At 63.6% G+C, this 132,513-nt stretch overlaps 6 protein-coding genes across 29 annotated transcripts; 4 read left to right on the top strand and 2 right to left on the bottom strand.

Moving 5' to 3' along the window:
• Window positions 1–11,264: 11,264 nt before the first annotated feature.
• On the top strand, window positions 11,265–32,357 carry IL2RB (interleukin 2 receptor subunit beta). 4 transcript variants are annotated; one of them, XM_070051493.1, is made up of 11 exons: window positions 11,265–11,282; window positions 11,395–11,459; window positions 21,238–21,355; window positions 21,691–21,805; window positions 22,831–22,909; window positions 24,304–24,409; window positions 25,273–25,421; window positions 26,043–26,208; window positions 26,808–26,934; window positions 28,143–28,227; window positions 30,095–32,357. In XM_070051493.1, exons 3-11 carry the CDS (start codon window positions 21,262–21,264, stop codon window positions 30,833–30,835), a joined length of 1,662 nt encoding a protein of 553 aa, XP_069907594.1. In that variant the 5' UTR covers window positions 11,265–11,282; window positions 11,395–11,459; window positions 21,238–21,261; the 3' UTR covers window positions 30,836–32,357. The 4 variants fall into 4 exon arrangements, with proteins under 4 accessions (XP_069907594.1, XP_051698324.1, XP_069907595.1 ...); XM_051842364.2 differs by lacking the exon at window positions 11,265–11,282 and having other exon boundaries at window positions 11,309–11,459; XM_070051494.1 differs by lacking the exons at window positions 11,265–11,282; window positions 11,395–11,459 and adding an exon at window positions 11,659–11,848.
• Window positions 32,358–41,902: 9,545 nt separating this feature from the next.
• TMPRSS6 (transmembrane serine protease 6) lies at window positions 41,903–71,561 on the top strand. Of its 2 annotated transcripts, XM_051842358.2 has the most exons (18): window positions 41,903–42,125; window positions 45,663–45,865; window positions 49,314–49,447; window positions 50,147–50,214; window positions 50,621–50,805; window positions 50,984–51,025; window positions 54,101–54,305; window positions 56,179–56,315; window positions 57,577–57,689; window positions 57,970–58,079; window positions 65,321–65,466; window positions 65,857–65,955; window positions 66,565–66,678; window positions 67,807–67,923; window positions 68,060–68,228; window positions 69,053–69,324; window positions 70,362–70,498; window positions 70,912–71,561. In XM_051842358.2, exons 2-18 carry the CDS (start codon window positions 45,664–45,666, stop codon window positions 71,068–71,070), a joined length of 2,409 nt encoding a protein of 802 aa, XP_051698318.1. In that variant the 5' UTR covers window positions 41,903–42,125; window position 45,663; the 3' UTR covers window positions 71,071–71,561. The 2 variants fall into 2 exon arrangements, with proteins under 2 accessions (XP_051698318.1, XP_051698319.1); XM_051842359.2 differs by lacking the exon at window positions 50,984–51,025.
• Window positions 71,562–72,867: 1,306 nt separating this feature from the next.
• On the bottom strand, window positions 72,868–81,589 carry KCTD17 (potassium channel tetramerization domain containing 17). 16 transcript variants are annotated; one of them, XM_070052889.1, is made up of 9 exons: window positions 81,179–81,577; window positions 80,236–80,344; window positions 78,126–78,217; window positions 77,308–77,403; window positions 75,986–76,111; window positions 75,033–75,129; window positions 74,852–74,920; window positions 74,406–74,493; window positions 72,868–73,533 (listed from the first exon to the last, which is right to left on the bottom strand). In XM_070052889.1, exons 1-9 carry the CDS (start codon window positions 81,350–81,352, stop codon window positions 73,194–73,196), a joined length of 1,191 nt encoding a protein of 396 aa, XP_069908990.1. In that variant the 5' UTR covers window positions 81,353–81,577; the 3' UTR covers window positions 72,868–73,193. The 16 variants fall into 16 exon arrangements, with proteins under 16 accessions (XP_069908990.1, XP_051698329.1, XP_069908991.1 ...); XM_051842369.2 differs by having other exon boundaries at window positions 72,868–73,543; window positions 81,179–81,574; XM_070052890.1 differs by lacking the exon at window positions 74,852–74,920 and having other exon boundaries at window positions 81,179–81,573.
• Window positions 81,590–94,922: 13,333 nt separating this feature from the next.
• On the bottom strand, window positions 94,923–101,662 carry MPST (mercaptopyruvate sulfurtransferase). Of its 3 annotated transcripts, XM_070052887.1 has the most exons (4): window positions 101,427–101,493; window positions 100,270–100,330; window positions 98,150–98,765; window positions 94,923–95,508 (listed from the first exon to the last, which is right to left on the bottom strand). In XM_070052887.1, exons 3-4 carry the CDS (start codon window positions 98,742–98,744, stop codon window positions 95,210–95,212), a joined length of 894 nt encoding a protein of 297 aa, XP_069908988.1. In that variant the 5' UTR covers window positions 98,745–98,765; window positions 100,270–100,330; window positions 101,427–101,493; the 3' UTR covers window positions 94,923–95,209. The 3 variants fall into 3 exon arrangements, with proteins under 3 accessions (XP_069908988.1, XP_008255291.3, XP_002711453.3); XM_008257069.4 differs by lacking the exons at window positions 100,270–100,330; window positions 101,427–101,493 and adding an exon at window positions 101,512–101,662; XM_002711407.4 differs by lacking the exon at window positions 100,270–100,330 and having other exon boundaries at window positions 101,427–101,590.
• Window positions 101,663–101,756: 94 nt separating this feature from the next.
• TST (thiosulfate sulfurtransferase) lies at window positions 101,757–107,305 on the top strand. The gene is made up of 3 exons (XM_002711408.5): window positions 101,757–101,890; window positions 102,518–103,133; window positions 106,835–107,305. Exons 2-3 carry the CDS (start codon window positions 102,539–102,541, stop codon window positions 107,131–107,133), a joined length of 894 nt encoding a protein of 297 aa, XP_002711454.2. The 5' UTR covers window positions 101,757–101,890; window positions 102,518–102,538; the 3' UTR covers window positions 107,134–107,305.
• Window positions 107,306–111,263: 3,958 nt separating this feature from the next.
• Window positions 111,264–122,864, top strand: CIMIP4 (ciliary microtubule inner protein 4). Of its 3 annotated transcripts, XM_008257071.4 has the most exons (7): window positions 111,264–111,414; window positions 111,495–111,579; window positions 115,156–115,213; window positions 115,782–116,164; window positions 117,031–117,175; window positions 122,435–122,545; window positions 122,700–122,864. In XM_008257071.4, exons 3-7 carry the CDS (start codon window positions 115,192–115,194, stop codon window positions 122,795–122,797), a joined length of 759 nt encoding a protein of 252 aa, XP_008255293.3. In that variant the 5' UTR covers window positions 111,264–111,414; window positions 111,495–111,579; window positions 115,156–115,191; the 3' UTR covers window positions 122,798–122,864. The 3 variants fall into 3 exon arrangements, with proteins under 3 accessions (XP_008255293.3, XP_002711477.3, XP_069908987.1); XM_002711431.5 differs by lacking the exon at window positions 111,495–111,579 and having other exon boundaries at window positions 111,277–111,414; XM_070052886.1 differs by having other exon boundaries at window positions 111,312–111,579.
• Window positions 122,865–132,513: the final 9,649 nt, after the last annotated feature.

The raw sequence follows: 132,513 nt of genomic DNA, 5'->3' as shown, positions 1-132,513 counted from the left end.
CATGGGCCTGGGGAACCTGTCGGATGTCCTCAGCCCACCTCGCAGAAGGTCAGCACGGGCTTGGCGGTCACGTGGGTGTGCGGGGAAGGGAGCGGAGACTTGTGGCGGGGCGGGCGGTGCGGGAAGGCCGTGGAGAGAGCAGAATCGTACAGTCGTGTTTGGAAAGCAGTGAGGGAGGCGGAGCAGGCTGACTGCTCTCCTCAGAGCCGGGGCGTCTTCAGGAGCAGATCCATCACCTTGGCGAGGACGCGGACACGAGTGGGCGAGGCTGGAGGCAGGGGACAGCCGGGCTCTGGTCCCAGGAGTCCGGACACCCCAGGGTGCACCCAGCACCAGGGGCATTGTGGGTGTCGTTTTGGGGGTGGCGGCCGGGTGTCCCCCAGGACCACGAAGGAGGTAAGAGCGTTAGTGGCAGTGGATCTATAGGTGCTGGTCTCCCATGGAGTCTCCCTGCCAGCAGGAAGTGGGCAGGCCTGGGGGCCAGGGTGGTCTTGCAGCCCAGTTCTGCCGGGGTGGGGGAGACGTACCCGTTTGCGCTCCTTACCTGTGACATCGGCTTCCGATGCAAGGCTATACGGGGTAACTGTTTTCAGGACACCAGTGAGACCCAGTGGAGGAGGGGCAGTGGGAAGAAAGCCTGAGGTTCGAGCCAGCTGTCCCCCCAGATCCAGGGACACCTCGGGGGTGGGGTAAGCTTCAGAGAACCCACGGGTGCTCAGATGCCAGAATGGCGGGCCCTGGAGCCGGCTGGGGCACTTCCTGGCACAGCTCCCGGCTCCGAGCACAGAGCCGCACTGTCCCTACAGGGCGACCTGGGCCTGTCACTTCCTCTCTGTGAGTCTTGGTTTTGTTCCAACGAAGGTGTGACCATGATGGGGTCTCTGGGCGTTAGCAGTGTAAACAGTGGTGCTCAAAGTGTGACTTTTGTGAGCACTGGGGCTGCAGAGCTGCGGGTGGGAAGCTAGGGGCAGAAGACCTCGGGCTGGGGGGGAGGTGGCTCCCCCTCCCCTCCCCCCTCCTGCACTGTCACGGTAGCCACAGGCTGCCACATGTGTCTGCAGAAAAGGAGCGCGTGGGCAGAAACCCAGCACGACCAGAAACAGCTGTGAGGGACATGGGGCGGCGGGGCGGCGGGGCGGCGGGGTGCGGAGTGGGGCCAGCAGGCAGCCGCGGCAGCCAGAGAGGAAGCAGGGATTTCCAGGACACGAGTTAGGAGTGCGCTGGCTAAGCCGGCGTGGCTTTGGAGCAGCTGGCCTGCGAGCCGGGGAAGCCGGGAGGCTGGGGTGCCCGGGCCCCAGGCCAGGGCTACGGTGCGGGCGGGGTCAGGACGGGCAGTGAAGTCGCAGCAGTGGGAGCAGGGCCAGCCGTGGGGGAGGAGGTGGTGGCCATCAGAGGGGCCGGTGCGTGGAGGAAGCAGTGCAGGGCCAAGCAGCTGGGGCAGGGGAGGCAGATGCACACCCCAAGCTCCCGCCCGGGGCTGGCCTCTGTCCCACTGACCACGCATTGCCACTGGGAGCAAAGAATCGACGCCCCCAACACGGACGTGCATGGAGCAGAACTCGCTTCTCTGTGCAGACGTCACTGGCAGGGACATGTCCAGAGCTGAAGTCAGGAATGTGCTTCTGGCCAGCAGGGCTTCCCGTCCCCATGCTTCCCTGAGGCCCGGGAGCGGCCACGTGGCCACGTGTCATCTGCGCTGTTTGCCCATGGCCAGTCCGGGTTCCAGGCTTGCTCAGTCCTGCTCACCCGTCCTGGGACGCGTGTGCTCTCGGCCCGCCAAGTCCGGCCCCCCCCGGATACACCACGCGGCCACCTCTTCCCTGGGGTCCCAGCCACCTCCTTGGGGTCCGCCCAGTGAGAGGGGAGTGGCCGTGTGAATCCCAGACGCCCAAGCCTGCGGGAGGTCTTCCTGTGTCCCCTCACCCACCTCAGCCTGGGGAGGAGGGGACAGGACCCCAATGCCGACACATTCCTTGTCTCCGCGCGGCTGCCCCGGGGCGGGGGGCATCGGAAGAGTGTGGGGAGGGGCCGGGTGGGGGCTGCTCGGTGCACCTGCTCCCAGAGCTCTGGGCTGGGCACTCGGGCTGCGCGTTGTCTTGTCCTATATTTCCGCTGTGCACACTGAACACAATGCTTTGCTCTCAGGCCAGCTCGCCTTGGGGCCACAGAGTGCGGGTCTGGGTCTGGGCATCCCATCCGGGCATTTGCAGGGCCAGTCAAGGATCAGGGATTCTTTGGTCCAGCAGTCCTTCCTCACTTCTCATTGGCCAGAATAGGTCACATGACCCGCCTGTACCCAACCTCTGGGAAGAATAGGATTATGGGACGTAAGTTTTGCCCCCAAGCCTCAAGTGAAATTAGAGTCCCCCGGAGAGGTGGGTGGCCAGTGAGGAGCTGGGGGTGGGCACTGAGCCCGGTGACGGAGGCCCCTGTGTCCCACGTTAGAGGGCCTGGGTTCTGTTCCCGGCTCCGGCTCCTGGCTCCAGCTTCCTGCTACCGCAGACCCTGGAGGAGGCGGAGGGGGCTGGAGTGATTGAGTTCCCACAACAGTGAGCGGGACTGGGGCTCTGGCCTGGGATTACTCTAGCCAGTGCAGACACCTGGAGAATGAGGGCACTGGCTCTCACTGGTGCGCTCTCTCTCTCTCAAATAAAATCAAGAGTCCATCTGGTTCGCATGTCCTGGAAACCCTCTGGCCACACTGTCACCTGTGGGTGTCTGACTCACCCGGGCGCCCTGGTTCTAAGAAGCCTTCCCAGATTGGAGTGTCCCCCCGTGTCAGCACTTATCAGCCATCAGCTCTGCACAGCTGCAGGAAGCTCATGGGCACGGGGACTGTGGTGGCACCAATGTCACCCCCTAATGCACCCCACCCCCACTCTCTCGAGCAGCAGAGCTGGAGGTGCGTGGTTACGGGGGAGGCCCCGGCTCAGCTGGCACTGAGGAGATGGGAGTGGGCCCCCTAACTGCTCCATGCCTTGGTCTCCCCACCTGTAAAATGGGTGTAAGCACGGATTCCACGGGACATGGCAAGGATTAAAGGGGTGAGACCTGGACAATCCTGGCACACGGCAGGCTCAGGGCTGGGACATTCACGATGCAGACCAAGGGGTACCGGGAGGCGTGATCATCGCCTTCACGCACGAGCCACCTGTCCACTGCCAGTCCTGGTGGTGGGTACCTTGCACGGGCTGAGCACTGTGCTAGGGCCGGGGCAAAGGGTGAGCGAAGCCCCACACGTGGCTGCAGCTGGGGGGAGGTGGGCTTCGTACAGAAACTCCCAGCAGCGTCACAGGCCTGGGGTGCGGGCCGCGCAGGGCCAGCGGGAGGAGAGGCTGAGACCTGAAGCCAAGTCTTAGCAGAGGCACAGGTGCAGGGGTCTGCGCGGGTCAAGGCCACAGGACGCTGCCCAGCACTGGGAAGGAGGAAGTGATAGGAGGACCCGGAGCAGACGCGGGCTTGGGCATCCTACCTAGCGGGCGCCCTGCGGGGTTCCAGGCCACCGGAAACACGCGCCGAGTCAGTGTTTGTCAGGATGGCTGGGGGTGCGACCCAGGCTCAAGGTCTGTGGGCGGGGCCTGGCCCGGGAAAGGCCTCCCCATTGGGGTCTACGTGGAGGCTGCGGCTTGCGCAGCTCCTGAGCCCGTCTGTTGGTCCGTCTGTTCGTCCGTGCCCAGCTTCGGCTTCAGAGACGTCACCACGTCAGCGTGAAATTGGCCATGGTGTCGGTGTTCACAGCGTCTTAATGGGCAGGCCACACAGTCTGCCGATCTCTGGTTAAAATGGCTCTTGTTAGGTTCTTGCCAGTCAAGGCCGTCATTCGCAAAGCAGCCCCAGAGTGGCCAAAGGTGGCCCCCGTGCTGTGGGCTTGTCTCTGTCGCGCTTCCTCTCTTTGGGGACCTGCAGGGAAGTCCTCGGGTGCAGGAACCTGCGTTTGTGTCTGGGGTGGTAGCAGGGCAGGGGTCTGGGGGCAGCGGGGTCTCGTCCACAGCCAGGCTGTGGGGATGAGACCGTGCGTCCCATCAAGCGATGACGGCTGGGAGAAGGCGACGATGGCGGTCAGTTGTGGCCCTCTTGGGCCTGAGCAGTGGCCAGCAGGCACCTCTGCAGAGGACAGAGGCCTGGGCGCCGGACCGTCCACCCCGTAAAAGCCACACCTCATTTTCAGACGCCGACGTCACCTGCTTCAGGCACCCATCCCTCTGCCCCCGGCAGCCCTGCTCACGGGGGGCGTGGCTCCCCTTGGCCACACCCTTGTCAGGCCCAGGGGCCTTATCTGAGAGACGTGGCCGCCACAGGGTGCATCTCCGAGTTTGCACCAAAATAAGCTCATTTTTAAATTCTGTTTCTCTGTGAACTTTTCGAAGGACCCTAAGATAGGCTGAAAATGTTTGTGCATCGTGTTAACTTATTCAGCGAAAGTCTTAAAAGATTCAGACTCAAATCACTTGCTCTTACTGCTTGCTCTCAGAATTGTCCGGAAAATTCAAGCGGTCATGCTGCGACTGAGCGTCCTAGTTCCCGATTCTCCATGTCCTCAGCCTCCGGTTCGGCAGACCTCAAACCCACGTGTTTGCCGGACACCATCATTCTTTTCCTTTCTATTTTTCCTTCTCTCCCTCCCGTCCAGCCCACCGCCCGTCTACCCGCCCATTCGTTCAACAAACACAGCTTTCACACCTACCCTGAGGCACATCTGGCTTGTAGGTGCCATGAACTTCACCCATGACCTTCAGATGCCACCGCCCGGCCAGGCAGACAGACCCTGGGCGAATCCTCCCACCAACGCCCAGCCAATCGGACGCGGGAGCAGGTGCTCTGGGCTAAAGGGCAGTGCTGGGACACAGCAGGCCGGCAGCGACAGGTGGTGGGGGTGTGGCGGGGCCACACTCTCCTGAGAGGGTGATCCCCGGGGTGGGGCCAGCATGGGTGAGAAGGGGAGAGCTGGGAGCCCTCCAGGAACCGGCGGGCAGCCCAGGAAGCCGCGGTGAGGAGCAGGGCTGGGCCTTTCGTGGTTGCAGTGTAGGAGCAGTGGGAAGCAGGCTCGGGCACGATCTGAGGACAGTGGCTGGGACCAAGGGCATGGCCAAGGTCCTTGGGAGGCAGCGGGACGGAGGCTGCTGGTCAGAGGCTTCGAGTGTTGGCGCCCGGGCAGGTTATGGCTGGGGGTGGCGGCAGGCATGGGTGCCATCACCCAGGGCCACGGAGAGGGGCAGGTGTAGCTGAGGGTGGGGCTGTCTCAGGGACCCTGGAAGTCAGGCCCAGGAGAGGGAGGTGAGCTTGTCTCTGATTTGTGCCAGCTATGGGGAAGTCGAGGAAACACCTGGGTTGGCACCAGAGAGGCAGCGGATGCAGGCCCTGCAGCGGGCCCTGGCCTCACCCCTCCTGGCTCCTGCAGAACAGGCTCCGGGCGGAGCACACATTGCCCTCTGGTGGCAACTTCTGGGCCTCGACTCAATTACTCTACAGCAAGGAGGCAGCACCCTGCGTGTGCAAGGTCCCGGGAAGGCAGGCAACCCGCACACGGTGCTCAGAGCTGGGTCCTCGCCTCCGCGGCGGGAACACGGACAGCGCAGCTCTGGCTGCAAGGAGGTCAAGGGCAGGACGCTTGGGGCACGCATGAGCCTCACGCCTGACCCAGGAAGTGCAGGGCCGAGCCCAGGTGCCGGGGCGGTCCCTTTCCATGGTGGTCCCCATGGTGTGGGGTGGGGGTGACATTCGCAAGGAGCCAGGCCATCACGGGACTTGGGCTTGTGGGTCAGCCTCACCCCCCAGCTCGCAGCGGAGCGCACCTGCACACAGGTGTGCTGGAAAGAACACACCTGGGTGCACAGCCTCACATTCGCTCCCCTGGCTGGTGGGGTGGGGCGTGATTTCCTCATTGAGGGGTCGGAGGGATCCGCGGGAATCTGCTCCCCTCACCCCGGGATAAGAGGGGAGTCGTGCATTGGACTCAGGGTCCTGCAGATGGCGGGGGATGGGGGGTTTACCCTCTACAGCAGGGAAAGGCGTGATGGACTCTCCCTGGAGAAGTTGGGGTCAGGCAGTGCTGGGAAGAGCGGGGTCACTTCTGGGAGGCCAGAGCTGCACAACCAGGACGGACAGAGACATGGCAAGTGGAACCCGGGGCTCCCGCAGGCTCTCTCAGGCCAGGAGGGTCAGCGCTGGAGCCCGGGGGCCCCGGCTCAAGTCCCAGCCCTGACACATCCCACACGTGCCTCCACCCTCACCTGCAAAAGAGCATTAAAATCCCAACCCGAAAGGGTTGTAGTCGGGAGGGCAGGAGTCAAGGCCAGGCTCCCAGACGTCTGTGCGCACGTGGCCCACAGTGGCTCAGCTTCTGGTGCAGGTTCCGACCCTGCAGGGCCAGAGGAGCCCGCGTGGCTGTGAATGTGACACGCTCCCGGCAGAGCCCCACGCCCGTCAGACCTCAACCCACCTTGGCGCTGACATGAAAGCGCTCAGAACAGAGCCCGGCGCCCAGGAAGAGCTGGGGAAGCGTGAGCTGCGGGCGCCTCCCCAGGGGAGACCATCGTGGCTTCTAGAACATTCTGTCCTGGAAGCATTCTGCCCTCTGAGCCCTGCCCAGCTTCTCGATGCTGTCACAGCTAACAGCTGCTCCAGGCTTCCTCTGGAGTCGGCTGTCTGGGCCCCGGGGAGGGACAGGTGCTGGGGACAGGCAGGAGGCCATTTCAGGAACCAGCTGAGACACAGGAAGAGGGCCGGGCGGGAAGAGGCGCTCCGGCCAGTCCCCCTGCTGCAGTGTCCACACTCACGCCTCTGCACAGCCCAAACCGCACACCTCGCAGGAAAGGCACGGGTGACTTCAGCCGGGCGCCCACAGCACCCGGGACGGACCCACGGGTCTAAGCCGCTGGCCACATCCTCCCGATCAAAGTGCCTCACGGCCCCTTCCTCACCCTGCACCCCCGCCTCCCCCGGCCCTCAGTGCGCTGTGCTGGCCGCACCCGACTTGGGTCCAGGCCCTGGCTGGGGGAGGGGGAGGTGGTGGGCAGGTGGGTGGGTGGAGTGGAAGTGCCGAGGCGCGGGGGTGTGGAGGAGAAGCTGGAGCTAAGGGGGCTGAGTTGCTGAGGGTCCGTTTCAGCTCCATCCTCGCACCTTTCTCTGTGACACAGGTGACAGGCCAGCCTCCACGGGGCCCACGTGGTGCCCACGAGAGTCCTGAGAGCAGCAGGGCCCCCTCTGCGTGTCAGGGCACAGGTGCAGCCCCAGGAGGAGGCTGGTCGCAGGGCTCCCGCAGGAGGGTGACAAGGCCTGGGGCACTTGCCTTCTGTTGCTTTCAGGTTAGCTCATGCGTTCCGGGAGGCCCCGGGAGATCAAGGTCATGAGTTCAAGCCCCAAGTGTGGGGTGGGGAAGAGCTTCCCGCCTTCCCGCTCAGACGGCATCCTCACGCCAGCAGCCACAGCCCAGGGCTGAGACAGCCTTCTGCCCTCGGAGGATTCGTGTGACCAGAGGCCTTCCTGGAACAGCCTCGGGACCAGGGCGGTGCACGCCTGTAGGGGCCCCTCCGCCCTTGCTTCTTTCTTTCTTTCTTTCTTTCTTTCTTTCTTTCTTTCTTTCTTTTTTTTTTTTGACAGGCAGAGTGGACAGTGAGAGAGACAGAGAGAAAGGTCTTCCTTTGCCGTTGGTTCACCCTCCAATGGCCGCCACGGCCGGCGCGCTGCGGCCTGCACACCGTGCTGATCCGATGGCAGGAGCCAGGTGCTTCTCCTGGTCTCCCATGGGGTACAGGGCCCAAGCACTTGGGCCATCCTCCACTGCACTCCCTGGCCACAGCAGAGGGCTGGCCTGGAAGAGGGGCAACCGGGACAGAATCCGGCACCCCGACCAGGACTAGAACCCGGTGTGCCGGCGCCTCAAGGCGGAGGATTAGCCTAGTGAGCCGCGGCGCCGGCCCCCACCCTTGCTTCTGGACGCGATCTCGGGTGCTGAGCAGCTGGCCCGGAGGTCCCCTTCCTGAGGCTGGCTCGCCAGCACCCTCCAGGGCCTGGGGACCCCCTCCCTGCCCCCACCCAGGTCCTTCCAGCTGGCTGCGTGAGGCTCCAGTTAGCCACAGCCTGTTCCTGTGGTCTGGGGCCCCAGAACAGCTATGGCCGCAGGCAGGCAGGCAGGCACGTGGGCCCGCCCAGGGCGGGAGTCGCACGGCTGGGACCGCAATCCCGGCCCCACAGCCTCCCAGTTGGGGGCTTAGGACCCTTGGGAGGTGTTTCCGGTATGAGGACAGCCCTGGGACTGAAAGGAGGTGCAGCGGAAGAGAAGAAATGAGTGTTAGCGTCCTGGGCCTGGTGTTGGGGTGGGGTGTTCGCGGTTTGCCTGCTGGGCAGAGCGTGGGGAGGTGCCTAGAAGCTGGGCCGGCGGGGGCGCGCGGGGGCCGCCCGCCAGGCTGCCCTCGGCCCCCTGCCTGGGGGCGGTAGGTGGTGGGGTGCCGTGAGGGGTGCTCCCCCCCCCCAGCACACACCCCGGGAAGGAGGCTCTGGCAAAACAGCCCATGGCCAAGCTGCCTCAGCCGGGCCGGGGGAGCCTGTGAGTCGGGAGGTGGAGGGTTCACAATCGGGCGTCTCCAAGTCACTGTGAAAGCGAAACCAGCCACCCACCAAACACGGGGCCCCGCTCGCCGCCTGTCTCCTTATGAACCAGCTGCCCGAAGTGGGACGCAGCCCGCAAGGCGCTCAGGGGCCTCGGGCCGCGGGCCTGCCCGGAAGGCTCGGGCCCCCGCGGGCTGGCACACCTGGCAGCCGGGTGCCTGCAGTGTGGCCCGGTGGCCCCGCCGCTCTGCGCCTGCGGGGCTCCCACGGGGCCCGGGGCACCCCCGCGGGCCTCCCACCTCGGCGGCCCCCACACACCGTAAACCCTGAGCCTGGCCCTGTCAGCCGGGAATTTCTGTTGCCAAACTGCAGAACCCGCCCTGGCTAGCCGCATTCGAAAAGCAACGGGCACTGCGGGTACTGGGACGCCTGGCGGTCTCTGTAGCGACCCCGCGGAGTTAGGCTCGGAGCCGCTGGACTGGCGGAGCCCGGCCATGTGCGCACCCTCCCGGGAGGCTCCGCGATTGGGCAGCCCGGTCACGTGCATGTCCTCCTGGCGGGCTCCGGATTGGGGGAGCCCGGTCACATGTGCACCCTTCCCGGCAGGCTCCCGATTGGGAGAGCCATGTGCCCATTCTCCTGGCCGCAAGGGACGCTGGGAAAGTATCCTTTGCGCCTGTTGACGGGGGCACACGATGCACGAAGACGGGCTCCCCTCCGACTCCGGACCTCCGCCCATGGAGGCGGATCCACAACCCTTTTTGACAGATGCGCAGATGTGCAGGGTGGCACCCAGGGGTGGCCTGCCGTGCCCCTGCGTGCCGTGGGCCCCTGCCTGCTCCCGGGAGTCGAGGGCCCCCTGTTCTCTGCGCGTCCGGGTTGCTGGCTCCCGTGCCCCGCAGACGAGGGGGGCATCCCTGACCCCATTATCTGCCTTCTCCTAAGCAAGCAGACGCTGTCGGCGGCGGTGGCAGCCAGGCTCGACTTCTTAGAGGGACATTTTAATTTGTTTCCGACTCCTTTAATAAAAACACTAAGAAAACAGGGCCAGCGGGCGTGAATTCTGGAGAGGAACTGCTCACTGCTCGGTGTCACCTTGCAAACGCCACACGCCCTCTTCCCTCGAGGCAACACCTAGGGCGTCTTCTGAGAAAGAGCACCCGTCTCGGTGGGAAGTACGTGAGAAAAAGACAGAGGCGGACAGGATCTTATCGCGCTGTTTCCCACGGGAGAGGAAGGCCGCGGCGGGCGCTGTCCAGCGGTCTCTGGTGCATCCCCTGACTGCGCCCCCCCCCCACCATGGGCCCCTGCCCGGCAGGGAGGAGACCCGCAGCAGCGGCCGGCCAGGCTGCTGACCAGGGTTGAGACTGTGGACGAGGGCCGGCACCTCGGCTCACTAGGCTAATCCTCCGCCTTGAGGCGCCGGCACACCGGGTTCTAGTCCTGGTTGGGGCGCCGGATTCTGTCCCGGTTGCCCCTCTTCCAGGCCAGCTCTCTGCTGTGGCCCGGGAGTGCAGTGGAGGATGGCCAAGTGCTTGGGCCCTGCACCCCATGGGAGACCAGGAGAAGCACCTGGCTCCTGGCTCCTGCCATCAGATCAGCGCGGTGCGCCGGCCGCATCGTGCTGGCCGCGGCAGCCATTGGAGGGTGAACCAACGGCAAAGGAAGACCTTTCTCTCTGTCTCTCTCTCTCACTGTCCACTCTGCCTGTCAAAAAAAAAAAAAAAAAAAAAAAAAAGAGACTGTGGAGAAAATGTGTCCCTCCCTGGGCTCCGTCATCGCGGTGAGGAGGGTGGCCGGGAGTCTTGCAGACCTGACACCTTGGGAACTGGGCATGCTCCTTGGGAGAGAGGCGAGACTGGAGGGGGCGGGGAGAGGCAGGGCCAGTACTTGGCATTGGCAGGTTAAGCCTCCACCTGCAGCAAGGGCATCCTGTATGAGCGCCGGTTGGTGTCCTGGCCGCTCCACTTCTGATCCAGCTCCCGGCTGATGCGCCCAAGTGCTTGGGTCCCTGCACCCACGTGCGAGACCTGCAGGAAGCTCCTGGCTTCAGCCTGGCCCAGCGCAGGTGGTTGTGGCCGTCTGGGGAGTGAACCAGCAGATGGAAGACCTCACTCTCTCTGCCTCTCCCTCTCTGTGTCTGTAACTCTTTCAAAAATAAATCTTTTAAAAAAGAAAGTGATGGGGCGGCAGGAGGGCTGAGGTTCGGGAACTGTGGAGGGGAGCCCCGTTCCTTGCAAAAGCGCCGCATTTTTTATTTCAGCTTCAGTTCTAATTGCATTTCCTTTCCCGAGTAGGATTACGTTCCCAGGAAGCACTGTTCAGACGACAGGAAAGATCATGCCTGCCGCTGCCGCCTGGGTCTCCCAGCTCCTCTCCCTGGAGGCCTGGGCCATGTGCTGTGTCTCGTGGCTCCTGCCCCATGTGCCCAGTGCACGCTCACACCTCCCGCTACCACACAGGAGGGGACACACGCCTTGCGCGGAGCTGTGCTTCCGTCACCGCACTCACACATCCTGGGACTTGGCTCGGGTCAGGACACGGCTTCCCGAGTCGCTTTGGACACACAGCCCCTATGTGGCTCTCCCTATCGGATGTGCTTTAAGCGTGGCTGCACCTGCCCCCGGGGCCGGAGACTTGGTGGTGTCATCAGGTGGCCTTGCGGAGGGCAGGTTCCGGTTTAAGCCGCTCCGGCAAGGTGACTCACCCTCTGCAAACTGCCTTGGAAGGTGCCGGTGAGCTGCGCCCAGGGCGGTTGGTTGGTTGCACTATCGGGAATTGCTGGGGCGTTAGACATTCGGAAGCTTTGGCTCTTCCTCTTTCTCCTTCCACTTCCTTCTCTGCCAGGTTAAATTTCTGGAACCGTGTCGGGGAACTGCTCAAGGAACCTTTGCTGCAGACCCAGGAGCAAGGTGAGCACGCGAGATGCAGGTGCCAGTGTGTGTCTGGACTCTGCCTTGGCTTTAGTGAGCAATCGGGGGGAGGGGGGCTGAGTTCGTCTGGGGACGAGCGGGTAGGGAGCAGGTGACCCGCTTTGTCCTGGTCCTAGCCCTGATGATCCCATGTCCCGGGAACCCACTGGGTCCCGGGCAGAGTGGCACAGCTGGTGACCCTGGAGTGGTCCTGACGAGGAAGCAGGACAGGGAATGACTGCGTCGAGCAGCGTGGTCTGCACGAACGGGAAGTGCCCGGGTGCTTGCTGTGGCCGAAGATGCAGGCGGCTCGCAGAGGCTCACGGGAGAGCATGGGAGGATTCAGGTGTGGGCGGTTGGCGAGGAGGTGACTGACCTACAAAGCAGAGGTGAGAATGAGGAGGGCGCCAAGGTGAGGAGTGAGGGACAGGAAGGGGCCTCTGGCTGGGGGACGGGCGGGGGCCCCCAAGGAAGGGCGGAGAGGCGCCGGGGGTGAGAGGGGGCGAGGGAGTCCTGCAGGGCCGCAGGTGCCAGGCCTCGTTCTCCCTCTGGTCGGGCTCTGCTCCCTCCACTGTGCCTGTCCCTTGTGTCTCCGTTCCTTGTGAAGTGGGCACCGGCAGGGAGTCAGACATCTGGCACTGCCCTCGTGGCCGGGGCCCAGGACTCGCCTCAGGGTGACAACGAGGTCCACGCGTGGGCCGAGCGTGGGCACAGGTGCAGGGGGGACAGAGGCTCGCTGTGGAGGAGACAGCACAGGAATCTACAGGCTGCGTGTGGCTCGGGGCATCTCCCAGGAGCGGAGAGGGGATTGTGAAACAACATGGGGAAAAGTGGCCGGGCAGGGGCCAGGCAGGTGGAGTCTGGGACTCCCAGGGCTGAGCCTGGCTCGGCCTCCTAAGAGGCAGCCGTGGGATGGACAGGTCACAGCCGGGAAGGGCCATCAGGGTCAGGGGACTTCATGGTGCACTCGTCCCTTGGCCACTGTGGAAGGCGGGTGGTTGGGTAGGGGCCAGGGTCAGTGGCCGCTGAGCTGGGGGACCATGTCTGTGATCTCCAGAGGTGCAGGCCTGGCTGGTTCCCCGCAGGGTTGCGTGGGGACGCAGTGGGAGGGCAGGCTACGGTGTGAAGGGCGCAGGGGCTCAGGCTTGGGCTCTGGGAGGGGAGGGGCCGGCTGGAGCAGCTCGTCTGGCCCCTGGCACTCCTGAGATGCGGGGCTGGGCAGGTCTGCATGGCCCTGTCAGCCTCCTGGCCTCGGGTTTCCTGTGGGTCAGACCCAGACTCCAAGGCTGGCTCTGCCACAGCCTGGCAGGGTGACCTGGAGCCTCGGTTTCCTTGCCTGTGAAATGGGAGGGCAGGAACAGGCCCCGCCTGGGCAGGGCAGTCTGACCAAGTGCAGGGAGGCCGAGCTGGAGGGAGCTGCTCCATTGCCTCCACCCCAGCCCTCGCGCCAGGCTTCAAAGTCCTGTTCTGGATTCTTGCAGGGGAGTGGGGAGGGGAGTGGAAAGAAAGAGATGCAGCCAAAGAAGGGGCAGACGGGGGCTCAGGGGGGCAGGGTAGGGGGAGGAGAGACAGAGGAGGGTCAAAGATGGTGCTTTTACTTTGAGAGACAGAGAGAGGTCTTCCATCCACCGGCTCACTCCCCAAATGGCCACAACAGCTGGGGCTGGGCCAGGAGCCCGGATCTCGATCCAGGTCTCCCCTGTGGGTGGCAGGGACCCGACCACTGGGGCCGTCGCCTGCTGCCTCCCAGGGTGTGCAGTAGCAGGCAGCTGGACTCAGGAACGGAGTCAGCACTCAAACCCAGGCGCTCTAATGGGTGGAGGTGTCCCAGCCGGCCGCTTAACCGGTAGGCCAGATACCTGCCCCAATCTTGGGATTTGTAGTCCGAGAGAGAGAGCGTCACGTCCTCCCACGTCCACTGGCCTCACTCAGGGCTGTGTGTGTGTGGATGTGCCCCTCCAGGGGGAGGTTTCTTGCAGAGGGAGCAGAGACCGTGCACAGGTTTACCCCCCACCCCGGGTTAGCATGCGCCCGCGTGGACCCTTGGCCATAACCTCTCTCCCCCACCCCCGCACCCCGCTGCCCCACCCTGGTTCCAGCAGCCTCTACAGGCTGCAGGGGAGAGGCCTCTCCCTCCCCGGTGCCAGGCGGCAGGCCTGTGAGAGGGCAAGCAGGATGGAGGAGCAGGGGTCCTGGGCAGCACTATGGGGCCGGCACACGGCAGCCACTTGCTGCTGGCCAGGCCCCTGCCTTCTGTCTATGCCTGGGCGTGCGCTCTTTCCTCCTATGATTTTAAGAGTTTAAATTGAACTCATTTGTTTGGGAGAAGGAAATAGATTCTGACACAGCCTTCCCACTCTCTCCCCCCTGCCCCGCCCTGCCCATGGCCCTGGAGGCAGCATTCTTGGTTTCATAAGACTTCCAGGAATATTCAAGCTGCATGAATCTTGGCTGTTGTCATCGCCACTGTCACAGCCGTGCTCGGCACCCCCTCGTTCCTGGAGCAGGGGCGTGGGCTGAGGCGGGGGCTCGGGCCCTGCGCTGCGGCTGCGCCGGGCCCACAGGCAGGCCCACTGAGCGACATCAGAGGCTCTGTGGCTGGGAATTCCACGACACGGCACCGGCCTTGGGGAGGCCTCTCGCTACGTCGTCACCTGGCGGAGGGCGTCACGTGGACGGCCAGAGCAGGTGCACCGGCTCCAGTCTCCCCTGCTCTTCTCACGAAGCCACTAGCGCCGTGCGGGCGCCCCATGCCACACCTCATCTGATCCGAACCTCCGAATACCGTGTGTGTGTGGTTTCCGACACAGGAGCTTGTCCAGAGGAACCGTCCTGTGTTGCGAGCCTACTGTGTGTGGCCACACTGGGTGCTGTACACACACCTCCGGACGTATCAAAGCAGCTGCTGCTGTCCCCTTGCTTGACAGGTCTGGAAGTTAAAGCATAGGGTGGCCAAGGTCACCCAAGGTCACCCAGCTGCTGAGCGGCCACGATGCCCCCTGCTTCTTCCCCCGTGCTGGCCTCCTGGGTTTGCACAAGGCAGTTGAGAATTCCCTGGGGCCTAATCCTGCGTCCTCACATCCCTGTGCCCTTCCGGCTCCTGCCTGCCCTTCCTCCTCGCCCTCTGGGAGGAGGCAGAGCTGTCGAGGCGGGGAGAGGGGACCAGCACTGCTGCCCTCCTGGCCCTGGGTTGGACGCGCCCAGCGTCCCTGGACCTGTGACACCGCTCCTAAATAGATGTGCATTTTTCTAAAGAGAGGTCCTTCTAAGTCCCTAATGAAAGAGAGAGAAGCCCTGAGTTATCCCCCACGACCCCAAACAAAGCGGGTTGGGGCAGACTAGGAACCACGGCTGGGGAGAAAGCGGGAGCCTCTAGAATGTTCTGTGAGTGGCCATCGGATTGCTCCCAAAGCCCCCATCACTAGTCGCCTCTGAATGTTAAACTAAGGAGCTTCCCTGAAGGCTGGGTGAAAAGGGGTCTCAGAGATGGGGGTGCCGCAGGCTGGCATGAGGCTGAGGGGGACGTGTGTGCGGGCCTGGGTGTCGGCGGGGGCTGACCGGATGAGGGGGGCCTGTGTGAGATGGGGGTGGCGGTAGGGGAGGCTGCGGCCCCTGCTCCTGTGCGTAGGCCCCCACCTGTGAGTGGCTGGGCTGTGCCGCCACTACGCCCACAGCAGCCGCCCCCAGCATGGGAGGCAGATCTTTATCACCCATAGGTGCTTCAGGAGTTTCAGACTTGCTCACCCGCCCGGTCTCCCCGCCTCCCCAGCCAGGCCTGGCCCCTCCAGCCTCTGCACAGGAAGTGGGCTGGCCCCAGGGTTTCAGTCTGCGCTGGCCCAGCCATCGTCAGCTACCTGGGCCGGAGCCGGAGATGGCGCCAGCCCCCACTGCCGAGAGCACTGGAGGGAGCGTGCCGCAGCCCCATGTCTCAGCCAGGTGATGCCCCCTCCTGCCCCCTCCTGGCCCCTGCCCACCTGTCAAGGGGCTCGGGATGGGGGAGGTCTTGGGGAGGATGCTGGGCTCTGACCCCACGGGGCTCGGGGTGGGGGGGTCTTGGGGAGGATGCTGGGCTCTGACCCCACGGGGCTCGGGGTGGGGGGGTCTTGGGGAGGATGCTGGGCTCTGGCCCCGCTCTCCCAGCAGTTTCTGCTTGGCCCTGGATCACCCCCCCTCAGCCTTGTCTGAAACTCCCCTGAAGGTGGGGCAGCCCTGTGCAGGAGCTCCTGGTTGGAGAACAAGCTGGCCCCAGGGCCAGGCACCCTCTTCCCAGCCTCCCCGTCCCACTCTGGGGTGAAGGCTTCCCTGGGCCCTGTGTGCTGGGCCTGGAGGGGTGGAGGAGGTGGGAGGCCCGGTGTGGAGCCACCTGGAGCTGCCCGCTGAGCGCTGGGGGCTGGGGCCTGGGAGGCACCCTGGGCACAGTGCTCTGGAGGCGGCGTGCGGGCTGTGGGGGGAGCGGGGCTGCCTGGCCGCCCTGGGATGGAGGTCAGAGCCTCGGCTTCCAGCCCCGGTTTGTCTCTTGGCTGAGGGACTGGACGGGTCAGTGGCATCCCCCGGTGCTGGGGACAGGCCTCCACCTCTGAGGCTCTCCCTGCTCGCACACTCCCCTGCACGGGAGCACCTGGCAGGGGGGGAGGGTGCCGAGGGGCAGAGCCGTCCTCAAGGGTCGTCTTCCTTCCCCACGACCGCACACGCAGCGGGAGGCGCCCCGAGGGGAGCTGTGGGGGGGGGGTGAGGGGTGAGGGGAGCCGGGCCAGTCTGGGTCAGAGGCTGGGGGGACACACTGGGCTCCTGCTTGGCAGTCCCGCCCCAGCTCCCCCTGCGCGCCGCCAAGCAGCGGAGCCGCAGATGGCTCCAAACTGGGCTCAGAGCCCAGCTCTGTCCCCTCGCTAACCTGGGCACGAAGCTGACCTGTGCCTCAGGTCACCAGCTGAGAAAGGGGAAGCCAGTAGTACCTGGGCTGCGGCTGCTGCTGCTGCTGCTCCTCCTCCTCCTCCTCCTCTTCCCTCCTCCTCTATCCTCCTCCCTCCTCCTCCCCCTTCAAATCAGACAGCCGGCGCTTGAGCCGCCCTGAGCTCCGTGGGTAACTGATTTGGGTAACTCGGCAGGGCTGTGTAATGAGGTGTGGCCTCTGGGTCTTCGGCTGTGAATGGTGTGGCTGTCTGGTGTGTGTGTGGGGGGGGGGCAGGGACCACACCCAGGAGTGCACGTGAGTGCCCGTGGGGACAGAGTTTGGCTCTACCTATCCTTGTCTGAGGCGGGCTCTCGCCCGGGCTGCGCGACTATGACCGTGACCTGAGCAGCTTCCCCAACCTCCCAGAGCCTTGGCTTCCTTCCCGTGGAAGGAGGCGGCTCGGAGCGCTCCCTCTGCAGCCTCCCTCTGCAGCCTCGCCCTGACAAGCTCTGCACCCCTGCCCGGGAGGGGAGCCCACTCCAGGGGCTGTTCTCTCCCTGTCGAGCTTGGCCTGTGGCCTGGTCTTGACCTTCCTGCGATCTTGCACCCACTCTCCTCTGGGGCTCTGCCAGAAGCGGGGTCGCCCTGTCACCCAGGGTCCCCAGGGCAGGGCTGTGGGAGCGTGGGAGGGGCAGTGGGAGCTGTAGGGTCCCAGCTGCACGGCCTGCGTCACTGATGGACCCACAGTAAGGGCTCAGCCTGCCGTGGGGACAGTGGGTAGCAAGGGCGAGCCCATAGGTACCTCCCGGCTTCCTGCCCGCCCCTGGGGCAGCACCTGGACACGGCGACTGCCCAGAGTGGGGGCTGTCGGCCCTGGTTCTGGGACCGGCGCCTGGGAGAGGAGGGTCTGTGTAGCGGGTGACAATGGCAGGGAGCAGCTCTGCCCCTAACTGGATGTGACCTGGGCCAGCTCATGGCCTGGAGCCTCGGTCTCCCCCTCTGTGAAATGGGGGCAGGTGAAGCGTTCGCCCCGCACTGCCGGTGCACCCGGCCCAGGGCCAGCGCTTGTGGGTGTGGCGGGTGTTGTTATTGTCACCTGAGCACGCTCACCGCGCGTGGCTGTCACAGCAGGAGGGTGTGTCCGAGGGCTCACAGGGCCTGGGTGCTGGGCTCTGCCTCACCGGCCGGTTCCCAACAGGGTGTTTGCCTTAGTCTCCTCTGAATGTGGGGATACTTAGAGCACTTTGCCGTGTGTCAAGAGCCTACTGTGGAGCCCGGCCCGTGTAATGCCTACGTGCGTGGTTTGGAGGTGGTTGGGGGCAGCAGACTAGAGAGGGGGTGGGTCCTGCCCCTGGGTCTGTGCTGAGCTCCCATGTGATCCGGAACAAGTCTCCCCACTCTGGGCCTCAGTGTCCCCAGGTGTAACCAAGGGTGGTCCTCCCAGCCCTAACAATGCGCGGGGCCCCGAGTCTCTGCCCTGGGAGATGGAGCCGAGAGCCATCTGGGCTGGGCGCTGGGTCTGCTCCCTGCCCGCTCTGATGGCAGCGCCGAGATGGCCCAGAACCACCCGGACAGCCCTGTGAGTTTTGCAGTCCTGGACGACTCTGGCCACGGCCACTCGGCAGCGTTTATTGGGCGCCTGCGCTGGGTCAGGTCCTGTGTTCAGCGTCTGTGTAGCAGGCACGGTGCTAGCCAGCCCTGCTGCCGCCACGCCAGAGCAGGGAGCGAGGGCTCAGAGCCGAGAGCCTTGGCCTCCACCGGGAAACCAGGGAGGGCTTCATGGAGGAAGGAAAGAGAGGTGTTTGGAACAGGATCTCTGGGAGCGATAGGGGAGACCTGGGAAGGACCTTGGCTGCAGGAGCTACTGGTTCACGTAGGCGGGTGTGTGTGGTGGGTGTGTGAGTGCACGCACGCACCTGTGTGTGCAAGTGTGACTGTATGTGTTCATGCCTGTGCCGTGTGTTGGTGTGTGCACACCCATGTCTTCATGTGGGTGCATGTGTGTGCCTGCGGTCTTGTGCGCACCTGTGTGTGCAAGTGTGCCTGTATGTGTTCACGCCTGTGTCATGTGTTGGTGTGTGCACACCCATGTGTTCTTGTGGGTGCCTGTGGTCATGCATGCACACGTGTGTGCGTGCACGTGCACACGTGAGCTCTAGCAGGTGTACTTGCTGCTGGCTGGGCAAAGGCCGCAGGGCCGCCGGGCGTGGTCCTGTTCCCGGTCCCCAAGAAGCCCCGAGAGTGAGCAGATGGGCCACCAGAGGTGGCTCTGGAAACAGGCTGTGGGCCTCAAGCTGTGGCTTTTCAGGGGCTCAGGGTGTTGTCCAGGCTGGGAGGACCCTGGGCTGGCCTGGGAGTGGGGAGAGGGAGAGACGGCCAGTGGTTCCTGGGCTGTCCCTCGGCCATCCTGTCTGTGGGGCCTCCTGGCTGGCTGGATGTGGGGCTCAGGGGCTGGAGGCGCGATCACCCCGCAATGGAAGTTGGCCCGGAGAGAATCTAGGGGAGCTGAACCTTCGCTGGCGCTGTGGGGGAGGAGCTGAAGGTGGGAGCCAGAGAGACCCCCAGAGTGGGAAAGGCGCTGGGGGGAAGGAAAGCCACAAAGCCTGGGGGACCTCCAAGGGTCTTGGGCTCGGACGGCAGAGGGTGAGGGGTCCGCAGCCTCCTCGGCCCCTCTCAGCCACCTGCTCCGCCCTGTGCCCCCACCACTCTGCCTTGAGCCGCAGTCACCTCCCCTGGATGCCCCGCTGGCCCCCAGTTCATCTCCCTCCCCCACCCCGGCTGCAACCCGCCCTCCTCACTGCAGGCCGAGCTGGGATCTTCCTGAACGAACGGACCATCTGCTCACTTCTCACCTCCTGCACCCACCCAGCCCCTGCAGAGGGTGGGCAGCAGCCACATTTGCCTGCCCAAAGCTCCTGCCGTGACAGGTCCCTGCCGGCCGGTGGCGCCTCACCTCTGTGCTGGGTGGGGTTTCCATGGTGGAGGCCACTGGGCCTCTCCTGCGGGAGCCCCGGCATGACCTCGCTCGCAGGACACTTGGCAGGGGAGCAGTGTGGCTGTCATGGGGGGCAGGGCACCAGGGGCTTTGGCAGAGACGCCCCAGGGGTGCATGTCTTGGAAGGTGTTAGCCTCTGTAAGCGTCAGGGCTTGGGGCCCTGGGCCGGGGAACCTGACAGGGCAGGTTGGGGGGAAGAGAGATCAAGGCCCTCGGTGCCTTGGTTTGCTCATCTGCTAAGTGGGACCACTGAAAGAACTTGTTCATGAGGACCCGGCGAATGAGCACCCGGGCGCACAGTCCTTGACGATGAACACTGCCAGGGGCGGGGCCGAGTGACCAGGGCTTCCCTCCCCGGGGCTCAGCGCCCTGTGGCTTTGCTGGTCTGATCCCTGTCTCTCCCCACCACAAGGGCGTGCCCCACGTTCCGCTGGGGTCCTCCAGCCTCCCTGAGGGAGGGGGCGCATCCTCCTACCTGACTCCCCCGCCCCGCCTGTGCGGGATCTGTCCTGGAGACGCGGGGGTGGCCCAGGGGCACAGGGCTCCCTTCCCTCCCAGGCAGTGGGGGTTTGGCACAAGCTCGCCTTCCAGGTGGGCCCTCGGCTGCTCTCAGAGCCGCAGAGCAGCGGGCACCCCCGTTGTCCAGGGCGCTTGGGGCTGCTGGGCAGCCCCCACTTCTGAGCGCGGGTCTCGTTGGACCTCCCGCAGGTGGGAGAAGCCCCCAGCCCCTGGCGTCAGCTCTGGCCGGCTGTTCATTCAGTGATTCGTGGGTTTGTGCCTGATGCCCGCCGTGGGCCAAATGAGTAAGGCAAGACTGCCTGCCCTGCCCAAGCTCAGCCGGCCCTGCACGCGCGTGCGCGCGAGCGTGTGCATGTGAAGACAGAATGGGTAGGCAGAGGCAACGTCCCCCCCTTATATGTGGCCTCAATTTCCAAGGTGTTGCCACCTGTCATTAACTGTGGTTGGGAAATATTAACTGGAAGAGAGCAGAATAAACAGTTTCTAAGTTTTAAATGATGCGCTGACCCCGGCAGCATGGTGGAGCCCTCTGCATCCTGCTCCGTCCCGACTGGGATGTCCACCACCCCTCACGCAGCCTGTCCACGCTGCGTCCACTCGGCAGCCGTGCCTGAAGCTAAGTCCCACGCCTGTGTCCTGCAGCTGGCATCACCCCCTAGGGGAGGCGTCGCATCATCTCTCCCCAATTGTCCGCAATGGCCAGAGTTGCGTCCATCTGAAGCCAAAAGCCAGGAGCCCCTCTCATGTATCACACACGGGTGCAGGGGCCCAGGGACTTGGGCCATCTTCCACTGCTTTCCCAGGCTACAGTAGAGAGCTGGATGGGAAGTGGAGCAGCCGGGACTCAAACCGGCGCCCATATGGGATACCGGCACTGCAGGCAGCAGCTTTACCCACTACACCACAGCGCCGGCCCCAAGTATATGATCCTTCTACTTCATTATTTGTTATTTCTGCTTGTCTTTCACTGGGCCTCACTTAGGGATTAAACTTTATCGCAGACATGTGTGTACGGGAAACAGCACGGTCTGCACAGGGCAGGGCGCAAGTCTCAGTGGCAGGCTCCCTCTGGGGGTCTTGGGATGATCCCCTACACAGAAGGGGTTACTGTAAACAAACAAACAAAGCATGCTGTGATGCATGGTTTGGGGATGGGGAGCCAGGGGTGCTTTGTACATGATCTGGCCAGCGGAAGTGGCGCTGGAGCAGAGCCTTGAAGGAGGGCAGTGAACAGGACTAGCAGGTGCAAAGGCCCAGAGGCTGGGCTGTGTTGGCATGGTGGGGAGCAGAGGGGCGGGCCCAGACTGCCGGTGCAGCAGGCAGGGCCTGGGTGGGTGTCTCCGTGAGCAGTCTCCTCCTCTTCCTCCCTCCAGGGCTCCTGTCCCCAGCTCTATCCCATGGAAGTGATGGCGGCCCCTGCCCTGCCCTGGTGCCTGCCCCTCATGTTCCTCCTGCTGCTGGCAACCCCCCCTGTATCTACGGCAGAGAGAGGTGAGGACCCCAGCGTCTGGACAGTGACGCTTTCCCCGTTTCCTTGCAGGGGTGGGGGACGAGGGATCAGACCCGCACTTGCTCTGCCCCCACTGCACATGCGGGTCTCTCCACGCCACAGGAGAACCCTGTTTCCTGTTTTCCCTGCCCTGCCGTGGCCTGCTTGGACCTTACAGGCTCTGAGACTCAGTTTCCCCCTCTTTGAAATGGGTCCACCAATCCCTGCCTTGCATGTCAGAGTGGCCTGCCTCCTTCCTCCCCTGGAGCAGGGCTGGTGGGCGCTGGCCCCCTGCAGCCGGCCCCTCACACCTCTCCTCGCCTTGCCTCGCCCGCAGACCCTGGCCAGCTCACCTGCTTCTACAACTCCAAAGCCAACATCTCCTGTGAGTGGACCCAGGAGGGCAGCTTGCCCGGCACATCCTGCCACATCCATGCCCGGCCTTACCTGCGGTGAGTGTGGCCCGCACAGCCCCGCCCGCTCTGAGGCTCCTGGACCCTAAATATGAGACCCTGGGGTCCGTCCTTATGGAAGCTGGCACTCAGCACCCCGCGTGCTGGTCCGAGGGCAGTGGAGGACACTGCCTGGGGACACTGGGCATGAGCCTGTTGTGGCAGGGCAGGGCTCCGCCTTGGGGACCAGGGGGCCGAAAGGGGGCTCTCCAGGCTTTGTGAGTGATCTGGGATTTGGGGAGGCCCCTGGGGCAGCTGTGGGGACAGGGGACAGACATCCAGGTGGGCCCGGCTCTGAGCCGGCTGGGGCAGTGGGGAGGAGGGGGCTGAGGTGGCTTGGGGCTGTGGCTCTTGGGGGAGGAGCTCCTCCAGGGCTCAGTTGAGGAGGGGCTTCAGCCTAAGCCCTGGGGGGCTTTGGCAGGGTTTTAGGGCGAGGGGAACCCCCATCTTGACCTTGTCATGTTTCTAGTGTCACCCTGGCTGCCCCCAGGGCTGGCCAGGATGGGGAGGGCAGCAAGGGTGCTCCTTAGGGAGGAATGTGGGGGGTGGCGGGGGCCCTCAGGGAGTGGGGCCCCTGGGCTCTTGCTGGGGTGGGGGTCTCTCCTGGTCTTTTTTTTTTTTTAAAGATGTATTTATTTATTTATTATTTGAAAGGCAGAGTTACAGAGAGGCAGAGGCAGAGGCAGAGACACACACACACACAGAGAGAGAGAGAGAGAGAGAGAGAGAGAGGTCTTCCAACCACTGGTTCACTCCCCAGATGGCCGCAATGGCCAGAGCTGCGCTGATCTGAAGCCAGGAGCCAGGAGCTTCTTCCGGGTCTCCCACATGGGTGCAGGGGCCCAAGGCCTTGGGCTATCTTCTGTTTTCCCAGGCCACGTAGAGAGCTGGATCAGAAGTGGAGCAGCCGGGACTTGAACCGGTGCCCATATGGGATGCCAGCACTGCAGGCGGCGGCTTTACCCGCTACGCCATAGCACCAGCCCCTCTTCTTGTCTTCTAAGGGAGTTCTTTTACCTTGAAAGGTCCTGGACTAAAACCTGCGAGCTGATCCAGGTGAGGCAGGCGGCCTGGGTCTGTGACCTTGTCCTTGGAGCCCCAAAGGTAGGCAACCCATGGGGCAGCAGAGGGCGGTGGAGGCTGAGCCTTGGGCAGCGCCCAGCCAGCCCCGAGCAGGCTGCCCGGGCTGGGGAGGAGGTGGAGGGAAGGAAGGCAGCACCCGAAGCCGAGGACGCTGGCCTGACCCGGGGACGGGGGCTCCCCGCGTGCACGGCCCCTGCTCCAGCTGACGGCCCCTGCTCCGTGGGTCCTTATCGGGGGTGAGGGCATCCTCAGAACGCCCTGTCTGGCCTGTCTGAGGTCTCGGCGGTGCCGGGCCATGCAGGCTCTGGAGCTTGGTTTTCCAGGCCTGGCTCCACCTGCCGGGAGACCCTGGGCCCCACTTTGCCCTTCTGTGAAATGGGGATAACAATGGCCCCTAGGCTGGAGGGCTATCCTGAGGCCGAAGGACTTGGACCGGCACCTGCCCCTGACTCTGCTGTCAGCGGGGGCCCCAGCCCTGTCCCCTCCCTGACCCATAGGAAGCAGGTTCAGAGGGGCGTGGGCCCTGCCGAAGCCTGCACAGCCGAGGGGCTGCCGAGCTGGGACTGACGCCGGCCCTTCCCTCTTCCCCTAGGCTGTCTGTGCAGGCCGCACGGGTGTGTGCACCCAGTCAGTGCCCCCAAAGCTCTGCCCGGCCATCGCCAGGTCACGCACAGCCAGGGGGCGGGGGACAAGCAGGCGGCCTGGCTCCCCCTCCTGGCTCCGCTGTGTGGCTTCAGGCAAGGCCTGTGACGGAGCTGCCTCCCGCAGGGCTGCGGCCGGCACAGGATGAGACCCGGTCACCTGTCCCGGTCCCAGGCACGGTGGGCAGGCTGCAGAGCTGCGCTCCCTCCGCAGAGCTGCCCTGCGGTCACCCAGCGGGTGACCTCGGGCTTCTCCCCTGCGGCGTGGGAACCGGGTCTCAGGCACCAGCGTGGCTGCCCGGGGGACGCTCACCTCCCGGCCATTACTTCCAGAAAGCTCGGGGTGCAGGGGAGAGGACAGGGGAGTGCTTCGCACTGGAGGCCACTGAGCACCTCGTGTGGGCTCGTCAGGACCTGCACCTTGTCCTTGTCGGGGAGCTTGCTTACCTCTCGTGGCGGGGAGCTCCCTCCCTTCCCACGCGGCCCACTTCTCTTCAGACCGGGGGTTGGTGAAGGGCCAAAGGCAAGCTGCTGCCTGTGTTTGTAAATAAAGCTTTATTGAAACCTGGCCCTGCTGTTGGGCGTGTCTCTGGCTGCTTCGCGCAGCCACGGCAGACTTGAGGGGTTGTGGCAGAGACCACGTGGCTTGCAAAGCCGGAAATAGTTCCTCCCTGGCCCCGGGCAGCAAATGCCGCCCCTGCCTTGGATGGAGGGGAGCCCGAGGGGCGCTGGTGAGGCCGCCCCGCCCCAGCGCCTGCCCGCCTTGCCTCGCAGTCGCAGAGCCTGACCTCAGCCGACACTGTGAATATGAGCGTGCTGTGCGGGGCCGGGGAGCCCAGGCGGGTGGTGAAGACTCAGGACTTCAAGCCCTTCAGCAACCGTGAGTGGCCCACGGTGGCGGGGAGGCGGGGCCTGGAGGCGGGGCCAGGTGACAGGGAGGCGGGGCCGTGGCGGCAGGGAGGCGGGGCTGGGTGGCAGGGAGGCAGGGCCGGTCGGCGGGGAGGCGGGGTCAGGCAGTGGGGAGGCGGGGCCGGGTGCCTTTGCCGCCCATGTCTCCTTCCAGTGCTGATCTGGATAACACTCTGGGAGTTTGTTGAATGACTGAGTGCCTGGCTCCGCCTTTCCCTCCCTCCCCCTTGGGGGCCAAGAGGTGGGGTGGAGGGGAGACCCAGGCAGGGCTCAGAGCATAGCCGTACCTTACCTGGACGTCCTGACTGGCAGGCCCTTGCAACACACCAGAGCCTCGGTTTGCTCATCTGGGAAGTGGGGATGCAGGGCTGCCGCTGGCACAGGGCTATTGGGAGGTGCCACGAGCCAAGGCACCGAAGTCACGGAGGATGTGGCCGCAGCCCCACACGCACCAGCTGTCTGTGGGGCTGCATCGACTCGCAGGGTCCTAGAAACTGGGACTGATTGAAGTTCAGAGCCAGAAGCCGTTCTGCTCCTCACACTTAGAATCAGTGAGGTGATCCAGGTAAAGCCCACGGTCAAGTCCAAGTGCCGAGAAGGCCACCCCGCCCCTCTGGTCAGTAGTTGTTGGTTCAAGTTCAAGATGGCAGTCTGCTCTCAGCGAGCTCACAGCCGGGCCAGGGAGACAGCAAATGAGTAAAGACCCCAAAACGGAGGCTCCTAGTCAGGGAAGGCTTCCTGGAGGAGGTGATGTTTGCATAGACCTGGAGGACGGACGGGGTGGGCATGGCTATCTCGCGCCTGCTGGCTCTCACCTTCTCTCTCTGGCTCCAGTCCGCCTGGTGGCCCCCAGCTCCCTCCAGGTCACCCACGTGGACTCCCGGCGCTGCAACATCAGCTGGGAGGTGTTCCCGGTCTCCCACTACATCGAGCGCGACTTGGAGTTCGTGGTCCGGACGCGGCCAGCAGGCGACCGCTGGGAGGTGAGTGCCTAGCTTCTTCCCTCCCTGTCCTCCGTAAAGTCACACCTGCCCAAGCACAGGGGGACGCTGGGCCGCCTGGCGCTGCCTCCCCTCCCCAGACTCAGCTGCGGCGGATCCCGGGGAAAGATCCCCATGGCCCCGGAACCTCCTAGAGGCCTGGGAAGCCGCCTTCCCGTGACCCCAGGGGGCTGTCGCCTCTTCACTCACTTCCTCATTCCCGCCAGTCAGTCGGTCACCTAGAGCGCCTACCAGGTGCCGCTGGGGAGACAGCGTGGGGTGAGCCAGCAGGGGTCCTGCGCTCAGCAAACTCACCCGGCCAGACGCCGCCTCCTGAGCCTGCAACGCGGCCAGGGTTTTCCACACACAGAGCCAGCCCGGGCCCGCAGGACGTGGCTGTGTGCTGGGGTTGGGAGGGAGCCCACGCGAAAGCAGGTGCCCGGGGAGGCTGGGTGACCGGCCCCCGGCGTGCACGGTGGCCGCCGCTGAGACCCCAGGGGATGGGTCTGCAGGCAGTCAGGGGGCCTTTGGGTAGCAGGGGAGGGCGGAGAGCGTGGCCGGGGAGGCGGGGTGGAGACGGCTCACGCTGACCGCCCCCCCCCCCCCCCCCCGTCTTGGTCCCAGGACGTTCCCCTGCTGAGCATCAAGCAGAGGCAGCAGTGGGTTTGCCTGGAGACCCTCCGCCCCGACACCCAGTACGAGCTGCAGGTGCGGGTCAGGGCCCAGCGCGACAACAGCAAGGCGTGGAGCCCCTGGAGCGCGACCCTCGCTTTCAGGACAAAGCCCGAAGGTACTGGCGGGCAGCAGGGGCGGGGCGGGGCGTGGTTCTGGGAACAGTGAGCGGGGTGGAGGCGTGGCTCTGTGTGGTGGGCGGGGCGGGGGTTGGTGGCCCCGGCGGCCAGCTCCGCCCTCTCCATGCACCACCCTTGGCTCACTTGTGCGACCCTCTGGGCAGACCCACTTTGCAGATGGGATCAGTGAGGGGAAGGATTTGCTCTTGGCCCTGGAGTTAGTGGGAGCGGGGAGGAAAGGGTCTTTTCACTTCGTCCACCCGGAGCCCCAAATCCCTGCTTCCTGCGGGGGACCGGGCGCCTGCACTGAGGCCGGCGCCGGCTGAGCGGGCTCTGGTGAGGCCGCCTCGCCTGTCTTCACACAGCCGCTTCCTGCTCAGGGGAGATGGGGCGGGGTCTCTGGGAGGAACTCAGAGGCAGTGGAGGGCGGCAGGCAGGCGGCTGGGCGGCCTGGCCCGGCTGCTGACGCCGCCGCTCCTCTCTTTCCAGCCTTGTGGGTGGCTTCCCAGAGAGGGTGGGCGTGGGCAGACGGCACACCCCTAGGCCCAGGGCGTGGCAGGGGGGGTCCCTCTAACCCCCACCCTGCTTCTCCTCCCAGCCGGCAGTACCCGGCAGGAGGCCCCGCCCCTGTCTTGGTTGGTCCACGCCATCCTGGGCGTCTGTGGCGCCTTGGGTTTATTCTTCATAGTCTACTCGCTGGTCCACTACCGCACCATCATGCTATGGTAAGAAGGGAGGGGTGTGTGCAAAGGCCCTGGGCAGGAAGGAGCAGGGCGTTCTGGGAAGAGGAAGCAGAGAGGCTGGGAGGGGGGGCGGGGAGACGGCCAGTGGGGCAGCCGGCCGCCTGCTGGCCGTGGCCGTGGTGGTCTCCACAGGCGTAGGGCGTTTTACCCTGCGAGTGAGGCCAGGTGGGCCTGAGCAGTTGGCCCACCTGCCCACGCCGCACAGCCCGGGAGCAGCAAGGCTCGGGCGGAGGCTCCTCCCCACGCACCGCCCCCTCCCTCCCTGCGGGGTGCTCCCGAGGGCTGCAGAGCCTCAAGCCGCTCCGGCTGGCTGCCCTGGCTCCCACGCGGGGGGCCCCTCACCTGCCCGCCCTCCTTGGTGTCAATCTTGCAGCTGCTCCCTCCTGCCGGCACTCTTCCCATGATGCCCTCAGCACCGGGCGTGAACTCCTGGTCCTGTGGGGCTTCCTCCTTGGAGCAAATCAGAAAGTGATGCCCCTCTGTCCAGGCTCTCAGCTTGACTGGGGTTCAGCCCCCACTCACTGTTCCCCCAAGGCCAGATGCCCTTGAGCAGTGCACATCCTGAACCACCATCCGTGGCAGCCCTAGGAGGCCTCTCTGCTACCTCCTTGCTTCTGGTTCACTCTTCTCCAGCCACGTCCACCCCAGACCACATCCTCCTCTCCCCCATCTCCTTTCCTGTTACCCCTGCCTCGCTCTCTTAGCCCTCTGCTTTTTGTCTCCAAGGAAGGGATGGTAATATTGCACACTGTGTGTGTCTGTCTCCCCCGTCACATGTGAGCGCCCCGAGCGGTGGGTGTGTGGCGCAGTGGTTAAGACGCTGGTGGGGACACCTGCGTCCCCCCCCCCCCCCGGAGGGCCCGGCTTCAAGCCCTGGCTCCACTCTCGATCCCAGCTTCCTGTTGCTGTGCGCCCTGGGAGGACCCGACCGGATCCCTGCCCACACCTGCGAGGCCTGGGTGGCGTCCCCAGCTTCCGGCTTTGGCTCTGACCGAGGCCCGGCTTCTGGGGAGGAAGATGGAAGAGTCTCTCTCTGTCTCACAAATAAAATCTTAAAAGCTAACGCCTGCTCCCCGAGAGCCAGGGCATCTCCCTGGCCACGCCGTGTGCCCGTGGCCCGCAGAGCTGTGGGCTGAGCCTAGCACAGAGGCCGCTTCGGGTTCTCACGCCTTCCCCGCTCCTCCACCCAGGCTCAAGAAGGCGCTTAAGTACCACATCCCGGACCCCTCGCAGTTCTTCCCCCAGCTGAGCTCCGAGCACGGAGGCGACTTCCAGGTGGGCGCCAGGAGGGGGCAGCTGGCGGGGCGGGGGGGCGGCACCGAGGCCATGCGGGAGCAGCGTCTGGGCTGGGCTCGGGCCCGGCACTGCCCTCGAAGCCAGCGGAGGGACCGAGCAGGACACGCTGCTGCAGGACGGGTTCTCCCCACCCACTGCCTGCGCACCTGCTGGGGAGGGGGCGGGCAGTGCTGCCCTGCCCCTGCACCCCTTCCCCGGGCGGCCCCATGGCTTAGCACAGCACAGACGGCGGCCAGTCATCCAGGCGAGCTGAGGCCCCGCCCACAGAGGGGCTCTGAGGGTAGTGGTGCTGCGAGCCCACCTTGGGCCCAGCCGTGTCCCCGCCCCCAGCTCATGCCCACTTCTGGAAGGAAGCGTCCAGTGGGAAGAGGGCTGTGGGGGCTGCTTCCCCCTGCCTTCCCCGACTGCGTGGGCTCATGGCTGCTGGGGCCCTGTCCGCAATTCTTCGGGGACTCCCGAGGCTGGGGCTGCCCTCCCTATACTCCTGGTGTGGGGAATGTGTCTCCTCCCTCAGCTTGGGAGGTAGTGAGATCCCCATCAGCAGAGGCATCCAAGCAAACCGTGAGACCTTCCAGCCTACATTCCTGCCCTGGGCCTAGTGTGTGTGTCGGGGGCTCTGGAGGGGCCCCTGGGGAGGCACCATGTGACTGGAGTCTGGAACCCCCCACTGCGTACATGGGCAAGGGGCCTGCTCGTACCCCTCCACCCCTGTGCCCCGGGGCATCTGGGAGTGACCGGGTAGTGTGCGTGCAGCATGTGCGTGCACTGTGCCTGCGTGCAGGGGACAGCTTGCCCTGGACCCTGCTTCAGGGCCTTGTGGGCAGAGGCTGCGGCCCAGGAAGTGGCTGACCACACCCTGCCCGGGGCCCGGTGCACACCAGCGCCAGCCACAGCCTGGCCGCTTCCCTCCTGGTGGCTGCTCGGGGCTGCCGGGCCCTGCCCTCTGCCGCTGTTTCTGCTGTCACCGACTTCGGGGCCCTGCACCTGCTCTGCCCCCGCCCCCAGCTCAGTGCCCCCCTCTTCCATCCTCACTTTGCCCTCTTGATCGGGCCCTCAGCCTTTCTCCGGCCTGAGTAGGGGGCGGGCTCCACCGAGTGGGGTGCGTGTGTACGTGTGCGTGTGTGATGGCCGGCTCCGTCTCACGGACTCAAACCCTCAAACCCGGTGTTTCTCCGCTTGTTCCTGAGCTCACGTGCGACCTGCAGCGTGGGCCCTGGGGGTGGGGGCCGCGGGCCACCTGCTGAGGGCTCCCGGGACAGGGCTGGTGGGCTCCTGCCCCACCCAAGGTCCCTGCCAGGAAGTCAGAGAGCTCCAGCCCCTGGGCTGCCCGGGTCACACTGCCGCTGGGTGCCAAGGTCCCAGGGAAGGCACCTGCGCCCCGCGCCCCTCCTCGCCAGGCTCCCGAGCAACTGTGGGCGTGCTCTTCTCTCGGCTGAGGGCAGCGCGGGAGGCAGGGGTGGGGGCTGCGAGGCATGCCCCGCCGGAGATGTCTACGTCCCAGCTCTGTGACCCGGCCCTGGCCGTGACCCCTCAGCGCAGCGGGGAAGTGGGCGAGCTGTGCCGCTGAGGACGGCTCTGCTTTGGCCTTGACTGGCGCTGGCGCACGCTGGGACACTCTTGTCCTTTGCTGTGTCCCCACACCTGGGACAGCGCCAGGCCCTCAGCAGGTGCCTGGGGAACAGCGAGCTTGAGCCAGCCAGCACCTCCTGGGGCTGTGAGTCAGGCTCACTCCCAGAGAGTCCCTTAGCCAGGGGCGCACACAGTCAGGGCGGGCTTCCCGGAGAGGGCAGCCCTGGGCGGGCTTCCCAGGGTCGGCACTCACCCCGCTCTGGCCTTTGTCCCGCAGAAATGGCTCTCGTCGCCCTTCCCCTCCTCCGCCTTCAGCCCCGGGGGTCCGGTGCCTGAGATCTCCCCCCTGGAAGTGCTGGACAGGGACGCCAAGGCCGCCCCGCTGCTCCTGCAGCACAAGGGCGCCCCGCCCCCACCGCCCACAGCCAGCTGCTTCACCAACCAGGGCTACTTCTTCCTCCACCTCCTGGACGCCCTGGAGATCGAGGCCTGCCAGGTGTACTTCACCTACGACCCCTGCGAGCAGGAGCCCGAGGCGGCGGCACCCGGCGCCCCTGCACCCGCGGGCGCTCCCCTTCCGCTGCTGTGCCCTGTTTCCGGGGACGACGACGCCTACTGCACCCTGCCCCCGGGGGACGAGCTGCTGCCCTTCTGCCCCGCTCTGCCGGGTGGCCCAAGCCCCCCACACCCTGCCCTTGGGGGCAGCAGGGCCTGGGAAGAGAAGCGGCCACCCTCCCTGCGGGAGGGGCTCCTTGAAGACTGGGCTCCCCCCACCGTGGGTCCCCCCGGCCCCGGTGTCCCCCCGCCAGTGAGTGTCCAGCCACCCCTGGAGCTGGCGCAGGGAGAGGCTGGGGAGGGAGTCCCTGCCCCCAGCCCTGAGCAGGGGGCCGCGTCCTCCTGGGTGAGCCCTCCCGGGCAGGACCAGACCAGGGCTCTCACCTCATGTCCGGCCTTGAACACCGACGTCTACCTGACCCTCCAAGATCTCCCGGATCAGGACCCAGCTCACGTAGTGTAGACCGGGCTGCCGAGGACACACGCGTCCCTGTAGGCGGCCCCACCCAGTGCCGCCTGCTCGGCCTGCCCCTCCCTGGCCTCATGCTGCTGCCCGGCCCTGCCTACCCCAAGCCAGGCGCTCCGGAGCCCCTCCCTGCTCCATCATGGGGTCCCACAACTTCTGTCTCCTCCGCAGCCCCCCAGCTGCGTGCCAGCCTCAGTCCTGGGTCGCCCAGGGGGCTTCCTGCCCCACGCTGACACCACGGGGCAGCCGGAGCGTGCTTTCCAAAGCAGACACGGCCACGCTCCTGCCCCCATCCGAAGCCTGCCGTGGCTCCCCATGGCCCTCCGCGGCACGTCCTGGCCCAGCCACACCACTTGGAGCTCCCTCACGCCACACACCTTGGCACCTGCCACCCTGCCGCGTCCAGGCGACACATCCCTCAGCCTTTGGGGCCTGTGCTGCTGTCCCTCGGGGACCCTCTCCCTCCAGTGCACCAAGGCTTCCAGGCTGGGTGCCGGCAGGAGGAGCTCCTGGGGCCATGGGGTGGTTGCAGGAAGAGGCCCCGCCCCGTCTCCCTTGGGCTTTCTCTGCAGCCTTCATAGGGGGCCCAAGCCTGGACAACACCCCACAAAGCAGATGCCCGCGGGGTCTTTCCACGGCGGCTTCGCGGACTCACAGCGAGGCCACTGGAGAGCGAACCCCAGGGTCCGAGCAGCCCAGGCAGCAGCGTCCCCCTAGGAGCAGGCCCAGATGCTGCGGCCAAGGGGCCCCCCAGGCGGGTCCCTCCCCCAGCATCCTCCAGGGCAGGAAGCATCCAGAAAGGAAGTATGGGGGGCAGGGCCTTCGCTGTCTTCTCACTGCCCTGGCAGTGCCCAGCGCCCCCTCGGATCCTTGGATGAAATAACGGACTCTCCGGCCCCACCTCGCCTGGGCTCCCGGCCGGGGCTTCCTTCCCTGGGCGGCCCCTCTTGCGGGGGCGGAGGACACGCCCACTAGTTCCAGCACCCCTGCACCTGCAGTCTCCCCCTCCCACACAGCTGGCCCCCTCCTTCTCAGGGCTCGCAGTAGCCGTCCGACTTCTCTCGGCCCGGCCTAGACACGCACGGTCACACCATGGCGGCTGTCACAGCCTTCCGCCCCAGCAGGAGAGCGACCCAATCCCACCTAACTGAGCGGCCGCCGCTCACCCTGCACTTACAGGCCCTGCTCACAGCTGATTGGACCCCTGGCCACGAGCCCTCTTATAGGTTCTTCCACAGCCAATGAGGTGGCTTGGAGCAGTAGCTCTGTCCAATCAGGGAGGCTGGCCTGATCTAGCCAATCAGATTCTTCCTCAGTCTTGCGTGTTGGGCCGCAGGGAGCCGGGCCCTGGAGCAGGTGCTTGGGACTGGGGCCCCGAGAGGGTAGGCGGGCGATGAGCCTGGGGAGCCGGGGGCTTCGGGCTCCTGATCCAGAAACTGCTACTTAGCCGAGGACGGTTACGGCGCTTCGGGTGAGGGCCCTGCTGCCTGTCCGTCCGGAAAAAACGCTGCTTTCTTGAGGTTGCCCGGGTCTCGCGTCCTTACCCAGGAAAGAGCTCACTCACCGGGCTGTCCCGCCGGCGTCCTCCCAACACCTGCCCTGCAAGCCCCAGCCTGCGGTCAGCCCCGAGCCCTGCTCACACCCTTGCTGTGTGTCCGGAGGCAAACTTCTCAGCAAGTCTTTTCCATGTCCCAGTGAAGAAGTAGCGTTGGCTTTTTCCACTCTGAAGAGTTCCGGGGCGGGGGGGGGGGGGGGGGGTTTGGGTTTCCCCAGGCTCGGCCATTGTATTATGTACGGCTTTTAATGGTCCGTGTGTCTCATCTTTATTATTTTCTGAATACCGATGCACTGTTTTGTCTAAATAAATTTATTTAAAAGGAAATCTTTGTATTGCTTCTGTAAATGGAAAACCGATTTTCCCTATAAATACAAAATGACTGTAAAAAGCGAGTACAATAAAACAAAAATGATGTTTAAATGCTTTGCCTACTGGAAATCTGTTACCTCTGGGAGGGGGGATTGACAGGTGTTGGGAAGTCCGGAAACCTCCACCTTGGGAGTTCACGAGCGGGAGCCGAGTTTCCTGTATTATGTGTGCAGGGGCCGCCCGACACCATTCCACGTCTGCACCTCCCGAATCCACGTGGGGAAATACTGCACTTGATGTGGGATATTTTCTGCTGTGTCCTTGGTGGGAAGAAAAAAAAATGTTGGACTAGATCATGAGCGGCAACATCCAGCCATTATAAAGCTGCACTCATGGCAGACATTGCTAATTGATTGCAACCCTGCATGGCAGACATCGCTAATCAATCACAGCCCTCCTTCTGGCCAAGCTTGTGTGCAGCTTTAGCTTCTGCAATGCTGTGCTCCATAGGCAGCCCCCAGTCTGCCTGGGCGGCATCACCTACTCTTCCCGGCCCTGAATTTCCAGGCTGGGAGGCGGAGAGGGGCTCTGAGCAGGTGAGCCCACAGAGCCCAGCTGTCCCCCTCCTCGTCTGGCAGGAGAGCTGAGCTGGAAGGAGCCAGGGGAGAGGGGACAGGGAGGGAGCAGCTGGCAGGGGTGAGGGGTGAAGGAGGCACCGGCTCGCCCGGGTCGGGTTGCAGGAGGGAGAAGGGTGCCAGCTGGGGGCCAGGTGCAGCCCGGGGCCCCCGGGAGCCATGGGCAGAGCAGGCAGCAGGAGGCAGCCGGGCAGAGCTGCAGGATAGGAGGGAGGGGAGGAGAGCTGGGGGCCCGCCTGCCGCTCATGTTTCCTTTGTTGAACTGGATCGCGTCCCTGACCCTCCCCGTCCCCTGGGTTTCTGCTGTCCCCACCTCTCAGCTTCTGCTCTGAGCGACTTCGGGTGCCCACGTGTGCCAGGCAAACGGTGGTAGCCGTAGGTCCAAGCCTTTGATGGGTAACCCAGCGCCGTGCTTCCCCTTAGGACAGGAGAAAAGACCCAGAAGCACGTGACAAGTGTGCCATCCCCGAGCCTCCCAAACCTCATCTCTTGCCACCTGCCAATGACCCGCACGGCACACGTTTGCTGGTTAGGAAACCGAGGGCAGGACATGCCCTGATGCTTCAGCGGACCCAGGATCCGAACTCAGGTCCCTTGGGCTCCAGAGCTCTGGGGGCTTTGCGTAGAACAGGCCGTGTGGGGAGTGGGCATTGGGTGCAGAAAGTAGGAGCCTGCTTGGGAGCCGTTGGCAGCGTGCGGCACAGGGGAAGCCACAGCGGGTGCCGCTGGCATCTGTACGGTGGCGCAGGCTCCAGTCCTGACGGCTCGGGTTAATGCAGCACAGGAGGAAGCAGAAGTGGCCCAAGGGCCTGGGCTCCCCCGCTGCCAGGCACGTGGGAGACTGCAGCCTGGCCCAGCCAGGCATCCGGGGAATGAACCGGTGGATGGGAGGTACTCTGTCTCTCCCTCTCTCTCTCACTCCACCTCCCTCCCTGCTTCCTTCCTCCTTCCTTCCTTCCTTCCTTCCTTTTTTTTTTTTATTTATTTATTTGACAGAGTTACACAGTGAGAGAGAGAGACAGAGAGAAAGGTCTTCCTTCCATTGATTCACCCCCCAAATGGCCGCTACGGCCGGCGCTGTGCCGATCCAAAGCCAGGAGCCGGGTGCTTCTCCTAGTCTCCCATGCAGGTACAGGGCCCAAGCACTTGGGCCATCCTCCACTGCCCTCCCGGGCCACAGCAGAGAGCTGGACTGGAAGAGGAGCAACCAGGACTAGAACCTGGCGCCCATATGGGATGCCGGCGCCACAGGCAGAGGATTAACCAAGTGAGCCATGGCGCCGGCCCCACTCCATCTTTCAAATTAATAAAGACACCAGGGGGGACACCTATGCCACCCATTGGGGGGCCTGGTTTCAAGTCCCAGCAGCTCTCCTCCTGCTGCCCGCTCCCTGCTAATGGGCGCCCCGGGAGGCAGCAGTGATGCCCCCAGTAGTTGGGTGCCCGCCACCCACGGGGGAGGCCCAGATGGAGTTCCTGGCTCCTGGTTTCAGCCTGGTCCAACTGTGGCTGGTGTGGGTGTTTGGGGGGTTAGCCAGCAGATAGGAAACCCCTCTCTTGTTTTCTGCCAGGTAAATAAATAAATAAGAAAAAGCTGCATAGAAGACGTTTACACTAATGCAAAAAAATGAAAATAAAAATAAAAAACCTAGCAAAATTCTACTCCAGATTTCCTGTCAGCCAATTAAGAAAGAGGAAAAGGGCCAGCGCCGTGGCTCACTTGGTTAATCCTCCGCCTGCGGCTCCGGCATCCCATATGGGTGCCAGGTTCTAGTCCCGGTTGCCCCTCTTCCAGTCCAGCTCTCTGCTGTGGCCCGGGAGGGCAGTGGAGGATGGCCCAAGTGCTTGGGCCCTGCACCCGCATGGGAGACCAGGAGGAAGCACCTGGCTCCTGGCTTCGGATCAGCGCAGGCGCCGGCTGTAGCGGCCACTTTGGGGGTGAACCTCCTGTGGGATGCCGGCATCGGCGGGGGGAGCAGTTCATCCCACTGCACCACAGTGCCGGCCCCCAGAGGCTCCCCTAGCTCTGGTCGTCCATGGCTCTAGGTGCCCGTGGCACGTGGCTGAGCAGGGACTCTGTGTGTTTCACTCCGGAGGCTGGGGGTGGGGGTGGCTCTGAGAGCAGGAGCCACACCTGCCTCATTTGCTGTGTACCTGCCCACACTCCCAGACTCCTTTAGGACCCTACCTGGGCACCCCGCTCCTGGGAGGCCCCCAGTGTGCCCCGAGTTGGGCTGGGTTCTTCCTCCTGCTGTTCCCCTCCGAGCCACCTCGGTTGGAAGCATCCCTCGTGCCAGGGGCTGCGACCTGGCCTAGCAGGTTCTGGGAACGGTCGGTGGAGGCTCGGCCTTGGAAGGGAGAGGAATTGGTCTGGCAGGTTAGCAGCCACTGTTCAGCATTGGCGTAGCAACAGCTGGGTACGGCAGGGCCCTTCCAGAGCCAGGCTGGCTGAGCACAGAGACGCATGAGGTGAGGCCAAGGCTCAGAGTGGTTGAGCGACTAGCCCAAGGTCACACAGCGGAGCTAGGATTTGCACCCAGGCAATGCGTAGCACTGAACGTGTGCTCAGCTCTAGTGTCACCTCACAGCCACCTAGGGAGAGGAATGGCAGAGGGAAGGAGGCCCCCGGGGGATGGTGCTGTGTCTGGGCCATCCGTGAGTTTAGAGGCGGTGGTGGTGGGGGAAGGGATGTTGATTAAACTTGAGCTCACCGCCCAGCACCAGCTGGGCTCCTGCGAGAGCCCCGGGACATCCCCTCGGCTGTGGCATTTTCCACTCCTAGGGGCTGACGCACACAGTGCTCCCAGCCCCACAGAGCCCCGGGGGAGGGGACCGTGCGAAAGCCGCGCAGGAAGCTCTGAGCGGGGGAGGGCCCAGGCTGGGTTCCGGGAAGCCAGGACACGGACGGGAGGGAGGAGTCGGTGGGAGACCCATCGTCTTGCATCGGTCTCGGTCTGTGCACCTGCTGTCTGTCACGCTGGCCCCGGCCGGGAAGCTGCCCAGTCTCCCTGCCTCCCCAGTCTTGCCGGGAGGAAGCGGCTGTGGAGGGCGCCAGCGCTGCCCCCTGTAGGAAGCCCCGTCCCCCTTTGCTAGGGCTCTGTTGAGAAACGCGGGGCGGGGCTCTCAAGGCGACCGCTGCGCCAGACCTCAGCCAGAGGACTCGGCCGCTGGCCGGCTCGGTTGGGAAGCAGCTGGTTCTCGATGGTTCTTGCATTGCTCGTACATTTGTTCCCGCCGCAGCGCGCGGGGGGGGGGGGGGGGGGGGCTGTGGTATGCGAGGCGCAGTGCTTGGCGCTGGGGATCCAGCAGTGAGCAAACCCGCTGCCTCCGGCCCTGGTGGCCCTCGGGGCCTCCCTGGGACGGGGCAGAGCTGTGGTTACTCTGCAGCCAGGAGGCCTGGGGTAGGCTCTGGCTCAGCTGTGACCTTGGACAAGTGCCTGAGCATCTCTGTGCCTCTGCAAAGGAAGAGAACAGCAGGATGGCTGTGAGGATGAACGGAGTGTGTGCCTGCGGGCTGGCGCCTGCGGTGCCGGCATCCTGTGTGGGCGCCGGTTCTAGTCCCGGCTGCTCCACTTCCCATCCAGCTCTCTGCTGTGGCCTGGGAAAGCAGTGGAGGATGGCCCAAGTGCTTGGGCCCCTGCACCCCCATGGGGGACCCGGAAGAAGCTCCTGGCTCCTGGCTTTGGATTGGTGCAGCTCCGGCCGTTGCAGACATCTGGGGAGTGAACCTGCAGATGGAAGACCTCTCTCTCTCTCTCTCTCTCTCTCTCTCTCTCTCTCTTTCTCTCTCTGTAACTTTGCCCTTCAAATAAATAAATATTTCTTAAGAAAAAAAAAAAAAGCATGTGCGTGTCAGTAACCGAGAAGACACGCCTGCAGCAAGAAGCAGGCGGGGACAGAGCCTCTGGACACCCTTGCCGTCCTGGCGGCTGCTTAGCGCGGGGCTGACCTGCACTCCGTGGTGGGCTGTGCCTCTATCGCCCCCCACCTGCCCGCTTGCTCCCTCTGGGGCATAACGGTTTGAGGCGTGGCTCAAGTCTCTGAAGACAGCCTTGTAGAAGGTGCCACACACGCCACCTGCAAGCCCCCGGGTCCTTGTCCCACCTCTCACACTCAGCCTCGGGAGCAGCCACCAGCCTAACATGGAGCCCAGGATACGTGTCCCCCCCACATCCATCCCACTGGGCCCCTCCGAGCCTCAGTTTCCTGGTCTGTAAAATGGAACGAGGAGCACAAGGAAGGCGACTCTGCCCCACTTCTAAGCTGTCTCTCAGCGGGGGGGCAGTCCGCGCTGCAGCCCCGGGGAGGTGGGGAAGCCTTGCTCGCTTGATTAAAAAGACCCCGCAAGCTTGCCATTGGCCCACGGGAGTCGTGCCCCCACGCCCAGCTCTGATTTAATGCCTCAGGAAGGTCACTGACGGAGAAACCCATCCCAGCGCTGGCCACGTAGGGCTCTGCATTGTGACACATTTACTGCGCCACCACGACGGGCACTGGACAGTCAGCCTTGAAGGAGCCGGGCTGGCTTCCAGCGGGCTTGGCGTGGGTCAGCCCCTGTGGCTGGGTGGGCGGCCCTGGCCGGTGGTCCAGGCAGTGCCGGGGCGGTCCTGCCCCGCGTTGCTCGGAGCCAGCTCTGACCTCTGCAGGTATGAAAGTCACAGCTAATCAGAGCCTTGGTGGCCGGCGGGGCGGGGCGGGGTGACAGCACCAGTGAGGAAGACTCAGGCACTGGGTGGGGGGGCGTCCCCAGTCCCTCACGTAGGTTCTCTGTTCACGTTTCCATGAGAACACTTGGGGTTATTGTTGAGGTCAAGTAACGTGAAGCTCGAGGTCAGTTTCTAAGATTTATTTTTATTAATTTGAAAGGCAGTTACGGGGTGGGGGCAGCTGCCACTGCTCCTTCACTCCCCAAATGGCCACAACCACTGGAGCTGGGCCAGTCTGAAGCCAGGAGCCAGGAGCTCCATCCGGGTCTCCTGCGTGGAGATCCAGCCTGCCCCGCAGGGTACAACAGCCAGCGGCGTGGACACAGACCCCACCATTCCCCAGCGTGGCAGGGGCTGAACTTGCTATATCCCTGACTGTAGACGTTTGAGACCAAAAAATACAAAATTAAAAACTGGGGGCTGGTGCTGCTGGGCCATGAGTTAAGCTGCAGCTTGCAAGGCCAGCACCCCCACATGGGCGACGGCTCCAGTCCTGGCTGCTCCACTTCCAGTTTGGCTCCCTGCTAAGGAGCCTGGGAAAGCAGCAAAGGAAAAGCCCAAGTGCTTGGGCCCCTGCCACCCACGTGGAAGAGCAGATGAAGCTCCTGGCTCCTGGCTTCAGCTTGGTCCAGTTCCAGCAGCTGGGACCATTTGGGGAGTGAACCAATGAGTGGACGAGCTCTCTCTCTCCTTCAAATGAATAATATAAAAAAGATGAGTCAGGCCCTGATCCAGGTTCCGGCTGTCCTCACGAGAAGAGGAGGGGGGACACAGACACTCACGTGGCCCCGTGGACAGAGGCCAAGTTACACTGCCTCAACCCCACGAACACCAGGGGTCGTCGGCCACCACGCAGGGCGCACACGGGCCTGCCGGCACTGACTCTGGACTGGCAGCCCCCAGCCCTTGCTCGAAGTCCCCGGTGCAGATTCCCCAGGGAGCTCCTGCCAGCCTCTGGGCCCAGAGGAGCCCCACGCCCACACCTGTCTAGACAGCGTCTGGCAGGGCTGGGAACCTGCCCCGCCCCCCACCCCGCAGCCCTGGGCCTCCACAGCAGGTTTCAGAGAGAGGCTCCAAGCAGCAGAGAGCAGCCTTCAAGCTGGGCGGCTCCTTCCACCACCGGGGGCTGGGATGGCGGCCCCTGGCGGCCTCCCTGAGGTGCAGGACAGGCTGGAGGAGGGAGCGTCTCTGCTACCCCCTCAGGCCAACCCAAACCCTCCCCAGGCTGGTGCCCTCGGTCCCAGCACCCACCTGGAACCTGGGGCTGTGACCTTCTTTAGAAACAGGGTCTTTGTAGAGGTAAGGAGTAAAAATGAGGGGCCGGCCTGGAGGTGTAGCCGGTAAAGCCACCACCTGTGGTGCCGGCATCCTGTATGGGCGCTGGTTCGAGCCCCGGCTGCTCCACTTCCAATCCAGCTCCCTGCTAATGCACCTGGGAAAGCAGCAGAGGATGACCCGAGTGCTTGGACCCCTGCACCCACATGGGAGGCCTGGATGGAGTTCCAGTCTCCTGGCCATTTGGGGAGTGAACCAGTGGATGGAAGACCCCTCTCCCTCTCTCTCCCTCTTCCCCTCTTCCCTAGAACTCTGCCTTTCAAGTAAATAAATCAGTTAAAAAAATAAAGAGGAAGAGTGAAACCAGAGTGAAAGTGGACACAGAGACACAGGGCAGAGGGAAGGGGGCCCCGGGGTGCTGAGGGGAGATGGGTTGAGGTCTCTCCAAGGTGGGGACTGCCCAGGTTACTGGGGTGGCCAGAGGCTCAGGGCGCTCCCGGAGGGCCCTTGGCAAGAGCACGAGCCTGGGTTCCTGCTCCACCTGCCCTGGGCTGGAGGATCGGGATGGGGCCAGCCTCTCCTGCCTGGCTTCAGCCTCTTCGCACGTCCACGCCTGGCCTCCAGGGGTCGCTGTGATGAGCAGTGCTGGAGAAGGAAAGTCCCCTTGTGATCCCAGGGGCGGTTGAGTGTAACTGTGTGTTCGGTGCCAGGCACCCTCCAGGCTGCGGTGCACCTGCGGCCAGGGCGGATGAGGCCTCTGTTTCCCGCGGCTCATGGTGCAGGGGGATTTTATATGACGCAGCCGTCCTGGCTCCAAATAGCCAGGCACCAGCCAGGGCTTTGTCACCTGAGGGCGGTGAGCGCCCTGAGCAAGGCCAGCCTCTTCCCTGTCCCACCGGGTCAGCCTGGCCTGCGAGCCCGGGCCAGGCCTCTGGGTGGTGTCTCTGTCCCTGAACACCCCAGGGGCCAGCATTTGTGTGGCGGGCAGGTTCCCAGGGAGCAGCGAGCCGCCTTCCGCTGTGGCTGAGTGGTCCCTGTGTGGGAACAGGAGGGTCCAGGCCACTCACTCCCCCTTGTTACTAGGGGCAAACTTGCCCATGTCTGGAGCTCTCAGGGCTCTGGGGGGGTTGGACCCCAGCCTGTGCCTTCAGAGGCCCCCCCAACCATGCTGGCTGTACCCTCCTCAGTGGCTGCCCTGCCCCGGGCCATGGCAGATCGATGGCTGGGCGCCGCCAGGCACAGTGGACGGTGATTGTGTAAGATCCGCCGGCTGGACTGTCCGGCTGCCTGCCCGCTGGGCGGGCTGGGGCCCTGCGGCCTGCCCTGGGCTGAGCTAGGGTGCTTTGGCCCCGCCCCTGCACACTGCCCCTGCTCCCTGCCTAAACCCCCTTTCCTGGGAAGTTTGCAAGGTGGGGGCTGGGGCAAGGCTGTGGACCCCACGGTCAGGGTCAAGGTCAAATCCACGGACAGAGGTCAGGGCTGAGGACTGGGAGAAAGTGTTCCCCGCTTCCCAGGACCAGCTGGGCCTCCACACACACCTTCTCCGGCTGCCGGGGAGGGGCTCCGGTCTGCGTTAACCAAGGGGGAAGCATAGCTTGGAAGATTCAGAGAAATCACAACTTCCTGCAGCTAACACAGGGTCAGCCTGCACCCCTCGATGCTCCTGACACCCCACACCCCGCACTGCACACACACGCATCTGACACACATGCAACCCACACGCATGCGCCCCGGGACGCCCATGCCCCCAGCACACGGGGTCTTGGGCGTGCACACCACATTCTGGCCTCAGGATTCACGCTGACCCAGTCAACCCTGCCCACACCCAGAGCCCAGCCGTGCATCATGGATGAGGGCATTAGTGCCCAGCTCAGACCCAGGGCCTCTACAGTGGTGCTGTCTAGAGGACTCAGTGAGCCCCGCGTGGCAACCACGGTCGCAGAGGCGAAAGGAGGGAGGGCACTGGACATTAGCAATGACCCAAGCAAGGCGGCCGGCGTGCGGCGGCTTCAGTAGCAGTCGGCGTCTGAAGGCTGGTGGACACAGTTTTCAACCTTGGGCTGCGGAACCTGGGTGAGCACGTCTCACATGAGGCTGGCCACAGCCTGGGATCTCACAGCCTCAGGGGAGGCCGGCACGCCGGGCCGGTGCAGCGGCTTAAGCCACCACTTGCAATACCAGCATCTCAACTTGAGTCCTGGCTGCTCCGTTTCCCGTCCAGCTCCCTGCATCAAACCCATCCCCCACTGCACCCTGTCTCCTCTCCCGTCCACAGAGCGCCTGGGTCCAGTCTCTCTGTTTCTTGGGCCAGCATCTCCTCCGCTCTTAGCTGTGCACCAGGCAGACCTGTGCAAGCCCTTGTCCTTACCTGCAGGGCCTCTGACCATCACCCCCCCCGCCCCCGCCTCACGCTCCTGGGGACCAGGGGCTGTCACCAGGCAGGAGCGTCACCAGGCAACGGCCCCCAGGGAGAGTTCAGATCTCCTGCACCTGCCTGCAACCGGTCTCGGGGGTGCCCGCGGGGCGGGACGGGGCGGGACGGGGGGGGGCGGGCACTGCCTGCCCCCTGCCTCCTGCCTGTTTACCTGCGCCGCAGTCACTGTGCCGTCCTGGACCCAGCAGGAGGCCTGTGGCGCCTGGGGCCACAGACCACAGGGGACAAGGGCCAAACGCGGCCTCAGCCATGGCTCTGGGCCATTGATCCAGCTCTGGCCGGCCGGTGGGGGCGGGGAGACCTTGGCCTGGACAAGCAGAGGCTCCTGTGGCCTGCGAGCAGGCCGGGCACCCACCTGCCACACCCGAAGGTAAGTGGGGGCTTCCAGGACCAGTGTCTAGGAGCGAGCCCGGGACAGGGTGCTCTTGGGGCACTGAGCCTGCTTCCCTGCGGCTGGAGCTGTCGTCCTGCTCTGTAGCCAGGCCTGCAAGGCCTGAGAGACCACAGCACAACCGGGGAGCAGGAGACAGGGGTGCACAGAGCTGGCGTTGCTGGACACGGGGGCGGAGTGAGGTCAGATGTGTGGACACCTCGAGGGGCAGGGGCAGGGGAGCGGTCAGGGACTCCAGCGGCGGGGCGGCCTGGGATTCGGGGGGGGGCAGGGATGAGGGAGGCCGTGCAGGACCGGAGGCACCCCGCCCGGCTCTCCGGCCGTGGGAGACAGGCCCAGAGCCCGCCTCACACCCGAAGGAGAACCCCAATGCGGGACCCTGGGCTCGCAGGCTCAGAGTGGGGCCCACGCGCGCGCGTGTGTGTGTGTGTGTGTGTGTCCCAGCATGCCTGTGCACGGAGGAGTCTGCCGTCACAGACAGGGCTGTGGAGTATCTGCGTGCGAGTTGTGAGTGTGTTTGCACAGCCAGCCTGGGAGCTCACAGCCGCAGGAGCGCCCCGCAGGTGCCTCCCACACTCCCAGGTCGGGACCCCCACCCTGCCCTGGCGGGGTGACCCCATACTATGGGTCTCGTTGCTCTGCGCCTCAGTTTCCCCCGCTACTGAACAGAGACGCTGGAGCGAGCACGCCAGGCTGCAGGTGGCTGAGGCGCCGGGCAGTTTGCAGAGTCGCCCAGCACAGTAGGACATTGCACGCAGCGGCCAAACCCAACTGTGTGGCCAGCGCCCAGGCCGCTGCTGCCCCACACCTGCCCTCTGTGGCAAGAGCCCGGTCCTTCCCTCCAAGGGCTCAGCATCCGGGGGACCGACACCATGCTCATTCGGGGAACTGGGCATTGAAGGGGGCGGGGATCAATAGGCGGTTTGAAGCTTTTATTGCTAGATTCACAGCCCAATTTTTTTATATATATATTTATGGCAGCCCAGGATCCTTCACAGGGCAGTGGCTCCTCCTGGGACAGTCTAGGGCTGCTAGGAGGAGTGAGGTCTCCACTCCCTGTGACAAGGGGCATGGACGAGCCAGCCAGGTCTGGAGGTGGAAGCCCAGGCAGAGGGTGGGAAAGCTCAGTGGTGAGTGAGAACTTTTAGGGCTCAAGACCCGGGGTGGGGGTCGTCCTTGTCCAGGGCTGGCGCTGGGCCCCGTTTGCTGCCAGCCTCCCTGTTAATATGCACAGCACAAGTCCAGAGAGGAAGGAGGTTAAGGAAGGCATTTCGGAGGAGGCGGCATCTGAGCCAGGACTTGGAGGGAGGCAACCTGAAAGAGCTTTACAGTGGGCGGGAATGGCAGGTGCAAAGGCCCTGAGGCAGATATGCTACAGGTCCAACGAGGTGCTGGGGCAGAGCAGAGGGACGGAGAGACACGGACTGGGGGGCTGGACCCTGGGGACACCAGGGGGAGCCCGAGGACAGGAAGGGGGTCTCTTCCATGCACCCCCATGCCCAGCGCTGAGCCTGGCTCCTAGCAGGTGCTCCACAAGAGTCGGGTGGCCGTCGCGGCTCCAGGACTCCGCAGGTCCAGTTTCCAGAGAGCGTCACCTCCAGGGGCCTACAGACCAAGTCACATCATTCATTCTTTCATTGATCGTTCATTCCTGGGGACTGGCCCCAGGCTGGGGTTCCACGGACACCAGGGGAGAACGGGGACATAGGCACTGCTTTTCTTGAGTGGCAGAGACGAGGCCGGAAGCCGGCACGTTTTGATCTGGGAGGGGTTGTCCAGGGCGGGAAGCATCCTGAGAGGCCTGCAGGCCGGGGGCGCGGCCGGCGCGGAGGTGCCTGCAGGGTGATGCGAGCTGGCGGGCAGCAGCCTGGCCACAGCGGGGCTTTGATGCCACGGCCGGGGGTCTGGGCGGCAGGAAAGGGGCCTGAGTGAGTGGCTGGCATTGGCGGGGGACGGGGGAGATGTCCCAGTGACAACACGCAGGACGCGCCCGAGGAGGGGCTGGGAGGCGGGCGCGTTCCCTGCTCCTGGGGTTTTGCACCAGGGGCTGCTCCGTGAACTCAGGGACCTCCCACAGGGCTTCAGGGAGCACTGCCTAGGGACACAGAGTCCACAGAGGCAGGGGGAGGGGTACCACCGAGCAGCCTCCCCCAGGGGACCCCGATGTGCAGCCCCTACCCCCGAGCCTCAGCTCCCCGCCTGCACACTGACGGCTGTGGTCAGGGCGGGACTCTGAAGACAAACTCACCAGCTGGGTGACCTGGGCCAAGCTGCGCAACCTCGCTGTGCCTCAACTTCCTTATCTGTAAGATGGAAATCCCGAGACCCCCCCCCCGACACACATGCACACACACACACACGCACGCACACGCACACCCGGGGCTGTGGAACGCTTTCACGAGAGTGCACGTAAAGCCCTGGAAATGGGCAAATTAAGGGTCCCCGTGTGGCCACCGTGGCTCCGTGACTCCTCCAGAAATAGCTCCTTGGTGACTTGGACTCAAGAGTGAAACGGGTGGAGGGAGGGGACCTGGGGCGGAGAAGGGGCCAGGAGCCAGCGCGTCCCCTGGGCTCTCTCCAGGCAGCGTCCCACCCCCAGGCCGCAGGAGACAACCCCAGGTGGCCAGCCCAGGACAAGGCGGCTCTGCGCTGGCGCCTCGGGCCACTTGTTGCTCCTGTCTCTCGTGTGTTCCTCGCGGGGATGCTGCAGGTGTCTTGGGCAGCAGGTGGGCACTTCACGGCATTTGCCATCCCTGGCCCCGGCCCCAGAGTGGCCAGCAGGGGCCGCCCCGCATGCGCAGATGTCCCCTTAATTAAGGGGCACAGGGTAGCTCACCCAGGTGAGAGCCTCCCCGGTGTCGCCACTCCTTGCATATGATAGGAGCCTCCGGAGAGTGAGCGCGTCACTGGCTGATGCCAGACCTGGGTTCCCAAGGAGCTGTGGGGGTGCAGGGCGGGGGTGAGAGAAGTGGGCCGGGGCCCCTCGCCCCATCCGGAAGGGCCGTGTATCTCACTGGGAGGCCCCGGACACCCACTCTGTGAAAACCGAGCCACGGCCCAGAGGAAGCCCCATCCCAGTCTTCTAGGGATGCCTTCAAAGAGGGTGGGGTGGCGGGGTGGGGGGTGATTCCGGAAGGAGAGTGGATGCTGGCCCCCGACCCAGCTCAGAGCTGGCTCAGGCAGCCTGGGGCAGGACCGTGTGGCCTGCACAGCACGGTGGGGGTGGAATGGGGAGCTCTGGGAAGCAGGACCAGGAGGAAGGAGAGCATCCCGCAGTGGGAGAGAAGCCAAGGGCAAGGGGAGCGGGCGTGCAGGGGCTGTGCTCAGTGCCGTCTCGGGACGGGGGTGCAGGCCCTGGAACTCTGCCCCAGGGAGGCGGGAGGATGCAAAGAAGCGGGTGAGCCAAGCGCAGCCCTGCCGCCCGCCCGCCTTGCTCCCGCCCACCCTCAGTCCCGGCTCCCAGGCTGCCGGCACCGGCTCTGGGCTCTTTCCAACTCTGGTCTGTTTCCCTGCCAGGATGCCTGCGTCCGAGGCCCCCCAGGCGGCCAGCGGGCAGGGTGACGGAGGCGATGGCGAGGAGGCAGAGCCGGAGCCGGAGGGGATGTTCAGGACCCCTGTGGAGGCCAAGAGAAAAGCCCGGGACCACCTCCGCCTGGCGCCCCTGTGGCTCGCCCTGGTGGCGCTGGCCGCAGCCGGAGTGATGCTCTGGTACTTCCTAGGTAATGACAGGCCCCACCTGGGGAGGGCTGGGGGGCGTGGGGACCCTGCAGGGTGGACTCGGCTTCCCGGCTCAGCCACGTCCAGGCCCGGGCCGTGGGGCCTCGAAGGCCTCTCGTCGCTCTGGCCGCCTGCCCTGTCCTGTGTCGGGGCACACATGCACTGTGTGCCGAGCCAGGTCCCGTGCTCAGTCTCTTCCCGCTGGGCATGCGCCCCGGGTCCCTGCTGGCTCTCCCAGCGCACGGTGCTCGCCACCCTGTGAGCCCGAGGGCTTAACCTGGCCTTCCCAAGCTTACAGCCCCCCTGGGGCACCCCTGGCTGGGAGCCAGCGCTACCGGAGGAGGCCCCGGGGGCACGGGTGTGCCTGGTGCCGGGTGGGGCTTCTGCTCACTGGAGGCCATCCTAGTGCACTCTCGGGTGGGGACCGCAGCTCCAACGGCTCTGACTCTCCGGGGCCCAGCATGAATGGGGGGAGGAGCTGGGGAGCAGCTGGGCTTCAGGGCGCCTCCTGTGTCCCCAGTCTTTTTTTTAAGATTTATTTATTTATTTGAAAGTCAGAGTTACACACAGAGAGGGAGAGGGAGAGGGAGAGGGAGAGGGAGAGGGAGAGGGAGAGGGAGAGGGAGAGGGAAGAGGGAGAGGGAAGAGGGAGAGGGAGAAGGAAGAGGGAGAGGGAGGTCTTTCATCCGATGGTTCACTTCCCAATTGGCTGCAATGGCTGGAGCTGCGCCGACCCAAAGCCAGGAGCCAGGAACTTCTTCCGGGTCTCCCATGTGGGTGCAGGGGCCCAAGGACTTGGGCCATCCTCCACTGCTTTCCCAGGCCACAGCAGAGAGCTGGATTGGAAGTGGAGCAGCCAGGACTCAAACCGGCGCCCATGTGGGATACTGGCACTTCAGGACAGGGTGTTAACCCACTACACCACAGCACTGGCCCCGCTATGTCCCCAGTCTTGGCCCTTCCCACCTGTCTGACCTCACAGTCCCCCATCTGTCCCCTGCAGCCCCAGGAGCAGCTGGTGCCTGTTCTGGGCCCGCCCACCCTTCCTTCTTTCCTTCCTTCCTTCCTTCCTTCCTTCCTTCCTTCCTTCCTTCCTTCCTTCCTTCCTTCCTTCCTTCCTTCCATCCCATCCACCCACCCATCCACCCACCCACCCATCCATCCATTCACCCTTCCACCCACCCACCCATCCACCCACCCACCCATCCATCCATTCACCCTTCCACCCACCCACCCATCCACCCACCCACCCATCCATCCACTCACCCTTCCACCCACCCACCCATCCACCCACCCACCCATCCATCCATCCACCCACCCACCCATCTGTCCATCCAGTGAATAAACACTCAGGAGCATTCGCTAACCCTAATTAGCTTGTGCCCTAGAAAGGCTCCCCGTCCACGAGGGAGGGCTCATTTGCTCATTCATTCACCCCCCACCCGCTTGGCGCTGGGCACTTCCCGCGCGCCAGGTTGTCAGGTTTCGGGTGGAGCCCAGCCCTCGTGGTTTAGCCGCCGAATCAGCCCTGCCAACCTGTGCTCGGACAGAGGCGGTCCCGAGGCCAGGAGCCACGGCAGGCACCGCCCAGCTTGCCTGAGGGACTGGAGCCTTCCCATCGGACAGTGGGCAGTCAGGGGGCATCTCACTGGCTCAACGTCAGGGTGCCATCTCAGGTCCATCGACAGGAACTGGGGGACCCGGCTGGGAGCCGTGGAGGCGGATCGGGTGGGCTGGTGTGGAACCGCCCTGGGGGCGAGGCTGCCGGGCGCCCCGGGCCTTCCAGGGCTCGTGGATGTGACTGCACGTGGACTGAGCAGCGTGGCAGGGAGCAGACAGGGTGTGACGTCACCAGCCGCAGGGAGCCAGCACCCCGAATAGCACAGGCCCCCAAGACGTCCTTGGGTAGCATAACGAGTCTTTGGGGCAAACCGCTGAGCACTAAGCCGAGAGCCCGGAACTCACCGGCCCGTTGTCTGACCCCTCCAGCCAGGACCTCTTGGGTTCCTCCCGCCACCTCCCCCCCACCCCCGTCTCTCGCTCCCTTCACAGCAAAGTCCTGGTGGCAGCTGGCCGGGATGGCTGCAGCCTCCAACCGGCAGCCCAGCCTCTTTGGTGCCCTTTGCAGTCTGGCTCCGCTCCCACTCCAGCCGCCAATCCCCTGTCCAGGCCTTGACCCAGGGAGGAGAAACCCTGGGTGCCCTTGGCTTGGGGACCGCCATGTGTCTCGCCCCTCCGATGGCCCTGGCTTTTTCTCCTCCCTCCGACCCCCACCCGCTGTCCTGCCCTTGCTGCCGCTGACTCCCACCAGGGCCTCCGAGAGCTCAGAACGCTGTGCGCCCTCTTCCCCAGCCTGCACCGCGCGCCCGACTCCTCTGGCTCTTCTCCCAGGCCTCTCTCTGCCCCACCCGGGCTGGGCCGCCTCCGACTCCCCAGCGTGCCCTAATGCATCGATTCTCGCCCTCCCCGCGGCTCCACGCCCTCGCCTGGAGGGCTCCCTTTCTCGACACGAGAGTCACGGGCCATTTTATAAAGCAAATCGGTTCTCTGATTTCTCAACTCTCCCACAGCTCCTTTCTTACTCAAAGTCAAACCCAAGTCCTCTCAGAGCTCGAAAGCCCTGCATGGCCTCCGCCTTCCCCACGCCTCCTCTCCTCCTGTTCTCCCTTTTGCTCACAAACTCACCAGGCAAACTCCTGCCCCAGGGCCTTTGCACTTGCCACTCCCTCGGTCTGGCCCTCCCACAGGCACACCTCCCGACAGCGTCATCTTCACTCCAGGCCTCTGCCGTGCTACCCTCCCCTCCACAGCACGCGCCTTGTAGCTGGGAGAGGCAGTGGTTCCTGCCTGTTAGACTACAAACTTGTTCACCGCTCTAGTGATGTATTCCCAAGTGCTTGACGTCAGTCCCCACACTCCCAGGCTCTCACACCTTCGCAGTCCTCACATCTCAGCGGGAGGGGCACTGTGGGGTCAGCCTGTTCCGGTGCCATGGCCCCTGCGCTGCTCCTCGGGGGGCAGCCGTCCCAGACGCAGCCCACGTGCTGTGGGGCTGCTGGCGCGACACCTGCTTACCCAGCACTCTCGGCTCCACCAGGGGAGGCGTGGCTGTCATAGCTGACCAGGGTGGCCTGCGTAGCAGGTGGGTTAGCGCCCGCTTGTGGAAGGAGGGAGGGAGGTCGGAGAGAGGGGCTGAATGGGGCCTGGGCCTCCTGGATGCCTGAGGCTTCCTGGCCTTGACGTCCTCCGTGGCCTTGGTGCCAGTCTGGATGATGACGGTGATGACGACAGGGGTGAGGAGGAGGAGGGCGCTCATGGGGATGGCGATGGTGTCTGGGCGGCAGGCTGGGCGGCAGGCTGGGTGGCAGCAGACGGCGTGGGAGTCCAGGAGCCTTGCCCACTGAGCCCCGCCCACTGAGCCCGCACTCAACCCGGTGGCCCCTCCTCCAGGGTACAGGGCGGAGGTGACCGTCAGCCAGGTGTACGTGGGCAGCCTGCGGGTGCTCAACCGCCACTTCTCCCAGGACCTCGCCCGCAGGGAGTCCAGCGCCTTCCGCAGCGAAACCACCAAGGCCCAGAACATGGTAGGGAAGGGGCGCGCGCAGGGCTGGGCGTGGTCAGTGGGGCCCCCTGGGGGAGGCGGGGCACTCACTGGGGCCACATGGCACAGGGACGGGAAAGCGAGTGGACCTGCGTCCAAGGCACTTGCATTAGACTCTGCCGGTGTCACTCCCGAGGGCGGAGCTTGGCTCTGCTGGGGGCCCCGCGTGCCTCGTGACACAGCCACCGCCTGTGCCAGGGCCCCGTCCAGCAAGGCGGCCTGGAGAGCTGCGCAGGGTGGGTCAGTACCCCGCTCTGAGGGTGCTGTGCACCGTGTCCTGGCTGCAGGCTTGGAAGCAGACACGGTGGCCAGGGTTTCCAGGCAGTTCCAGGAGGCTCCCGGATGTGCCGCCTCGTAGCTGTACAGGGGCAAAGCCTCCCCCGAGCCGGGCTCCCTATCACCGTGGCCCGGCCGTGCCTGGGGCGGTCAGGGGTGGGTGCAGGGGGGCCCTGTGGCCCGGGGGGCTGCTCAGAGTGGAAGAAGGGCTTCTGATAGGGGGAGAGAGGCCGTCGGCCTTCGGGGGTGAGGATGGAGGTGGGGGAGGGGAAGGTGCCCCTGGTTCGGGCTCTGACCACTGGTGACCTGGCTGGCCTTTCCCCTGGGGCTCCCCAGGGTGCACCCCAAGGTGGGGGGGGCTGGTGCCGCCACAGAGGGTCACGGGGCTCTGGTCTTCCTCTGGCAGCTCAAGGCACTCATCACCAGCACGCGGCTGGGCGCCTACTACAACTCCAGCTCTGTCTACTCCTTTGGGTACGTTGTCCCCAGGCAACAGCTGGCCCCTGCCAGGACCTCAGATCAGCCCTGGGAGGGGACCTGTCTCATTTTCCAAGGGCGCGGGCAAGAGACCTGGCTGCAGCCGGTGACCTCCCTCCATCGGGCTTGGTCTTCTCATCTGTGTAATGGGCACAGCACTGTGGCAGGGTTTACCCTGGGTGACGACCACAGCGGGCTGGTTAGGGGCCCGGCATGCACTGGGAGGGGGGCATTGAGAGCATGGGGCCCAGCGTTTTGCCGCCTAGGTTAGCCTCACAGCCGTGCCTCAACTTCCCCCTGTAAAATGGGGGTGGCGAGAGCAGCTCCCGCGGAGGCTGCTGGGGGGAGGCTTTCCCGCGAGGGAGATCAGCGCCCGCGGGCCCCTCACTGCCGCCTGCCTTAGGGAGGGACCCCTCACCTGCTTCTTCTGGTTCATTCTGCAAATCCCGGAGCGCCGCCGGCCCACGCTGAGCCCCGAGGTGGTGCGGGCGCTGCTGGTGGAGGAGCTGCTGTCGGCGGCCAATGACTCGGCGCCCGCTCCCTACAGGGCGGAGTACGAGGTGGACCCCGAGGGGCTGGTGATCCTGGGTCAGTACCGGGGCAGGGGCCCGCTCCCCGCGGGGGCGGGAGGGAGGGGTGGGGCGCGGGGCGCGTGCCCAGGCCCGGCAGCTCTGGCGGTCTCCTCCGTTTTCGTTCGTGTGTGTGGCCTGTTCTTTGTGCATTTATTTTGCCCTTGTTGATTTCTTTGTCCGTTTCCTTTTGACAGAGGCCAGTGTGAAAGACGTAGTAGCGCTGAATTCCACGCTGGGTACGCGCCTCGGCTTCCCGCCCGCTTGCCTTTGGCTTTGGCGTCTTTCCTGGCTTGGTTGAGGGTTGGGAGGCCAGGGGGCTCCCTGAGCTGGGGCAGGAGCCCGGCCTGGGGTCACCCAGGGGAGGAAGCAGGGGCTGAGCGAGCGGAGGGGGTGTGGCGCCCGTGTGTGGATGCGCATGTGTGTTCATGTGCTCTCGTGTGGACACATGTGTGCACATGTGTGTGTGTGAGTCTTGCCTGTGTGAGCGCAGGTAGCAGGTTCCATCACAGGTGAACCTAAATCTGCTTTTCCACCGTCGAATCCAACTTGCCTGCAGGCCACCGATAGTCTCCCCAACGGGCAGCCCGTCAGCCACTCTGGGTTTCAGACTTGGTCTTTCAGAGGTGCACTTGGGTCACCTGCAAGGTTGCTCACTTCCCGCCCAATGCCGTGTTGCTATGGTCACTTTGCTCTCGTCCGAGAGACCTCAGTGTCTTCCTGCGAAACACCGGCAGGGCCACCCTGCTGTCCACGTCGCAGTCCATGCGGCCCGAGGAGTTGTGCAGTGCACCACCTGGGCTGCTGTACCTGACAGCCCTAAGCACAAGCCCCCAAACCCTCAGATTCCTCCCCGCGCTTGGGAGTTCTGTGGGGGGCTGTGGCACAGGTGAGCACCTCCAGCCCATCCCAGGGGGGCGCCTGCACCCTGCTTCTGCCTTCTCTGACCTCCCTCTTCCTGGCGCTGCTGTCGCATGCTTGCTTCCTGGGGGAGTGCAGGCAGTGAGGTCAGAGTACAACGAACAAGAAGTCAAATCGTGACTCAGACAGGGACAGTGAGTAGGATTAACTCACTAATGAGGGGACCGGGGGGAACGATAAAGAAACAAGAAATTCTTCTGTCTGTGTGCCTATCTGTCTATCCATCTACCCATCCATCCACCCTCCATCTGCCCATCCATCCACGCGGGCATCCCCTGTCCATCTCCCTACCCACTGATCACGTCCATCTGACTTCCTAGTGTCGGGGGAGAGAAGAATGCTGGGGAGAGGCTGCCTACAAAGCTGGTGGACGCCCCACCCCGCCCTGCGGGGAATGAAGCCACAACCTTCGCGGTGGCCTTTTCTAGTGAGCCGGGCTGTTCGCGGCTTCGCGGTCTTCCAAAGTTAACACCCCGCTCTGCAGAGCTCGGGTTTGCTCAGCACAGCCGACCGTGGGGCAGGGCTGTCGCTTCTGGGAGCCTTAAGGGGACTCCGCGGCCAGTGCTCAGGAGCGGGGGTGGGCACGCGACAGCCTGCCTGGCCAGTGTGACCCACGCAGCCCGATTTCTTACGGCGCCTGAGCTGAGAGTGACTTGTGGGAAGTGGGTCTCTCGTCCAGGAGCACCTCTATAATGGCGCTATTTAGACCTCCCCTAAAATGTGTACTCACTGGCCCGTCCCTAAAAAGTCGTCTGGCCTCGGATCTGGGGAGCTGTTTCCCAAGGGTTTAGGTCTCAGGACTCCTGGCCACTCCTAGAAATTGTTGGGGGAACCCCACATAGCTTTTGCTCCTGTAGATTGTGGGTGCCCGTACCGTATTTACTGTAGAAGTGAAAACTGAGCCATTAAATACCGTCCATCCATTCATTCATCCTTATTTATATAGAAAACAATAATAAACTCATTAACCTTAAGGCAATATTTTTATTCAAAAAAATAGCCATTTTCCAAAATTCTCACATCAAGTGTCCATGCTAGAAAGAGAGCCCAAGGCCGTGGAGCGAGGGACTGGGTCTGTCCAGGCATGGAGGGAATGAGGCGCCTCCCGGGCAGGTGCTGGAGCCCAGGGGGCCAGGGGCTGCTCCTGCCCACCGGGGGCCCAGAAGGCTTCTTGGCAGGGCACCCACCTCCCTGCCTCGCAGCCCTGTGAGGCGGCTTGCGTGAGATGCTGGCTGCTGCTTCTGTCATCCACTGCCGGTCCCTGGGGCCCATATCAAACACACAGTAGGTGCTCGGTCACGGTCATGGGTGGACGCAGGCTGTAGATGCTCTGCCTGCCCGGGCTGGCGCTGAGTCGGTGCTGGGGTGGGGTTGGGGGGCGAGGGCTTCCCTCCAGCCCCGCCTTCTCCTCTGCCCCCCCACCCGCCACCCTCACTGAGCACCTACTGTGTACCAGACACTCCCCTGCGCTCTCGCCCACACATCATTCCCAGGCCGGGAGTGTGTGTTCTCACCCACTCCACTCTACAGGTGGGAAAAGCGAGGCCCGTGAAAGATCACGCGCCCACAAGCCAGCCCAGGTCTGTCTGGCCAGGGCTGTGGAATGAGCGCAGTAACGGCAAGCAGCTCCCGGAGCTGCCGCGAGCACGCGTGGGACAGCGCGGGTCCAACGCTGGCCAGCGCGGCTGCTCCGCCTTTCTTGTCTGGTTATCGACATCACAGTCCATTTCCCCCAGTCAAGGCCGCCTCCCACACCCCTCCCCAGTCTGCGCCCCTCTCTGACTGCAGAGAAAGCCCCGTGGCTTCTCCGCTACTGCACGGCCACCCCACCGCCTCGCCGTGGCTCCCAGCAGCACAGAGTCTGGGATCTGAGCCACACCACGTCCGGGCCCTGCCTGACCCGCCATGGCTCCCCATGGCCGCAGGACCAGGCAGTGCCCCGTAGGGTGCGGCGGGCCTGGCTCCCGCCTCTGGCTAACGCTCCTGCTGTCCGCGCTCTGGGTTCAGGTTTCCTTGTCCACGTGGCCTCTCTGCTCAAGCTGCGACCCCCGCAACCCCCACCTAGGGCAACCTTGACCCACAGGCCAAGGTCGGAGCCCTCCTGTGCCTCTTGGAGGCCCAAGCGCTGACTGGACCCTGCTCTGGGAGCTCCCCTGGCCAGGAGAGCTCAGTGCATGTTTGGGGAATGAATGACGGATCCGTGAGAGAGCATGCCTGAGGGTACCAGAAAGGGGAGAGGCGGAGACACTGAGAGGCGGGACCTAGCACACCTGGCCCCGCCCATCCCGCCCCTACCTGAGGGCGGGGCAACTCTTGCAGGGCCCCGCCCCTCGCCCCTGGGGGGCTGTCCTGCAGGCTAACAGCGGTCAGGGGGTCTCCCTCTCGCCCTCCAGGCTGTTACCGCTACAGCTACGTGGGCCGGGGCCAGGCCCTGCGGCTGAAGGGGCCCGACCAGCTGGCCTCCAGCTGCCTGTGGCACCTGCAGGGCCCCGAGGATCTCATGCTCAAACTCCGGCTCGAGTGGACGCGGGCCGACTGCCGGGACCGGCTGGCCATGTACGACGCGCCTGGGCCCCTGGAGAGGAGGCTCATCACCTCGTGAGTCCCCGGGGCGGTGGGCGACGTGAGGTCAAAGGTCACCTCAGAATCTGGGGAATAGCAAGGCCAGCCTAGAGGGGTGGGGGGAGGAGCTGGGCATGGCCTGAGCCTTCGTTCGTTCGTCCATCTGCAAGGTGGCCCCGAGGGGGAGCTCTGGGAGGCCACGTGGCTCGCGAATGCCTCCGAGTTTGACGGCAGCCTAGACTGCCGACCCCTGCTCCGCAGCTGCCTGGCTCTGGGCCACTTGGAGCCTCAGTTTTCCCACCTATAAAATGGCTGGGTGACTCGTGCTTGCCTTGCAGGGTCGTGGTGAGGATTTAAGTAAGATGATGTGGCCGCGGTCCTCACACCTCGTGGGCACTCAGGAGCTGCGAGCCCCGGCTGCTGTCACTGCAGAGGGCTAGTCCGGGCCAGGCCACAAAGCGCATGGGGTGTCGGGAGTGTTAGCATTGGCTAAGTGGGGGGCGATGGAAGGTTCTTGAGGAGAGGAAGCGCTTCAGGACAGGAGCACTGGGCGGGAGATGGACGTGACCAGGGCCAGGAAGGAGGGCCAGGGCGGGGCCTTGGGCTCCGGCGGGGGGGTGGGGGGTGGGGGAGGGGTTGAGCCTACTGCTTTCCGGAGTGACTTTGCTCTTGGGCACCCTTGCTTGGCAAAGCAGGCTTCCAGATGCGGGGGGCGGGGGGGACCCAGGGCCCTGCCCAGGCCTCTGACTCTCCAGCTGGGAGGCTGCTCACTCATTCTCAGCCTGCCCCGCCCTGCCGTGCGGTGACCTCAATCTGGGGGCGCGTGGGCTGGGTTCCTAGAGTGCCCCGGGAAGCTCCGAGAAGCCGCGCGCTGTCCAATTTCCAGCTCCCGGGACGTGGGTGGGTGGGTGGGGGAGGGGCTTCTCCCCGGGGACCCCCTCCAGCCTGCACGCGAGAGCCGCTGGGGAGCGGGGCTGAGGGGACGTGGGTGCTGCCGCTGGGCCCCTCACCCAGCATTAACCGTAGGTTGTTGCCATGGGTTCCATACTGGCTTCACCCCACGGGCCCTGCTGCTAAGGGAAGAAAATACCCCCAGCCCTCTGGGGACCCGCACCCGGACACCAGGGCGGGAAGCCGGGGCGGGGGTGCCCTGCCCCAGGGCTCTTGCAAAGACCTTTCTGGACAGGCTCTGGGGTTACTCTTCCCCAGGCTGCGGGCAGCAGGGCAGGGCCTGGCCGTGGTGGGCTGGAGGCTGAAGGAGCTCAGGCACACACCCCCACCCCACCCCCACCGCGGCCAGGCCCAGCGTGGAGCAGGTGCGTGGCCACCTGCCGCCCAGCCTGTGCTGGATGGGGGGGGCGGGGGTCCGCTGAGGACTGCTCGATAGGCTTTGCAAGGCCTCCGGGGAGGCAGCGGGCACCCCTCGCTCCCGGTCTGGGCAGGGCAGGGGGCACCGGTGGCTGCACAGTGGTGCCCGCCGTCTCAGGCAGCACCACGCACAAGCCTGCCTCTGCCACGGACTCAGTTTCCCCACCTGGACGCGAAGCAGTTGACCCTGACAGCCTGGGAGGAAGCTTTTCTAGAAAAGTCTAGAATCCTGCTCCACGCCTCCCAGGCGAGCTTGGCCACGCACACCCCTGCTTCCTTCCTGTCCCAGCCCAGGCCCAGGTCTGGCATCTGGCGGTCGCTGCAGGTGCCGTCTGGGGCTCCTGCCGGGAGTGCTCGGTGTCACAGGTGGTTCTGAGGGCCGGCGAGGGGGCGTGGTGGGGCGGGAATTGTAAGCTCCAAGGCCAGGTCCATCCCACCTGTCTCGCCTGAGGAGCTGGCCCAACCCTGAGACGGCCTCCCCAGAGCCCACACGGGCAGCCCCCGCCCTCCCTGCTGCCCTCCCGGCTCTGTGTGCCGCCAGGGTCTACGGCTGCAGCCGCCAGGAGCCCGTGGTGGAGGTGCTGGCCTCGGGCGCCGTCATGAGCGTGGTCTGGAAGAAGGGGCTGCACAGCTACTACGACCCCTTCGTGCTCTCCGTGCAGCCCGTGGCATTCCAGGGTGAGGCGGGGGTGGGGCAAAGCATGGGGGGGAGGGAAGGTTCTGGAAGCCCCTTAGCTCTGCACACCTCCTCCCCTACGCTCTTGCCGTCTTCCCCGCTGTCTCGGTTCCGGGTTTCTTGTCTGTCCTCCCTCCCCTCTCCTTCTCCCCCCCATCCTGGCCTGGCCCTCCTCTCCCCCAGCCCCCACTACCTGCTTCTCTGTGCACCTGCCGTGGCTCAGCCTCCCGGGTGGATCTGCAGATGCAGCCCTGATGGGGCTCAGGGCAAAGGTGCGATCCCTGCAGGAGGGGGGTAACTTTGCAGAAAGGGAAGGCCCCCCCACCCTTCCCCAGCCCCCCGCTCTCCTCTCGCTCCTGGAACCCCCGTGCCCACCCCTCTCCTGGGGGCGCACGCCTCACCCTGCCCTCCGTGGCCGTGCCTCTGCGTGGACAAAGCAGACGTTGAGGCTTCCAGAGCTGTGGATGGGAAGGGAAGATGTGCCTGGTTGGGGAGGGGGGCCGTCCTCACCACTGCTCCCTTCCCTGCCTCCCCCACTGCCCATCCCCACCCCTCGTGGCCAAGCTCTGGGGTCTGCAGCAGTGACTCAGGTCCCGCCTGGCCCTGCTGGGGTGCCCAGGGGCTGCCCAGGTCCCCTCTGTTCCCTTGGGAGGCTCTCGCCGGGGCTGCGGGAGGGGTGGGGAGGGCCACGAGGTGGGCTGGGGGGACCTTGGCTGCACAGAGACGCAGCCAGGGTGGCTCCTGGCCCTGCGACCCCTGGCCCGCCACCGTGTGACCGCAGCCAAGCCGCTCCTCTCCGGCCTCATCCTTGAAAAGCGGAGCGATGCTGCCTCCCCCAGGCCCCGTAGCTGGGAGGCGCCCGGGCTGCAGGTGCCGCCGGCCGCGGACACAGCCCCTAGCTGTGTTGAGCACTCTGGGCGCATCATGCCCCTTTCGTGGGCTCAGCTGCCCTGTGAGGGGTGTACTGTTGCTATGGAGACCCCATGCCGGCTCTCACCTCAGAGTCCCGCAGGGCTGGCCTGACCCTCGTCCTGCTCCCCTGACCTAGTAGAGGGCATTGGCTTGTGGTTATCACGGCCAAGATGGAGGCCCTGAAGCGAAGGGAGCGAGCCCCTGCCCCCATTTCACAGATGAGGAAACTGAGGCCCAGGCTCACACCGTTTCCTTCAGCCACTGGGCGGGGCTGTCAGTGGTGGGGGGCAGGTGGCAGGTGAGGTGAGCAGTGCCAAGGACTGTGCGTAACGACGTGTTCTCCGGGCCCAGACTGCCAGCTCAACCTGACCCTCGAGGGCCGGCTGGACCTGCAGGGCGTCCTGAGCACCCCGTACTTCCCCAGCTACTACTCCCCCAGCACCCACTGCTCCTGGCACTTCACGGTGAGCTGCCCCCCACCTGCCCTCTGCCCAGGGGCCGGCCCCAGCCCTGGGCACAAACCCTGCTGGGCGGACGCAGCTGTGCCGAGGTCTGCCCTCTGTTGGCTGCGGTGGTGCCTGTTTGTTGAGCGACTGACAGATGTTCGTGCTGGTTGCCATTGTGTGTGTGCATGCGTGCGTGTGCGTTGGGAGGAGGGGAGTCCTTGTTGCCCAGGGAGGCGGGTCCATGAGTCTGGCCACGCCCACATGTCACCTGATCCGTGGTCGGCTCCTCCCACCCCAGGTGCCCTCTCTGGACTATGGCTTAGCTCTCTGGTTCGATGCCTACGCCCTGCGGAGGAAGAAATACGACCTGCCGTGCAGCCAGGGCCAGTGGACGATCCAGAACAGGAGGTGACGCCCGAGCCCTTTCCCCCAGGTTCTGGGCCTCACGGGAAGCCTGGGGGTGCCAGCCCCTCTCTTGCACACACCCAGTTTGTACCCAGACCCTGTGGCCGTCGGTCCTACTCACATCTCTGTGAGTGCCGGGAGCCCACGGGTGGCTCCTTGAATCCTTAAACAAGAAGACGCGGGGACCCAAGGGCTCCGGAGCACCCGTGGGCCTTTGCCTGGACTTCCCCCCACGTCTGGTCCCTGTCCCGCTCCCTGCCACACACTCAGAGGCCACTCTCGCTACCCGGGTGCTCCCGTGTCTGCCCCCCCCAGGCCCCCACTCTGATCCCTGCTCCTGCCCGTGGCCTCTGTGGGGAGGAAGATTCCCACTGGGAAGGGAGGTGGCGGGACGCAGCTGCGGTCCTCAGCCGGGGGCGGGGGCGGGGGCAGCAGAGCCGTCGCGATGCGAGTCAGGCCCGAGCGTCGGGGCACAGAGTGCCGTTCCTCGGCCGTGGGGCGCACGTGTGGCTGTGGGTGGGGCTCGCCCCTCTGCGTCAGGAGCCCACAGATGACCTTGGGGCTCACTCATGATTCACAGTTCTGAGAAGGCTGACGCAGGGCCTTCCTGCCCTCCCGGGTACAGAATCTGATATCTTGGCGGGGGGCGGGGAGAAGAGCTGGCAGCTTGGGGGCTGGCACCCCCATTCCCCGCCTTGGCCCCAGTGCCAGGGGCTGGCCGTGCAGCACTTGGGCCATGGGGCAGTAGTTCATCCGCCTCCACGGCCCGCCCATTTTCCAGACAGGGGAATCGAGGCTCAGCGGGAGCGGGTGGTACTCTAGTGAGCCCACGGTCAGGGCCTCTCCCATGCTCATACCCCGCCAGGAAGAGTGGGGTACAGGGCCAGGTACCCCCTGCTCCCCAGTGCAGCTGGAGTGGCCAGGCAGGGGTCTGGGAGCTGGGGTGTGCGAGACGCCGCTGAGCCACCGTGGGTAGCGACTGGGGTGTTTCGATCAGGGAGCGTGGAGTGGGGGTCTCCTCGCTGCAGTGACGCCTCGGCGGTGGACGTGTAGGCCCCGTGACGGCGTCCGGCAGGCTTGGAGGGGAGCCCCCTCCTGTGCCCCTGGGCACTGTTGAATTAGGGTGGGGGCCGCCCTGGCCGTTGAGCCCAGCTCACACCCACTCTACAGGTGTGGAGACTGAGGCCCAGGGAGAGCCAAGCACTTGGCTTTGGTTTTGTTTTGTTGTTGTTGAATATTTATCTGAAAGGGAGAGAGAGAGAGAGAGAGAGAGAGAGAATGAATCTTCCATCTGCTGGTTCACTTCCCAGGTGGGCACAGTGGCCTGGGCAGCATTAGGCTGAAGCCAGGAGCCAGGAGCTCCATCCAGGTCTCCCACGTGGGTGCAGAGGCCCAAGCACTCGGACTGTCTTCCGCTGCTTTCCCAGGCACATTAGTAGGGGGCTGGATCGGAAATGGAGCAGCCGGGACTTGAACCAGTGCTCGTGTGGGATGGCGGCGTCACAGGCAGGGCACCGGCATCGCTGCTCACTTGGCCACTTGTCATTGTCGTTTCAGTGTTGAGGTGGTGGACAGGTGGGCAGGGCGGGCCTCAGGGGCCTGGCGTCCCTGCCCCCTCTGCAATCTCCCAGGCGTCCCCGCTCAGAGGCGTGTGCCCGTCCGGCTTGTGCCCGGGCTCCGCTGCACCTGCTCGCTCCCCTGTGAAGCCAGGGCTCCGGCCGCTGCAGGGCCCCAACCTCTCACCGTGCACCTGGCAGTAAGATGCTCCCAGTGGGCTGTCCTCTCCAAGCAGGCCGATGAGGCGGAGACAGCTGAAGTTTGGGAGCCAGACAGACCAGAGTTCAAGACCTGGCTCCTTTCTGGAATGCCTGTGTGGGCAAGGGCTTAGCTCTCCCAGCCTTAGAGAACTCACCAGAAAAGGGGCCGAGAGGCAGCCGCCGCTCCCTGCAGACTAACGGAGATGGTGAGTGGAGAGCACCGGCCCACGCCAGCCTGCGCATTACCGAGCTCCGTGTGGCCCCAGCCCCACGTTGACCAGCAGTTCAGGGCAGGCTCGGGACTGGGAGGGGGTCTACACTGCCAGCCTCAGCAACGCAGCGAGGAAGCAGGGCCTCACGTGGCCTCCGTAGCCCAGGGAGTAGTGACTTGCACAGTCACCCTGGCCAGCAAGTAGTGTGCAGGGAGAGCCGGAGTACACGCAGTAGCACGCACTTGTGTGCACACTCGTCTTGTGCTGGCTGTTCCCCTGGATCCCCGAGCCGGCCCTGCCGATGGTTAGCTCGGCGCCGCCCTTCCCAAAACCCATCGGTCGGCATCCTCGGTGGAGCTGCGGCGGGGCGGCTTCCACAGTCCTGGAGCCGCCTGAGAAGTCCCAGCCCCAGTTTCTCAGAGCTGCTCTGGGGTCCAGGGTTCCGAGGCGGAGAGGAAGGGAAGGCGGCGGCACCTGCCTGGGTCAGCCATTTCCTCCGCTCATCACCGCTTTTGATAAGCATCGTCCTGTGTAGATGGGGGGAATTTGATGAGGCTTTGCTGGAAAATCTGTTTGCGTGGGAGGCACAGACATGTGAGGTCCGCGAAGGGGAGATTTGCAGGCTCAGGGCTTGTGGGAAGGGGAGGCGCAGTCCTGTGGCCCTGAGTGGCTGCGCTGGGGAGGAGGACGCGTGGTCAGAGGGGAGCCCCCTCTGGCCGCAGCACGCACTGGGGACAGGCTCGTTCTCCTTGCCTGAGTCCTCGGAACCCTCATGCCCACGAGTGCCCAGGCAGCGGAAGGGGAGCCTTGGCCTTGTGAGACCCAGACCCTGGCTGCCGGGTTTCTCAGAAGCCGCTCTCGCGGGCTGCCCCCACCGCACAGGCCTCCCCCCCTTCCGGGAACCTGCCTCCCGCCAGCTTCCTGTGACGTCACTTGTCATCTGCCAACTCTTTCCGACTGCTCCAGGCTGGCAGGCAGAACGCGGCTCCCAAGGCCCTCTGGCCTCGCCTGGCTGGGGGTCTGCTGGCCCCCGAGCCCCTGGACAGCCAGCACTTTCTGCAGCTCCCCACTCCCCGACACTCCTGGGCACGGGGGTTGGGGGTGGCCGTGCAGGAGGTGACAGCCCCCAGCAGCCTCCAAAGAAATCATTGTCTCAGGCATTCCTTAGGACATCCTGCAGTGGGGATCAAATCGCTCCCGGGCCACACAGTTCCTGGGGCACAAGGTGGCACCTGTGGGGAGGGCACGGCTCTGCCCTGCTGACAGGTGCTGCTACTTCACAGGGCGAGGACACGGTTCCTCCCAGGTGGAAATGCGTTAGGAATGACAACTGGCGGCGGCAGGGGGTGGGGTGGGGGCAGTGCTGAGGCTGTGGTACAGCGGGTAAAACCGCTGCCTGCAGTGCGGCATCCCGTATGAGCGCCGGTTGGAGTCCTGGCCGCCCCACTTCCGACCCAGCTCCCTGCTAATGCACCTGGGAAAGCAGCAGAGGATGGCCCAAGTCTTTGGGGCCCTTTGGGGAGACTGGGAGTAAGCTGCTGGCTTCAGATGGGCCAGCTCCAGCCATTGTGGTCATCTGGGGAGTGAACCAGCAGATGGAAGACCTCTCTCTCTCTCTCTCTCTCTGCCTCTCTATAACTCTGCCTTTCAAATAAATAAGTCTTAAAAAAGATATGACAGCTGGGGAAACTTTAAGATGTCTATGACAGTAACCCTGTCCTCCACTTCCCACAGTTCCCCCCAGCCCCGAGGGTGCGGAGCAAGGCCCCCAAGCCCTCGTCTCCTGCTCCCCTGTCACTGATCCAGGGCCACTCCCTGGGGGACTAATCTGGATAACATCTGCTTTTCCACCTTGAAACCGAACAAAACCAAGTTTCCCCCAGTTTGAAAGAGGTCAGAAGGGTCAGGCCAGCACGGGGGCGCCCCCTGCTGGCGGCTCCTGCTCGGAGGCTGCGGGGGCTGTGGGACGCCCTGCTGGGCAGGGGCTCCCTGAGGACCTCTTTACTCCGTTTAAAATCACTGAGCCGCCATAGAGATTGTTTTTAAAGATTCTGTTTACACAAGTTATTTTTACCTCCTGATAGTATTAAGAATTAATCCTGGGAAAAATTTTAAATATATATTACCACTGCCTCCCCAACCTGGTAACCTGCATTTCACTTTCTGTGTTTCCGGTTAGTTGGAAAGTCCCAGAACTAAATAATAATTCACTTTATTTTTTAAAAAATATTTATTTATTTGAAAGGTAGAGTTACAAAGAGGCAGAGGCAGGGCAGAGAGAAAGAAAGAGAGAGAGAGAGAGAGAGAGAGAGGTCTTCCATCCGCTGGCTCACTACCCAATTGGCCGCAATGGCTATGGCTGGGCTGATCCGAAACCAGGAGCCAGGAGCTACTTCCAGGTCTCCCACGTGGGTGCAGGGGCCCAAGGACCTGGGCCATCTTCTACCGCTTTCCCAGGCCATAGCAGAGAGCTGGATCAGAAGTGGAGCAGCTGGGACTTGAACTTGTGCCCATTTGGGATACCAGTGCTGCAAACTGGGGCGTTAACCTGCTGTGCCACAGCGCTGGCCCCTTATTTTTATTTTAAAAAAGATTTGTTTATTTATTTGAAAGGCAGAGGGACAGAGAGAGAAGGAGACAGAGAAGTCTCCTGTCTGCTGGTTCACTCCCCAAATGACCTCAGTGGCCTAGACTGGGCTGAGTCTCTCACACAGGTGCAGGGGCTCAAGCACTCGGGCCATCTTCCACTGCTTTCCCAGGCGCATTAGCAGGGAGCTGGGTCGGAAGCGGAGCAGCCGAGACTTGAACTGGCGCCAGTATGGGATGCCGGCATGCAGGCAGCGGCTTTGCCCTCTGTGCCACAGCGCCGGCTGCAACTCACGAGTCTGAAGCCACCTCCCTTGCAGTGTATTGTTGTGTTTATCCCCTTTAGTGTTGGTTATTGCTGCTAGGAGATGTGGCACTGCGCTCATCTCTCAGCGCCTAGCTCACACGTCGGGGAGGGGAGCACACAGGACTCGGCGCACCCGTGGTCCCCGGTGCATCCTAGCCCCTCTGGGTGAGGCGGCGACTCCTTGCGTCCTTTAATTCATAACACACCATTGTAGGTCGGCGATAAAATAAGCAGCTTTCCGGCCAGTTAGTTCTATTTCTCTAGACAACTTGCTGGCAAGAGGGTTGTCGTTTTAGATGATTGTCAGGTTCTTTATGAGGTGGCTTAGGAGACCGTGCGTGAGCGCCACCTCTGCGTCCAGTTGGCAACTGCAGCTCACACCACAGCACACACCACATCACACCTCCTCACACCTCCTCACATTACAGCTCACACCACCTCACACCTCCTCACACCTCCTCACACCTCATCACACCTCACACCACCTCACACCTCATCACACCTCACACCACAGCTCACACCACCTCACACCTCATCACACCTCATCACACTACAGCTCACACCACATCACACCTCATCACACCACCTCACACCTCATCACACCACAGTTCACACCACCTCACACCTCATCACACCACAGCTCACACCACCTCACACCTCATCACACCACCTCACACCACAGCCCACACCACATCACACCACAGCCCACACCACATCACACATCACACCACCTCATACCTCATCACACCACAGCCCACACCACATCCCACACCACATCCCACCACCTCACACCACATCACACCACAGCTCACACCACATCACTCCACAGCCCACACCACATCACACATCACACCACCTCACACCACCTCACACCTCATCACACCACAGCTCACACCACCTCACACCTCATCACACCACATCCCACATCACACCACCTCACACCACATCACACCACCTCACACCACATCACACCACAGCTCACACCACATCACACCTCATCACACCACATCACATCACCTCACACCTCATCACACCTCTTCACACCTCATCACACCACCTCACACATCATCACACCACTCATACCACCTCATCACACCACAGCCCACACCACCTCATGTGTCATCACACCACATCACACCTCATCACACCACCTCACACCACCTCACACCTCATCACAACACAGCTCACACCCCAGCTCACCACAGCTCACCACAGATCACACCACAACCAGTAACCCTATCAGGAAGCTGCAGGGTAGGCCAGGTCCCCAGAGGGTGCTGGATCCTTGGTCCATGCTGCAGTGGGTAGCGGGATGCCCCCCACAGGCTGGGTGAGTTCTCTGGGGTCCTGAGAAGGCTGGATTCTGGCTTGGCTTGGCCTTGCCCCTGGGGGACAGCGACTCCTCCCTCACTGGTGGGGTTCCCACAAGAGGCAGGTGCCGCCCTCACAGCCTAGGGCCCATCCTGTGTCCTCCCTTGATGAATGAATGAATGAATGAAGGTCCAGTCCCATCCTAGAGCAGCTGCTGTCTTGTCAGCTGTAGGCTGTTCCCACCATGCACCTGCTCTCTGGACCCATCTGCCTATTATGGGGCTGGCCCCCTGAGTAGGTGCTGCCTCCCTGTGGGGGAGGGGCACCCCATGCACCAATGGGGCCGCACCTGTCTGTGCTGTGAGGGTGCCCCACCTGGGGTGGACGGGAGCCCCCAGCTGCTTCGGGGGCTGGGAGGGTCCCACTGCTCTGGGGTGGTTGCAGGTGCTCCCGGAAGGCCCGCCCACTTGCCCCATGAGGCGAGCTGCACCCAGAATCCCTGAGCCAGGAGCCCCCTGCCTCCCATCTGGAGCTGGGAGGGCTCTTCCCTGCTCTGGGGGGGGGGCGCCTGCTTCTCTGTGGGGTTCTCCCGCCTGCTCGGTTTGGACAGGAGCATCTTGTTGGGGGGTGTCCAGTAGGGATGTGAGGTGCTCCCTCTGCTGGGGTCCCGGCGGCGGGGAGGGGGGGCATGCACAGAGCAGGGCCAGAGACAAGAGCCAGTCTTCCCTGCGAGTCCAGAGGCCCCTGTCGTGAGGAAGGACAGGGACTTCAGAGAAGTGCTGGGACCCGTGAGACCCCCACGGCCCCTAGGTGCTGGGGGTGGAGGGCAGACTTCGGAATCCATCCCGCAGACAAGGGGAGCCATGGAAGGCTTCCAGGCTGGGGCGTGACTTAGCCGGGCTACTTTCTAGGCGAGCAGTGCCCCACAGGAGAAATCAAGGCAGAGGAGGTGTGGCAGGAGGTGCAGCACCCCACCCCCGGCTGCCCTGTCTGTGCCCAGGACCCAGGCTCTGCTTTCCTGTGGGCTGGGAGGCAGCCTGTGTGACCTGTGCCATCCCCGGCCCCTCCCAGGCTGTGTGGCCTGCGCACCCTGCAGCCCTACGCGGAGAGGATCCCCGTGGTGGCCTCGGCCGGTGTCACCATCAACTTCACCTCCCAGATCTCCCTCACGGGGCCCGGCGTGCAGGTGCACTACAGCTTGTACAACCAGTCGGACCGTGAGTATGGGTAGGCCGGAGCACGATGGCACGCCAGCCCTCTGCCGTGTCTCCCCGCCTCTCTGCCATCCCTGGGGTGCAGGCAGCTGCCTAGGAGCCTGGGCGAACGGGGCGCCCGTGCGTGTGTGTGCATGTTGTGTGACTGCGCCCACGTATGCAGCTTTGTGACTGTGTGTGCAAGGCGGCCACACGCACCTGGAGGCATCGACCCTCAGGCATAGCCACGTGGGTGTGGCGTGCCTGTCTGGATAGGTCTGTGTACCCAGGTGTCCGCGGGTTCCTGTGTGCGTGCATGTGGGCACACAGGTGCACGTTTTTGTGTGTGTTTGCATGACCACACACGGCCTCATGGCGCCCTCCCTGCCCCTCCCACCTCCTGTGCGTCCCCAGCCTGCCCGGGAGAGTTCCTCTGCTCTGTGAATGGGCTCTGTGTCCCCGCCTGTGACGGCATCAAGGACTGTCCCAATGGCCTGGATGAGAGGAACTGTGGTGAGCAGCGCCCCGCCCTCATCCTGTCCCATCTGCCCTGGGCTGAGCTGAGTGGAGACAGCTCCCCCTGCCGGCCACACGCATGAAGTTCCTGCTGTCAGCTGCTGGAAGTGGGGTTCCCTTGCCACGCCGAGGACGGGTCACCCCCTGGGCGGTGGCAGGGCTGCTGAGCTGGGACCAGCGTCTCCTGACGGAGCTCAGGGCTTCTGCCCACTGGGCTATCACCCGCAGCCTCCCGAGGAGACCGAGAGCGGGAGAGGGGAGGTCTGGGCGCGAGGAGGGACCCCCGCTCCCTCCGACAGCTCAGACTGGGAGCTGCCCACTCTCGCTGGCTGCATCCTCGCTCAGAACAAAGCCTCTCCCCTACATCCGGGCGCCACCTGCCCCGGTCATCGGGGGGAGAGGAGCATGGGCGGGGGGTGCCCCTCTGGGATGACCCCGCTGGAGTGCTGGGGAAGCTGCCCCCGGCTTCGGCGCGGTCCTGGACAGGTCCTTTCAGCAGCACTTCCCCAGGGGAGGGGTGGCTCCCAGCAGCCCGGAGGGGCCCTGAGGCCGAGGCAGCTGAGAAGGCGCTCAGCGGCTCCCTCCACGCCCGCTCTGTGCCCGCAGTTTGCCGAGCCACGTTCCAGTGTCGGGAGGACAGCACCTGCATCTCCCTGTCCCGGGTCTGTGACCGGCAGCCCGACTGTCTCAACGGCAGTGACGAAGAGGGGTGCCAGGAAGGTGGGGCAGGGGGGCGCGGGAGGGGGGCGCGGGAGGGGAAGTTACCTGTGGGCACCTGTGGCTGAGGCCTCTGCCCTCTTGTCCAGGCACCCACCAACCCCTCGGCTCCCAAGCCTGCGTCTGTCCATCTGTCAGTCCATCCACCCCTCCCCCACTCCCCCTTCCATCCATCCACCCCTCCCTCCCTCCCTCCCTCCCCCACTCTAATCATCCACCGACCCACCCACCCCTCCCTCCCCCATCCATCCATCCCCTACTCCAATCATCCACCTGCCTACATGCCCCTCCCTCCCTGCCCCCCCATCCATCCATCCATCCACCCACTGGCCTGTCCAACCATCTCTCTCCCTATCCACAGAATCATCAATCTAGCCATTTCCTGGTTTGTCCACCATTCCATCTGCCCACCTGTCCACTGCTCTCCCTGGTCACCCGCTTGTCCACCGGTCCTCACATTCAACCCACTCATTTGTTAGTCAGCCCATTGTGTTATCCATCCGTCTGTCCATCCATCCGTCTGTCCATCCAGCTGACCCACACAAGCCACCCCGTGGTAGACCAGGTGGGGTGAGGCAATGGGAACAAGGCCCCAGGGAGAGGCCCCTGCACTCCAGGGCTGCGCTGCCTGCAGGAACACACAACAGTGACTCTCTGAGCCCAAGCCTTCTGGACACCACGTCTGGGCAGTCCAGTGGGGAGACCGTGGGGGTGGGAGGAGTTCAAGCCCGGAAAGCTTCCTGGAGGAGGCAAGCTGGGCACTGGGCTTTGATGAGAGCTGGAATGTAAAGAGCTAGGGGAGCCGAGACAAAGCAGGTGGCAGAGCGGAACGCTCGCCACAGTTGCAAGCAGTGAGGAGCAGCGAGCAGCCGGCAGGGCGGGCCCCGGGCGCCAGCTTGCTGGGGAAGCAGAGGCCTACCCGTGGGACCCAGCGTGACGGTGGAGGCGCACTTTTCCGGGGAAGGCAGGGCCCTGTAGTCAGGAGCTCCAGTCCGAGAGGGGAGGCACAGCCTTGGTCCCAACAGACTGCGTGTGCGTGGGGACGCTCAGTGTGGTCGGGAGACCCCGCCCCCAGCCCCTCCCGGGGCTTCCCGCACCCATTCCTGTGCCTGCCCCCCACCGCCCACCCAGGGGTGCCCTGTGGGACGTTCACCTTCCAGTGTGAGGACCGCAGCTGCGTGAAGAGGCCCAACCCGCAGTGTGACGGGCGGCCGGACTGCAGGGACGGCTCGGACGAGCGGCACTGCGGTGAGCCCGCCCACGGGGGCCCGGAGGGAAGCCCCCTCCCCGTCGCCGTCCCCGTGCCCCTGCTGCCCGCCTCTCTCCCCGTCTCCCCATCGCCCTCCTCTCTTTCTCACCGGCTGCCCCACCTCCACGCCCGCAGACTGTGGCCTCCAGGGCCCCTCGAGCCGCATCGTGGGTGGAGCCGTGTCCTCCGAGGGGGAGTGGCCGTGGCAGGCCAGCCTCCAGGTTCGGGGGCGCCACATCTGCGGGGGCGCCCTCATCGCCGACCGCTGGGTGATCACCGCCGCCCACTGCTTCCAGGAGGAGAGGTGAGGGGCGGAGCCACGGGAGGGGGGCCGTGTGCCGGACGGAAGTGCCTCCCCCTGCCCCCGCCAGGCCTCGTGACAGCGAGCACACGGTGTCCGGCCTCTGTGCTCTGCTTTCCCTGACTGGCTTTAGGTCAGGTCAGTGAGTCAGTCATTCACTGCTTCAGTCATTCACTACTTCATCTACCCGCCAGGGGCTAGGTGCTGGGGACGCTGTCGGATCTGGTCATAAGCCATGACACTCCCCACGCCGTGCCTGGCGTTGTGATGGGGGTGACGACACCGCCACCGTCCCTCCTGCCTGCCACCCCCGTCAGCCAGGCTCTGCAGAGCCAGAGGCCCGCCGGCTTTGTGCCTCTGCTGGGCATGTTCTCACCACCTGGTCCCCTCTGCGCTCAGCCTGCGGACCTGGCTTCCTGGGGCCTGCACTGCCCAGGCCCTGCTGGCTCCTCCCCACGAGGAGTCACCATCTCAGGGTGGTCAGAGAATGTAGAGTGTGCAGGAAAAACCAGAAAGAAACTTTTTCCAGGCACCTGGCCCTGTGCTGGGTCATTTACATGCACCGTCTTAATAGATTTGCATACGAGTAGGCAACCCTCTTCCCACTTCACAGGTAGGGAGACTGAGGCCTAGGGGATGCCACACACCTATCGAGTGGGGTAGGAAGCTGGTGTTTGAGCCCAGGCAGGCACCTCCAGGGTGGATGCTCCTAACACTGGAACAGGAGGAAGAGTCGGGGTAGGGGTGGGGTGGGAGACAGGGCCCAAGGGGGGAAGTGGCTGTCCTCAGGGTCCCTGCGCGAGGACACCTTCCCCGCCTGCCCCCAGCATGGCCTCCCCTGCTCTGTGGACCGTGTTCCTGGGCAAGGTGTGGCAGAACTCGCGCTGGCCGGGCGAGGTCTCCTTCAAGGTGAGCCGTCTGCTGCTGCACCCGTACCACGAGGAGGACAGCCACGACTACGACGTGGCCCTGCTGCAGCTCGACCACCCGGTGGTGCGCTCGGCCGCCGTGCGCCCCGTCTGCCTGCCCGCGCGCTCCCACGTCTTCCAGCCGGGCCTGCACTGCTGGATCACGGGCTGGGGCGCTCTGCACGAGGGCGGTGAGCAGCCCCCGGCTGGGGCGGGGCGGGGCCAGGAGGAGGGCAGGGCAGGGCCACAGGGCGCCACCAGGGCATGGGGTTCCCTGGGCTGGATTTTAGGGAAGAAACTGAAGTTCCAGTCATTGAGCGCTTGTGCCAACTCTGCTGGAGCCGAGCAGGGCCCGGGCTGCCGACGCCAGAGCCCGGTTCCTGCTGCTGCTACCCTCACCACTCATGCTGGTGGAGCCTGTGCACATGGGCCCCGCCCTGCAGCCTTCCTGCTATTACTAATATTATTACTATTATTATTATTTGAAAGGCAGAGAGACGCCTCCCATCTGTTGGTTCGCTCCCCAGATGTCGGCAATGGACTGTGTGGGCTGAGGCTGGAGCTGGGAGCCGGCAACTCAGTCCAGGAACCCAAGCCCCTGAGCCACCACGGCCGCCTCCCAGGGTCCCCAGGGGCTGGAGGCCGGCACTGAACCCAGGCTGGGCGGGGCACCCAGAACGGGGTGGGCGTGGGGCTTTAGAACCGTGTGCAATGATCTGTGGTTTGGAGGCAGAGACCTTTTAAAGATGGAGAAACTGAGGCACAGATGGACAAGCAGCTTGCCCAAGATGACGGAGAATCGTGGCAAAGCAAGGAGTGTTTCACTCTCATTCATTCATTCAACACACTTACAAGCACCTGCTGGACGCCAGGCACGGGGTCAGGCCGAGAGGACATTCTGGGGGTGATGAGAGAGGATAGGGACAGGGAGCTGCAGGGGGCAGTGCTGGCAGGGGCGGCTCCTCCCTGGGTGAGCCAGGGCAGGTGCCCAGAGGCTGAGCCTCAAGGACAGGGGGAGGCGTTCACAGAGAAGGCACAGGTGTGGAACAGGAAGCCCTGAGTATGGCCGCAGGGGAGCCTGGGGGCTTTCAGTGGGGGCTCTGTCACCACCAACCATGCAGAGGAGGGGCCAGCGCAGTGAGGAGCAGGTGTGGCCCCCAAGAGGACAGAACGGCAGGAGGACCCGGGCACCTTGCACCCTCTCACCTCTGCCCTCTGCCCGCGGCAGGCCCCACCAGCAACGCCCTGCAGAAGGTGGACGTGCAGCTGGTCGCGCAGGACCTGTGCAGCGAGGCCTATCGCTACCAGGTGACCCCGCGCATGCTGTGTGCCGGCTACCCCAAGGGCAAGAAGGACGCCTGCCAGGTGACCCCTGCGGGGCGCAGGCGCCGGGGGAGCCGGGGGTCACACTCACATGGGCTTCCCAGCAGGGCGTCCAGCCCCACTGGGTGGCCAACGCTGGGGCACCTGCCCGATGCTGTAGGGGTGCAGGCCAGAGGAGGCCTGGGGTAGGCGGGTCTTCAGCTCAACCCCAGCCCTGCTCCTTGGCCTCCAGGAGGCACCCGGGTCGCACATCAGGACCGGAAGGGAGGCAGAGGCTGGCGGGGATGTGCAGGAACCCAGCCATGGTTCTGCCAGAGCTGGGATCCACGCCATGCAGGGCTGGTGGGGGTGGGGGGCTCTGGGTGCAGCACAGCTTCAGAAGGGGGTTTGACTCTGCTGCTACCACGCAGCAGTTTCCCAGGAGCCGGGCCTTGACCCTCGCCTCTCTCCCTCAGGGGGACTCCGGGGGCCCGCTGGTGTGCAAGGAGCCCAGTGGCCGCTGGTTCCTGGCGGGACTGGTCAGCTGGGGCCTGGGCTGCGGCCGGCCCAATTATTTCGGCGTCTACACTCGCATCACAGGTGTGATTGGTTGGATCCAGCAGGTGCTGACCTGAGGTGCTGTCCCCTGCAGATCTGGGGCCAATCTCCGGGACTGGGAGCGCCCAGGGCACCACCAGGCAGGGGGACAAGCGGCCCTCGGAGGCAGGAGGTGGCACCCCATCCTCCACCCTGCTCCAGGAGGGCCATCGGCTGGTGGTCAAGACGTCCCCTGAAGTGGGCGGGGGGCTCACATTCAGCCCCTCTGCTTCCCTCCATGTGCCCGCTGCGGGGAGGAGCGTTGTAGCCAGCAGGGGCGTCTAAGGTCTCCCCTCCGGGGCAGGGGCTGCGCGGGCAGCACGGCCTCCCCAAGGGAAGACACCTCCCCCGCCTGGGGAGCCCCCAGTCGCACCGGAGGCCTGGGAGGGTCTCGTAAGGCCGCCTTCAGCCCTGGGGCCCGCCGAGCCGCCCAGCTGCCTCTGTAAGCCAAAGGGTGGGAAGCCCCGCCCACGCCTGCGCCCCCTGGCGGCCGGCCCAGCTGCTGTGGAATAAAGAATCTGACATCTGACCCAAAGCCCGCTGATGGTTGCTGAATGGGGGGGGGGGGGGGGCTCTCGGAAGCAGAGCGGGCATCCTGCTCAGCCCCTTCGCGTGTCCGGAAGGCCAAGGTGGGGGCGGGGCAGACGGGGTGGCCCTAACTCCAGAGGGCAATAGCTTGGGGCTCCTCAGGTGGGAGTGAGTTGGGATGTGACAGGTGCCTCTGGAAAGGGGGGGGGACACTGAGGCTCAGAGGTGGGCAAGGATGTCCCGTGAGGGCACTGGACGCTGGGCGCAAAGCCTGGACCTGAACCTTGGGCTCCCGGCCACCTGCCGCCTGCCGCCCCGCCAGCACTCGCCCCTCTGCATTCCTGGTCATTTATGGAGAAATGTCACGCAGGCCAAGGCCAGCTGGGGCTGCAGGGGGCAGTGGAGAAGACAGACTTGCCACCCTGCGCCCAGCGTGGGGAAGGGCGTTCCGGGGGCGGGGGACACGTGTGGGGAGGCCTGGTTTGCAAAGATGACACACTGAACAGCCAGCTGTGTGTCAGCCGGAACAGAGGGAGGAGGAGAAAGCTTGGGGAGCTACCGAAGCTCCGCAACAGGGGAGCGGCACACGCCAAGCGACATTCTACTGCACCCCTGCACAGGGAGTGGGAGGGAGGAGAGGGCACTGGAAGGGGCTGGGTCCCGGGCGCCCCTCGGGGCAGGGGCGGTGGCGCCAGGCCTGGCTGGTGTGGGTGGGGCCGAGCCTGGGGGGCTCTTCCTTGAAGAGGAAGGAGGGAGCCCCAGCGAGCACCCAGAACATGGGGGGGTCCCCAAGACGGGCCGTCCAAGCAGGGCCTGGAGAGGCGCTGGCTGGGCCCTGCGGGTGATGGCGCGGCTGAGTGCGCAGGGGTGGGTGGGAGGGAAGGCACCCGGCCCTGGGGCAGGCGGAAGTCGGGCTGGAATGGACCGGGCCTGGCCTCCCCCCACCAGCGTCGCTCTGCTGCTCACAGCCTGCGGTGGACTCCAAGCCAAGCTGGACCCCACGGCGAGGGCCGCGCTGCTGGGGGCGAGTCCTCGGGGCAACGGCAGAGCCAGGCAGGAGGCTGAGGGAGGCGAAGGCACCAGCCAGGCGGCGGCCCGGCACTCACAGGCCCGGCAGGAGGCCCGGGCATCTGCATTTCCCGGGACTTGAGCGGCGTAGGGCGGGTGGCAGCACTGGGGGGGGCACCCTCGGCTCTGCCGGGAGCTGCAGGAAAAGCCCCTCTCCTTGGGGTCTGTCGACCCTGCCTTGACTTTAATGAACTCTGCCCCAAAAGTGAGCCCGAGAAGAGGGAGTGGCCAGGCCGGGCTGTTTCTTCGGGCTTTATTACATGGTGGGTGGACACAGCCGAGGAGCGAGGCCCACCCTGGGGAGTCACGTGCAGGGGCCCTGTGCGTGGCCCCGCCTTGCCCAGACCCTCCCTGTCACAGCTCCCGAGCATCGTCCTGTGGAGCCCAGGCCAGGGCGCCCTGTGGGCGGTGCAGACGGGTGGGAGTGGGCAGCCAAGGTGGAGGCCAAGTCACGCCCCGACTCCCCAGTACCTGACTCCACGCTCCCTCCCAGGGCAGGTGCCAGTAGGGCGCCTCCTGCACCGGCCAGCGTGGGGGGCGGGGGGGGGCAGCAGGAGATGGAGGCTCAAGGAGCTGACGTGACTGGGCCTGGAGGGGCCACGTCCACCATGCAGCAGGGGGCGGGGACGAAGGGGCCTGGAGGCCGCCGCTGCACAGCGCCACACTTCGGCCATGGGCAGGCAGCTCTGCCCAGGAGTCCCTGGGAGGTCCCCGGGGGTCCCCAGCCCATCCCCGGAGGCACGGGCAAGTCCCAGCCGCGCAGGCGCAGACAGAGGCAGCGGCGGGGAGAGCGCTTCTTCGGTCTCGGGCCGGAGGCCCAGCCCGCGATACAAAAATAAAGGATTTCAGATCGGAACCCCAAGTCCCTGCAGGTGATCTGGGACCTCACATCCGCGTGCCTCTGGCTGGTAACAGCTACAAAATAAGAGGGGGCGGGGCAGGAGGAGGGGAGGTGGGGCCAGAAGACCAGGAGGGGCGATGGGGGGGGCAGTGCGGAGGGGGTGATGGGAGGACCAGAGGGCAGAGATTGAAATGGAGGGAGGCAGGGTGGAGGAGGAGAGAGAGAGGCAGAGGCAGGGTGGAGGGGGAGAGGGAGAGGGAGAGGGAGAGAGAGAGAGGCAAGTGAGTCACAGGCTCCCTTCCGGAGGGGTGGGGCTGAGGCCCAGAGAGGCGGAGTCAGAACTGAAGAGGGAAGCGGGGAGGACACCCCAGCTGCGCCGTCTGGGGGCCCCGTGCCCCACCCTGGGCTGAGACTCGGCCACGGCTCGGAGCGGGGGTCAGCGCCAGGAGGGGCAGGTCACCGTGGCCCCCGGCACAATGAGTAACAGGGAGCCGCTGTCTGTGCACAGTTTACAATTGACTGCAGCCCAGAGAGGGGCATGGACTTCCCGAAGGTCACACAGCAGGTAGACATGCCGGAGGAGGGGGCAGGCAGGCACCCGGCCAGGGCTTTCCTGCCACGCCCCCCGTCCTTAGCCAAGGGTCCCCACCACCTGGACAAAAACGGGGGACCCGGGGTGCTCCTGGGTGTGCAGGGAGGAGACCGAGGCGTCTGGCTTCAGTCTCCTGCCCTCCCCCCCAGGCCAGCTCCGGGCAGGTGGGAAAGAGCTCCCACCCCCCCACCTCTCTCCTCCTGGGGCCTCACCCCCACGGCCAAGCCAGCCTGAGGACCTTCTGGAGGGAGCAGAAACGGGCTGCGAGCCCAGCTCGGCTCCAGGGAGCAAGGGATGAGCACCCTCCTCGCGTCCCCCTCCCTCCAGGCCGCCAAGCTACAAACCGGGGTCGGCAGCTCGGGGGGCGGGCGAGGGGCCGAGCAGCCCTCACTGCCGGCTCAGCCTCAGGTCTGGGAGGGCGCAGACGGGAACCTGCAAGGAGGAAACGTGAGGCGGCGGCCAGGAGCCGGGGGTGAGGACCCGGGGGCGGGGGGAGGCCAGCCTCACGGGTGCCCGGCGGCGGCAGTGGCAGGCTTGGCAGCCCCGGGGGAGGTGCAGCCGTGCCCCTTGTCCCCAGCCCGGGAGGCAGGAGGTGCCAGGAGGGGCGCGGGCGGCGGCAGGCAGGACGCTGTGGGAGGCGGGGCCGGGGCGTGGGAGGCTGGGAGCAGGGCGGGCCTGGGATGGAGGTGCGAGCAGGCGGAGAGAAGCCCCGGGCAGGGGCAGACAGGGAAGAGGCAGGGTGCAGATGAGATCCAAGAGGAGGAGGAGGTGGATGGAGATGAGGCAGCACCTCCAGCGGGGAGCGGAGGAGGCGGCGGTGGGGGGGAGGGAAGGTTAGCGGGGTCCCGAGAGGCCTGGGCTGCGGAGAGAAAGTGAGAGAAGGGTGGTTATGCGGGAGGGGGGCGCGGCCCCTGCGCTGACCCTGCTGGGCCCGCCCACCCCCGGCGGGGCAGGGAGCGGGCGGGAGGCACCTTTCTCCTGCGCATCTGCCTCCACCTGCACCCGCGCCACCTCCACCTCCACCTCCTCCTCCTCCTGCTGCTGCTCCTCCGGCGGCTCCTCCGCGCTCTGTGAACCAGCGGCGGCCCCAGGGAAGAAAGAGTGGAGACGCTAACGAGGGGGCCCCGACCTCGGGGCGGGCTGGGGCGGGCTGGGGGGGGGGCTGCAGCCAAGAGCTGAGGCATCTTCTCTGGTCCCCTGAGAGGCGTGGGGGGGCCCGGAGGTGACGGTCTGGTCGTGGGGGCCAAGAGGAGCGGGGTGGGTGAGTGCGTGGCAAGGGGCACCTGGGAAAGCCCTGCTCTGCGTGGTGGCGGTGGGGGGGCAAATCCAGAGCGGAAATGAGGCAGGGACACCCTCGGGCAGACACCTGCCGCACCTAGAGTGCCGGCTGGCACCACGCGGGACAGTAGCCATGGCCGTGGCTGGACAGGGAGACAGGAAGCCACAGTCCCAGTGGCCACTGCGCGGGGATTGCCCCCGGCGGGCTGCTCTCCCCGTGACCTGGGTTGATGCTGATGGGCGTGCCAGGGCGGGAACCCAGGGCTGGACCCCGCAGTGCGGTGCACGCCCTCCTGCACACGGCCGGGCTCTCTGGGGTCCCGCCAGCTCTGAGCCTGAAGACCCTGCACAGAGGGTACACGCTACCCTCTCACTACACAGGGACCAGCAGGGATGCGACTCGTCCAAGGTCAGAGACAGCGTCCCACGGCCCTGGCCCTAGCTTCCTGCATTTGCCTCGTGTGCCTGCACCCTGGGATGGCCCCGTGCCACCGCCTGGGCAGATGGGACGGTGATGGCATGGGATGGATGGCGTTGGCTGTGACCATGAGGTTCTGCGTGGGCAGAGGGAGGGAGGGAGGGAGGGAGGAGAAGCGGGGTGGGGTGGGGAGGGTGGGGCGGGTGGGGCGGGGCGGGCGGGGCTCACCGTGGTTTTGCGGCTGGACTCAGAGCTGAGCCCGTGTGGGGAGCTGTGCAGCTCCTTGGACACCACGCACAGGAACTCGGCCTGGTCCTCGCTGCCGTAGTTGTAGGAGGAGCCAATGTTCACCAGCTGGGGGCGGAGCGTGGGGAGGAAAAGGAGGGTGGGGGGCAGGGCAAGGCAGATGTGGGCTCTGTCAACCGCCCCTGGGCTTGCAGAGTCTCCACCCCTTGCCACCTGCACCTCTGGGCTCACAGTAGCGCTGTCCCCAGGCCCAGGCATGGGTGGGGCTGGCATGGCGGAGCGGGGAGAGGGCGCCCCTCGCTGGGAGCAGCAGAGGACACGCAGGCTGCCCGTCCAGTGCCGTGGGCCGCGGCCAAACCCCCCAGCGGCTCTTGGCGTGGCCGTCTCCGCGGGTGTCCCTAGTAACCACCCTCACACGTCCTTGTGCCGGCAAAGTCCACAGGGACCCGCACTCAGCAAAATGGGGCCGGCCAGGGATCCCACAGCTGGGAGGGGTGGGCCGGGGCTGGATCCAGGATCCGGGGCCGGCGCCGTGTGCAGCGGGTTAAGCTGCTGCCTGTGGCACCAGCATCCCGCGTGAGCGCCGGGTCAAGCACCTGCTGTCCTGCTGCCGCTCCCTGCTGATGTGCCTGGGGAGGCAGCGGATGGCCCACGTGCTTGGCTCCCTGCCACCCCTGTGGGAGACCCGGATGGGGAGCGAGGCTCCTGGCTTGCGCCTGGCCCAGGCCCGGCCCCAGCTACTGAGGCCATGTGGGGAGTGAACTCTAGGATCCCGTGCCCTCTGTGGGGCCCTAGCAAACCCAGAGGTTCCACTCTTTGCACCGTGCCTGTAGCTGGTCCTTCCACACTGCAGCCACCGTGTGGTGCCCTGGCCGCCCCGTCCCACAGCGTCCACGCGCCAGGGGAACGTGTGTGCGGCGGGGGGCAAGGGGCACCCGAGCCCTCCTGCCCACATGCTAAATCTGACCTTGGCTTTCCCCTGCTCTGGAAGCGGAGCGAGGCGAGCCGCCAGCCAGGCGCCATTACGCTGGCCACGGCACACACCACCCCCGGGACCACACCCCTCCCGGAAGCAGCTGCTCCTGGCTTCCCTGATCACAGCGAGAGGAAGGGCCGACGCCAGGGGGGCTCCACTCCCTGAGCTGTCCCTGGGGGCACTCCTGCGACTGTGGAGCCGGGAGGGGACTCCCACTGAGGATGTGCGCTGGGCGGAGCCCCCGCCCTCTCTCCTGACCCCATGCGGCCTCCCGGAAGGGCCGGGGTGCAGGCAGTGGTGGGGACGTCAGGGAGGGGCCCGTGCCCACCTGCTCGAAGCGCCAGCCGTCGGACATGGTGGACACCATCTGCGTGAGCTCCTCCTCCTGGCACTGCAGCACGCGGTACACGTGCTTGGGCGGGACCTGGGGGTGGGACGCTCACATGGAGGGCACCCCGGGAGGGGGACGGGAGCCCGCACACAGCCCTCGCCCCAGCCACACACCCCAGGAAGCAGCGAGGAAAAGGGGGGAGGGGAGGAGCTACGCTCTGAGCATGCCTGCAGCCACGCAGCACGCCTGGTCTCACGCCGCCCCCCAAGGGCCCTCTGTGCCTTTCTCGTTGAGGCTCAGAGAGGCCCAGCTGCTTGCCCAAGGTCGCCCAGCAGAGCCAGAACTGGAGCACAGGTGGCCCAGGCGGTCACTCGTGGAGGCGGGCCCTCCGGAGCCAGTCTCAGGGACCGCGAGGTGGGACCTCACTACCCACGCCCCAGCCTGTCACCCCCAGGTGGGCAGAGGACGTCTCCACCGCCCCCTGCAGACCGGGCCACCGAGGCCCAGGGCCTGAGCTTGGCCAGGCGCAGCGGCTTGCACTGGTGCCCGGGGGGGGGGGGGGCGCCCGATCCTGCAAAACCATTGCCTAGCCCCGCCCTGTCCCCACTGGGCCCCGCCGTGCCTGTGAGGAAGGGACGGGAGGGGGCCTCAACACGGCCAGGTCCCAGAAGCCGAGATCAAGGTCCAGACCGGGTGGGACGGGCGGAGGGCACGCGGAGGCCAGGCTGTGTGCAAGGTGCCGGGAGCTCCCCCGACCCCGGAAGACAGGGTCCCGCCCCTCCCAGGCTCCCCTGCGGCCGAGCCCCCGCCCCGACCTGCGTCACCGCGTAGTCCTTCTCCTCCATGCGGTCTTTGATGATGCGGACCAGCGGGCCGATGTTGTAGAACTCGGCCTCCTCCAGGACCCCTGGCACAGACAAGGCAGCCCCCGTCACCACCGCGGCCCCCAGAGGGTGGGTGCGAGTGCGGGAGGCAGCGTTTCCGTCCCCAAAGGAGGGGCTGAGATGCCGCCATGGCCCCACACTGCAGGGCACAGGCGTCAGGGAGCCCGGGGCTGCACCAGGGCCTTCGAGAGAGAGGGCAGGTGTGCAGGGGCTGACCCTGGAGCGCCCTCGTGTAGTGCCCCCGTGCGTGCTAAGTGCCAGGCGCTGGGCCAGGGGCGTCTCTCTCTCCACGGCCTCGTCGTTCACAGCTGGGGAGACCGAAGCTTAGAAGCTGCTGCAGCCTGCTCCAGGCCACACAGCCATTCGGCTGCAGAGCCCGGCTGTCCCACTAGACGTGGAAGCTGTGTGTGCACGCGCGTGCATCCCCCGGGCACCGCACTCTACAGTCTGCACCCTGGTGCTATCCCAAGTCCCAGGGAAATAAGGAAAGCCGGCGTCACTGCCCCCACTTTCCAGTTAAGCTGCTCTGAGTGACTTAGCAGGGCACCCACCCCCGTCCCTGACTGGCCTCCAGGGCTCCCTGGGGAGCGACTGCTTGAGTCCCGCCCAAGGTGACAGCGTCAGGAGGGAGGTGCTGAGGTCCCACGAGGGACTGGTGCCCGCGTGAGAGGAGGCTGGGGAGCAGGCACGCTCTGTGTGCCGGGTGAGGCACGGAAGTGGGACCTCGGCCCCCGGCCTGGACACATGCCCCAGTCGGTGGCTCTCTGTTAGAAAAGCAGGAGCTACGGCAGGGCTGCCTCTGGCCTCCCCTGCTCTCCCCAGTGCCCACGACGGACCTGGCTCAGAGTGGGCGGCCCGCGGGTCTCACTGCCTGGGTGACGGGATTCTCCCAGGAGCCCTGGGCGGGGCCGGGCAGGTGACAGGTGCCTAACCATGCGGCAGCACCGAGGCCGGGCACTGACCCCAGCGCCGCCCGGGCAGCAGTGCCTCCTCCCTTCACGGCAGCTCGGTGAGGTGTGCCCACGCCACCCACAGAAGGGCGCGTGCAGCACAGAGGGGCTGTGGTTTTCCCAACGTCACAGGCTGGCACGCGGGTCTCCTCAGGGTCCCCCAGCCCCAGGATGGAGGCCCCAGCCCTGTCTGCAGGTGCTGGGGGCTGCGGGACTCTGAGAAACTGGAACCTGAGAACAGCTGTTGGCTGGGACGAAGCTGCAGGGCTTACGGCCCCGCCCCGGGGCAGCTGCTCCTGGGCCCAGGCCACACCCATGGCATCCGTGCTCCGGTGCTCTGGGGGCTGGGGGAGGAGGAGGAAGGGGGGGCCTGGAGGACCTACAGGATGCTCTGCTGCGGAAGCCCCCGGCCACTGACACCTGCAGCTCCAAACCTGGCTCTCCGCTCGCAGACCCGGCCCCCACCTGACATTACCGCGGTTACAGAGAGACGGCCAGACCCGAGCATCTCCCCGGGGCCCCGCAGGGGTCTCTGCCCTCGCCTGGGGCTCTGCTGAGCTGCCACTCTTGAGACACGGCGTCCCTTCTGTCTGTCACGCAGGCCTGGGCAGCCACAGCCCCGCCAAGGAGCGCATTCCCCGAGCCCAGCCCCCACCCACCTGCACTGCCGCCGCGCCACACGGGCTGCCAGCGCTGGGGAGCGCCACGGGCTGCACCCACTTGCTCGCTGCCAGCCCTCCCCAGGCAGAGTCTGAACCGCTGGACCACCCGGACCAAGAGGGGCCGGCTCTTCCTGCGCCGGCCCCCACCCCGCTCCATGCACCCCAGCCTCTGCGCTTCCCAGCCACACAGGCTCGGGGCCTCCAGGGCTCCCTCCATCCTCTGCCTGCATCCCCGCAGTGCCGGACAAAGCTCAGGCCCGCGCGCTGGGCAGAGCCCCTGGGAGTCGGCCGCGGCCAGCGGGAAAGAGGCAGAAGCCGCAGCAGGAAGAGTGGCTCTCCCCGCCTGGGGGCAGCGGCTCTGGGCCTCTGCGGCCGGCAGACCTGCGACGCGGGCCCCAGGCCTGGCCCGGCCCGGCCCGGCCCACTCACCCTCCTCGGCCATGTCCTTGTCCAACACCAGCTTTCCATGCCGGAGGAAGTTGAGGATGGGACCGAAGTAGGTGGGGTCGCGGTCAATGAGGTAGGCGCCAGTCTCGTCCTGCGGGGACAGTGCACAGGCAGTGAGGGACAAGCATGCGGTTGCGCCCCGCAAAATGCATCCAACCCCACTGCAGGCCCCGGGCGAGGGCCGCAGGGCAGGAGGGGGCAGCAGCAGGGAGGCCGGCGCACCTGGGTTCAAGCCCCGCCTCTGCCTCTTCCTTCTGTGTGACCTTGAGCCAGCGCTCTGGCCTCTCTGAGCACATCCCTGGCCCCTGCATTTCCGGCCACCGTGAGCATCCCGCCAGAGGAGGTCGGAGCAGCTGAACCCCCGGAAGCCAGTGGGCCCTCCTCCTCCAGGGGTTTGTTTACAAGTTTCCCAAGGAGACGCTGTCTTATTGGCTGCCGGCCGCCCAGCAGGGAGGCAGCGCGCAGCCACACAACCCCAGAGAGAGGACCCAGGCCCCGCGGAGGGGACCCCGACGTCCGGAGGGGAGGGGCGGGTCCAAGGTCGCGGGAAGCGGGCAGGGCAGGAGACGCCGAGGTCACGTCCAGCCAAGGGAGAGGGAGGCAGAGCCCAGGGCAGGGAGGGTCCCCCTCCCAAGGTCAGGAAGACAGGAATGGGCGCCCGGAACCCTGCTCGCCCAGAAGCCCAGCCTCCGCCACCCCTCGGCCGCCCACACCCCCCGGGGGCAAAGAAAGGGCACGGTCCCGAGCCGAGACAGCGCCCCAAAGCCCCAAATGGCCCCGCGGCGTCGCCCGTTACCACGGCAACGGGCGCGCCCCTCCCCGCGCGGCTCCGCGCCCGCCCCCTCCCCTCCTCCCGCCTCGGGTTCCGCGGAAGCGAACCGAGCCGGGCCCGGGGCGGCCCGAGCCGGCGCCCCGCGCCGCCTACCCGGTCCGACTGCAGCTCTTCGCCCTGGCACAGGCGGCTGAGGAAGGACTTCTGCTCGCGGCACAGCGTCTGCCGGGTGGTCAGGAACACCGTGCCGCCGACGTTGAGTCGCACCCACTTGCCCCAGCCGCCCGCCCCCGCCGGCGGCGCCGCCTCGCCGGCCTCCATCCTCATCGCTCGCCGCGGCGTCTGCAGCTCCCGCCGGGGCGCGCGCGCGCGCGGGGCGGGCAGGTGCGGCGCGCGGGGCGTGCCGGGAGCTGTAGTCCGAGGAAGGCGCGGGGCGGGGGGCGCGGCGGCTGCCGAGTCCGCGCGGGGCTGTGCGCTCGGCGGCCGGGTCCCAGCGCGGTGTCGGGTTCTCTGAAGTTCCCCAGACCAGCCACCCCGTCTTTGTTCTCTGCGCTCGCTCGTCTGGCTCCCGGAACGCCGCAGCGCCGCCCCGCTGTGTTCGGGCCCTTCCTCCTCTCCCCCTGCCCCGCCCCGGGTGTGCGCAGCGTGGGCCCCTCCGCCCCCAAGAGGAGACTCCGGCAGAGCGGGACTCAGGGAGGGGTTCCAGGCGTGGGCCCAGACCCGCATCGTCTCCGCGGGGCGTGGGAGAACTGCCCCAGCCTGGGGCTCAAAAGGTGCGGGAACGGGGCCCGGGGGAGTGGGGAGGGGCGGGTACACGGGACGGCCTGCACGCGGCCACGCGGCCAGAGGCGGGGTGGGGGCAGGCGTGGACTAGAACCCTTGCAACAAGCGCAAGCTGCCCCCCCCCTCCGTGAGGGACTCGCAGGGTCGTCTGTGGGCTTGCGGGAAGTGACCTGGCACCAGAGCCACGGGTGGACAGCAACCCGTTCAGAGAGGCTGCTTTTTAAATATTTATCTGAGAGGCAGAGTTAGAGAGAGAGGGAGAGAGACCCAGAGAGAAGTCTTCCATCCGCTGGATCACTCCCCAAATGGCCACAAGGTTGGGGCTGGGCTGACCCGAAGCCAGGAGCTTCATCCGGGTCTTCCACGTGAGTGCGGGGACCCAGGGACTTGGGCCATCTTCCACGGCTTTTCCAGGTGCATCAGCAGGGAGCTGCATTGGAAGTGGAGCAGCCGGGACTGGAACCTGCTCCCATGTGGGATGAGGGTGCCGGGAGCCCCGCCCCCGGCACAGAGCCCTCTGTGCTGCTCTGCCAGTGTCCAGCGCCGGCTTGGAGGAGGTGACAGACAGGACAGAGCGCTGGGGTTGTCTTAGGAAAGGGATGGGGACCCCCCGAGGCCTCCTTCATGCTGCACCTGTGTCTATTGAAGCGCTTTGTGCTTCCTCCCTGCAGGCCAGGGGCATCAGGGCGCGGACCACGTGCGCCCAAGGAAGACCGCTTTAGTGGGGGCGGGGGGCTCCGTGCCGGGACTGTGCTGCAGGCCTTCTACCGCAGCGCCGGGAGGAAGGGGGCAGCGGCGGGTCATGGAACGTGTACTCGGGCCCAGGTCGTGCCCGTGTGTCCTGGCATGCTCAGGTCACTCTCACAGCCCCTGAGGTCCATCCCTCCGCACCCCCATATGACAGATGAGGGGACCAAGGCTTGGGGACTGCGTGGCACCCCTGCGATCCCTGCCTGTCCTCGTGGCCTGCCAGCCCTCCCGACCCTGGCACATGCTGGCGGGGAACGGTGAAAACCCCAGCATTCCTGTGACTGCCTGAGCAGGCGATGGGAGGTGGGAGGCGGGCCGCGCTTCCGGTGCCTGCTGCTCCGGGCTGGAGTGTCGGGGTGCAGGCTCCCAGGCCAGGACGCAGCCCTAGTCTTGTGTCTTCCTCCATTTCCCCGCCTTCGAGTCAGGGGTCACAGCGCACCTGTTGTGAGGACTGAGCGAGCATGCGCCGTCTCAGCAAAGCCCAGGACGCGCTGGCTTCCCTGAATCCAGTCCTGGTGGGTCAAGGCTCCCCTTCAGGTTCCTTCCCCACAGCTCAGGGAGGAGCCAAGGGCACCAGCTCCCCGCGCTGGAGTTGGAGGGGTTGCAGGGACCAGGCCACCCGGGTGATCTGGGCTCCGGAGCTCAGGGACCAGGCCACCCGGGTGATCCGGGCTCCAGAGTCAGGGACCAGGCCACCTGGGTGATCCGGGCTCCAGAGTCAGGGACCAGGCCACCCCAGTGACCGGGGCTCCAGAGCTCAGGGACCAGGCCACCCCAGTGACCCAGGCTCCAGAGCTCAGGGACCAGGCCACCCCAGTGACCCGTGCTCCAGAGTCAGGGACCAGGCCACCCCGGTGACCCGGGCTCCAGAGCTCAGGGACCAGGCCACCCGGGTGATCCGGGCTCCAGAGTCAGGGACCAGGCCACCCGGGTGATCCGGGCTCCAGAGTCAGGGACCAGGCCACCCGGGTGATCCGGGCTCCAGAGTCAGGGACCAGGCCACCCAGGTGATCCCGGCTCCAGAGTCAGGGACCAGGCACCTGGGTGATCCGGGCTCCAGAGTCAGGGACCAGGCCACCCCGGTGACCCGGACTCCGGACCTCAGGGAGCAGGCCACCCGGGTGATCCGGGCTCCGGAGCTCAGGGGCTGCCATTTCCTTCTGCTCAGCCCCGGTGACCCAGGATGACCCGAGAGTCATCCTGGGGGGGTGGGGGAGCTGCCGTAGCGCAGACCGCGTCCTGCAGTGCCTCCCTGGGCGCAGCCCTGAGTCCTGGTCTGAACCTTCTCATCCCGGTGACAGCATCCCACGGCCGGGGGGCGTGTCCCGGGGCTGCTGTCAGCTTGCCATCGTCGGCACTGTCACTCAGCCCTGCTGGGGCTTTCTGGAATCAGCCCTCCCTCTGTTTCTGCAAGTTCAGAAAGTCAGAGCGCTCGGCTTAGCCTTCCCCCACTCTGGTTCTTTCCATCAAACCCAAGCCTGTCCCTGCCTGGGGGTGGGCAGTGCTTCTCCTTGGAGGGCAGGTTGGTGGGGTTGAGTCTGAGCATTCCCAAATATCACAAGGAGAGCGGGACAAGGAGCCAATCAGAGGGAACACTCCTGGCCGGCCAGCCAGAGTCACGGCTGAGAGCAGCACTCGGGCCCAAATCTGCCGCGTGGTGCCCTGGCTCCCGCACCTGTTAAGCTAGGTGCGTATCCTCTTCACACCTCACTGTTTGCCACGTGCGATATTTGAGTCCTAATGCCCTTTCTGGTAAGTGTGCTGGTGCTGATGCACGCGGCAAACAGCACCGTTCACGCCAGCTGGACCCGCGTGTCTACCACAGAACGAGTGGGTCACTCTCAATGTGTCGCCTGCTTCCCTCATTGCCAAGCCTTCACCCAGCCTGCCGCAAGCGTGGGCCTTCAGAATTGCCGGAACGAAGGCGGTGCCGACCTGCTTGGGGCACACAGAGAAGGCCGGGGGTGGGCGTGCACATTGGCGCGGTCATCACGGTGACCTGGCCGGGCTCCAGTGGGCTCCAGCAGACCTGGGCGCTGCTCTTTTCAGCCAGCAGGGGGCGCGCAGCGGGCTGCCCTACCCGTCCTGACAGGGCGCGGCTGTAGGCAGCGACTCAGCTTCACCAGCAGGGGGCGCCCCAGCCTGTCCTGGTCCTTGAAGAACCGCAGTGGCCCGGGGCACGTTCGCCTGCACGTGGTCTGAGGTTGTGGGTTCCCTTCTCAAAACCTCAGCTCGTGGGGGGGCCTGAGGCCTAGCTCTTCCAAGCCTCCTGCCGGAACCCACACTTCCCCTCTGGCTCATGGAGACTGAATCCCACAGCTTGATCAGACACAGCAGGAACCTGTTGTCTGGCTGGCTGCCTTGGTCCCTGGACTCCCGCCCCTGGGACCAGAGAACAATCAGGAGCACTCCGCGTGCCGGGCACTGCACCAAGCGCTTCCTGGACCCTGACCCAGCAGGGAGGCTGGGATCCCCGCGGCACGGAAGGGGAGTCCCAGGGTGCCCTGCGCTCTGGCTGGACCCCTTCCACTCCCGCAGGCCCTGGCTCCTCCCTGACCCATGTGGGCATGGGAGCGGGAGCAGAAGGGGCGGACATCAAGCGTCTCCCTTGCCTGGCACCCTTGGGGGTAGCTGTGCCCTGGCAGCGCGGGTGCGTCCAGCAGGCTCACTGGGGGTTCTCTGGCCACCCCTTTGCTGGGAGAGGTCCACGCCACAGCTCCCTGCCAAGCGGTGCCTCCTCCTTTTGGCCCCCTGGGATAGCTGCTCAAGGACCTCCTCCACACCTGGCCCCTCGCTGGGCCCCCGGGGAAGCCGGCAGGTGGCTGTGCCCTGTCGTGGCCCCTGCAGCACTGGCCAGGTCATCATGTCACCTGCAGGCTTTTCCAGGCCTGGAACATGCCCAGCCCCTCTGCCCCCCAGCATCGGGTACAGACAGATCAAGCTCCGCAGGTGGTCGGTCTCCTTGAAGCCCCTCTCGCCCGGCCTGCGGGAACACCCGCACCCCTCGAAGCACACCCCAACCAGCTGCATCTAGAGAGAGCTCTCTCCACCTCGCAGCGGCCAGGGCGGGAGCGAGCGGGTACTCCGAAGGGTTGCACAGCCGGTTCTTTAGCACTGCGGTGGTAAGCCTTGCTCAGGGGGTCGGGCACAACAGTGCCCCCTGCTGGAACTGAGTTAGAAGAGTCTGCATTCAAACAGCAACCCTTGCACGCCCTTGGCTTGGAGAAAATTTCAGATTGAGAGGAAAGTTACAAACCCCCCTGTGGAGCCTTTGTCCAGACTCGCCCCGCCCTCCTCCTTCCTGAGGCTCCCTCCTCACCCTCCCGCAGCCTGCAAGAGTTCGTGACTTTTCACTCCTCCACTCTTGAGAGCTGTTCCCCCCAAAGCAAGCGTGTTCTCTTCACCACCACAGACCCAATAAGCACAGCTGGGACATCAGCGTCGGTAACCATGGCACTAGCATCTCCACGTGTTTGTCCCGTTAATGTCCTGTATAGCAAAAAAAAGAAAAAGAAAAACAAGGCTGAGCAGCCAGGCCCCAGGTACGACTCATCACATTTGGTTGTTGCAGCTCTCTATCTTTTTAAAAAGATTTATTTATATGAAAGGCAGAGTGGGGAGGGGGGAGAGAGAGAGAGAGAGGGGTCTTGTATCTGCTCATTGACTTCCCAAATGGCTCTAATGGCCAGCGCTGGGCCAGGCAGATGCCTGGAGCCTGGCACTCGACCTAGGTCGCCCACGTGAGTGCAGGGGCCCCGGCTTCCCCAGGCTCATTAGCAGGGAGCTAGATTGGAAGTAGCGCGCCTGGGACTTGAACCCATGCTCATTCAGGAGGCTGGAGACACAGGCGGCGGCTTAACCGGCTGCACCGCCACACCAGCCCCCGGGGCAGCATCCCTTTAGTCTCCTTTGACCTGTCCCTTTAGTCTCTGCGGTTCACTTGTGAAGGGCGTGGGTGCTCATTTGTAGAATGACCCTCGGTGGGGGCCTCCTGTCTCCTCTTCCCTGCAGTCATCGCATGCGCATTTGGCAGAGCGTGCACGGAGGGGAGGCCACGTTCTCCGTGCGTCCTATCAGGAGGTCCCTGAGCGTTTCCCCATTGCTGCTCAGGGCAGCCGTGATCAGCTTGTGGCGGTGGCGTCTGCCAGGCTTCTTAGCCACGGAACTCTCCTTTCATCTCAAGTCAAATGGTGTCTCGTGGGGGGATACACGGAGAGACCATGCTAACACTGCTTCTCGTCAAAGAGCTCATCATTAATTTTAGTGTTCATTGATTACTTCTGCCTGGAATAATTACCACGAGAATTGCTGCATTGTCTTTCTAGTTCTGCATTCCTTGTACGTTTATTTGGTGGCATCTTATCAAAGAGAATTTCCCTCTGCATTCATTTAACATGGCCTGTTGACATCTGTGGCTATTTATCCTGATGCTGGAATCAGCTAGAATCTGATCAACGGGAGCCCTTCCAACTGGCTTCTGAATCCTTTTGCAAAAGTAGGTTCTTTTCTAAAGAATCTATTTTTAAATTTGCTTTGACAGGTCTGGAGACAGAGGGAAAGAAATACAGGCAGAGAGCTCCCACTCGCTGGTTTGCTCCCCAAATTCCTGCAGCAGCTGGGGCTGGGCCAGGCCAAGGCTGGGAGCCAAGACCTCCACCTGAGTTTTGCACGTGGGTGGAAGGAATCCAACTGCTTGAGCCATCACCTGCTGCGTCCCAGGGTGCACAGTGGCAGGAAGCTGGAATAGGAGAAGAGCTGGGACTGGAACCCAGGCCCTTGGATGTAGGATGTGGGCATCCCAAGCAGTGCCCTAACCACTGTGCCTAAACCGGCACCTCACAATAGGTTCTTAGAGACACTTTGTAAAAGCCGTAACATTACTATGTTCCATGTTACAATGTGACATTACTTGTTACAGTGTTGCCATGTAACATGTTGCCATTGTAGCCATTTGTTAATGCTGCCTTTGGTACAGTTCAGCTGTGCTGAGGACATTCACGCTGCCGTGGTCTGGTCATCACTCATCCGCGGGGCTTTTTCTGTCTCGGGAAAACAGAACTCCGCACCTGGAAACAGGAGCCCCGCCTCCACATCCCAGCAGGTGTCCCGGGTCAGGGCCCCACAGTCTTTGAGCATTTCCTGACTTTCTCATCACGGCCGAACGCTCGGGGCTCCTACTCTACTGTCCCTGCCCCCGCAGAGGCCGAAAGCAAGACCCCGGCTCTAGGAATGCTCATGGCAGAGCCAGGATTCCCCCCCACCCACACTGGGGATCAGTCTCACTTTCTGGTCTACTCCTGGGTGTTTCTTTTTGCAGGAATTAATAAATCCATGTAGGTTTTCCTAATCATCCCCTTCTTCATACTCAAAAGCATAGTCTGACCACTCTCTGGCATTTTGCTTTTTTCCACTTAACATCTTGAAGTCACCCCTCCCGTCATCGCACAGAGCTCGCCCCACCTTTTTCACAGCTGCATAATACTCCACAGTAAGCTTATCCTGCCATTTCACACTTACACACACACACACACACACACACAGTTTCCAATATTTTAGGATTTCATGTAAGGCTGTAACAACTCATTCAACCATGCCCCAGTATTTTCGTGTTGTTGAGGTGGGCCCTTGGGGCAGGTGTAGAGAAGCAGGTGGCTGGGTCAGAGGCAAGTACTTGTGCTGCTCACCAGCTGGCGCCAAGCCTCCTTCCCAAGGCCTGAGCTGGCTTCCCTGGCAGGAAGCAGCAGGTACCTGTTTCCCCAAAGCCTCGACATCCCGACAGCAAGCAAACGGCATCTCTCGGGAGCCTCGCTGTGCTGTTCTCTGGCTCCGAGGGAGCTGGGCACGTGTTCCAACACTCAGGGGCCATTTCAACAATCTCTGTGTGCGTGTGGAAGTGCGGATTGTCCGTTCATGAGTAAGAGAAGCCGTGTTTCCATCAGATTGCTGGTGTCTTGCTACCTAAGTTTTTGAAGGCTGTTCTTGTATGAGGGATATTATTCCTGTCTGCGAGATCTGTGGCAAATATTTTCTCCAGATGTTTGGTTTGCTTTGACTTTGTAATTTCTGCTTCCTGCTGGTTGTTATGCAGTGGATGACCCAGCACTTGCTGGATGGGGTTTGGATCTGAGTGAGGGAGAAACCGTTTCTGCACACCCGGGGTACAGAGGCGCCCACCCACGCTCCCCGGCAGTACTTGGGCATGCGCTTTTTCACAGGATCCGTTCAGGGATTTTTCCTGTGCTCCGGATGCAATGTGGGTCCAGAATTATCATCTCCGGATGCTCCCATGTTAGCAAGCCCCTCTCTGTCCCAGCGGCGTGAGATGCCACCTTTATCGGACACCAAGTTTCCCTGTGCACTGGGGCTATTTCTGGAGCCACTTCTTCTTTGAAAGATTTGTTTAGTTATTTGAAAGGCAGAGTTACAGGGAGAGAGGGAGAGACACACACGCAGAGGTCTTCCATCTGCTGGTTCACTCCCCAAATGGCCACAACATCTGGGACTGGGCCAAGCCTAAGCCAGGAGCCAGGAGCCAGGAGCCAGGAGCCAGGAGCTTCATCTGGGTCTCCCACATGGTTTTTGCAGGGGCCCAAGGACTTGTGCCATCCTCTGCTGCTTTCCCAGGTGCATTGGTGGCAACTTAACCTGTCTCACCACACGCCAGCCCCTGGAGTCTCTTCTATTCCACCAGTCTGTCTACTCACGCCACGTCCCCCATTAAACAAATGACTGTGGACCAGAAAAGAGAAGCACCCCCCCAACACACACACGTGTGCACAGGCACATACACATATGCACACATACGCACACGCAAAAGTTACTGTATCCTATGCACACGTCATCTGTGCACAGAACACAGGGCACTTAACAGGGGCTGCTGGGGGAAGAGAACTGGCTGCCTGGCTGGCTTTGGGTCGGGGACTCCCCACCAATCCTTTGAGAGCTTTCCAAGTGTATTCAGGGTCTGGGTGTTTCCTCAAACAGTAGCTCAACTCTTCAAAAGCTAATTGTTTGCAGGGTGGGATTTGGCCTGGCAGTTAAGCTACCAGCTGGGATGCTCACATCCGTGTGTGGAGGGCCCAGGTTCAAGTCCCAGCGAGTGCACACCCTGGGAGGCAGCGGTGATGGCTCATGGAGCTGTGCCCTTGACACTCATGGGGGGGCCTGGATGGAGCTCTCTGGCTTCTGGCTTTGGCCTGCTCCAGCCACAGCTACTGTGGGCATTTGGGGAGTGAACCAGCAGAGGGGCGATCTCTCTCCAAATAAAAACTTTTTTTTTTTTTTGACAGGCAGAGTGGACAGTGAGAGAGAGAGACAGAGAGAAAGGTCTTCCTTTGCCGTTGGTTCACCCTCCAATGGCCGCCGCGGCTGGCGCGCTGCGGCCGGCGCACCGCGCTGATCCGATGGCAGGAGCCAGGAGCCAGGTGCTCTTCCTGGTCTCCCATGGGGTGCAGGGCCCAAGCACCTGGGCCATCCTCCACTGCACTCCCTGGCCACAGCAGAGAGCTGGCCTGGAAGAGGGGCAACCGGGACAGAATCCGGCGCCCCAACCGGGACTAGAACCCGGTGTGCCGGCGCCGCTAGGCGGAGGATTAGCCTAGTGAGCTGCGGCGCCGGCCCAAATAAAAACTTTTTAAAAAAGAGAAAGTCTTTAGCTGGTGATAGTGAATCCACAAGTTCCTTCGGTTGCCTATTGTGCTGTTGTGTTTTGGAGTCTCTCATAAGTATTTCTTAGGGCAGCAGAATGAGCTGGTGGGGTAAGTGAGGGAGGGGTCGTGATGACCTGAGACCCAGATCCTGCAGCTACGGTTTGCACACTACTGCCCTCTACTGGCAATCAGGTGACTTGCTGGGAGGACTCGGTCTCACCCAGCTGCCATGGGTGGCAGCTTACCAGACACCACCCCCACCCCCAGCCCCGGGCACCCACGGCCAGACCAGCTGAGCCACAGCCCTGCGCGTGCCCCCTGCTCCCCCGGCTCTTGGCTGCCCCCCACCTCATCCCTGCTCTCAGCTTCTGCCCCATTCTCCTCCAGACCTGAGTTTGGAAGGCTGCAGGGCCCACACCTGCTCTTTCTGCTCCAGTTCCCCTTAGGCTGACAATCCTGCCTGACCTCCCACCATGCCTGGTGCGGCTCCCAGCTGACCACTGAGCATGCGCTGGTCAAGCCTCCACGGGGGGGGGGGGTGTCTCTGGGGTCCTCCCTGCCTAGTCATACCTGCTGTTGTCTCTCACCCCTGGTCCCTCTCCCCACCCCCCTGCTGCAGCCAGGCTCCTGCCAGGGCCCATGGTCCAGGAAAGGAGGCCAAGGACAGACTGCGAGGGCCTGGTTGGCTGCAGAGAAGTGTGGAGCCATGACACGGGCCTTCAGGGGCACGCAGCCCTGCCCAGGTGGGCGGGGCCAGCAGGTGTGCACCAGGACCCTGGGAATGAAAAACACACACTTCACACTTCCACTTAGAGCCCGCCGAGCCGGCGTCCACTCTGGGTGGTAATCACAGCAATGCAATCCCAAAGCAGCCCTACAACACAGATTGCCCCCATGTCACAGACGGGCACGTGGAGGCCCTGCCCACCTCACAGCCAGGGAGCAGGAGGCTGGGGCCCTGCAGAGGCTGCACCGTGCACCCCCCAGCTCCTGCCGCAGCTCTCCTTGGAGCGAGGGGCAGAGCCATTTGGATCCACAACCGCCCCTCCCCTTCTGTTTCAGAATTTCAGATGGGGTCTGTTTGTGCCCACCCCTCCCTGCTAGGCAGTGCCTCTCTCAGGCTCTGTCTTCAACCTCTGCGCCCCAGCTGCTGGTGTAGAGCCTGTCCCCGAGGACGCGTCCTGGGCATGGGGAATGTGGGGGCCTCGCCCAAGGTGGCAGGGCAGAGGCAGGAAGCCACAGGCCTCGGAGCCGACTGCACAGGGGTAAGGGAAGCAGAGTCTCCCGTAAGCACCAGGTCTGGGTGCAGGGAACCCAGGGCGGTGGCCACGCCCACTGAGACAGGGGTCACAGGTCGAGGTGGGCAGGGCTGGGGGCCAAGCAAGCAGTGGGTGCACGGGTGTGAGTTCCGCAGACAGCAAGTTGCAGAGGGCAGAGTGGAGCCACTGCCCAGAGCCACGGGTTATGCACCGGCTGGAGTTGCAACTCCGGGTGCGGGCCCACCCCGAGGCAGGTCGGCACTCGAGGGACAGCCAAGAGGAGGGGCAGTCAGCGAGGGCGTTCCAGTAAGGAGGACCTGAGGCTGACGGGTCCTGACAGCTGGGGACATTTCCGTGTAGGGACGAGAGCCCCGAGGCCATCACCAGGCAATAAGGGAGACACGAGGCTTCCGGAGCTCAGCACCTTCCGTCTTCTCTTTGGTTATTTGGTTTGAAGTTTGGAACTGGGGCCCGCGCTGTGGCGCAGCGGGTAAAGCCGCTGCGCACGACGCCAGCATCCCACGCAGGTGCCTGTTCGAGTCCCGGCTGCACTGCTTCCAGGACTGCTGCTTGCTGATGGCCTGGGCAAAGCAGCGGAGGACCCGAGTGCTTGGGCCCCTACACCCATGTGGGAGACCCGGATGAAGCTCCTGGCTCCTGGCTTTGGCCTAGCTGTTGTGGCCATTTGGGGAGTGAACCAGTGGAGGAAGACCTCTCTCTCTCCCTCTCTCTGCAACTCTTTCAAATAAATAAATAAATAAATCTTAAAAAAAAATTTGGTATTGACCCAGCTACCAGTTCACCTGAAAATGTCTTCTTCCGCCACAAGACTTCTCTGTGAGCTGAGACCGCCCCCATGCTAACAGCATGGAGCGCGTGCCGCCGGGGCCGTCGCGGTGGGCGGGACCCCCGCCACCGCTCCTGCATGAGTTTTAGCTTAGCTGACCTCACACCCACCCGGGGTGGGGCAGGACTGAGCTGCACCCACTTCTCAGAAGAGGAAACTGAGGCAGAAAGGCCCTGGAAGGCAGGTGCGAAGCTGATTCCACAGCGCTAGGACCGAATGACCGCGCCGATCAGTACGCAGTGCACTGTGTAGAGTGGGGCTTGGGACTGCGCCCCCTCCTGGCCACGGTCCAGACCGAGGAACTGTCCCAAAGCAGCTGGTCAGACAGATTGGGCAGCGCACTTCCACCCGCCGCGGCGCACAGGGGCTGCTCGGCAAATATTTGCCGGGTGGACAGAAATTCCGTTGTCCCCGTTGTCTTGTGTTGCAAGGTGCTGCCCGGAATACCCGGGGTGGGGGTGGGGCGGGCGCCCGCAGAAGCAGGGACCTCGTGGTGTGTTGTTATTCTGGGAGCTGAGGCTGGCGGGAGGCGGTGCCCTGGGTCACTCGTTAGGGTCACAACACAGCCCGAGGCTCCAGGCGTCCCCGGAAAGCACAGCCACGCCCATTCTCCCAGCACCGGGCAGGTCTACGAGTACGCGCAGACCCACTGGGAACCTTCTGGGGAAAAGCCCAGTGTGGATCGGCCTTGGTTCTCTGGCTGGAGGCTGGACAGGGCGAGGGGAAGGGGCCGGTCCCACAGGCCTTGCTCAAGACCCCTGCGGAGCTGCAGAGACACGGCCCATCTTCCACGGGCTCCTGTCACGTGTTTCTGTCCTTGCCCCTTTGATCCTGAACCTGCAAAGCCTTGCAGGCAAGATCCACGGGACAGGCTCCTGTCAGACTAGCTGTGTGCCCTGGGGCACATCACACAACCTCTCTGAGCCTTCCATTTGATTGGTAAAATCAGTCTGTTTTAAAATAGCTCAGCACAGGGCCGGCACTGTGGTGTAGTGGGTAAAGCTGCCGCCTGCAGTGCCGGCATCCCATATGGGTGCCTGTTTGAGTCCTGGCTGCTCCACTTCTGATCCAGCTCTCCCTGCTGATGGCCTGGGAAAGCAGTGGAAGGTGGGCCAAGTCCTTGGGCCCCTGCACCTGTGCGGGAGACCCGGAAGAAGCTCCAGGCTCCTGGCTTCAGATCAGCCCAGCTCTGGCCATTGCGGCCATTTGGGGAGTGAACCAGCAGATGGAAGACCTCTCTCTGTCTCTCCCTCTCTCTGTCTGTGACTATGCCTCTCAAGTAAATAAATAAATTTAAAAAGATAAAAGAAAAAGAAACTGGAGCTACAGAGGGCACCCTTGTCTGGAGGAACTGGGACAGAAAGCCAGATCCGAACTCCCAGGCATTCGCACACAAACCCATCTCCTGGAAGAGGCAGGGAGAGAGAACCAGGTTTGTCTGAGACCGGACGACAGGCGGTGTCTAAACTGCTGAGTTCAGCCTCAGGGACTGAGGATGGAGAGTGGGGCTCCCTTTCCAGGTGGGGGTTCCCTGCCTGCACCGTGGTCAGCTCTCATTTCCCTGGGAGCAGGGGCTCACCACTGCAGGAGGTTGGACATTGGACTCTCGTGGAGAGAGGCCAGACACACATCCCGCAGTGCGCTCAGGCAGCCCCGCCCCGGGGAGCCCCCCAGTCCACACGTCGGCAGTGCTGAGGTGGGGGACCCCGGCTGGGACACAGGGGCCTTTGCAATGGGCTCCTGACCGAGTTCCCCTTCTTCCCAAGTACTCGCCATTCCCATTTCATGGATGTGGAAGCTGAGGCTCAGAGAGCTTGGGACTTGTCCGTGGACTTGGGAAGTGACCGGGCATCAGGAAGGTCGATGGGGTGTAGGCTGAGGTGCAGAAAGAGTGAAGCAGAGTCAGGAGAGCCAGACCTGGCCCTGGCCCAGTTGCCATGAACTTGGTGAGGCCCTGGCCCTCTCTGTTTCTAGAGGGGCCAGACCAGGTGGCGTCGAGGGCTCTCCCCAGTGACCAACAAGGAACTGGCGCTGCCTGGAGAGGCGGGGAGGGTGACCCAGCCCAGCGAGGCATCTGGAGCCCTCTCAGCCAGCCACGTGCAGCTTCCCCCGGACAATCACAGTGCGGGGGCGGGGGGGAGGGTGGAGCCTTCAGCAGGTGGTGCGGGGGTGGGGCAGGGAGGGATCGGTGTCCTGGGCCCCCCCAACCCTGCTGCGTGCAGGGACCCAGCCTCCTGGTGTGAGCTCCCAGAGCCCAGACCCAGGTTCTTCAAGTCAGGCATAAACTCAGCCGTGCCCTGGCGCCCCCAGCTGGGCCAGCCTCCTCTTGAGCTGCGGACCAGGGTTGTCCTGCAAGAAGACGCACCTGCCTACCTGTGAGGCTGTGGGGACCCTGCAGATGTCACAGCAAAACTGGTCTCAAGCAGCCCACAGCCAGAGGGAGGCCCCCGGGGTTAGGGGTGCTGGGGGTGCTCGGATTGTGGGAACAGAGCTCCCCAGGCCGCGGCACTGCTCAGAAGCCAGGGACCGGTTCCCCAAGACCTTGAGGCACCCCAAGCACCCTCGGCTGCGTGCTCAGGAAACCGGGGTGGCCCCACGGGTGCACGGACTTGGCACTTGGCTGTTTTATTTCCTCAACAGGGAAACAAGGCAGGCGGGGCGCCCCCTCAGCACCGTGTGGGGCAGCCCAGGTGTGGACCTGGGTCCCCTGCCCCCCGCTGTCTTCTCCCCAGCCTCTGCGGGGAGCCCGAGAGTCAGTGGAAGTCCTGGGCCTGGGATGTGGCCTCAGTGGACACTGGAGCCGGATGGAGATGTGCTGTCAGTGCAGTCAGCGTAGCCGGGCTGGGCACGGCTGGTGGCCGGGCATCGCCGGAGCCGGCCTGCGTCCTGCCCGGCCTCAGTGCGTCTTCCCCCGGCCCTCCGAGATGATGTCCTCAGGTCGGGCACGCATGAACCACTCCACCCAGGAGCCGTCATAGATGGGCACATCGGGCTTGCCACACAGGTAGGCCCCCAGGGCCACGTGGCAGGCGGTGACGCCCGAGCCGCAGGTGGCCACGAGCGGCCGGGACAGGTCCACCTTCTTCTCCTGGAACAGGCGCTGGATCTCCTCCGGGCTCTTCTCCAGGCCCTCTGGGGTCATGAACTCTGTAAAGGGGATGTTCACGGTGCCGGGGATGTGGCCGGGTTCGATGCCTGCAGCAGGGGAGCAGGAAAGAAGAGAGAGAGACGTGGCATGAGCGGCGGCCCATGACTGTGGCACCTGCCACACAGAGAGCCCCCCTCCCCCAGACAGGCAGAGTGCCAGTCCTGCCACAGGCACCCCCACATTCTGTCCTCCCCAGCACAAAGCTCGGGCACTACTGAGACATGTTCCCATTCCACAGACGGTGAAGCTGAGGCTGTGGACGAGCTCAGGAGAGAGCACCTAGCACATGACTGGCTGGAGGTGGAACCCAGAACCCAACCCCACTAGAACCACTCTTGGCCCCACAGAACAGTCAACAGGAGCCCTGCCGGGCGGGGTCTGTGGCCCTGGCAGGCATGGAGCTGGGATCCTGCAGGGTTCAGGTAATCACTGGACAATTACAAGTCCATGGCTGTTACTAACGGCCCTACTGGGAACCACGAGGGCCTGTCGTAGGCCATGAGCAGTCATCACCCACGGACACTGCAGTGCGTGCCGTGCGCCGGGCACTGCTGGACCTCCCCCCGGCCCCTCGGGGTGCCTTCTCCATGAGAAGAAAGGACCACCCTCCCTTGTGTACAGACAGCAGCCTGAGAGGCACTGATTTGCTCCAGCTAGGAGTGGGGAGAGGGACTCAAACCCAGGCCATCCTGGAGCCGCTGGCTGCAACGCCACGCTGCCTGAGGGGTGAGCAGGAGTCAGCCAGGTGCAGGGGCTGGGGCTACGGGGGCTGCAGTGTCTACTCTCAGAGCACAGCACAGAGGGGCCACTCCTCCCCGCATGTGCAGACACTGGGATGGTGCAGGCGGAACCTGGGCTGGGTCACAGGCGACCCACAGAGCCCCGCCCAGAGCAGAAGAGCAGCTGCCCCTCCAGGTGGAGACTACGAAGACAGGGCTGCTCCTCCCCCCTCCAGAGAAGCAGGCCTCCCCTCCCTGCGGGACTGCTGTGACCGAATACAGGTGCACTCAGCCTCTGGGGTGGGCAGGATGATGGCAGCAAGGGCTGGGAGTGCTCCCCACCGCCTGAGATGGCACCGACCCCCAGGCCATTGCACCTGCCAGCTTCGTCCACCCTGGCACCACCTGCTGGGCGTGTGTCATCACCGTCCATTTTCCAGGTGAGTGAGCATGATTGAGGCAAGCGTTCAGAACCCCCCAAGAGCCAGAGAGCCACACACGAGCGACATCACGTCCGCGTCCCCCTGCGCAGCATCCCCACGCGTGCACACGCGGAGCTGGGTGCTCTACACGCTCCCTCTCATCCTCTGCCCCGTGTGCCAGCTCCCATTTCACACCTGAGGAGCTGAGGCTCAGAGGCCAGGCGAGCTCCCTGGTCACACAGGCAGTGCAGCCTGGGGCGCAGCTCTGAGCCCAGGTCTGGCACCAGCCAGCTCCCCGTGTTGCTCCATCCCCTGGAGCTCAGCTGGGGGAGCCAACAAGATCAAGGTGGTGCCTGGATTAGGCTGGGTGCGGCTGAATCACCACCCATGCGGCCTCACCGTGGGCTGGCTCTTAGCTATTTATCACCATTGCACTGCCAGTCTAGGGCCCGAAGCCAGCACACAGTGCTTGCCCTTAAGCCATCCAAGGCAGTGCGGGGATAGCCCGAGCCCAAGGGGCTTGGGAAACACGGAACAGGAACTCTAGCCCTGGGGACAAGGGACATCACCCAGGGAGAGCTTCCCCAGAGGCAGTGGCCCCGGGCTCTTGCAGCCTTGCGCTGGGGATCACTGGCTGCTCTCTGCAGTTTAACGTGTGGGCTCCTTGCTGAGCAGGGCAAGGCGGGCTGCTGCTCTTTCCCTCTCTGCACAGGGACAGCGCAGTGGCCCCGCGGTGCGGATGAGCGGCCGGTTCCAGGACCAAGTCCCTCAGACAAAAACGGCGGCGTCTGTACCCATTCTCAAGCAGACTCTAGACGTCTCCTGGTTACTTACAGAACCTCATGCCAGGTAAACGCTGCGTGCTAGTGCTAGTGTCACACTGTGTTGTCTGGGGGCTAGTAAGGGACACGTACAGGTACATGTCCCGTGCAATTCTTTTTTTTTTCAAGCATTTTCCATCTGAAGTCGGGTGAGTCCCCCAGACAGGGAGGCTGTGGTTTAGGATGGACTGACGGTGCCTGCCTCCTGGGGATTTTGGAAAACTCCCACCCAAGGGGTCTTTGAGCCCCCTGCCTGAGGGGTCCCCTTCCATACAAGGCTTTCCCCTACACCCGGGAAGCCCCGCCCCCAGGCAGAAGGCCCTGCCCCCTCCCCAGGGAGCAGTCACCCTGGGCTCACTGCTCCCAAGATCCTGGCTTCCCTCTGCACCCAGCGCCTCCTCCTGCAGCCGGCATCCCCTGAGCCCCTGGGTCCACCAGATCCGGGCCTGTCACAGGGATTGTCCCAAACTGCGCCCCACCCGCCACCATTCTGCAGAGAGCCACACACCCATGGAGCTGGGGCGAGAGCTGCCTGGGTTCTCGCACTGAGATAGGCGCTGACTCCAGGCAGTCGCTGTGCAAAACGCGGTGGGCCGGGATGCGGTGGCAAGATCCACCTTGTAGGCACGGAACACAGGTCCGGCTTCTCATCCCTGGCAGTGGCCTTTACAGGTGAGAGCAAGGCCAGCGCAGTGCCCCCCACCCCCCCACCCCCAGCGCTGTTACCGTCTCGGGGCTCAGGCTCCGTGCCCTGGAAGCGGCCAGCGGCGCGGGCGTCCACCACTTGGAAGCGCCGGGCTTCCAGGTTCTCCTTGATGTCCTCGTAGGTCTTGACGAAGGCGGGGTCGAGCTGCGCGTGGAACTCAGCGGGCGCGGGGTGGCTCTTGCCTGAGCCGAGCGGGAGGCCTTGGCGCAGCCAGTGGCGCAGGCCGCCGTCGAGCAGCGACACGGTGCGGTGGCCGAAGGCGCGGAACATCCACCAGACCCGCGGCGCCGCGTACAGGCCTTGCTCGCTGGCGTCGTAGACCACGACGTGCGTGGCCGCGCCCACGCCCAGGCGGCCCGCGTACTCCGCGAACTGCTCGGCGCCGGGCAGCATGTGGTCGTAGGGCGACGTGCGGTCGCTGCACTGGTCGATGTCGAAGAAGGCGGCGCCCGGGATGTGGCGCTCCTCGAACTCGCGGCGCGCGTCGCGGCCCAGCTTGGGCAGGTACCAGGAGGCGTCGAGTAGCTGCAGCGGCTGCCCGGCGCGCGGGGCCCGCAGCGCCTCGGCCACCCACTGCGCCGACACGAGTGCGCGGAAGAGCTGCGGGGCGGCCATGGTGTCACTCGGGCTGCAGGCCTGCACGACAGGGAGGCTGTCAGTTGGGCCCTGGGCCGGCGCCCTGGGACTGGGGCAGGGGTGAGGGCTGGAGAGGCAGGTGGAGCCCGCCTAGGGCAGAGTCCAGGGATGGAGAAATCACTTTGAGGGGACTTTGGTCCCTGGGGGCCTCGGCTGCCAGGCCTTGGAGCTACAGAGCTCCAAGTGACCACACGTGATGAGTCCCAGGAGAGGGACCTGCGGGAGGGGGAGGGGGGCCTCACTGCTATTAAGAACAGGTGCAGAGCAGGTGCCGTCTGGCCCCTCCCTGAAATTCAACTCAGGTTCATTCACAGCTAACCAGGTCCCCCAGTGCGTGTATTTATACACAGCCTGGGTGGCTGGGATTTGCGGAGTCCTAGCTGTGTGCCATTCTCTCATACCTCACTGCACCTTGCAAATAGCGCCTGGCACAGCAGTCAGTTATTTGTTGAACAAACAGTCTTGAGAGGTTTGGTCTGTCGGGACCATTTTGCAGAGGGGAACACTGAGGCTCACACACACTGACTCCCCTGGGGCATCCCACTGGGCAGCCTGACTGCAGACACCAGGCTCCTCAGCCACAGGGGCTGCTGTGCTGGCCCTGGGGGTCCAGCCTGAGCTGTCACCGGGTCCTTCTGTAAGCAGCAGCAACAGGGACTCGGCTCCTCACACCTCCTCCCTCCACTGCTGCCGTGGTGGACAGGGCACCAGCGCACAGCCCGCTGTCCCTAGCCAGCCCGTGACCGTGGGTTCTGGTGCCGGGTGCCCACAGTGCACAGCTGCCCTTGTGCAGGTTAGAGGAACAAGTCCTTTCTGTTAAGCAGGGGCAGAGGCCCTGCCAGGGCCTCTGGCTGGGCACCCTGTGGAGTGCACAGGCTCACATTCGCGCCAGCAGCTCTGCCGGCCACGTGGAGGGGTGGGCAGAGAGCAGGGTCAACGGAGCGTCGTGGGGAGCAGGTGCCAAGCCCCGCAGCTTTATGAATGAGGCAGTGGCACTGGCAGTGCCTTGTGCTCAGCCACAGAGCTGTTCAGTGGGGGCACACTGGGGTCCCCGAGCAGGTTCTGTTTCTGATAACGGTGCTCCCAGCCCCCATCTCTAATAGAGATTAAGAAATGAACATAGGAGCCAGTGCTGTGGCATAGCGGGTAAAGCCGCCACCTGCAGTGCCAGCATCCCACATGGGCACTGATTCGAGTCCTGGCTGCTCCACTTCAGATCCAGCTCTCTGCTATGGCCTGGGAAAGCAGTGGAAAATGGCCCAAGTCCTTGGGCCCCTGCTCCCATGTGAAAGACCTGGAAGAAGTTGCTTGCTCCTAGCCTCAGATCGGTGCAGCTCTGGCTGTTGCGGCCAACTGGGGAGTGAACCAGTGGATGGAAGACCTCTCTCTCTCTCTCTCTGCCTCTCTTTCTCTCTCTGTGTAACTCTCACTTTCAAATTAATTAAAATAAAAAAAGAAATGAACACAGAGGGGCCACCATACGGCTGGTTCCATTAGTAATCACCTTGAAAGGTTTAGTGAAACCCCGTGATTTCTTCCATAACTCTCGCGGATGACCCTGGAACCTACAGCAGTAAATTTAGAACCTGAGAATTTCAGGACTGGGTGTGACCCGGCCCAGCCCTCTCAGCTGAACTGCTGGCCTTGGAGGCGGCTCTGAGAGGGCAAGTTCATGTGGCTGAAGGCAAGGGCGGAGAGGAGAAGAGGCATCAGGTCCTGGTGGGTGGGTGGGGGAGTGAGGCACCCTGGGACATACAGGACAGCCCCTGGCCCATATTGGGGAGGGGGATGTCCACAGGGGCGATCAGGGCTGGGCCGACTGCTGCAGGGTGTCCCCTACCCATCTGGTTCCTCCTGGCACCTGCTCTCCGCCCCTGCCCGGACCCCTCCCTCCCCCCCCCCCCCCGACCTCAGAAGACTCCCTAGGTAAATACTAGTCCAAGGATGAAATGCAGCAATTTGCCGTGGGAAGCATTTCCGGGCAAAACCAACTTTTCTGACAAGGAGCCGAGAACAGCATGGGAGGCAGGAGCCTGCGGGGAACTGTCGGGAATTCTGCGCTCTGACGCCGCAGCATGCGAGGCTCAGGGGAGCAGGTAAACAAAGGCAGAGCTGCCGCGTGGACCTCTGCGCAGGGTTCGGCCGGCCTCCGCCGCACCTGCTCCGAGCTCCCCCTCCCTCCCTCTCTCGCGTCTCTAAATAAAGTGTCGGGCCTGGCCTGCCCCGTGAGGCTGGCGCGAGCAGCGCGACACCGTGGGAGAGCTCGCGAGGTGCGCGCACGCAGGCGCGGGCGCCTGTTGGTTTCACTTCACCAAGTTCTCCGCCAGCTCCTCCCCGCTGGGGGCTCTGCTCCGCGGGACCTCCTCTCTCGGCCTCTCGCCCTCCCCTCTACCCTCACCGGAGGCACCAGGCCACCCCGCCCCCACCCGCTGCTCCCCACCCGCCACTCATCCCGCCCCACCCTGCGGGCCGCCCCCAGCGGCCCGGGACTGTCCCCCTTCTTAGGGAGGACCGAGGGGCGCCCTGGACGTCCTTCCCGCCTAAACGGCGCCCTCTCCTCCCCTCGGGCCGGGCAAAGGAGCTCCGCGGGGCAGCCTTCGCCGCGCACCCCAAGGAGCGGCCTCCCCCTAGGACAGGCGGGGGCGACGCCGCAGCAGTTACCCGGATCTCGGGCTCCAGGCCTCCCGGCTCCGCCATGGCGCCCCCTCCCCGCGCCCACAGCCCTCTCCCCCCTCCCGCCACCAACCTGCGGCCGGCCAAAGGGAGGAGACTCGGGCACAGCCCACCGCCGCGGCCACTCCGAGCCTCCGCCACCAGCGCCTTCCACTGGCCTGGCGGGTGGGGGGGGGGCGCCCGCGCCTCCGCGCCGCCCCGCGCCGCGCTCCCGCAGCCCGGCGCCCCCCGGCAGCTGCAAGCGGGTCTGTGCGGCGCCGAGCGCAGAGGGGCGGCCGGAGTGCGGCGCGGCGGCGCGGGGTCCGCGCGGAGCCGGCCGCGGCGGGCAGGCAGGATCCCCCTCTGGGGCGGCGCGCGATGGTGCGCGCCGCCGGGGCAGCTGCGGGCTCCGGGTTTGAAGCGCCCAACTTCTGCGGAGGGCAGGGGCGAGCGCCAGGCGGCGGAGAGGGCGAGTGAGTGCGGCGGCCACCCCGGGTCCGGCCGCTGGCCGGGCTGCCTGCGGCTCGGGGGAGGGTCCCGGAGGCGAGCGCGGGGCGGGGCGCCTCGGGATCCCCGGCCCAGTTGGGGACAGTAGGCACCGAGCTGGGGCCGGACTCGGGCATTCTGGAGGCGAGCGAGTCTTTCGGGGGAGGGCTGCGAAGGCGTGCGCGGGGCTCCTGCGGAACTCTCCCCGGGCGTCCATCCCCTGCCCTCCCGGGGAGGGCCGTTCCGATCCTGAGTGTGCCCTGGCCCCTCACCCACCCCACTACGCTGGGCATGTCTCCCCGGCCCTTCTAGGCAGGATCCCGAGAGCCAGTGCTGTAGCTTTCTCGCCGGATCCCCCCAGGGGAGGTCCGCCTCGGGCAGCAGCTCGGGCCCCACCCCTTCTGCGCTGAGCAGGGCAAGAGGCGGGGCGGGCCCTCCCCCTCCCCCTCCCCCTCCCCTCCCGCGGGACTCTGCGCTCCCCTGGCCTGCCGGGGTGCTGTTGGCTCCAGTCGTCAGGGAGCGCAGCGGGAAAAACAGCGCCTCCGCCCAGCCCCACCCCAGTGCGCACCCAGGCCCCTCACACGCGTCTCTTTCCCGGTTCCCCTTGGCGCCAGGTGACTCGCGGAGCCGAAGCCATGGTTCAGCAGGTGCTCTACCGGGCGCTGGTCTCCACCAAGTGGCTGGCGGAGTCGGTCCGGGCCGGCAAGGTGGGGCCTGGCCTGCGAGTACTGGACGCGTCTTGGTACTCCCCGGGCACCCGCCAGGCCCGCCAGGAGTACCAGGAGCGGCATGTGCCCGGTGCCTCCTTCTTTGACATCGAGGAGTGCCGGGACACGGCGTCGCCCTACGAGATGATGCTGCCCAGTGAGGCGGGCTTTGCTGACTACGTGGGCCGGCTGGGCATCAGCAACGACACCCACGTGGTGGTCTATGATGGCGACCACCTGGGCAGCTTCTACGCCCCGCGGGTCTGGTGGATGTTCCGCGTGTTCGGCCACCGCATGGTGTCAGTGCTCAATGGTGGCTTCCGGAACTGGCTGAAGGAGGGCCACCCGGTGACCTCAGAGCCCTCCCGGCCTGAGCCGGCTGTTTTCAAAGCCACCCTGGACCGCTCCCTGCTCAAGACGTATGAGCAGGTGCTGGAGAACCTGCAGTCTAAGAGGTTCCAGCTGGTGGATTCCCGGGCCCAGGGGCGGTACCTGGGCACCGAACCGGAGCCGGATGCAGTAGGTGGGTGTCCGCGGGCTGGGGTGGTCCCTGGGGATGGCCCATTGGAAATGGGGGAGGGGCAATAAGGGTGGCTGGGACCCTCTCCAAGCTTAGCCCTCAGTTCCCCCAGGGAGGCGTCCGTCTGTGTTTGTAAAAGTAGAGGGTGCAAACTGGAAGGGCTTTGCAGGGTGTGCGTGTGCCCATGGCCGTGTACTAACCAGCAACCTGGCATCGGCAGGACTGACTGGGGCACGTCCACCAGCTCCCTCACATGGACCAAAGGGCATTGTGCCCACGCTCCAGCATTGGCATCATGGTGCAGAAGCCACCCAGGGACCTCCCCCCCCCCCCAGCTTCCCAGGGCCTCACTGGCTGCCCAGAAACCCCCATAGACAAACAATGCCCTTCCCCCGGTGCCCCCTTGTCTGCCTGCTCCCCAGGGTTCCCCTGACTGGTGTTTGCAAAAGGCACCAGGCCGGCCGGCTGTTGAGCTGGGACAGCACGGCCATTGCACACCAGACCCTTGCCTTGGGTTGTACTCTCCCGCCCATCAAGGTTTAAGATCCCCGTACTCCCAATTTAGGGTGGGGGGCCTGTTGTTATTTGTTCAGTTCCGTAGCAGAGTCAGGATCTGAACCCAGCACCACCTTATTCAAATCGGTGCTCTCAACCAGGATCCTCCCCGTTAGGGACCACTCCCATTCCCCAGGGCTGGGGGGGACCCCCTCTGCGAGGTGACCCAGGGAGATGGCTCCCCTGTCTCCTGTCCTGGGTGTTATGTGTGGGTTGAAGGGTGGGGGGCTGAGTTCCAGAAGCTCCCAACCAGAGAGCAGCCGGCACATCTCGCCTTTCCCAGGCACAGGGCTTCGGTCTCGCTGCCACAGCCCCAGCCTCCCTTGTCTCCTGGTCTCTAAGGCCCAGGCTGGCCTGAGCCCTCAGGGTGGCCAGCCTCTCCTTGGAGGTTCTTTCTTGGCCGCAGCCCCTCCTTCAGGCTCTAGCTCGTGTGCAACATTTTGTCTAACTTGTTGATAAATGTATCCTTTCTGAGGCCGGATTGGGAGAGAACACCAGGAAAGCCGGTTTGCAAGGTCACCACAGCAGACAGGGGAGACTGAGGCACCCCAGGCAGAGGCAGGTGGCGACGGCCCCACAGCTGGCGAGGGCAGGGTCAGGGAGTGGCCCCAGCGGGGCTTTTCCCAGGGTCCCTGTTTTTCTTGCCTGGCTGGTTCTCTGAGGTCTGCAGTTGAAGATTCAAGTTCATTTGGCACCTTGCAGCGACTCCTGGCACGGAACGCCTGCAGGCCCCTCCCGGCCTTGGTTCATGGCACCGCCTCCTCTTGGGACTTCAGCTGCCATTGGGGGAGGGCAGGTGCAGTGGGTTCTCTGGCTGCTTCCCAGCCTGCCCTGCAGCACACTGGGAAATAAGAGAAAGCCGGCGCTTGGAGGTGTGCCTGGCCCCGTCTCCTCACTCCCATTTTATCTTATTTTATTTTACTTTTAAGATGTATTTATCTATTTAAAAGTCAGAGTTACACAGAGAGAGGAGAGGCAGAGAGAGAGAGAGAGAGAGGTCTTCCATCCGCTGGTTCACTTCCCAAATGGCCACAACGGCTGGAGCTGCACCAATCCGAAGCCAGGAGCCAGGAGATTCTTCCGGGTCTCCTACATGGGTGCAGGGGCCCAAGGACTCGGACCATCTTCCACTGCTTTCCCAGGCCATAGCAGAGAGCTGGATCGGAAGTGGAGCAGCCGAGTCTCGAACCGGCGCCCATGTGGGATGCTGGCACTGCAGGTGGTAGCTTTACCTGCTACGCCACAGCGCCGGCCCACCCCCATTTTATAGATGAAGGAACTGAGGCTCTGAGGGGGACTCAGCCTGCTGCTACTGGGCAGTGCCTTCTGGAAGCTGTGACTTCTAAAGCCCCTTCGCCCTTCTGCCCGAGCCCAGCCCACATCCCTCCAGGTCCCCCCGGAGTACCCGGGGGCACAGATTCGCATTGAGCTCGGCTGCTCCTTCCTACTGTGATCCCAGGCAGGGCCTGCAGGGGAGGGGGGAGGTGAGGCTCAGTCCCACCTTGCGGGGGTTTGGGGGAGGTACCGGAGGAGAAGCCTCTGTCACAGGCGGAGTGGCCACGATTTGACCCCTGTCGGCGTCCAAGTCAGGCCACTTCCCAAGGCCACTCTCGTGGGTGGGGTGAGCTGAAAGCAAACACGTGTGCTAGGGGGAAGGTCACGGCACCAGCTGGGGTTTGGTGGTGGCGCCGTGGGACCTGGAGCCCCTGTGCCTGTGTCTCTTCCTCCCAGGGTTGGGGTGAGGTGGAGAGGGAAGCCAGAAAACCCTGGCAGTGAGCATCCACATCTGTCCTTGACCTGGGGATGTTGTCTCGCCCACCCGGCCCAAACCAGGCTACAAAATCCCAGATCTCGGAGCTGTTAAAGAACAGGAGCGGTCGCCTCTTCCTTTCCCCACTCTCGGCTTCCTTTCCCAGGGAGGCTCAGGGTGGCCAAAGAACCCTGACTTCGCTTTCTGTGGGCTGTGTGCCCTGGAGCAGGTTCCCTCCCCTCTCTGAACCTGGGCAGATGGGTGGCGAGCTGCGAGCCAGCCCTGACGCTGGACTGGGCAGACGGTGCCTTTGCTCCACTTGGCTGCTGTCCAGAGCTCTCTGGTCAGGCTCTTCCTGCACACGGACGGGCAGGCAGTCCCTGCTGGTTTAGATCCCCCAGGCCAGCAGATAGGAGGAGGAGCCCCCCCGGGCTGGCCTCCCACAAGCAGGGAGGGTACTCTTTGTTGATGCAGGAGAAAACAGCAAAGCGCTTTCCTCGGGGCTGGGATTGGAACAGCCTGCTCAGGTCTGCAGTCCCAGCCCCACTGCCTGAGGGCTGGGGCACACAAGCCCCTGGGAGTGGCAGATCTGCTGGTCCTGGCTGGCGGGGCTGGTGGGGCTGGCAGGGTGGGCACACAGCTGCTCACAGAACCAAGTTTCCAGATAAAAAGGTGAACTCATATCAGGAAGGAATGGCTGTCCCCTGGAAGTGGGGACATCTTCGCTGGCCAGAGCTCCTGGCTCGTGCTAGTGAGTTTGGGGACCCTCTTGGCCTTGGGGCGAGGGGACCAGGACCTGTTGCCATGAGTATGTGCCTGCTGTATTCTCAGGGCCACGAGGGGTTGTTACCTAAGACACCTGAACTTTTACATGTGTTTGTAAAGCAGGTGGGTTATCTCCCATTCCACAGAAGGGAAAATTGAGACCCAGTTGCACACGGCCCTGGTAGTCTGGTCCCTCCCCTCCCACTCCTACCACTCCGATCCCATGCTGCTCTGAGCTCCAGGTGTAATGGGGTGGTGGAGACTTTTGGAGGTAGGGGAGCCCAAAGAGATGGCGACAAGCCGGCACTGGGCCCCAGTCGACTCCCAGTCCCTGGAATCTGCACACAGCATTGGTGTGTATTTGTCTCATTGGCTCTTAACATCCCTGTGAGCTAGAGATGGACAGGTGAGCCCATTATATGGATGAGAAAACTGAGGGTCAGAGAAGAGAAGGGATTGTGGTGACGGAGCCAAGACGCAGGCGCTTGTCCTCTCCAGCTGGTGCGATGTTGGACATCGCCACTCTAAGACAGGTTTTGGGGGAGGGTTTGGGGATAAATCCTGCTCCAGGAAGGTCAAAGGTGGGCTCTGGTGGCAGTGGCTCCTCTCACCTGTGCCCCTGCCCCCTCCGCAGGCCTGGGCTCGGGCCACATCCGCGGCTCACTCAACATGCCCTTCATGGACTTCCTGACGCCTGAAGGCTTCGAGAAGAGCCCGGAAGAGCTGCGCGCCATGTTCCAGGCCAAGCAGGTGGACCTCTCGCAGCCCCTCATCGCCACCTGCCGCAAGGGGGTCACTGCCTGCCACATCGCCCTGGCCGCCTACCTCTGCGGCAAGCCCGATGTGGCCGTCTATGACGGCTCCTGGTCTGAGTGGTTCCGCCGGGCGCCCCCAGACACCCGGGTGTCTCAGGGCAAGGGTGGGAAGGCCTGAGCCAAGGCCTTGGCTCTGCTCTGCTCACCAGCACTTGGCCAGTGCAGTGAGCCCGGCCCCAGCCGCCGCTGGCCCAGACCCTGTAGGCAAAGGAGATCGGCTCCTTCTTAGCATTGCTATGCGCAGCTCCCCCTCCCCCCACCAGCACTGGAATAAACGTGGTCTTTTCCGAGTCACTTGTCTGCCCACTGCTCCCTGGCCCCTGTGCGTCTCCCCCTCCTGCGGGCTCCTTAGGACGCCAAGGACAGAAGCCACCATCGCGGCCCCCCGCTGGGAGAGCCCCCTGAACGCAGCACCTCACCACTCAGTTTGGGCAAAGGGAAGTGGGCTCTGCCCCGGGCATGCTGGCGTCTATCCAGAAGAAGGAGGCCAAAGAGGTGTTATCAGGAGCTACCCTGCGGGGGCAGGGCCCTTCAGAGGGGCCCCCGAGGAAGAGTCACACAGGCAGACCCCCTTGGGGGGAGGTCTGAGGGCCCAGCAGTGAGAATCGGGAGGCTACAGCAGGTGCGAGCAACCCGCAGACATCTGAGCTCCTCTTTGGGATGGCAAGGGGGAGCCCAGGCCGCACCTGTTGGCAAGTCCCTGCCACCCGGTCTCTCCCTGGGTTGGGACAGGGTCCTGGAGGGCGGGAGGCCACATCTGCCCGCGGAGCATCCTGGCCCCAGCCCTGCTCTGGGGGGAGTCGGTGCCCACCGAATATGGAGGAGACAGGCTCAGGGCCTGAATGCTGAGACCTGGGGTGGGCACCGAAGGCAGTCTGGACAGCTGGCTCATCTTCTTATTTTGTTTATTTGTTTGAAAGGCAGGTGAGAGAGAGAGAGAGGGAGAGAATCTTCCATCCTTTGCTGGTTCACTCAACAAAAAATGGCAACAGCCAGGGCTGGCCAGGAGCCTGGAACTCCAGCCTGGTCTCCAGCCTGGTGGGTGGCAAGGGCTTTTCCAGGCACATCAGCAGGAAACTGAATCAGAAGTGGAGCAGCCAGGACTCGAACCAGCGCTCTGAGATGCCACTGCTGCACACGGCGGCTTCACCTGCTGCACCACAGTGCTGGCCTCTTGCCCTTGCCTGGTCCTTCTCACGCCAGCTCTAGGTCCCCTACGGAGCCTTACTGGGCAGGGGAGCAGCTGCCGGGACAGTCGTTCAGTCCACGCATGCACGGAGCACCTGCTGGGCGTCAGGCATGGCCCAGGTGCCGGGGGCCCTGAAGGGAATGGACAGTCCGTTTCCCACCACCTGAGTGGGCTGCAGCACACTTGGGAGTGGGGGAAGAAGCAAGGAGCATACACCGCATGCAGGCGGTGCTAAGGTGCAGAGGAAGAAAAGGGGTTAGGGAGCAGGGCTGGGCTGGGGAGGTGAGCAGAGTCCTGATGGAGGTGAGAAGCGAGTCCTGTGGACCCCTGGGGGCAGGAAGCTGCAGCAGAGGGAGCTGCCAGTGCAAAGGCCCTGAGGCAGGACTGTTCAGGAAACCTTGTGTAGCAGTGTGGGAGGAGCCAAGGTCAGAGGTCAAGACACAGTTCCGGTAGAGCCTTCCAGCTAAATGAAAGGACCTTCCACTTTTATAAGATGAGATGCTAGGAGAAGAGTTCTTACATTATTTATTAGTTTGAGTGACAGGTGGGGGAGAGAGAGAGGGAGAGAGCTCCCGCATCTGCTGGCTCACTCTTCAAATGCCTGCATCTGCCGGGGCTGGGCCAGGCCAACACGGGAAGCCAGGAACGCGGCTCCTTCAGCCATCACCTGCTGCCCCCTGTCAACAGGCAGCTGGAAGTGGGGGGCAGAGCCAGGATTCGAACCCAGGCACTCGGATGTGGGTCTGAACTGCTGCCCCGAACGCCCGCCCTCGGGGAGCTTTTGGACGAGAGGTGAGAGGACCTGTGCGAGGTCCACCCAGCATCCTGGGCGTGGAGGTGAGACAACACCGTGGAGTCTCGGCGGGGGCCCAGCTCCTGTTTGTGGCTGTGTCATTGTCTCCCTCTGAGGGTGGTGGGACTGGTGGCGGCAGGCCCCTTCCGGGGTTGCAGTGTCAGAGACTGGTGCGACATCTTGCAAGGAGGCCGTTTCCTGGACGGGCTGTGGTGGGGTGAGTGGCTTGCTGAGGGGTCCATGTGGCAAGGAACTGAGGGTGGCCTCTGGCCAGGAGCCAGCCAGCCACAAAGGTGCTCAGTTCAATGGACCCCAGCACCCACGGGAGCTTGGCCGCAGATCCTGCCCCAGAAGAGCCTCAGGGACCACAGCCCTGGCCAATACCTTGACTGTAGCCCCCCCAAGAACCCCAAACAGAGAGCCCGGCTGAGCCATGCCAGCCCAAGACACAGAGATGGTGATTAACACATGGTTGTTAAACTGCCACGGACCGAAGCCATAAGCCTTGAGTACAGGGACCAAGAGCAAGAACAGGGCCGTAGGAGGTGACGGTGAGCTAACCCCGGGCAAGTGGCGGTGGCAGTGTTGGCCGGGGGTGTGGAGAGGCTGAGACGGGCAATGGCCTTGGGGGTGGATGCCCTGGGCCCGGCATGGTTGGCTGTGTGTGTGCTGCGGGGCGATGTGCTGGGCATTTCACAAAGGTGACTTCGTGCCCCCCCCCCTTAGAGTGGGTCGGGTCTGCTTTCCACAGAGCAGGGGTGGGGGCCGTCCCGCCGGCAATACCATTCAGTCTGGCAAGGCAACTGCAGGTGGGAGTTGAAACTCAATAAATCTGTATAGCTGGCTAAGTTTTTTAAAGATTTATTTTTATTTTATTTGAAAGGTAGAGTTACAGAAGAGGGAGAGACAGAGATCTTCTGTCCGCTGGTTCACTCCCCAACTGGCTGCATTAGGGCTGGACCAGGCAGAAGCTGGGAGCCAGAGCTTCTTCCAGGTCTCCCATGCAGGTGCGGGGACCCAAGCCCTTGGACCATCTTCTGCTGCTTTCCCAGGCCATATCAAAGAGCTGGATGGGAAGAGGAGCAGACGGGACTCAAACCGGCGCCCATATGGGATGCCAGCACTGCAGGCGATGGCTTTATCCACTATGCCACAGCACTGGCCCCTGGCAGGCTCTTTTAAGCTCACATTTTGCATGGCCAGAGAATGAGGTGGTTCTGGGCAGAAGAAATCCCCCAGCCCTGACCCAAAGGGGAGTTCAGCTACAGAACTTAGCCGGAGGCCGGCGCCAAGGCTCACTTGGCTAATCCTCTGCCTGCAGCGCCGGCACCCCTGGTTCTAGTCCATTCGGGGCGCCGGATTCTGTCCCAGTTGCTCCTCTTCCAGGCCAGCTCTCTGCTGTGGCCCGGGAGTGCAGTGGAGGATGGCCCAAGTGCTTGGGCTCTGCACCCCATGGGAGACCAGGATAAGCACCTGGCTCCCGGCTCCTGGCTTTGGATCGGCGCAGCATGCCGGCCATAGCGGCCATTTGTGGGGGTTAACCAACGGAAAAGGAGGACCTTTATCTCTGTCTCTCTCTCTCTCACTGTCTAACTCTGCCTGTCAAAAAAAAAAAGAACTTGACCCAAATCGCTCCTCTAGTAAGTGATGGGGTCACACTCTGGGGCCCCAAATTAACCATGATGCCCTCTGCCTTCTAGGGAGCTCCTGAAAGACTGTGTGTGTGCAGGGGGTGGCATCCCCTATACCCTCCCTCTTTCCCCCTCCCCCCGTGCTGAGTGACAGCTAGACCAGACAGAGCCGGCGCTGGCACCCCCAGCCTCTCTCTCCTCTTCCCATCATAGAGACGAGGTCATATAAGGTTGTTGACCTCTGTCTGCCGCCCTGTGGTTGGAGGGGAGGGGAGAGGCCCCTCTCTGCTTTATTTTTTCTCCCTGATCCCTGGGCATGCGACTCAGACAGCCCCAGGCCTGTCTCTCCCCCCCCCCCCACACACATGCTTTTAAACACAGCTGTGCCTTAAATCAGCTGGCTCCTTAGAAACTGTTGCACTCCTATGCATGCGTCAACACCCCACTTCTGTGAGCTCCCTGCCCCTTCCCTAGACAGACTGAGCTCCTCTCTGCTTATTCCTGCATCCTCCTTGGCGCTTGGTGGCATCTGGGGCCTCTCTGTCGGGCACACAACCAGGCGCGTGGGGGACACTCAGCGTGGACGGGACAGTGGAGTACACAGGAAGTGCCCCTCCTGGCCCCATCACCCTCTGAGGCAACAGTGGTCGCCATGGCAACCCCGCTGCTCCCAGCAACCCCTCGCTGGGCTTCCTATGTGGTTCTGCGGCCGGCTCTGCACTCCCAGGCTCTGGCGCGCACTGAGGGCTTCTAGAGCTTTCTGACGCAATGAGAGACGTTGGGGAGGTAAGGGTGGGAGAGGCGCACACGCAGAGGGCTGGGGCTCTGCCAGACCACGGGATCGAATCTTCCTTCTGCCCATTCAGAGTTGCTTGTGAGTGAGGACACCCCAGGCTGCACCAGACCCACCTTCCCACCTTGGCCGACTTCTCCTGGGAGCTTTCTCTGCAGGTCAGACACCGGCAGTGGGGCCATGCTTCTGATGAAGCCAGGCCAGGCTGCCCTGGGGTGGGCATCGGGGGCAGGAGTGGAGACCAACTGCAGCTTCCGCTGACTTGAAGATGTGTGGCTTAGTTTTATTTTCTTTTACTCTAAATTTTAAAAGAAGATGAATTTATTTATTTGAAAGGTAAAGTTACAGAGAGAGGTAGAGACAAAGAGAGAGAGAGAGGTCTTCCATCTGCAGGTTTACTTCCCAGATGGCTGCGATGGCTGGAGCTGTGCCGATCCAAAGCCAGGAGCCAGAAGCTTCTTCTGGGTCTCCCATGCAGGTGCAGGGGCCCAAGGACTTTGGCCATCCTCCACTGTCCCCCGGGCCAGCAGAGAGCTGGATAGGAAGTGGAGCAGCGGGACTAGAACCAGTGCCCATAAGGTATTCTGGGCCGCAGCAGAGGCTTAGCCCACTATGCCATAGCACCGGCCCCACGGCTTAGTTTTAGCTCTACCTGGCCAAGATGCTGTGTCTTTTTGGTGCCTCGGTCTCCCCATCTGTGGGAGGGTTAGGGAATCATCACCCTGCACTCCCCATGGGGTCCTACACAAGGAGACTGACCTACGCGATGGGCACAGGGCTCGTAGCAATGGCAACATTTCCGCTGCGGAACAAATCACCCCAAAATGCCGTGGCTTCAGAACAAATCGCCCCAGAACGCCGTGTCTTCAGACCCCAGCTCAGGGCCTCTCCCGGCGGCCGTGGAGCTGCTGCCTGGATCTTCTGACCACAGAAGGCTCCTTCTCCAATGCCCTCCCAGCCGGATTCAGGTCTGCTTCAAACTGTTGGCCGGAGCCCACCCTCCCACTCCTTGTCACGCGGGCCTCCCCACAGGACAGCTTGCAATGGGAAGTGGGCTTGTGTCAGAGCCAGCCAGGGAGTGAGTGCGAACAAGGCACATATCGCTGTCTCTGGCAATCGTGGGGGGCACACCCCCCTCTTCAGCTGTGCTCTGTTGGTCAGAAGCAAGTCAGCAGCTTCAAGGGGAGGGGATCGTACCAAGCGACAGGGGTCCCTGGCTGCTGTCCCAGTGCCCTCTACTGGCCTTTGAGCATGTACACCCCGTGCAAGACACACTGGTCCCCTCTGCAGAGCTCCCACAGTCTCGCTTGACTCCGGCCCAGTTTGCGGAGCAGAATCTGGACAGACGCCAGGCCCCGGCGCTGTGCCCTGGCTCTGTCGCTTGGTGGGCCAGTGAAACAAAGCACTGTTCCCTGAGCTCGCGTAGCCTCGGTGCTGGGACAGGCGCAGCCTCAGAGCTGCATGGGCAAGGGGGCACTGGACGCTCAGAGGACTCAGCGGGCCACAGCAGTCCTGCAGCCCAGCCGGCCAGGTGCTGGGGGGCTCCTTCACCAGACCCCCGCCCCGCTCTCACCTCCGCCCTGCCCACTCTTGCTCCCACCCTCTGGGTCTTCCTTGGTTGTCAAACACTTTTTGTGCCGTGTTCTCTTTTAGCTTTGTGCTGTCTCCATCCCCTTCACCCCCAGCCGGCGATACTGCTCCTGCAGTAGCTTTCTCAGAAATGGTGTGAGAGGTTCACAGTGGGGTTCAGTCCCTGGGCTGCAAGCCAGAACCTTGTTTCTCTGGAGTCGCTCCAGGGAAACACAGTTGTAAGCTCCCCAGAGGTCCCCGGGCCTCCGTGAGGAGTATACATGGGGCATCGCCTGTGTCTCCTTAAAGGGACCCTCGTGCGACTGAAAATGATGCTGGTCCCTTTGCCTGGGGTTCCGGCAGCAGGCTGTGCAGGAGACACCTTCAGCGCCGAGTGTGGAAGTCTCCTTCGCTACCTCGCGGAGTTTGTCCGTCCCCTGTTCTGTCTGCAGACGACAGAGTCACGGAACACCTGCTGTTACGTAACGGAGGCTTCGCTTCCCGGAAGTCTGGAGAACACGCTCCTCACTTTCTGTGCCGCCCAGGCAGCATCCTCCAAGTCCACATTTCTGCCAACACAGAGGCCATCTGGACTTGTCCATCCAGATCCCCCAGGCCCTTTCCACTGCTTGACTCCAAAGCCGCGGTCACACGCTTAGGTGTTTGTCCCGGCAACACGCCTCTCTCGGCACCGAGACCTGAATTAGCTCGGCACGGCCGGGCGATAAATGCCCGCAAGGCTTAGCAGTGGAGACGATAAATACCCACAAGGCTTAGCAGTGGAGACCGTATGCTTAAAGAGGCTCCCGGTTAGGATCTCGCACGCTCTGTGGGCCACTCCCCTGCCGGTGGCTTGGCTGGGCCGCCTGGCTCAGGGTCTCCCACAGGAGACCTTCAGGGATCGTCTTCCACTCCCACGCTCCTTCAGGTGGCAAAGCTCGCTTACATTTTCCAAGGACTGGTGGCCCAGGGGCCTCGCCACTTATAGCTCAGGGGCTGCCCCCCACCCCTCGCCACCGAGGCCTTTCCACGGCACCACACAAAGCATGACAGCTGATCATTATATCTCCTTCTTCCTGGCCCCTGATGCTTCCTGGGAAGGAGGTGGCTTAGACGGATAGGTAAAGAGATAACTTTACATCGCGGGACTGCAAGGATTCCAGCTCCCCTAGGCCTGACTAGCTGCCTGCCTACTCACACATCACTGACATTAGCCAGCAAACCAAGGAGAGCTGGGGAAAAGGGCGGGAACAAGACAGGAGTCACTCCTCTCCCCTGGAAGGCACTGCTGTCTCCGCGGCCAGCCACAGGGTCCCCCGAGGAGGTGGGGGCTGGGCTTGCACAGGGCCATTGGAGGTTGTATCAGAAGTGACCCAGTCATCAATTGTTATTCCACATCCAATCCAACAGCGGGCTCTGCTGGGCCAGCTTTCATGAGAAATGGGTCGATATGGTTTTTACCTGTTCCTGTGTGAGTTTAGTCAGGTCATTGCCCCTCTCTGGGCCTCAGCCCCCAAAGGCCCCTCCAGCTCTGCCCCCTCGCTCCTGCTCCTCCCTCGTCACTCACCTTTGGAGCCAGGTGTGCCATGCCATTTGAGGGAGCCTGGGGGGAACCCAGCTGCAGTAGCTCAGAGAATGGGGATAAGGGCAAGACCCCCTTCCAGGGAGAAGGAACAGGAGCATGAAAGCCAGGGCCAAGGGAGCTGTCCCCCCACCACGGGGCGTTGAGGCTGTGACCTGGGCTGCAGCGTGGGTCTCGCGCCCAGCTCTTCCCCTGTCTTCTCAGCTGCTCCTCTTCCCTGACCGTGAGCCACCAGCCACTCAGACGGGTACCATCCCGCAACGTGGGCACAGGGGCAGTGCAGCCTGCGGCCAGGGGTCTGCTGGGGCCCCTAGTTGGGGGGGGCGAGTGGGGGGAGGCACGAGGAGGGGGAAGAGATGACGGCGGCACTGGAGGAACGCAGAGTCCCCAGGCCGGCTGAGGAGGTCCTGGTAATGCAGCGGCCAGGTGGAGAGGGCCACGTACCAGTGCACCAGGGCGCCTCCGTGCAGGGCTGGGCAGCTGGCCACAGGCCCCCTCCCCCACCGTGAGTGCCAGGCTCATCTTCACACACGCGGCCTCTGCGTGTCATCTGAGACGGTGAAATGCGCTGCTTTGTCCACAGGACTGAGCTGGAAGCGCCTGTCTGGGGCAAGAGTCCATGGAGCTGGGCCACCGAACAGGTAGGGGCGGACCAGGGGCTGCGAATGCCCGGCCAGGCCCTCTGGAGGGACGCCCACCCCGGGACAGCAGGGAGCTGGCCGCTCTCCTGACCCCTGCGGCCATGACTTCCTGGGGTGGGGTGGGAGGAGGGGGAGGGGGTGCTCTTGGAAGACCAAGCAGGTCTTAGGGACAGGGGCTGTACTGAGAACAGGGAAGGATTTTGGTACAGGGGGTGGGGTGGGCTGCAGCAGGTCCGGGGGCCGAGTGGAAGGTGGCTGTGGCTGGCGGGTGGCACAGGGAGACGTAGCCCAGTGGGGCTGGGGCACACTCCTGCTGGAAGCTCCCGTGGGTACCCTGAAGGCCCTGGGGCCCGGGTGAAAGCTCAGACAGGAGGCCCAGGAATCTGCATTATTAATGAGCACCCTGGTGATTCTGATGCGCAAACCCGGTTCCCCGGGGGCCTCGTGGGCTCACCGTAGCAAGTGAGGCCAAGCTGCAGCGACTTCTCCCTTCGTCTCCTTATTTCTCCCCCTGCCTCTGTGTCTGCTTCCTGCCCACACCCTCCTTCCTTCGTCTGCCCGTCTGCAGGAACTACCAACCTGACCAGTGCCCCTCCGCAGGACGCGGAGCCCTGGAGAACCTCCTGCAGCTCCTTGGACGTCTCCAAGTTCAAGCACCAGGCCCCGAGCAGTGCAGGCAGCACCCTGGGGCAGGGCCACCTGGAGGAGATCCGGCCCCCGCCCCCGACCCCCGTCATCAGGGGTTCTCCGGGGAAGAAGGGGGGTTTCAGACCCTCCTCGAGAGAGAGCGAGGGCTCCTTGCGAGAAGAGGCGCGGCGGCAGGAAGACCCCAGCGCCAAGTCCCAGGACCAGAGCAGCCCACCCGCACCCCCGCAGGGCAGCGTCATTCCTGACAACATTCGCCACAAGTTCGGGAGCACGGTGGTGCAGGAGCTGGTCTCCGAGGAGCAGGTGGCAAGGCCGGCCGCAGGGGGCGGGGCGGCTGAAGGATTCCATGTGAGCCTCCTTAGAGGAGGACATGGAAGACGCCTGCGCGGAGTGCAGTCCTCTTAGTAACAGCATCAGGAAGCGGTGCTAAGTGAGCACCTGCTATGTGCCGGGCCCTGTGCCCTGCTGACACTCACTTAATCCCCACCACCACCAGGGGGCGCTGTCTTCACCCCCATGTAGTGGATAAGGAACCCAAAGCTTAGAGGGGTTAAGGAAGTTCACCCAATTCGGCCAGTTGCTGGGACGAGGGTCCCCACCAGGCTGGCGGATCTTGAAGCCCTACAAGTAGGGAAACCGAGCCCAGGAGTAGACCCTTGCCAGTGTCAGCAGCTGGCAAATGGCACCAGCTGGGGCTCAAACCCAGGTTTCCTGCCTCCAGGGCCAGGACTCAGCTTCTCCGAGCCTCAGTTTCCCCCTTGGCCTCAGGGAAAGCTGAGGGCCCACCTGGAGCTGGCTGGTGTGAGGGCCCCGCTGCAGGGGGCCAGCCAGGGCCTGGGGCTCCTCAGCTGTGTGACCTGAGGGACTCTGACCACCCGAGACCCAGTTTCTCACCTGTAAAACGGCACGAGTAGTGTCGCCCTCTATAGACCGCTCCTGGCGCTGCACTTAGTAGGTGCTCAATGCTGAGAGGAGGTTTTTGACAGTGAACATCCCGGAAGCCCGGGGTGGAGGCGGAGGGTGGGGGCAGGGGCCCCGGGGGGGGGGGTGTTGGTCGAGGGCTTTCAGGCTGAGCTTGGGTGGGGTCTGCGGGAGGAGGGCTGGAGGGTGGGGTGCGGGTGGCTTGCCCCTGCTTTCCATCCTATCCTGCTCCCTGCCTCCCCACGCAGGCTCAGAGGGCCATCGGCGAAGTCGCGGAGGGCCAGAGGAGGGTGAGCTCATGGCCCAGCAGGACCCAGAGCCCCGTGGAAATCTCCTCCATCTTCTCGGACTACTACGATCTGGGCTACAACATGCGCTCCAACCTGTTCCAAGGTCAGGCCAAGGGCAAGGCTGAGGGCTGTGGGCACCCACAGTCCCCAAGGCCTAGGGTGCGTCCACCCCGCCTGGGGGTCTCGGGCCCTCACTTCACACCCCTGCGCCGAGCAGGTGTGGAAGCGTCTGTCCTTGCCGTCAGTCACTCCCCCGCCTGGCACAAGCCCCTCAGGCTCCTGGCACCTCTGGGCTCTTGTCTACCAGTGGGAGGCCCGAGTACCTCTGGCCTGGGCACCTTTGGTCTCAGTGACCATGCCAGGTTTCTAGGGTTGAAAGTTCAGCCCAGCTACTCCCCAGCTGGGTGCAGCCCATGGCAGGCTCCTGAGCTCTCTGCGCCTCAGCGGCCTCCGGGGCACTGTGGGATGCCTCCCACATCTCCTCCTGGCTCAGGTCCCTGTCGCCTGAGGAACCAGACGCCCACTGGAAGCCTGTCTGGGTTTTTCCTTTGAGCTCAGAACAGGGGTGGTGCCCTGTGCAAGCCAGGACATGGCCCAGGCTGTCGCCTCTCGGGGCCCCAGAAATCCTACCTTCCAATTCTCACCTCGTGTTTCTGACACAGAATCTTAGAATGTCCACATACACATACAAACAATCCTTTAAAATCAGCACAGCCCACTGGAACTGTGCCAAGGGCGTACTGGCTACAGCTCACAAGAGTCCATTGTTAAATTTTCCTGAACCGATTGGCACAGAACTGCTGGGTTAAAATTGGCCCCGGCGTCAGTGTTTCTACTCTGGAGATTGACAGGTGCTCTGAGCCAGGGCTGCACCCTGCAGTGTGTCCCCTGCACCTGTCCCTCGGACTCACCCGCCCTGGGACCAGCCTTTGCACTAGCTGTGGAGGGAATGGCAGAACTCAGAAGCAGCCCAGGTGGGAGGCCACCGTAGGTCTTTCCTCTGAGGGGCAAAGCCAACCCAGAGCCACAAGCGGAAGAATGACGCTGTTTGGCTTTGGTGAGTGGGTTGCTCCTGTTGCTGTGTTGAGAATAGGTGCAGGGGCGCTGGGGCAGAGACAGGAAGACCAGTGCAGAAAACCCAGGTGGGCAGATGGCGGAGGCTCGGTGTCGGGAGCTGGGCTGGTGCACTGTGCCATTTTGCAGGGCGCCGTCATACAATATGGGAGCAGGCGGCCTGACAGGATAGGAGTCAGCGCGGTGCGGCGCCAGCCGCATATGCTCGTGATGGATCTGGCGTGTCCGGGGGGTGGGGAATGAAGGTTGGTTTCCGGGTGTTTGACCTGAAGAACAGGAAGGGCGGCCTTGCTGTTCACTTGGTCCGAGAGCAGGTTCCAGGAGGGACGGGTTGAAGAAATCCTCTCCCGTGCTGAGTCACGGAGATAAGCTTTTAGGTGGTGTCTGGAAAACACTGGGCTTTGCTTTTCACATGGAAATCTTTAATCCCCGTGGAGTCGGGTCCATTTTCCGTGTGAAGTAGATCTTCGTCTGCAACCCGATCGGCTCAGGACCTGGTGTTCCGCCTTCCCCAGCCGCCGGCTGCACGGCTTTGCTGTCCATCAAGCGCCTGCTTGTGCACGCATCGGTTTCCGCCCACTACTGCACTTTAATTGCCGAGGTGTTCTAAGTAGTCTGGGGCCTGATCGGAGGACACACACCTCCTCCCTCTACAAGTTGATGCTTGGTCTTTCAGATTCTTCCTCTCTCTGTGTGAGCTTCAGAGCAGCTTGTCAATTTCCACGAACCCCCTGGTGGGGTTTGAGTGGAGATACGTTCACTCTCCAGCGTGCTGTAGGGCAGGCGTCGGCTCCGGGAGCCCGGATTCTCCAATCCATAAATGCGCTAAGTAGCCACACTCATTCCAATCTCTCTTCAGTCTCTCTTCAGTCTCTGTCAAGAATGTTTTGCAATTTTTCTACCAAGAGAAAAAGCTTTGTTTTGGGAAAACCGCTGAGCTTTCGGACTGCTGCTTATTGCTAGTGCTGTCTTCTTCAAGACGCCATTTCCGGCTTTGCTGCTGGTGCGCACGGATGCTTGGGACTGGGCTTGTTCTGTGTCCATTTTCTCCCGTTCGCCCAGTAATTCCAACAATCTTACAGTCTTTGGGGCCTCTTCTTCTTTTAAGATTTATTTATTTATTTGAAAGGCAGAGTTACAGAGAGGCAGAGGCAGAGAGGGAGAGAGAGAGGTCTTCTATCCGCTGCTTCACTCCCCAGATAGCTGCAACAGCTGGAGCTGCATCAAACCAAAGCCAGGAGCCAAGAGCTTCTTCCTGGTCTCCCATGTGGGTGCAGGGGCCCAAGGACTTGGGCCATTTTCTACTCTTTCCCAGGCCACAGCAGAGAGCTGGACAGGAAGTGGAGCAGCCGGGACTAGAACCGGTGCCTATACGGGATGCTGGCACTGCAGACCAGAGCTTTAACCTGCTATGCCACAGCACCGGCCCCTAGGGCTTCTTTTGAAAAATGATAGTGGCCACACTTAGATAACATGAAAAATTTTAAAAAAAAGAGAGATTTACTTACTTGAAAGGTAGAGTTACAGAGAGAATGAGAGAGAGAGAGAGAGAGAGAGAGAGAATCTCCTATCTACTGGTTTACTCTCCAAATGGCTGCGATGGCTTGTAGGGCTGGTCCAAGCTGAAGCCAGGAGCCAGGAGATCTATCCAGGTCTCCCACGTGGGTACAGGGGCCATCTTCTGCTGCTTTCCCAGGCACATTTGCAGGGAGCTGGATCAGAAGTGGAGCAGCCGGCTCTGCTGTGGCCCGGGAGTGCAGTGGAGGATGGCCCAAGTACTTAGGCCCTGCTCCCCATGGGAGACCAGGAGAAGCACCTGGCTCCTGCCATCAGATCAGCGCAGTGCACCGGTCGCAGCGCGCCACCCGCGGCGGCCATTGGAGGGTGAACCAACGACAAAGGAAGACCTTTCTCTCTGTCTCTCTCTCTCTCACTGTGGGGCAGCCGGGACTCCAAGCAAACCAGCACTGGTACGGGTTGCCGGTGCCGCAGCTGGTGGGTTAGCCAGTGCACCACAGTGCCAGCCCTCTATTTTTTGGACACACCTCGGCTTTCCTTCTTCCCAACCTAAATTGTCCCTACCACTACTACCCTGCCTGTGCTTTTAGTGGTTCCTCTTGACATTGTCACCCTGGAGTCGGGAGACCAACGTTAACGAAGGTGTTCAAGTGTTCCTCTAACTCAAAGGGTCTTAGAAGGCTTGGGCCGCGAGTCCTCTCCCACACCCTCCTGGGCCTGCGCGCTGCCTCCACAGATTTTTAGCTGCGCAGAAGCTGAGCGGTGTTCTCGCGGAGCCTGGAGCTGCGGTGTCTGGGTCGGAGCCCCGGGCCTTTCACCACCAGCTGTGCAGCTTTGGACAAGTTGCTCAGTGTCTCTGTGCCCCATCGGCCTCCCCGTAATAACGACATCTACTCTTGGGGTGACAGAAGTGCGGCGTGCGGCTTGCGGGAAGCGCCCAGAAGTGTGCTAGGTGGATCCCCACCGTCTCAGCTCCCCGCGGCCGGCGGTGTTGGGGCCCCTTCCTCGGATGCGGATGCTGCTGTTTAGTGGGTGCGTACTTAGGAGAACCCCCATCCCTTTCCTTCTCACGTCCGGGTCTTCCTCCTGGGCTCACTTCCGGAAGTTAGGTGTAGTGGGGGCCGTTGGTGGGGGTGGGCTCTGCCAGCACGGTCTGCCTGGCGGCGGTGCTGGGAACATGGCTGCTCGGCTGTTTTCCATCAGCACTCGGGTCTGGCCCCGATTCCTCTGTCTCCGGGGGCTCACCCCCGCAGTTAGGCCGGCCGGTCTCTGGCTCCCTCCTCCCTGCACCACGTGTAAAGCCCCCGGGTCCCTGCTGCTCTCAAGCTGCCTCGGCTGTGCCTACGGAAGGAATTCCCTTTCCTCATCCTCGCTGGGGGATTACGGTTCTGGGCTCTAAGAACCGGCATCGCGCATCCGTTCTGGGGAGATGTCAGCCGGGGACGTCCCACCGACCGGACCGCCTCTGCCCACTTCCTCCTCGCGCAGCCTGCGCCTGGGCAGCGCCTTCGCGCTCGCTTCTCCCACCGCTTCCCGCCCTGCGCTGCGGCTCTGCAGCTGTAGCTCCCGGGTCCCCACGTCCTCTCCGCTGTGACTGATCTGCCGCGTTCGCTGTCCACTGAGTCTCCTTTTCGGCTCTGATGACAGCAGTTTTCAAACCTCGGGGGGAGCCAAGCGCATGGCTTAATCAACAGGCTTTGCACACGACACCAGCCTCCACATGACCGGAGCACAGCCGAGCCTGGGTCTTTGTTTTTAAAGATTTATTTATTTATTTGAAAGGCAGGGTTACAGAGAGGCAGAGAGAGAGAGAGAGAGAGAGAGAGAGAGATCTTCTATCTGCTGGTTCACTCCTCAATTGGTTGCAACAGCCAGAGCTGCGCCAATCCAAAGCCAGGAGCCAGGAGCTTCTCCCGGGTCTCCCATGTGGGTGCAGGGGCCTAAGGATTTGGGCCATCTTCCACTGCTTTCCCAGGCCAAAGCAGAGAGCTGGATCAGAAGAGGAGCAGCCAGGACTCGAACTAGCACCCATATGGGATGCCGGCGCCACAGGCGGCTTTACCCACTACACCACAGTGCCGGGCCCTGATCTTGTTTCGGCTTTCCTCCCATCACCCACCTGTCCACCTCCACTGCAGAGGATTTCAAAGCAAATCCCAGGCATCTTATCACCCTGTACAAGGCTTACCTTCCCACCTTCCCAGGTTGCCTGTCTGATATAGCACTGGCTTGTTTTTACTAACCCGTTTGCTTTTCTGTTTTGTTTCTTTCTGGATAGCCCCTTATTCTTTGCTTATAGGTCCATTCTTTCACGGCCTCGAACCTTAAATGCACTTACTTTACATTCTGGTCATTCGAACGCTTGCCGTCTGTTTAGGATTTGGCCTTCAGCTTGGGGTCCCGACCATGGCGAGCGCTCCCTCGTGTGTTTTCATGGTGTCACTAGGATACATTTTCAGAAAGCGCAGCCAGCACTTGCCACGTGCCCGCCGCCCCAGGGAACGTCCGAAACTTGATCACCTCTCTGACCTGGCGAGAAAACCGGCTCCCTTTCTGTAGAGGAAGAAACGGAAGCGTAGGGGAGGCTGGGGCTTGTCTGGGCCCCACGCCCGATGGAGAGCGCTTCGGACCCAGACCTGCTTGTCTCGGAGGCCTCCCCCCTTCCAGCCCCCTGCACCACCCACAGCCACGGGAGGCTACGCCAGGTTCAACCGTGGGCTCCCTGGCCCCGGCCTCCTCTAACTTGGGGATTTCTCCGCGGCAACTGCAGGGGCCCCCCAGGAGACTAAGAGCCTCATGAAGGCTTCCTACACGCCGGAGGTGATCGAGAGATCAGTGAGGGACTTGGAACACTGGCACGGCCGGAAGACGGATGACCTGGGTAGGTGGGGAGCGGGGCGGGGGGGGGGGGCGGAGGTGGCCGCGCGGGCCCTGGGGTCCAGTGGGAGGGCTCGGAAGGGGTGCAGGTCACTGCCCGGCCTGGGCACGTGGCAGGCTGCTGGGTGACCCGTGCTGGCTCCTCCCCGGCTCTGCAGGGCGGTGGCACCAGAAGAACGCCATGAACATGCACTTGCAGAAGGCGCTGGAAGCGAAGTACGGAGAAAAGAGCAAGTCCAAGGGCGCCAAGTACTAGGTGCGCCGTGGCAGAGGCCGCCCAGCGGGCGGGAGACAGCGCAATAAAGAGAGGCACGCGTCCGAGGCCTCCCGCTGCCTGCTGCTTGCTCTCAACGCGGCCAGGACCCAGGGGCGGGGGTGGGGAGAGCAGCTGAGGCAGACAGGAGCCCTGGGGGCTCGGCCCCTCTCCCAGACCTCCCGCTGTGCCCTACACACATGCACACACACACACTCACTCAAGCACACTCACACATGCTCGCACACATGTTCACACATGCTCACACACAGCCCGTACTAACGCATACACTTGTACACACACACATACATACACCCCAACACACACTTACACATACACCTGCACATTCAAACACACATGCTCACACACACATGCTCTGTCTCACACACACACACACACACATACACACACACCCCTTCCCCCACAGCAGCAGCAAAGGAGTGGGGCTCTGTGCCTGGCCCAGTGGGCGTGGCTTCTCCCTGAGGCCCAGTGTGGGGGGGCCCCAGGGTGCACACTGCTGGGTCTCCCCCCGCATGCCTGGCCTGAACACCCATTCCTCCCCCGCAGGCCAGTGGCCTTCAAAGAGTTGACTGCACAAGCCCCTCCCACTCAGGGGTTTGGTCTCATGAATTTCGCACTCCTCCTCCGCCCCACATGCACAGTGATTGGTTCAGGAATGGGCGTGCGACTGGATTTGGGTCAATGAGATGCAAGGCAAGGCATGAGGGGGTGGAGCTTTCTGGGAGAGCTCTCTGGGCTGGGGGTATTGAGGGCGCCTCCCCCTCTAGGGGTACTGAAAGGGGGACCCATGCAGCCAGCGCAGCGCCCCTGGGAGCCCCGTGAACTTGCTGAGGGGCTCTGTCAACTTGGCCAGAGGCTGCCCACTCTGGACTTATGTAACACGAGGCTGGGCGTCTTCACATTGGTTAAGTGGCCAGAAGTGCCCTTAGCCAAGGAGGATCCTGGGAACAGCGAGGGGAGGGGTGGTCTGGGAGGAGGACTCTGGTCGGGCAGCTCTGTCAGTGGGACCTGCCGTGTCCTCCTACCGGGTCTCTAGGTCAGCAGCACAGCCCACGGGCTCCAGGAAGCAGCCTTCTGAGGGGACAAGATTCCCTGTGCACAAATCCTGGCCGGGTCCTGCCCTTGTGGCCGAGGGGTCATAGCGGGAAGCCCAGTCTTTACAGAGGAAAACACACAGGCAGATAACAGCGGGAGCAGCTCACGGGGGACCGTCTGAATCAGTTTCCCATGACAGGTGTGGGACCCCCGACTCACAGTCTCCCACGACAGGTGTGGGGCTGGGGAAAAACCAAGAGCAAAAGGAAGAATGAAAATCTCTGCCAGGAGTTGGGGAGCCGTGTCCCCACTCTTCCCCGGCCCCTCCTCCCAGAGAATGGGATGGCTTCTTGTTGTGGTTTTTAAGATGTGTTTGAAAGGCAAAGTGGAGAGAGAGAGAGAGAGAGAGAGAGAGAGAGAGAGCGAGCTTCCATTTGCAGAGTCACTCCCCAGATGGCTTCCAGTGGCCATGAATGAAGCCAGGAGCCTGCAGCTCTATCCGGGTCTCCCACGTGGGTGTTGGGGCCCAAGCACTTGGGCCACTTCTGCTCCCTCCCAGGATCTGCGTGAGCAGGAAGCTGGCCTCCGGCGTGGGGAGGGGGCCGGAAGCCAGTCACTCTGATATGGGACTTGGGCATCCCAAGTGGCTGCCTAACTGCTGGACCAAATGCCCACTCTGCAGATGGCTCCTTCAGGCGGGGCTGAGTCAGGACAGGCGGCCACAGGGAACGAATTTCGCTTCACTCCATATTCGAGCACCGCAGGGCAAGTCCAGCTCAGCCCCTTCTACGGGGGCTCACGGCCGTAAGCACAGCTCCTGGAGCTGCGGAAGATTCTGTCATTGTCACCACTGTTCTGACATTCGCCCGTAGCTTTCTCATCACACATAAGAATCACGGGATTTCTTTTAAAAATAAAGATGTATTTATTTGAGAGGCAGAGTTACAGAGAGAGGGAGATATAGAGAGAGAGGTCTCCCATCCACTGGATCACTCCGCAAAGACAGCAATGGCTGGAGCTGGGCCGATCCGAAGCCGAGAGCCAGGAGCTTCTTCCGGGTCTCCCATATGGATACAGGGGCCCAAGCACTTGGGCCATCTTCTACTGCTTTCCTAGGCTATAGCAGAGAGCAGGATCGGAAGTGGAGCAGGGGCCAGTGCTGTGTCATAATGTGTAAAGCTGCCGCCTGCAGTGCTGGCATCCCATATTGGTGCTGGTTTGAGACCCAGCTGCTCCACTTCTGAACCAGCTCTCTGCTATGGCCTGGGAAAGTAGTGGAAGAGGGACCATTTAAAAAAAAGACTTTATTTATTTGAGAGGCAGAGTTACAGACAGAGAGGGAGGTCTTCCATCCACTGATTCACTCCCCAAATGGCCCCAACGGCTTGGCTGATCCGAAGCCAGGAGCTTCTTCCAGGAATCCACGTGGGTGCAGGGTCTGAAAGACTTGGGCCATCTTCTACTGTTTTCCCAGGCCATAGCAGAGAGCTGGATCAGAAGAGGAGCAGCTGGGACTCGAACTGGCGCCCATGTGGGATGCCGGCGCTGCAGGTGGAGGCTTAGGCTGCTATGCCACAGCGCTGGCCGCAGGGACCAGGTTTTACGTAGCGTTAACTCCTGGAGTGCAAGACTCATTCAAGCTGTGCCTTGCTTTGCCCCGTGATTCAGATCCTTCTTCATACCGTCTCTCACTCCCCAGTGTCACTGAAGAGACTTGGATAACTGCATAGGATGCTGTAACCGGAGACACAGGGGAGCGGCCTTGGACAGCTGGAATCCCAGTCCAGCTCGCCCCCTAGTGGCAATACCTCCACATTGCAGGCCGGGAACTTAGACATAAAATATCCCCAGGGTGCGGTCTGAGGAGGAGACCTAGAGACGCTTGAACGGCATCTTTGTAACCACGCCTTTCCTGGCCCCCACTCACAGATCCACTTTCTAGATGAGGAAACTGAGGCCCACTGGAACGAATTGATGTTGAATCTGGACGTGAGCATGTTGTCCGGGCGCCTGCTTTGCGGCTCTGATCCTGTTCACTCTCCCAGAAGTGGAGACTCCTGTAGTGAACGGGAACTCGCAGCGGCTGCAGAAAACCTGGAGGGGATCCCCGTGCAGTACGGGGAGGGAGGAGGCTCCGATCCCTGTGGAAACCTCCTCGCTGGGGGGCCTGGCTCTCGTCTCCAGACAGGGAGGGGGCAATTCCGTCCCGTTTGGAGAGGCGTCACCTGGGGGAGTGCATGCAGTAGGTGCTCATTCTCGTCCCTCCTCCAGGCCTGAGGTTTCCCAAGCACGCTTCTAAGAGCACCGCCACACGTGAATGGAGTCCTGCGGGAAACTGTCCCATTGCCATTTGGATTTGAATTGCGCAGGCTCAAACAGCACCATACGGGTAGACGTCTTTGGTGTGATACTCCTCCGAGCCTTGGTTATGTTGAAGGTCATGGTGGCAAATTACGGAGAGTGAACTCTCACTGCTCCCCCGGCACGGGCAGAGCCCCATCGCTGGCTGTGGCTGCAGCCGAGTGGCAGGTCGAGAGGCCTGGGAGGACAGCCCTGGGCTGAGGGGTGGGTTAGGTGGCCACACGTGCAAACCACGATGCCCGTAATTGGACGGGCTGGCCACTTCCTCCTCTGGCTGATGATGTCGGCTCTCCCTGTCCGTAGAGCTCCACCTCACTGGGTTTGACACCTGCCAATCAGAGATGTCTGGGAGAAGCCTTGCGTCTGCACCGCACACGTGCAGACTTTCTGGGCTTGTGGCTCCTCCCCAGACCACGCAGCACCTACTTCCATAGCATTTGCATTTTATTAGCTGCTGTAAACGATCTGGAGACGATTTAAAGTATACGAATGGGAGGGTGCGCTCAGTTCCCATGCAAATCCAGGATTCTGATATCCAAGGGGGGTCCTGGCACCCGATTGCCTGGGATAGGAAAAGAAATCTGCGCTCTGGGCAGGAGGCGAGGCTGGCACTGCTCGGGGCAGGTGTGTGAGGGCTTCCCAGCCTCCCTGAGCCGGCTTCTCTGGGTTGCAACAAGCAAGCTGGGTTGGGTGCTCTGTCCGGGGCAGAGGCAGGGGCCGAGCCTGGTCCACTCCCAGTCCAGGCTCCCTATTTGCCGAGTGCCTGCTACCACAAGTGTTGGCCACCGTAGCAGAGGCGGGAATGAGTAGTCCTGGCTCCAGGGTGTGACAGCAAGGGACCCAGGTGAGGCTAAGACCAGGGAGCGAGGGGGACAGGAGAGGAGGGGGCAGGCTGGAGGCTGGAAGTCCACCTCCTGGGGTGTTCTGGGTGGGAGCACTCCAGCCCACAGGTGACTGGGGTCAATTTGCAGAGTAGAACCTTCCAGACCTCCTGGAAGAAGGGACTCGGTGACCGCGGGCCCTGTAAGGTCGGAGGAGTCCATGCCTGGTCCCCTGCTCCCCGCCAGTGCCCGCAGTGCATCCCGTCTGGCTGTCTCAAGCCTGGGGCCCACCACACCCTGGTGACCAAGGCCCTTCCCTGCGTTCCTCTCAGCCTGCAACCTCTGCAGGCTGCTCCCTTGGTTTGGTTTTGTTTCTGGATGGGTCTGTTGACCCCATGGCCACAGGCGTAGCCCCCCGCTTCCCCAGCCTTCTTGCCTCGGTTACCATGGAGAAGTCGAGTCACCAAGGCTTTGGCTGCCGTCCGGAACCCGGCCACAAGGTGAGCCCTGGAGAACAGCAGCTGGCACTGAGAATGCCCTTCACAGGCGCTATCTCTCTCTGTCATCTCCGCCCACTGTACAGGTGCAGAGGTGGAGGCCCAGAGATGCTGGGTGAGTTGCTCAAGGCCACACAGTGAGTGCCGGAGCTTGGACTTGAATGTAGGCGCTGTGAGCCTGCAGTGCGTGGGGGACATGGACCACGGCAGGGGGAGTGGCGCCACGGGAGGAAGTCCACGGGGAGCTCCCCCTCCCTGCGGCTCTGTAAACTCCTCCTGCGATGAAGTGCCGGGGAGCTTTGAAAGCCGGGGAGGGAGGAGAGGAACTGCCGATGCCGTTGCTGAGATCCGGGCCACAGCCGGGCCAGCTTTGCGAGGCCACACCGCCCGAGGCTCCCTCCCAGGCAGCTGTCTCTGACCGTGAACCTGAAGCCGTTTGACCCTTGTGTTCCCGCCCCAAAGATGAACATGAGGGCAAAGGCTGGAACGTCTTCGGCGATCCTCTCCTTTACACGTTGCACACTCTGATTAAACAAGCGGGGAAACCGAGGCACACATGGAGAGTGCGGTGACTCGCCAATGCCCCGAGACGAGTGGCAGGAAGACCTGGACTGAACGCAGGTCTCTTGGCTTCCCGCACGGGGCCGCGTCTGAGCTCGCTGCCCTTGCTAAGTCCGTCCAGGATCCTCCCTCTGATGCAGGCTCCGCACCCCGCCAGCCCCGGGCTGCTCATCTGTACAGTGGGGCCAGTCAGGACGCTGGGGAGAGCGCACTGACCGCGGGAGGGCCTGGCACGGAGCAGGCTCTGGCTTAACGCCGCGCAGCATCGGTACGTCCCACTCAGCCTGCTGCCCAGAGCATTGCCAAGAACAAACGGAGGCAGGAAAGAGGCAGACACACTTCCGCTCCGAAGCCGCAGAGGTGAGGGGGGATGCAGGCCGCACGCCGGCTCTGGGCGGGGGCTGGGCAGGGCTCTGCCTGCAGGAGACGGATAAGCAGGCTGCCCTGCCCAGTGCCCTTGACCTCTGCCCGCTGGGTCAGTAGAGAGAAAGCAACGAGCAAGCAAACCTAAACCTTCCAATCCACTCTGGAATAGCCCCTGGGGACAGAGCCCTGCGGGCTGGGGTGAGCCAAGGCGGGGGTCCCTGTGCAAGCAGTCCCCAGGGACAGGGGTCCCTGTGCAAGCAAGGGTTCCTGGCACAGCGAGAGACAGGCAGAAGGAGCCAGCACAGTGCACATAATGCATCAAATTGCCACTCAGTCCCCAGACAGCTCTGGGGAGCCACGTGGACTCCATTCCTGCGTGCTCGCCCCACCGAAGGGCGCTGGGGGAGAGCTGCTCAGGGTGGGGGCATCACCGTCCAGGCTCTGCAGCCTGGGGCAAGCTCGGGTCCCTGGTCGAGGGAGCCGGGTCAGGTGCTGGCGGCAGGTGTCCGGTGGAGTGGCTGGATTGGCGAGGGCGGCAGGGCTCGCGGGGTCCCGAGTTTCGGTTCTCGCACCCCACTCCTCTCTGCCCGGTAGGAGAGCGTGAGTTTTCCGACTCAGAGCGAGGCCGGCTGGTAGGCGGAGAAGGGCTAGGAAGAGCAGCAGAAGCAGATGGGACGCCCTGGAGCTACTTTTCCCGGAGAGGCTGGGGCGGGGCGGCAGGCAGTGGGGTGATGGCTGCTGGGTTCCCATCGGTGACCCCACGGGAAGTGCAGCTGCCATCTGTGTCTTCCGAGTTTGGGGACTGCCGGGTAAGCAGCGTGGTGACGCGGAGTCTGAGCATGATTTGCAAACTGGTCTACTGGGGCTCAGCCTGAAGCAGTGGCCTCCTGTCCTCCTTAGGGATCCGACCGACCAGCAGGGGGCAGAAGCGAGCCCTTTCTGATAGAGGTGACCAGGCACAAGGACAAAACTACAGCGGGCGATCAGTGTCGAAGAGACCGGGCCCCCTGTGTCTGCCCCCGGTCATCGTCTAAGTTGGGGTTCTGTCCCCCCAAAGAAGCCCTGTCCTGCTGAACTCATTTCAGGTCCTCGAGCCGGGACGCCTGGCTTGTAGCAGACTCTAGGGGGCAGCGCAAGGATGGGGAGTGTGCGTCTGTCACGGAGACCTGGCTGAGAGAGGGCGTGGGGGGCTGAGGGGAGGTGAGGCCGGTCCGGCGCTTTCCCGGCGGGCGTATTGGCGGGAGGCTGGGCTGTGCTCGCTGAAGCCCACTGGTACTTGGTCGCCGCCCAGCAGAGACCAGAGGCTCTCACCCCCCGGACACAGACACCTGCTCTCTCCCGCGCTCAGTGGGGGAATTCCGAAGTTACTGCAGAAGGAAGTAAAGCAAACTTATTTTGGTGCAAAAGATTTTGAAACACGTGCGTGGCTTTTTTCTGAATATGCATGTCCCACGAACTTTTTTTTTTTTTAAAGGATTTATTTATTTGAAAGGCAGAGTGAGAGAGAGAGAGATGGTCCATCCACTGGTTGACTCCCCAATTGGCTGCGATGGCCAGGGCTCAGCCAGGCTGAAGCCAGGAGCCAATCAGGTCTCCCACGTGGTGCAGGGACCCACGTGCTTGACCACGCCGGCTGCTGCCTCCCAGGGTGTACGCACACCAGCAGGCAGCTGGGATGGCCAGCAGACCTGGACTTGAACCCAGGATGGGCCATGGGCGTCCCAGGTGGCTTCGTGAACACTGCACCAGTGCCTACCCCCTCTTGATTCCATGCTGCACTGACATTGGGAAGTGAGCTGGCACACATGGACACACACGCGGGAACCTGTGCCTGGCCACCAGTGCAAATGTGTAGACACAGGTGCACACTCACTTGCACAAACAGGCGCACAGGACATGGCACATCCACACCAATACCCTGTGTGCACAAGCGGCACACTCAGAAGCACCCACGCTTGGTTTACGTCTCTACAGTTAGGTTCTGAAACCCTTCATGGCTTCTGAATCAGGGCTTTCCAACGTCCACTTTGCACACTAAGGGACGCTGGCAGGAAGTCTCGAGTAATGTCTACGTCAGACCGCTAGGTGGCAGCACAGTGCAGAGCCCAGCCTCCGCAGAGGCCAGAGAGGAGGAGGGGTTTTTGGGGAGGAAGCTGCCTTGCGGGTGACATCAATCCTTTTCCAGAAGGCACGGAGGCCTCCCAGGGGCCACTCATCTCGTCCATTCCTCTGTCAGTTCCCTTTGAATAGTTTTCTTGGTAAAAATGAGGGTGGCGTTGTGTAGTGGGTTAAGCCACAGCCTGCAGCGCCAGCATCCCGTATCCGAAGGCCGGTTCGAGTCCTGGCCGCTCTGCTTCTGACCCAGCTCCCTGCTAATGCGCCTGGGAAGGCAGGAGATGATGGACCAAGTCCTTGGGCCCCTGCCAGTCACAATGCAGACCAGGAGAGAGTTCCAGGCTCCTGGTCAGCCTGGCCCTGCCCTAGGCATTGTGGCCATTTGAGTAGTGAACCAGTGAACCAGTGCATCTCTCTCTCTCCCTCCCTCCTCCTGCTGCCGACTGTCTGGAGTAGCCACTTCTCCCACCCAGCGGGGGCTTCTGTCGCCTGCCATCTTGGAGTTCTCTCAGCGGCTGTTCGGGCTCTAGAAGTGGCTTTCAGGGATCACATATCTGAACAAGAACTCTGGAGCTGTTTCTTTCATCTTTTAGCCAGCAGTGCACTGGACACGAGCACTTCACAGCCTGCGCTGGCAGCTTGGTCGCCTGGGTTAGCGACCGCCGTGGCTCAGAGTCAGGTGCCCGGGGAAGGCGAGCTCGGGCCGTGATGCCCTCTGGCAGCCTGGGCTGGGTTCCCCTGACGGCGTTGGGGGCCTTGGTGGTGGCAGGCGGTGGACAAAGTTAGGGATTTAAATTCTCAGCTTAGATCACGCTGAAAAATAAAATTCCTTATTTCTTCATAGGGCCAAGACTGCCGGAAGCCAAACCCAAAGTCTGATGTCATCGAAGTCTAAGGTACAAGCGAGTGGAATCCGGGATCTTGTTGGATGTCTGATGTCAAAGGTGAGGGGGTCACTGGGAAGGAGAGAGACTCCGAGCGCTGGAATGGTGGCATTGGGCGGCTTCTGACCCTCGCACACCTCGCGCCCCCGCCGCTGCCTCCCTGTCACCGCCGCATCTCTCTGTCCCCATCAGAGCCGGTTCCCTTTGTCAGCCGTGGACTTCGGGGAACTCGGCGCTGGCCACCGCCAGGGGGCAGCACTGCCTCCCCTCGCCGGCCCCTTCCCCGCTCACTGCTCACAGACTTCAGGGCCTCTCGCGGCCTTGAGTACGAGGCTCACCTGGGAGGTGGAGCCAAAGCAATGACAAGAATCTTGGCCAAGAGGATGCGTCACACTCTGGGGACATGCTGAGAGCGTGGCTATCCGGACTTTTGGTCAGGTGGACTTCACCGGGGTCAGGCACCTGCAGAGCTGGTGGGTTCAACCGGATGCAGCAGCGGGCGCGGCTCTCACATTTGCTCAGCGCCGCTGCCTGGCCCCTGCCCCCCCAGTCCGTGCAGTGAGGTCAGGGGGCTGCCATCTTCCTTGGGATTTTGTTGGGCATGGGGGGCTCCAAAGCCTTACAGGGACTGGAATATGGACGTGCGTTTATTCTGCGCCACCTGTTCAGCCACCCCCAGCACGGGACAGAGGGCTCTGCCTCCTCCAAGCCTTTTAGAACGAGTTTGCGTCATCTTGAGGACCACCGAGGGTGGAGAAGCCTGGTCCCTTGCAGTCACTGGGAATAGGGAGCCACGCTGGACGGCAGATGTGCAGCGGCTCAGGGACAAAACTGTTAGGGAGTGAGCAGGCAGAGGGCCGCCCGGCTCCGAGTCGTGCTGACACCTGCTAGTGGCCCAGACTAGCCGCTGCTGCCACGGGTGCGTTCCCTGTCCCCTGCCATCCCTGCAAGGACCCCGAGGGGAGGTGCAGGAGAAGCAGCGCATTGATAAGGGACCACCGCCCCTTTCTCTCTTCAAAAAAAAAAGTTTTTAACAAGATTTATTCCTTTATTTATGT

This window comes from Oryctolagus cuniculus, chromosome 11, assembly GCF_964237555.1.
Source record: "Oryctolagus cuniculus chromosome 11, mOryCun1.1, whole genome shotgun sequence".
NCBI lineage: Eukaryota > Metazoa > Chordata > Mammalia > Lagomorpha > Leporidae > Oryctolagus > Oryctolagus cuniculus.
This window is presented reverse-complemented; position numbering and strand designations above follow the sequence as displayed.

What these genes read in the sequence shown, in the direction of transcription:
- IL2RB (XM_070051493.1), top strand. Translation starts at nt 21,262, where the DNA reads ATGGAAGTGATGGCGGCCCCTGCCCTGCCCTGGTGCCTGCCCCTCATG. An exon ending in TGTATCTACGGCAGAGAGAG is followed by an intron (nt 21,356 to 21,690) that starts GTGAGGACCCCA and finishes CCTCGCCCGCAG; the next exon opens with ACCCTGGCCAGCTCACCTGC. An exon ending in CAGCAGGCGACCGCTGGGAG is followed by an intron (nt 25,422 to 26,042) that starts GTGAGTGCCTAG and finishes TCTTGGTCCCAG; the next exon opens with GACGTTCCCCTGCTGAGCAT.
- TMPRSS6 (XM_051842358.2), top strand. Translation starts at nt 45,664, where the DNA reads ATGCCTGCGTCCGAGGCCCCCCAGGCGGCCAGCGGGCAGGGTGACGGA. An exon ending in GAGAGGAGGCTCATCACCTC is followed by an intron (nt 54,306 to 56,178) that starts GTGAGTCCCCGG and finishes GTGTGCCGCCAG; the next exon opens with GGTCTACGGCTGCAGCCGCC. An exon ending in GCAGCCCGTGGCATTCCAGG is followed by an intron (nt 56,316 to 57,576) that starts GTGAGGCGGGGG and finishes CTCCGGGCCCAG; the next exon opens with ACTGCCAGCTCAACCTGACC.
- KCTD17 (XM_070052888.1), bottom strand. Translation starts at nt 81,352, where the DNA reads ATGAGGATGGAGGCCGGCGAGGCGGCGCCGCCGGCGGGGGCGGGCGGC. An exon ending in AGGACTACGCGGTGACGCAG is followed by an intron (nt 77,404 to 78,125) that starts GTCGGGGCGGGG and finishes TCCCACCCCCAG; the next exon opens with GTCCCGCCCAAGCACGTGTA. An exon ending in ACGGCTGGCGCTTCGAGCAG is followed by an intron (nt 76,112 to 77,307) that starts GTGGGCACGGGC and finishes CTCCGCCCCCAG; the next exon opens with CTGGTGAACATTGGCTCCTC.
- MPST (XM_002711407.4), bottom strand. Translation starts at nt 101,462, where the DNA reads ATGGCGGAGCCGGGAGGCCTGGAGCCCGAGATCCGG. An exon ending in GCCTGGAGCCCGAGATCCGG is followed by an intron (nt 98,766 to 101,426) that starts GTAACTGCTGCG and finishes CCTGTCGTGCAG; the next exon opens with GCCTGCAGCCCGAGTGACAC. An exon ending in GGAGCCTGAGCCCCGAGACG is followed by an intron (nt 95,509 to 98,149) that starts GTAACAGCGCTG and finishes CCCCTGCTGCAG; the next exon opens with GCATCGAACCCGGCCACATC.
- TST (XM_002711408.5), top strand. Translation starts at nt 102,539, where the DNA reads ATGGTTCAGCAGGTGCTCTACCGGGCGCTGGTCTCCACCAAGTGGCTG. An exon ending in ACCGGAGCCGGATGCAGTAG is followed by an intron (nt 103,134 to 106,834) that starts GTGGGTGTCCGC and finishes CCCCCTCCGCAG; the next exon opens with GCCTGGGCTCGGGCCACATC.
- CIMIP4 (XM_008257071.4), top strand. Translation starts at nt 115,192, where the DNA reads ATGGAGCTGGGCCACCGAACAG. An exon ending in GGAGCTGGGCCACCGAACAG is followed by an intron (nt 115,214 to 115,781) that starts GTAGGGGCGGAC and finishes GCCCGTCTGCAG; the next exon opens with GAACTACCAACCTGACCAGT. An exon ending in AGCTGGTCTCCGAGGAGCAG is followed by an intron (nt 116,165 to 117,030) that starts GTGGCAAGGCCG and finishes CTCCCCACGCAG; the next exon opens with GCTCAGAGGGCCATCGGCGA.